The sequence below is a fragment of the Schistocerca gregaria genome, unplaced genomic scaffold, assembly GCF_023897955.1.
Source record: "Schistocerca gregaria isolate iqSchGreg1 unplaced genomic scaffold, iqSchGreg1.2 ptg000043l, whole genome shotgun sequence".
NCBI classification, from domain to species: domain Eukaryota; kingdom Metazoa; phylum Arthropoda; class Insecta; order Orthoptera; family Acrididae; genus Schistocerca; species Schistocerca gregaria.
In genome coordinates, this window is record NW_026061702.1 from 182,453 (window position 1) to 326,631 (window position 144,179).

A 144,179-nucleotide genomic window follows, 5' to 3' on the forward strand; every position below is an offset into this window, starting at 1 on the left:
TATGTGGAGGCACTAAAAGCACCATAGTAGAACACAGATGAAGCTTCTAAGTTGATGTAATAGCCAGTATGAAGTAGTATATCTCAAGTACTAGGTATCGATTATTGACTTTTTAGCTGGTATTGGTGCCTTGGACATGAGCTAGGACCATAAGATTCTGCATGAAACGAGGACTAGCAGCCGATTTGCACGGGAGAATGTGAAAAGTGTTCATATGTAGTAAAAACCTGAGAAATCCGTCCGTTTCCGTCATTTGTTATCGAATCGACTTAAAGCCAGATCGTCACATTAGCTGCTCTTCTCTCTGAGACGGTTGTACTTATCTTCTGAAAGCTATGTCGCGTGCTGCGGTATGCGGAGACACTAAAAGCACCATTGTAGAACACAGATGAAGCTTCTAAGTTGATGTAATAACCAGTAAGAAGTAGTACAATTCAAGTTTTAAGTGTCGATTATTGACTTTTTAGCTGGCTTTGGTGCCTTGGACATGAGCTAGGACCATAAGATTCTGCATGAAACGAGGACTAGCAGCCGATTTGCACGGGAGAATGTGAAAAGTGTTCATATGTAGTAAAAACCTGAGAAATCCGTCCGTTTCCGTCATTTGTTATCGAATCGACTTAAAGCCAGGTCGTCACATTGGCCGCTCTTCTGTCTGAAACGGTTGTACATATCGTCTGCAAAGTTATGTCGCTTGTTGCGTTATGTGGAGACTCTAAAAGCACCATAGTAGAACACAGATGACGCTTCTAAGTTGATGTAATAGCCAGTAAGAAGTCGTACATCTCAAGTTCTAGCTATCGATTATTGACGTTTTAGCTGGCTTTGGTGCCTTGGACATGAGCTAGGACCATAAGATTCTGCAAGAAACGAGGACTAGCAGCCGAGTTGCACGAGAGAATGTGAAAAGTGTTCATATGTATTAAAAACCTGAGAAATCCATCCGTTTTCGTCATTTGTTATCGAATCGACTTAAAGCCAGATCGTCACATTGGCGGCTCTTTTCTCTGAAACGGTTGTACTTATCGTCTGAAAGCTACGTCGCGTGCTGCGGTATGCGGAGACACTAAAAGCACCATAGTAGAACACAGATGAAGCTTCTAAGATGATGTAATAGCCAGTAAGAAGTAGTACAACTCCAGTTCTAGGTATCGATTATCGACTTTTTAGCTGGCTTTGGTGCCTTGGACATGAGCTAGGACCATAAGATTCTGCATGAAAGGAGGACTAGCAGCCGAGTTGTACGGGAGAATGTGAAAAGTGTTCATATGTAGTAAAAACCTGAGAAATCCGTCCGTTTTCGTCATTTGTTATCGAATCGACTTAAAGCCAGATCGTCACATTGGCCACTCTTCTCTCTGAAACGGTTGTACTTATTGTCTGAAAGCTATGTCGCATGCTGCAGTATGCGGAGACACTAAAAGCACCATAGTAGAACACAGATGAAGCTTCTAAAATGATGTAATAGCCAGTAAGAATTAGTACAATACCAGAATAAGGTATCGATTATTGACTTTTTAGCTGGCTTTGGTGCCTTGGACATGAGCTAGGACCTTAAGATTCTGCATGAAAGGAGGACTAGCAGCCGAATTGCACGCGAGATTGTGAAAAGTGTTCATATGTAGTAAAAACCCGAGAAATTCGTCCGTATTCGTCATTTGTTATGGAATCTACTTAAAGCCAGATCGTCACATTGGCCGCTCTTCTCTCTGAAACGGTTGTACTTATCGTCTGCAAAGCTATGTCGCGTGCTGCGGTAAGCGGAGACACTAATAGCACCATAGTAGAACACAGATGAAGCTTCTAAGTTGATGTAATAGCCAGTAAGAAGTAGTACAATCCAAGTTTTAGGTATCGATTATTGACTTTTTAGCTGGCTTTGGAGCATTGGACGTGAGCTAAGACCTTAAGATTCTGCATGAAAGGAGGACTAGCAGCCAAGTTGCACGGGAGAAGGTGAAAAGTGATCAAATGTAGTAAAAACCTGAGAAATCCGTCCGTTTTCGTCATTTGTTATCGAATCGACTTAAAGCCAGATCGTGACCTTGGCCGCTCTTCTCTCTGAAACGGTTGTACTTATCGTCTGCAAAGCTATGTCGCGTGCTGCGGTATGTGGAGGCACTAAAAGCACCATAGTAGAACACAGATGAAGCTTCTAAGTTGATGTAATAGCCAGTAAGAAGTAGTACATCTCAAGTACTAGGTATCGATTATTGACTTTTTAGCTGGTATTGGTGCCTTGGACATGAGCTAGGACCATAAGATTCTGCATGAAACGAGGACTAGCAGCCGATTTCCACGGGAGAATGTGAAAAGTGTTCATATGTATTAAAAACCTGAGAAATCCATCCGTTTTCGTCATTTGTTATCGAATCGACTTAAAGCCAGATCGTCACATTGGCCGCTCTTTTCTCTGAAACGGTTGTACTTATCGTCTGAAAGCTATGTCGCGTGCTGCGGTATACGGAGACACTAAAAGCACCATAGTAGAACACAGATGAAGCTTCTAAGATGATGTAATAGCCAGTAAGAAGTAGTACAACTCCAGTTCTAGGTATCGATTATCGACTTTTTAGCTGGCTTTGGTGCCTTGGACATGAGCTAGGACCATAAGATTCTGCATGAAAGGAGGACTAGCAGCCGAGTTGCACGGGAGAATGTGAAAAGTGTTCATATGTAGTAAAAACCTGAGAAATTCGTCCGTATTCGTCATTTGTTATGGAATCTACTTAAAGCCAGATCGTCACATTGGCCGCTCTTCTCTCTGAAACGGTTGTACTTATCGTCTGCAAAGCTATGTCGCGTGCTGCGGTAAGCGGAGACACTAATGGCACCATAGTAGAACACAGATGAAGCTTCTAAGTTGATGTAATAGCCAGTAAGAAGTAGTACAATCCAAGTTTTAGGTATCGATTATTGACTTTTTAGCTGGCTTTGGTGCATTGGACGTGAGCTAAGACCTTAAGATTCTGCCTGAAAGGAGGACTAGCAGCCAAGTTGCACGGGAGAAGGTGAAAAGTGTTCAAATGTTGTAAAAACCTGAGAAATCCGTCCGTTTTCGTCATTTGTTATCGAATCGACTTAAAGCCAGATCGTCACCTTGGCCGCTCTTCTCTCTGAAACGGTTGTACTTATCGTCTGCAAAGCTATGTCGCGTGCTGCGGTATGTGGAGGCACTAAAAGCACCATAGTAGAACACAGATGAAGCTTCTAAGTTGATGTAATAGCCAGTAAGAAGTAATACATCTCAAGTACTAGGTATCGATTATTGACTTTTTAGCTGGTATTGGTGCCTTGGACATGAGCTAGGACCATAAGATTCTGCATGAAACGAGGACTAGCAGCCGATTTGCACGGGAGAATGTGAAAAGTGTTCATATGTAGTAAAAACCTGAGAAATCCGTCCGTTTCCGTCATTTGTTATCTTATCGACTTAAAGCCAGATCGTCACATTAGCTGCTCTTCTCTCTGAGACGGTTGTACTTATCTTCTGAAAGCTATGTCGCGTGCTGCGGTATGCGGAGACACTAAAAGCACCATTGTAGAACACAGATGAAGCTTCTAAGTTGATGTAATAACCAGTAAGAAGTAGTACAATTCAAGTTTTAAGTGTCGATTATTGACTTTTTAGCTGGCTTTGGTGCCTTGGACATGAGCTAGGACCTTAAGATTCTGCATGAAAGGAGGACTAGCAGGCGAGTTGCACGGGAGAATGTGAAAAGTGTTCATATGTAGTAATAACCTGAGAAATCCGTCCGTTTCCGTCATTTGTTATCGAATCGACTTAAAGCCAGGTCGTCACATTGGCCGCTCTTCTGTCTGAAACGGTTGTACATATCGTCTGCAAAGTTATGTCGCTTGTTGCGGTATGTGGAGACTCTAAAAGCACCATAGTAGAACACAGACGACGCTTCTAAGTTGATGTAATAGCCAGTAAGAAGTCGTACATCTCAAGTTCTAGCTATCGATTATTGACGTTTTAGCTGGCTTTGGTGCCTTGGACATGAGCTAGGACCATAAGATTCTGCAAGAAACGAGGACTAGCAGCCGAGATGCACGAGAGAATGTGAAAAGTGTTCATATGTATTAAAAACCTGAGAAATCCATCCGTTTTCGTCATTTGTTATCGAATCGACTTAAAGCCAGATCGTCACATTGGCGGCTCTTTTCTCTGAAACGGTTGTACTTATCGTCTGAAAGCTATGTCGCGTGCTGCGGTATGCGGAGACACTAAAAGCACCATAGTAGAACACAGATGAAGCTTCTAAGATGATGTAATAGCCAGTAAGAAGTAGTACAACTCCAGTTCTAGGTATCGATTATCGACTTTTTAGCTGGCTTTGGTGCCTTGGACATGAGCTAGGACCATAAGATTCTGCACGAAAGGAGGACTAGCAGCCGAGTTGCACGGGAGAATGTGAAAAGTGTTCATATGTAGTAAAAACCTGAGAAATCCGTCCGTTTTCGTCATTTGTTATCGAATCGACTTAAAGCCAGATCGTCACATTGGCCACTCTTCTCTCTGAAACGGTTGTACTTATCGTCTGAAAGCTATGTCGCATGCTGCAGTATGCGGAGACACTAAAAGCACCGTAGTAGAACACAGATGAAGCTTCTAAAATGATGTAATAGCCAGTAAGAATTAGTACAATACCAGATTTAGGTATCGATTATTGACTTTTTAGCTGGCTTTGGTGCCTTGGACATGAGCTAGGACCTTAAGATTCTGTATGAAAGGAGGACTAGCAGCCGAATTGCACGCGAGATTGTGAAAAGTGTTCATATGTAGTAAAAACCTGAGAAATTCGTCCGTATTCGTCATTTGTTATGGAATCTACTTAAAGCCAGATCGTCACATTGGCCGCTCTTCTCTCTGAAACGGTTGTACTTATCGTCTGCAAAGCTATGTCGCGTGCTGCGGTAAGCGGAGACACTAATAGCACCATAGTAGAACACAGATGAAGCTTCTAAGTTGATGTAATAGCCAGTAAGAAGTAGTACAATCCAAGTTTTAGGTATCGATTATTGACTTTTTAGCTGGCTTTGGAGCATTGGACGTGAGCTAAGACCTTAAGATTCTGCATGAAAGGAGGACTAGCAGCCAAGTTGCACAGGAGAAGGTGAAAAGTGATCAAATGTAGTAAAAACCTGAGAAATCCGTCCGTTTTCGTCATTTGTTATCGAATCGACTTAAAGCCAGATCGTGACCTTGGCCGCTCTTCTCTCTGAAACGGTTGTACTTATCGTCTGCAAAGCTATGTCGCGTGCTGCGGTATGTGGAGGCACTAAAAGCACCATAGTAGAACACAGATGAAGCTTCTAAGTTGATGTAATAGCCAGTAAGAAGTAGTACATCTCAAGTACTAGGTATCGATTATTGACTTTTTAGCTGGTATTGGTGCCTTGGACATGAGCTAGGACCATAAGATTCTGCATGAAACGAGGACTAGCTGCCGATTTGCACGGGAGAATGTGAAAAGTGTTCATATGTAGTAAAAACCTGAGAAATCCGTCCGTTTCCGTCATTTGTTATCGAATCGACTTAAAGCCAGATCGTCACATTAGCTGCTCTTCTCTCTGAAACGGTTGTACTTATCTTCTGAAAGCTATGTCGCGTGCTGCGGTATGCGGAGACACTAAAAGCACCATTGTAGAACACAGATGAAGCTTCTAAGTTTATGTAATAACCAGTAAGAAGTAGTACAATTCAAGTTTTAAGTGTCGATTATTGACTTTTTAGCTGGCTTTGGTGCCATGGACATGAGCTAGGACCTTAAGATTCTGCATGAAAGGAGGACTAGCAGGCGAGTTGCACGGGAGAATGTGAAAAGTGTTCATATGTAGTAAAAACCTGAGAAATCCGTCCGTTTCCGTCATTTGTTATCCAATCGACTTAAAGCCAGGTCGTCACATTGGCCGCTCGTCTGTCTGAAACGGTTGTACATATCGTCTGCAAAGCTATGTCGCGTGTTGCGGTGTGTGGAGACTCTAAAAGCACCATAGTAGAACACAGATGAAGCTTCTAAGTTGATGTAACAGCCAGTAAGAAGTAGTACAATCCAAGTTTTAGGTATCGATTATTGACTTTTTAGCTGGCTTTGGTGCCTTGGACATGAGCTAGGACCCTAAGATTCTGCATGAAAGGAGGACTAGCAGCCGAGTTGCATGGGAGAATGTGAAAAGTGTTCATATGTAGTAAAAACCTGAGAAATCCGTCCGTTTTTGTCATTTGTTATCGAATCGACTTAAAGCCAGATCGTCACATTGGCCGCTCTTCTCTTTGAAACGGTTGTACTTATCGTCTGAAAGCTATGTCGCGTGCTGCGGTATGCGGAGACACTAAAAGCACCATAGTAGAACACAGATGAAGCTTATAAGATGATGTAATAGCCAGTAAGAATTAGTACAATACCAGTTTTAGGTATCGATTATTGACTTTTTAACTGGCTTTGGTGCCTTGGACATGAGCTAGGACCTTAAGATTCTGCATGAACGGAGGACTAGCAGCCGAATTGCACTGGAGAATGTGAAAAGTGTTCATATGTAGTAAAAACCTGAGGAATCCGTACGTTTTCGTCATTTGTTACGGAATCAACTTAAAGCCAGGTCATCACATTGGCCGCTCTTCTCTCTGAAACGGTTGTACTTATCGTCTGCAAAGCTATGTCGCGTGCTGCGGTATGCGGAGACACTAAAATCACCGTAGTAGAACACAGATGAAGCTTCTAAGTAGATGTAATAGCCAGTAAGAAGTAGTACAATTCAAGTTTTAGGCATCGATTATTGACTTTTAGCTTACTTTGGTGCCTTGGACATGAGCTAGGACCTTACGATTCTGCATGAAAGGAGTACTAGCAGCCGAGTTGAACGGGAGGATGTGAAAAGTCTTCATATGTAGTAAAAACCTGAGAAATCCGTCCGTTTTCGTCATTTGTTATCGAATCGACTTAAAGCCAGATCGTCACATTGGCCGCTTTTCTCTCTGAAACGGTTGTACTTATTGTCTGAAAGCTATGTCGCGTGCTGCAGTATGCGGAGACACTAATAGCACCATAGTAGAACACAGATGAAGCTTCTAAGTTGATGTAATAACCAGTAAGAAGTAGTACAATTGAAATTTTAGATATCGATTATTGACTTTTTAGCTGGCTTTGGTGCCTTGGTCATGAGCTAGGACCTTAAGATTCTGCATGAAAGGAGGACTAGCAGCTGAGTTGCACAGGAGGATGTGAAAAGTGTTCATATGTAGTAAAAACCTGAGAAATCCGTCCGTTTTCGTCATTTGTTATCGAATCGACTTAAAGCCAGATCGACACATTGACCGCTCTTCTCTCTGAAACGGTTCTACATATCGTCTGAAAGCTATGTCGCGTGCTGCGGTATGTGGCGACACTAAAATCACCATAGTAGAACACTGATGAAGCTTCTAAGTTGATGTAATAGCCAGTAAAAGATAGTACAATTCAAGTTTTAGGTATCGATTATTGACTTTTTAGCTGGCTTTGGTGCCTTGGACATGAGCTAGGACCTTAAGATTCTGCATTAAAAGAGGACTAGCAGCCGCGTTGCACGGGAGAATGTGAAAAGTGTCATATGTAGTAAAAACCTGAGAAATCCGTCCGATTTCGTCATTTGTTATCGAATCGACTTAAAGCCACATCGTCACATTGGCCACTCTTCTCTCTGAAACGGTTGTACTTATCGTCTGAAAGCTATGTCGCGTGCTGCAGTATGCGGAGACAGTAAAAGCACCATAGTAGAGCACAGATGAAGCTTCTAAGATGATGTAATAGCCAGTAAGAATTAGTACAATACCAGATTTAGGTATCGATTATTGACTTTTTAGCTGGCTTTGGTGCCTTGGACATGAGCTAGGACCTTAAGATTCTGCATGAAAGGAGGACTAGCAGGCGAGTTGCACGGGAGAATGTGAAAAGTGTTCATATGTAGTAAAAACCTGAGAAATTCGTCCGTATTCGTCATTTGTTATGGAATCTACTTAAAGCCAGATCGTCACATTGGCCGCTCTTCTCTCTGAAACGGTTGTACTTATCGTCTGCAAAGCTATGTCGCGTGCTGCGGTATGCGGAGACACTAATAGCACCATAGTAGAACACAGATGAAGCTTCTAAGTTGATGTAATAGCCAGTAAGAAGTAGTACAATTCAAGTTTTAGGTATCGATTATTGACTTTTTAGCTGGCTTTGGTGCATTGGACGTGACCTAAGACCTTAAGATTCTGCATGAAAGGAGGACTAGCAGCCAAGTTGCACGGGAGAAGGTGAAAAGTGTTCATATGTAGTAAAAACCTGAGAAATCCGTCCGTTTTCGTCATTTGTTATCGAATCGACTTAAAGCCAGATCGTCACCTTGGCCGCTCTTCTCTCTGAAACGGTTGTACTTATCGTCTGCAAAGCTATGTCGCGTGCTGCGGTATGTGGAGGCACTAAAAGCACCATAGTAGAACACAGATGAAGCTTCTAAGTTGATGTAATAGCCAGTAAGAAGTAGTACAATTCAAGTTTTAGGTATCGATTATTGACTTTTTAGCTGGCTTTGGTGCATTGGACGTGACCTAAGACCTTAAGATTCTGCATGAAAGGAGGACTAGCAGGCGAGTTGCACGGGAGAATGTGAAAAGTGTTCATATGTAGTAAAAACCTGAGAAATCCGTCCGTTTCCGTCATTTGTTATCGAATCGACTTAAAGCCAGGTCGTCACATTGGCCGCTCTTCTGTCTGAAACGGTTGTACATATCGTCTGCAAAGCTATGTCGCGTGTTGCGGTGTGTGGAGACTCTAAAAGCACCATAGTAGAACACAGATGAAGCTTCTAAGTTGATGTAATAGCCAGTAAGAAGTAGTACATCTCAAGTTCTAGATATCGATTATTGACTTTTTAGCTGGCTTTGGTGCCTTGGACATGAGCTAGGACCATAAGATTCTGCATGAAACGAGGACTAGCATGCCGAGTTGCACGAGAGAGTGTGAAAAGTGTTCATATGTAGTAAAAACCTGAGAAATCCGTCTGTATTCGTCATTTGTTATCGAATCGACTTAAAGCCAGATCGTCACATTGGCCACTCTTCTCTCTGAAACTGTTGTACTTATCGTCTGAAAGCTATGTCGCGTGCTGCAGTATGCGGAGACACTAAAAGCACCATAGTAGAACACAGATGAAGCTTCTAAGATGATGTAATAGCCAGTAAGAAGTAGTACAACTCAAGTTCTAGGTATCGATTATTGACTTTTTAGCTGGCTTTGGTGCCTTGGACATGAGCTAGGACCATAAGATTCTGCATGAAAGGAGGACTAGCAGCCGAGTTGCATGGGAGAATGTGAAAAGTGTTCATATGTAGTAAAAACCTGAGAAATCCGTCCGATTTCGTCATTTGTTATCGAATCGACTTAAAGCCAGATCGTCACATTGGCCACTCTTCTCTCTGAAACTGTTGTACTTATCGTCTGAAAGCTATGTCGCGTGCTGCAGTATGCGGAAACACTAAAAGCACCATAGTAGAACACAGATGAAGCTTCTAAGATGATGTAATAGCCAGTAAGAATTAGTACAATACCAGATTTAGGTATCGATTATTGACTTTTTAGCTGGCTTTGGTGCCTTGGACATGAGCTAGGACCTTAAGATTCTGCATGAAAGGAGGACTAGCAGCCGAATTGCACGCGAGATTGTGAAAAGTGTTCATATGTAGTAAAAACCTGAGAAATTCGTCCGTATTCGTCATTTGTTATGGAATCTACTTAAAGCCAGATCGTCACATTGGCCGCTTTTCTCTCTGAAACGGTTGTACTTATCGTCTGCAAAGCTATGTCGCGTGCTGCGGTATGCGGAGACACTAAAAGCACCATAGTAGAACACAGATGAAGCTTCTAAGATGATGTAATAGCCAGTAAGAAGTAGTACAATTCAAGTTTTAAGTATCGATTATTGACTTTTTAGCTGGCTTTGGTGCCTTGGACATGAGCTAGGACCTTAAGATTCTGCATGAAAGGAGGACTAGCAGCAGAGTTGCACGGGAGGATGTGAAAAGTGTTCATATGTAGTAAAAACCTGAGACATCCATCCGTTTTCGTCATTTGTTATCGAATCGACTTAAAGCCAGATCGTCACATTGGCCGCTCTTCGCTCTGAAACGGTTGTACTTATCGCCTGCAAAGCTATGTCGCGTGCTGCGTTATGCGGAGACACTAATAGCACCATAGTAGAACACAGATGAAGCTTCTAAGTTGATGTAATAGCCAGTAAGAAGTAGTACAATCCAAGTTTTAGGTATCGATTATTGACTTTTTAGCTGGCTTTGGTGCATTGGACGTGAGCTAAGACCTTAAGATTCTGCATGAAAGGAGGACTAGCAGCCAAGTTGCACGGGAGTAGGTGAAAAGTGTTCATATGTAGTAAAAACCTGAGAAATCCGTCCGTTTTCGTCATTTGTTATCGAATCGACTTAAAGCCAGATCGTCACATTGGCTGCTTTTCTCTCTGAAACGGTTGTACTTATTGTCTGAAAGCTATGTCGCGTGCTGCAGTATGCGGAGACACTAATAGCACCATAGTAGAACACAGATGAAGCTTCTAAGTTGATGTAATAGCCAGTAAGAAGTAGTACAATTGAAATTTTTGATATCGATTATTGACTTTTTAGCTGGCTTTGGTGCCTTGGACATGAGCTAGGACCATAAGATTCTGCATGAAAGGAGGACTAGCAGCCGAGTTGCATGGGAGAATGTGAAAAGTGTTCATATGTAGTAAAAACCTGAGAAATCCGTCGGTTATCGTCATATGTTATCGAATCGACTTAAAGCCAGATCGTCACATTGGCCGCTCTTCTCTCTGAAACGGTTGTACTTATCGTCTGAAAGCTATGTCGCGTGCTGCGGTATGCGGAGACACTAAAAGCACCATAGTAGAACACAGATGAAGCTTATAAGATGATGTAATAGCCAGTAAGAATTAGTACAATACCAGTTATAGGTATCGATTATTGACTTTTTAGCTGGCTTTGGTGCCTTGGACATGAGCTAGGACCCTAAGATTCAGCATGAACGGAGGACTAGCAGCCGAGTTGCATGGGAGAATGTGAAAAGTGTTCATATGTAGTAAAAACCTGAGAAATCCGTCCGTTTTCGTCATTTGTTACGGAATCAACTTAAAGCCAGGTCATCACATTGGCCGCTCTTCTCTCTGAAACGGTTGTACTTATCGTCTGCAAAGCTATGTCGCGTGCTGCGGTATGCGGAGACACTAAAATCACCGTAGTAGAACACAGATGAAGCTTCTAAGTAGATGTAATAGCCAGTAAGAAGTAGTACAATTCAAGTTTTAGGCATCGATTATTGACTTTTAGCTTACTTTGGTGCCTTGGACATGAGCTAGGACCTTACGATTCTGCATGAAAGGAGTACTAGCAGCCGAGTTGAACGGGAGGATGTGAAAAGTCTTCATATGTAGTAAAAACCTGAGAAATCCGCCCGTTTTCGTCATTTGTTATGGAATCGACTTAAAGCCAGATCGTCACATTGGCCGCTTTTCTCTCTGAAACGGTTGTACTTATTGTCTGAAAGCTATGTCGCGTGCTGCAGTATGCGGAGACACTAATAGCACCATAGTAGAGCACAGATGAAGCTTCTAAGATGATGTAATAGCCAGTAAGAATTAGTACAATACCAGATTTAGGTATCGATTATTGACTTTTTAGCTGGCTTTGGTGCCTTGGACATGAGCTAGGACCTTAAGAGTCTGCATGAAAGGAGGACTAGCAGGCGAGTTGCACGGGAGAATGTGAAAAGTGTTCATATGTAGTAAAAACCTGAGAAATTCGTCCGTATTCGTCATTTGTTATGGAATCTACTTAAAGCCAGATCGTCCCATTGGCCGCTCTTCTCTCTGAAACTGTTGTACTTATCGTCTGCAAAGCTATGTCGCGTGCTGCGGTATGCGGAGACACTAATAGCACCATAGTAGAACACAGATGAAGCTTCTAAGTTGATGTAATAGCCAGTAAGAAGTAGTACAATTCAAGTTTTAGGTATCGATTATTGACTTTTTAGCTGGCTTTGGTGCATTGGACGTGACCTAAGACCTTAAGATTCTGCATGAAAGGAGGACTAGCAGCCAAGTTGCACGGGAGAAGGTGAAAAGTGTTCATATGTAGTAAAAACCTGAGAAATCCGTCCGTTTTCGTCATTTGTTATCGAATCGACTTAAAGCCAGATCGTCACCTTGGCCGCTCTTCTCTCTGAAACGGTTGTACTTATCGTCTGCAAAGCTATGTCGCGTGCTGCGGTATGTGGAGGCACTAAAAGCACCATAGTAGAACACAGATGAAGCTTCTAAGTTGATGTAATAGCCAGTAAGAAGTAGTACATCTCAAGTACTAGGTATCGATTATTGACTTTTTAGCTGGTATTGGTGCCTTGGACATGAGCTAGGACCATAAGATTCTGCATGAAGCGAGGACTAGCAGCCGATTTGCACGGGAGAATGTGAAAAGTGTTCATATGTAGTAAAAACCTGAGACATCCATCCGTTTTCGTCATTTGTTATCGAATCGACTTAAAGCCAGATCGTCACATTGGCCGCTCTTCGCTCTGAAACGGTTGTACTTATCGCCTGCAAAGCTATGTCGCGTGCTGTGTTATGCGGAGACACTAATAGCACCATAGTAGAACACAGATGAAGCTTCTAAGTTGATGTAATAGCCAGTAAGAAGTAGTACAATCCAAGTTTTAGGTATCGATTATTGACTTTTTAGCTGGCTTTGGTGCATTGGACGTGAGCTAAGACCTTAAGATTCTGCATGAAAGGAGGACTAGCAGCCAAGTTGTACGGGAGTAGGTGAAAAGTGTTCATATGTAGTAAAAACCTGAGAAATCCGTCCGTTTTCGTCATTTGTTATCGAATCGACTTAAAGCCAGATCGTCACATTGGCCGCTTTTCTCTCTGAAACGGTTGTACTTATTGTCTGAAAGCTATGTCGCGTGCTGCAGTATGCGGAGACACTAATAGCACCATAGTAGAACACAGATGAAGCTTCTAAGTTGATGTAATAACCAGTAAGAAGTAGTACAATTGAAATTTTAGATATCGATTATTGACTTTTTAGCTGGCTTTGGGGCCTTGGACATGAGCTAGGACCATAAGATTCTGCATGAAAGGAGGACTAGCAGCCAAGTTGCACGGGAGAAGGTGAAAAGTGTTCATATGTAGTAAAAACCTGAGAAATCCGTCCGTTTTCGTCATTTGTTATCGAATCGACTTAAAGCCAGATCGTCACCTTGGCCGCTCTTCTCTCTGAAACGGTTGTACTTATCGTCTGCAAAGCTATGTCGCGTGCTGCGGTATGTGGAGGCACTAAAAGCACCATAGTAGAACACAGATGATGCTTCTAAGTTGATGTAATAGCCAGTAAGAAGTAGTACATCTCAAGTACTAGGTATCGATTATTGACTTTTTAGCTGGTATTGGTGCCTTGGACATGAGCTAGGACCATAAGATTCTGCATGAACGGAGGACTAGCAGCCGAGTAGCATGGGAGAATGTGAAAAGTGTTCATATGTAGTAAAAACCGGAGAAATCCGTCCGTTTCCGTCATTTGTTATCGAATCGACTTAAAGCCAGATCGTCACATTAGCTGCTCTTCTCTCTGAAACGGTTGTACTTATCTTCTGAAAGCTATGTCGCGTGCTGCGGTATGCGGAGACACTAAAAGCACCATTGTAGAACACAGATGAAGCTTCTAAGTTGATGTAATAACCAGTAAGAAGTAGTACAATCAAGTTTTAAGTGTCGATTATTGACTTTTTAGCTGGCTTTGGTGCCTTGGACATGAGCTAGGACCTTAAGATTCTGCATGAAAGGAGGACTAGCAGGCGAGTTGCACGGGAGAATGTGAAAAGTGTTCATATGTAGTAAAAACCTGAGAAATCCGTAAGTTTCCGTCATTTGTTATCGAATCGACTTAAAGCCAGGTCGTCACATTGGCCGCTCTTCTGTCTGAAACGGTTGTACATATCGTCTGCAAAGCTATGTCGCGTGTTGCGGTGTGTGGAGACTCTAAAAGCACCATAGTAGAACACAGATGAAGCTTCTAAGTTGATGTAATAGCCAGTAAGAAGTAGTACATCTCAAGTTCTAGATATCGATTATTGACTTTTTAGCTGGCTTTGGTGCCTTGGACATGAGCTAGGACCATAAGATTCTGCATGAAACGAGGACTAGCATGCCGAGTTGCACGAGAGAGTGTGAAAAGTGTTCATATGTAGTAAAAACCTGAGAAATCCGTCTGTATTCGTCATTTGTTATCGAATCGACTTAAAGCCAGATCGTCACATTGGCCGCTCTTCTCTCTGAATCGGTTGTACTTATCGTCTGAAAGCTATGTCGCGTGCTGCGGTATGCGGAGACACTAAAAGCACCATAGTAGAACACAGATGAAGCTTCTAAGATGATGTAATACCCAGTAAGAAGTAGTACAACTCAAGTTCTAGGTATCGATTATTGACTTTTTAGCTGGCTTTGGTGCCTTGGACATGAGCTAGGACTATAAGATTCTGCATGAAAGGAGGACTAGCAGCCGAGTTGCACGGGAGAATGTGAAAAGTGTTCATATGTAGTAAAAACCTGAGAAATCCGTCCGTTTTCGTCATTTGTTATCGAATCGACTTCAAGCCAGATCGTCACATTGGCCACTCTTCTCTCTGAAACTGTTGTACTTATCGTCTGAAAGCTATGTCGCGTGCTGCAGTATGCGGAGACACTAAAAGCACCATAGTAGAACACAGATGAAGCTTCTAAGATGATGTAATAGCCAGTAAGAATTAGTACAATACCAGATTTAGGTATCGATTATTGACTTTTTAGCTGGCTTTGGTGCCTTGGACATGAGCTAGGACCTTAAGATTCTGCATGAAAGGAGGACTAGCAGCCGAATTGCACGCGAGATTGTGAAAAGTGTTCATATGTAGTAAAAACCTGAGAAATTCGTCCGTATTCGTCATTTGTTATGGAATCTACTTAAAGCCAGATCGTCACATTGGTCGCTCTTCTCTCTGAAACGGTTGTACTTATGGTCTGCAAAGCTATGTCGCGTGCTGCGGTATGCGGAGACACTAAAAGCACCATAGTAGAACGCAGATGAAGCTTCTAAGATGATGTAATAGCCAGTAAGAAGTAGTACAATTCAAGTTTTAAGTATCGATTATTGACATTTTAGCTGGCTTTGGTGCCTTGGACATGAGCTAGGACCTTAAGATTCTGCATGAAAGGAGGACTAGCAGCAGAGTTGCACGGGAGGATGTGAAAAGTGTTCATATGTAGTAAAAACCTGAGACATCCATCCGTTTTCGTCATTTGTTATCGAATCGACTTAAAGCCAGATCGTCACATTGGCCGCTCTTCGCTCTGAAACGGTTGTACTTATCGCCTGCAAAGCTATGTCGCGTGCTGTGTTATGCGGAGACACTAATAGCACCATAGTAGAACACAGATGAAGCTTCTAAGTTGATGTAATAGCCAGTAAGAAGTAGTACAATCCAAGTTTTAGGTATCGATTATTGACTTTTTAGCTGGCTTTGGTGCATTGGACGTGAGCTAAGACCTTAAGATTCTGCATGAAAGGAGGACTAGCAGCCAAGTTGTACGGGAGTAGGTGAAAAGTGTTCATATGTAGTAAAAACCTGAGAAATCCGTCCGTTTTTGTCATTTGTTATCGAATCGACTTAAAGCCAGATCGTCACATTGGCCGCTTTTCTCTCTGAAACGGTTGTACTTATTGTCTGAAAGCTATGTCGCGTGCTGCAGTATGCGGAGACACTAATAGCACCATAGTAGAACACAGATGAAGCTTCTAAGTTGATGTAATAACCAGTAAGAAGTAGTACAATTGAAATTTTAGATATCGATTATTGACTTTTTAGCTGGCTTTGGGGCCTTGGACATGAGCTAGGACCATAAGATTCTGCATGAAAGGAGGACTAGCAGCCGAGTTGCATGGGAGAATGTGAAAAGTGTTCATATGTAGTAAAAACCTGAGAAATCCGTCGGTTTTCGTCATTTGTTATCGAATCGACTTAAAGCCAGATCGTCCCATTGGCCGCTCTTCTCTCTGAAACGGTTGTACTTATCGTCTGAAAGCTATGTCGCGTGCTGCGGTATGCGGAGACACTAAAAGCACCATAGTAGAACACAGATGAAGCTTATAAGATGATGTAATAACCAGTAAGAATTAGTACAATACCAGTTTTAGACTTTTTAGCTGGCTTTGGTGCCTTGGACATGAGCTAGGACCCTAAGATTCTGCATGAACGGAGGACTAGCAGCCGAGTAGCATGGGAGAATGTGAAAAGTGTTCATATGTAGTAAAAACCTGAGAAATCCGTCCGTTTTCGTCATTTGTTATCGAATCGACTTAAAGCCAGATCGTCACATTGGCCGCTCTTCTCTCTGAAACGGTTGTACTTATCGTCTGCAAAGCTATGTCGCGTGCTGCGGTATGCGGAGACACTAAAAGCACCATAGTAGAACACAGATGAAGCTTATAAGATGATGTAATAGCCAGTAAGAATTAGTACAATACCAGTTTTAGGTATCGATTATTGACTTTTTAACTGGCTTTGGTGCCTTGGACATGAGCTAGGACCTTAAGATTCTGCATGAACGGAGGACTAGCAGCCGAATTGCACTGGAGAATGTGAAAAGTTTTCATATGTAGTAAAAACCTGAGAAATCCGTCCGTTTTCGTCATTTGTTATCGAATCGACTTAAAGCCAGATCGTCACATTAGCTGCTCTTCTCTCTGAAACGGTTGTACTTATCTTCTGAAAGCTATGTCGCGTGCTGCGGTATGCGGAGACACTAAAAGCACCATTGTAGAACACAGATGAAGCTTCTAAGTTGATGTAATAACCAGTAAGAAGTAGTACAATTCAAGTTTTAAGTGTCGATTATTGACTTTTTAGCTGGCTTTGGTGCCTTGGACATGAGCTAGGACCTTAAGATTCTGCATGAAAGGAGGACTAGCAGGCGAGTTGCACGGGAGAATGTGAAAAGTGTTCATATGTAGTAAAAACCTGAGAAATCCGTCCGTTTCCGTCATTTGTTATCGAATCGACTTAAAGCCAGGTCGTCACATTGGCCGCTCTTCTGTCTGAAACGGTTGTACATATCGTCTGCAAAGCTATGTCGCGTGTTGCGGTGTGTGGAGACTCTAAAAGCACCATAGTAGAACACAGATGAAGCTTCTAAGTTGATGTAATAGCCAGTAAGAAGTAGTACATCTCAAGTTCTAGATATCGATTATTGACTTTTTAGCTGGCTTTGGTGCCTTGGACATGAGCTAGGACCATAAGATTCTGCATGAAACGAGGACTAGCATGCCGAGTTGCACGAGAGAGTGTGAAAAGTGTTCATATGTAGTAAAAACCTGAGAAATCCGTCTGTATTCGTCATTTGTTATCGAATCGACATAAAGCCAGATCGTCACATTGGCCGCTCTTCTCTCTGAATCGGTTGTACTTATCGTCTGAAAGCTATGTCGCGTGCTGCGGTATGCGGAGACACTAAAAGCACCATAGTAGAACACAGATGAAGCTTCTAAGATGATGTAATACCCAGTAAGAAGTAGTACAACTCAAGTTCTAGGTATCGATTATTGACTTTTTAGCTGGCTTTGGTGCCTTGGACATGAGCTAGGACTATAAGATTCTGCATGAAAGGAGGACTAGCAGCCGAGTTGCACGGTAGAATGTGAAAAGTGTTCATATGTAGTAAAAACCTGAGAAATCCGTCCGTTTTCGTCATTTGTTATCGAATCGACTTAAAGCCAGATCGTCACATTTGCAACTCTTCTCTCTGAAACTGTTGTACTTATCGTCTGAGAGCTATGTCGCGTGCTGCAGTATGCGGAGACACTAAAAGCACCATAGTAGAACACAGATGAAGCTTCTAAGATGATGTAATAGCCAGTAAGAATTAGTACAATACCAGATTTAGGTATCGATTATTGACTTTTTAGCTGGCTTTGGTGCCTTGGACATGAGCTAGGACCTTAAGATTCTGCATGAAAGGAGGACTAGCAGCCGAATTGCACGCGAGATTGTGAAAAGTGTTCATATGTAGTAAAAACCTGAGAAATTCGTCCGTATTCGTCATTTGTTATGGAATCTACTTAAAGCCAGATCGTCACATTGTCCGCTCTTCTCTCTGAAACGGTTGTACTTATGGTCTGCAAAGCTATGTCGCGTGCTGCGGTATGCGGAGACACTAAAAGCACCATAGTAGAACACAGATGAAGCTTCTAAGATGATGTAATAGCCAGTAAGAAGTAGTACAATTCAAGTTTTAAGTATCGATTATTGACTTTTTAGCTGGCTTTGGTGCCTTGGACATGAGCTAGGACCTTAAGATTCTGCATGAAAGGAGGACTAGCAGCAGAGTTGCACGGGAGGATGTGAAAAGTGTTCATATGTAGTAAAAACCTGAGACATCCATCCGTTTTCGTCATTTGTTATCGAATCGACTTAAAGCCAGATCGTCACATTGGCCGCTCTTCGCTCTGAAACGGTTGTACTTATCGCCTGCAAAGCTATGTCGCGTGCTGTGTTATGCGGAGACACTAATAGCACCATAGTAGAACACAGATGAAGCTTCTAAGTTGATGTAATAGCCAGTAAGAAGTAGTACAATCCAAGTTTTAGGTATCGATTATTGACTTTTTAGCTGGCTTTGGTGCATTGGACGTGAGCTAAGACCTTAAGATTCTGCATGAAAGGAGGACTAGCAGCCAAGTTGTACGGGAGTAGGTGAAAAGTGTTCATATGTAGTAAAAACCTGAGAAATCCGTCCGTTTTCGTCATTTGTTATCGAATCGACTTAAAGCCAGATCGTCACATTGGCCGCTTTTCTCTCTGAAACGGTTGTACTTATTGTCTGAAAGCTATGTCGCGTGCTGCAGTATGCGGAGACACTAATAGCACCATAGTAGAACACAGATGAAGCTTCTAAGTTGATGTAATAACCAGTAAGAAGTAGTACAATTGAAATTTTAGATATCGATTATTGACTTTTTAGCTGGCTTTGGGGCCTTGGACATGAGCTAGGACCATAAGATTCTGCATGAAAGGAGGACTAGCAGCCGAGTTGCATGGGAGAATGTGAAAAGTGTTCATATGTAGTAAAAACCTGAGAAATCCGTCGGTTTTCGTCATTTGTTATCGAATCGACTTAAAGCCAGATCGTCCCATTGGCCGCTCTTCTCTCTGAAACGGTTGTACTTATCGTCTGAAAGCTATGTCGCGTGCTGCGGTATGCGGAGACACTAAAAGCACCATAGTAGAACACAGATGAAGCTTATAAGATGATGTAATAACCAGTAAGAATTAGTACAATACCAGTTTTAGGTATCGATTATTGACTTTTTAGCTGGCTTTGGTGCCTTGGACATGAGCTAGGACCCTAAGATTCTGCATGAACGGAGGACTAGCAGCCGAGTAGCATGGGAGAATGTGAAAAGTGTTCATATGTAGTAAAAACCTGAGAAATCCGTCCGTTTTCGTCATTTGTTATCGAATCGACTTAAAGCCAGATCGTCACATTGGCCGCTCTTCTCTCTGAAACGGTTGTACTTATCGTCTGCAAAGCTATGTCGCGTGCTGCGGTATGCGGAGACACTAAAAGCACCATAGTAGAACACAGATGAAGCTTATAAGATGATGTAATAGCCAGTAAGAATTAGTACAATACCAGTTTTAGGTATCGATTATTGACTTTTTAACTGGCTTTGGTGCCTTGGACATGAGCTAGGACCTTAAGATTCTGCATGAACGGAGGACTAGCAGCCGAATTGCACTGGAGAATGTGAAAAGTTTTCATATGTAGTAAAAACCTGAGAAATCCGTCCGTTTTCGTCATTTGTTATCGAATCGACTTAAAGCCAGATCGTCACATTAGCTGCTCTTCTCTCTGAAACGGTTGTACTTATCTTCTGAAAGCTATGTCGCGTGCTGCGGTATGCGGAGACACTAAAAGCACCATTGTAGAACACAGATGAAGCTTCTAAGTTGATGTAATAACCAGTAAGAAGTAGTACAATTCAAGTTTTAAGTGTCGATTATTGACTTTTTAGCTGGCTTTGGTGCCTTGGACATGAGCTAGGACCTTAAGATTCTGCATGAAAGGATGACTAGCAGGCGAGTTGCACGGGAGAATGTGAAAAGTGTTCATATGTAGTAAAAACCTGAGAAATCCGTCCGTTTCCGTCATTTGTTATCGAATCGACTTAAAGCCAGGTCGTCACATTGGCCGCTCTTCTGTCTGAAACGGTTGTACATATCGTCTGCAAAGCTATGTCGCGTGTTGCGGTGTGTGGAGACTCTAAAAGCACCATAGTAGAACACAGATGAAGCTTCTAAGTTGATGTAATAGCCAGTAAGAAGTAGTACATCTCAAGTTCTAGATATCGATTATTGAGTTTTTAGCTGGCTTTGGTGCCTTGGACATGAGCTAGGACCATAAGATTCTGCATGAAACGAGGACTAGCATGCCGAGTTGCACGAGAGAGTGTGAAAAGTGTTCATATGTAGTAAAAACCTGAGAAATCCGTCTGTATTCGTCATTTGTTATCGAATCGACTTAAAGCCAGATCGTCACATTGGCCGCTCTTCTCTCTGAATCGGTTGTACTTATCGTCTGAAAGCTATGTCGCGTGCTGCGGTATGCGGAGACACTAAAAGCACCATAGTAGAACACAGATGAAGCTTCTAAGATGATGTAATACCCAGTAAGAAGTAGTACAACTCAAGTTCTAGGTATCGATTATTGACTTTTTAGCTGGCTTTGGTGCCTTGGACATGAGCTAGGACTATAAGATTCTGCATGAAAGGAGGACTAGCAGCCGAGTTGCACGGTAGAATGTGAAAAGTGTTCATATGTAGTAAAAACCTGAGAAATCCGTCCGTTTTCGTCATTTGTTATCGAATCGACTTAAAGCCAGATCGTCACATTTGCAACTCTTCTCTCTGAAACTGTTGTACTTATCGTCTGAGAGCTATGTCGCGTGCTGCAGTATGCGGAGACACTAAAAGCACCATAGTAGAACACAGATGAAGCTTCTAAGATGATGTAATAGCCAGTAAGAATTAGTACAATACCAGATTTAGGTATCGATTATTGACTTTTTAGCTGGCTTTGGTGCCTTGGACATGAGCTAGGACCTTAAGATTCTGCATGAAAGGAGGACTAGCAGCCGAATTGCACGCGAGATTGTGAAAAGTGTTCATATGTAGTAAAAACCTGAGAAATTCGTCCGTATTCGTCATTTGTTATGGAATCTACTTAAAGCCAGATCGTCACATTGGTCGCTCTTCTCTCTGAAACGGTTGTACTTATGGTCTGCAAAGCTATGTCGCGTGCTGCGGTATGCGGAGACACTAAAAGCACCATAGTAGAACACAGATGAAGCTTCTAAGATGATGTAATAGCCAGTAAGAAGTAGTACAATTCAAGTTTTAAGTATCGATTATTGACTTTTTAGCTGGCTTTGGTGCCTTGGACATGAGCTAGGACCTTAAGATTCTGCATGAAAGGAGGACTAGCAGCAGAGTTGCACGGGAGGATGTGAAAAGTGTTCATATGTAGTAAAAACCTGAGACATCCATCCGTTTTCGTCATTTGTTATCGAATCGACTTAAAGCCAGATCGTCACATTGGCCGCTCTTCGCTCTGAAACGGTTGTACTTATCGCCTGCAAAGCTATGTCGCGTGCTGTGTTATGCGGAGACACTAATAGCACCATAGTAGAACACAGATGAAGCTTCTAAGTTGATGTAATAGCCAGTAAGAAGTAGTACAATCCAAGTTTTAGGTATCGATTATTGACTTTTTAGCTGGCTTTGGTGCATTGGACGTGAGCTAAGACCTTAAGATTCTGCATGAAAGGAGGACTAGCAGCCAAGTTGTACGGGAGTAGGTGAAAAGTGTTCATATGTAGTAAAAACCTGAGAAATCCGTCCGTTTTCGTCATTTGTTATCGAATCGACTTAAAGCCAGATCGTCACATTGGCCGCTTTTCTCTCTGAAACGGTTGTACTTATTGTCTGAAAGCTATGTCGCGTGCTGCAGTATGCGGAGACACTAATAGCACCATAGTAGAACACAGATGAAGCTTCTAAGTTGATGTAATAACCAGTAAGAAGTAGTACAATTGAAATTTTAGATATCGATTATTGACTTTTTAGCTGGCTTTGGGGCCTTGGACATGAGCTAGGACCATAAGATTCTGCATGAAAGGAGGACTAGCAGCCGAGTTGCATGGGAGAATGTGAAAAGTGTTCATATGTAGTAAAAACCTGAGAAATCCGTCGGTTTTCGTCATTTGTTATCGAATCGACTTAAAGCCAGATCGTCCCATTGGCCGCTCTTCTCTCTGAAACGGTTGTACTTATCGTCTGAAAGCTATGTCGCGTGCTGCGGTATGCGGAGACACTAAAAGCACCATAGTAGAACACAGATGAAGCTTATAAGATGATGTAATAACCAGTAAGAATTAGTACAATACCAGTTTTAGGTATCGATTATTGACTTTTTAGCTGGCTTTGGTGCCTTGGACATGAGCTAGGACCCTAAGATTCTGCATGAACGGAGGACTAGCAGCCGAGTAGCATGGGAGAATGTGAAAAGTTTTCATACGTAGTAAAAACCTGAGAAATCCGTCCGTTTTCGTCATTTGTTATCGAATCGACTCAAAGCCAGATCGTCACATTGGCCGCTTTTCTCTCTGAAACGGTTGTACTTATTGTCTGAAAGCTATGTCGCGTGCTGCAGTATGCGGAGACACTAATAGCACCATAGTAGAACACAGATGAAGCTTCTAAGTTGATGTAATAACCAGTAAGAAGTAGTACAATTGAAATTTTAGATATCGATTATTGACTTTTTAGCTGGCTTTGGTGCCTTGGACATGAGCTAGGACCTTAAGATTCTGCATGAAAGGAGGACTAGCAGCTGAGTTGCACAGGAGGATGTGAAACGTGTTCATATGTAGTAAAAACCTGAGAAATCCGTCCGTTTTAGTCATTTGTTATCGAATCGACTTAAAGCCAGATCGACACATTGACCGCTCTTCTCTCTGAAACGGTTCTACATATCGTCTGAAAACTATGTCGCGTGCTGCGGTATGTGGCGACACTAAAATCACCATAGTAGAACACTGATGAAGCTTCTAAGTTGATGTAATAGCCAGTAAAAGATAGTACAATTCAAGTTTTAGGTATCGATTATTGACTTTTTAGCTGGCTTTGGAGCCTTGGACATGAGCTAGGACCTTAAGATTCTGCATTAAAAGAGGACTAGCAGCCGCGTTGCACGGGAGAATGTGAAAAGTGTTCATATGTAGTAAAAACCTGAGAAATCCGTCGGTTTTCGTCATTTGTTATCGAATCGACTTAAAGCCAGATCGTCCCATTTTCCGCTCTTCTCTCTGAAACGGTTGAACTTATCGTCTGAAAGCTACGTCGAGTGCTGCGGTATGCGGAGACACTAAAAGCACCATAGTAGAACACAGATGAAGCTTCAAAGATGATGTAATAGCCAGTAAGGATTAGTACAATACCAGTTTTAGGTATCGATTATTGACTTTTTAGCTGGCTTTGGTGCCTTGGACATGAGTTAGGACCTTAAGGTTCTGCATGAAAGGAGGACTAGCAGCCGAGTTGCACGGGAAAATGTAAAAAGTGTTCATACGTAGTAAAAACCTGAGAAATCCGTTCGTTATCGTCATTTATTATCGAATCTTCTTCAAGCCAGATCGTCACATTGGCCGCTCTGCTCTCTGAAACGGTTGTACTTATCGTCTGCAAAGCTATGTGGCGTGCTGCGGTATGCGGAGACACTAAAATCACCATCGTAGAACACAGACGAGGCTTCTAAGATGATGTAATAGCCAGTAAGAAGTAGTACAATTCAAGTTTTAGGTATCGTTTATTGACTTTTTAGCTGGTTTTGGTGCCTTGGAAATGAGCTAGGACCTTAAGATTCTGCATGAAAGGAGGACTAGCAGCCGAGTTGCATGGGAGAATGTGAAAAGTGTTCATATGTAGTAAAAACCTGTGAAATCCGTCCCTTTTCGTCATTTGTTATCGAATCGACTTAAAGCCAGATCGTCAGATTGGCCGCTCTTATCTCTGAAACGGTTGTACTTATCGTCTGCAAAGCTATGTCGCGTGCTGCGGTATGTGGAGACTCTAAAAGCACCATAGCAGAACACAGATGAAGCTTCTAAGTTGATGTAATAGCCAGTAAGAAGTAGTACAATTGAAATTTTAGATATCGATTATTGACTTTTTAGCTGGCTTTGGTGCCTTGGACATGAGCTAGGACCTTAAGATTCTGCATGAAAGGAGGACCAGCAGCCGAATTGCACGGGAAAATGTGAAAAGTGTTCATATGGAGTAAAAACCTGAGAAATCCGTCCGTTTTCGTCATTTGTTATCGAATCGACTTAAAGCCAGATCGACACATTGGCCACTCTTCTCTCTGAAACGGTTGTACTTATCGTCTGCAAAGATATGTCGCGTGCTGCGGTATGCGGAGACACTAAAATCTCCATAGTAGAACACAGATGATGCTTCTAAGTTGATGTAATAGCCAGTAAGGATTAGTACAATACCAGTTTTAGGTATCGATTATTGACTTTTTAGCTGGCTTTGGTGCCTTGAACATGAGCTAGGACCTTAAGATTCTGCATGAAAGGAGGACTAGCAGCCGAGTTGCTCGGGAGGATCTGAAAAGTGTTCATATGTAGTAAAAACCTGAGAAATCCGTCCGTTTTCGTCATTTGTTATCGAATCGACTTAAAGCCAGATCGACACATTGGCTGCTCTTCTCTCTGAAACGGTTGTACTTATCGTTTGCAAAGCTATGTCGCGTGCTGCGGTACGTGGAGACACTAAAAGAAGCATAGTAGAACACAGATGAAGCTTCTAAGTCGATGTAATAACCAGTAAGAAGTAGTACAATTCAAGTTTAAGGTATCGATTATTGACTTTTTAGCTGGCTTTGGTGCTTTGGACATGAGCTAGGACCATAAGATTCTTCATGAAAGGAGGACTAGCAGCCGAGTTGCATGGGAGAACGTGAAAAGTGTTCATATGTAGTAAAAACCTGAGAAATCCGTCCGTTTCCGTCATTTGTTATCGAATCGACTTAAAGCCAGATCGTCACATTGGCCGCTCTTCTCTCTGAAACGGTTGTACTTATCGTCTGAAAGCTATGTCGCGTGCTGCGGTATGCGAAGACACTAAAAGCACCATATTAGAACACAGATGAAGCTTCAAAGATGATGTAATAGCCAGTAAGTTTAGTACATGACCAGTTTTAGGTATCGATTATTGACTTTTTAGCTGGCTTTGGTGCCTTGGACATGAGGTAGGACCTTAAGATTCTGCATGAAAGGAGGACTAGCAGCCGAGTAGCATGGGAGAATGTGAAAAGTGTTCATATGTAGTAAAAACCTGAGAAATCCGTCCGTTTCCGTCATTTGTTATCGAATCGACTTAAAGCCAGATCGTCACATTGGCCGCTCTTCTCTCTGAAACGGTTGTACTTATCGTCTGAGAGTTATGTCGCGTGCTGCGGTATGCGGAGACACTAAAAGCACCATAGTAGAACACAGATGAAGCTTCTAACATGATGTAATAGCCAGTAAGAATTAGTACCAGTTTTAGGTATCGATTATTGACTTTTTAGCTGGCTTTGGTGCCTTGGACATGAGCTAGGACCTTAATATTCTGCATGAAAGGAGGACTAGCAGCTGAGTTGCACAGGAGGATGTGAAAAGTGTTCATATGTAGTAAAAACCTGAGAAATCCGTCCGTTTTCGTCATTTGTTATCGAATCGACTGAAAGCCAGATCGACACATTGGCCGCTCTTCTCTCTGAAACGGTTCTACACATCGTCTGAAAGCTATGTCGCGTGCTGCGGTATGTGGAGACACTAAAATCACCATAGCAGAACACAGATGAAGCTTCTAAGTTGATGTAATAGCCAGTAAGAAGTAGTACAATTCAAGTTTTAGGTATCGATTATTGACTTTTTAGCTGGCTTTGGTGCCTTGGACATGAGCTAGGACCTTAAGATTCTGCATTAAAGGAGGACTAGCAGCCGCGTTGCACGGGAGAATGTGAAAAGTGTTCATATGTAGTAAAAACCTGAGAAATCCGACCGTTTTCGTCACTTGTTATTGAATCGACTTAAAGCCAGATCGTCACATTGGCCGCTCCTCTCTCTGAAACGGTTGTACTTATCGTCTGAAAGCTACGTCGCGTGCTGCGGTATCCGAAGACACTAAAAGCACCACAGTAGAAAACAGATGAAGCTTCAAAGATGATGTAATAGCCAGTAAGGTTAGTACATGACCAGTTTTAGGTATCGATTATTGACTTTTTAGCTGGCTTTGGTGCCTTGGACATGAGCTAGGACCTTAAGATTCTGCATGAAAGGAGGACTAGCAGCCGAGTTGCATGGGAGAATGTGAAAAGTGTTCATATGTAGTAAAAACCTGAGAAATCCGTCCGTTTCCGTCATTTGTTATCGAATCGACTTAAAGCCAGATCGTCACATTGGCCGCTCTTCTCTCTGAAACGGTTGTACTTATCGTCTGAAAGCTATGTCGCGTGCTGCGGTATGCGGAGTCACTAAAAGCACCATAGTAGAACACAGATGAAGCTTCTAACATGATGTAATAGCCAGTAAGAATTAGTACCAGTTTCAGGTATCGATTATTGACTTTTTAGCTGGCTTTGGTGCCTTGGACATGAGCTAGGACCTTAAGATTCCGCATTGAAGGAGGACTAGCAGCCGAATTGCACGGGAGATTGTGAAAAGTGTTCATATGTAGTAAAAACCTGAGAAATCCGTCCGTTTCCGTCATTTGTTATCGAATCGACTTAAAGCCAGATCGTCACATTGGCCGCTCTTCTCTCTGAAACGGTTGTACTTATCGTCTGCAAAGCTATGTCGCGTGCTGCGGTATGTGGAGACTCTAAAAGCACCATAGCAGAACACAGATGAAGCTTCTAAGTTGATGTAATAGCCAGTAAGAAGTAGTACAATTGAAATTTTAGATATCGATTATTGACTTTTTAGCTGGCTTTGGTGCCTTGGACATGAGCTAGGACCTTAAGATTCTGCATGAAAGGAGGACCAGCAGCCGAATTGCACGGGAAAATGTGAAAAGTGTTCATATGGAGTAAAAACCTGAGAAATCCGTCCGTTTTCGTCATTTGTTATCGAATCGACTTAAAGCCAGATCGACACATTGGCCACTCTTCTCTCTGAAACGGTTGTACTTATCGTCTGCAAAGATATGTCGCGTGCTGCGGTATGCGGAGACACTAAAATCTCCATAGTAGAACACAGATGATGCTTCTAAGTTGATGTAATAGCCAGTAAGGATTAGTACAATACCAGTTTTAGGTATCGATTATTGACTTTTTAGCTGGCTTTGGTGCCTTGGACAAGAGCTAGGACCTTAAGATTCTGCATGAAAGGAGGACTAGCAGCCGAGTTGCTCGGGAGGATCTGAAAAGTGTTCATATGTAGTAAAAACCTGAGAAATCCGTCCGTTTTCGTCATTTGTTATCGAATCGACTTAAAGCCAGATCGACACATTGGCCGCTCTTCTCTCTGAAACGGTTGTACTTATCGTTTGCAAAGCTATGTCGCGTGCTGCGGTATGTGGAGACACTAAAAGAAGCATAGTAGAACACAGATGAAGCTTCTAAGTCGATGTAATAACCAGTAAGAAGTAGTACAATTCAAGTTTAAGTTATCGATTATTGACTTTTTAGCTGGCTTTGGTGCCTTGGACATGAGCTAGGACCATAAGATTCTGCATGAAAGGAGGACTAGCAGCCGAGTTGCATGGGAGAACGTGAAAAGTGTTCATATGTAGAAAAAACCTGAGAAATCCGTCCGTTTCCGTCATTTGTTATCGAATCGACTTAAAGCCAGATCGTCACATTGGCCGCTCTTCTCTCTGAAACGGTTGTACTTATCGTCTGAAAGCTATGTCGCGTGCTGCGGTATGCGGAGACACTAAAAGCACCATAGTAGAACACAGATGAAGCTTCTAAGTTGATGTAATAGCCAGTAAGAAGTAGTACAATTCAAGTTTTAGGTATCGATTATTGACTTTTTAGCTGGCTTTGGTGCTTTGGACATGAGCTTGGACCTTAAGATTCTCCGTGAAAGGAGGACTAGCAGCCGAGTTGATCGGGAGAATGTGAGAAGTGTTCATATGTAGTAAAAACCTGAGAAATCCGTCCGTTTTCGTCATTTGTTATCGAATCGACTTAAAGCAAGACCGACACATTGGCCGCTCTTCTCTCTGAAACGGTTGTACTTATCGTCTGCAAAGCTATGTCGCATGCTGCGGTATGTGGAGACACTAAAAGAAGCATAGTAGAACACAGATGAAGCTTCTAAGTTGATGTAATAACCAGTAAGAAGTAGTACAATTCAAGTCTTAGGTATCGATTATTGACTTTTTTTAGCTGGCTTTGGTGCCTTGGACATGAGCTAGGACCTTAAGATTCTGCATGAAAGGAGGACTAGCAGCCGCGTTGCATGGGAGAATGTGAAAAGTGTTCATACGTAGTAAAAACCTGAGAAATCCGTCCGTTTTCGTCATTTGTTATCGAATCGACTTAAAGCCAGATCGTCACATTGGCCGCTCTGCTCTCTGAAACGGTTGTACTTATCGTCTGCAAAGCTATGTCGCGTTGCTGCGGCATGCGGAGACACTAAAGGCACCATAGTAGAACACAGATCAAGCTTCTAATTTGATGTAATAGCCAGTAAGAAGTAGTACAATTCAAGTTTTACTTATCGATTATTGACTTTTAGCTGGCTTTGGTGCCTTGGACATGAGCTAGGACCTTAAGATTCTGCATGAAAGGAGGGCTAGCAGCTGAGTTGCACGGGAGAATGTGAAAAGTGTTCATATGTAGTAAAAACCTGAGAAATCCGTCCGTTTTCGTCATTTGTTATGGAATCGACTTAAAGCCAGATCGTCACATTGCCCGCTCTTCTCTCCGAAACGCTTGTATTTATAGTCTGAAAGCTATGTCGCGTGCTGCGGTATGCGGAGACACTAAAAGCACCATAGTAGAACACAGATGAAGCTTCTAAGATGATGTAATAGCCAGTAAGAATTAGTACAATACCAGTTTTAGGTATCGATTATTGACTTTTAGCTGGCTTTGGTGCCTTGGACATGAGCTAGGACCTTAAGATTCTGCATGAAAGGAGGGCTAGCAGCTGAGTTGCATGGGAGAATGTGAAAAGTGTTCATATGTAGTAAAAACCTGAGAAATCCGTCCGTTTTCGTCATTTGTTATGGAATCGACTTAAAGCCAGATCGTCACATTGGCCGCTCTCCTCTCTGAAACGGTTGTACTTATCGTCTGCAAAGCTATGTCGCGTGCTGCGGTATGCAGAGACACTAAATGCACCATAGTAGAACACAGATGAAACTTCTAAGTTGATGTATTAGCCAGTAAGAAGTAGTACAATTCAAGTTTTAGGTATCGATTATTGACTTTGTAGCTGGCTTTGGTACATTGGACATGAGCTAGGACCTTAAGATTCTGCATGAAAGAAGGACTAGCAGCCGAGTTGTACGGGAGAATGTGAAAAGTGTTCATATGTAGTAAAAACCTGAGAAGTCCATACGTTTTCGTCATTGGTTATCGATTCGTCTTAAAGCCAGATCGTCACTTTGGCTGCTCTTCTCTCTGAAACGGTTGTACTTATCGTCTGCAAAGCTATGTCGCGTGCCGCGGTATGTGGAGACACTAAAAGCACCATAGTAGAACACAGATGAAGCTTCTAAGTTGATGTAATAGCTAGTAAGAGGTAGTACAATTCAAGTTTTAAGTATCGATTATTGACTTTTTATCTGGCTTTGGTGCCTTGGACATGAGCTAGGACCTTAAGATTGTGCATGAAAGGAGGACTAGCAGCCGAGTTGCACGGGAGAATGTGAAAAGTTTTCATATGTAGTAAAAACCTGAGAAATCGGTCCGTTTTCGTCATTTGTTATCGAACCGACTTAAAGCCAGATCGTCACATTGGCCGCTCTTCTTTCTGAAACGGTTGTACTTTTCGTCTGCAAAGCTATGTCGCGTGCTGCGGTATGCTGAGACACTAAAAGCACCATAGTAGAACACAGATGAAGCTTCTAAGTTGATGTAATAGCCAGTAAGAAGAAGTACAATTGGAATTTCAGATATCGATTATTGACTTTTTAGCTGGCTTTGGTGCCTTGGACATGAGCTAGGACCTTAAGATTCTGCATGAAAGGAGGACTAGCAGCCGAGTTGCACGGGAGAATGTGAAAAGTGTTCATATGTAGTAAAAACCTGAGAAGTCCGTCCGTTTTGTCATTTGTTATCGAATCGACTTAAAGCCAGATCGTCACATTGGCCGCTCTTCTCTCTGAAACGGTTGTACTTATCGTCTGAAAGCTATGTCGCGTGCTGCGGTATGCGAAGACTCTAATAGCACCATAGCAGAACACAGATGAAGCTTCTAAGTTGATGTAATAGCCAGTAAGAAGTAGTACAACTCAAGTTTTAGGTATCGATTATTGACTTTTTAGCTGGCTTTGGTGCCTTGGACATGAGCTAGGACAATAAGATTCTGCATGAAAGGAGGACTAGCAGCCGAGTTGCATGGGAGAATGTGAAAAGTGTTCATATGTAGTAAAAACCTGAGAAATCCGTCCGTTTTCGTCATTTGTTATGGAATCGACTTAAAGCCAGATCGTCACATTGGCCGCTCTCCTCTCTGAAACGGTTGTACTTATCGTCTGCAAAGCTATGTCGCGTACTGCGGTATGCAGAGACACTAAATGCACCATAGTAGAACACAGATGAAACTTCTAAGTTGATGTAATAGGCAGTAAGAAGTAGTACAATTCAAGTTTTAGGTATCGATTATTGACCTTGTTGCTGGCTTTGGTACCTTGGACATGAGCTAGGACCTTAAGATTCTGCATGAAAGAAGGACTAGCAGCCGAGTTGTACGGGAGAACGTGTAAAGTGTTCATATGTAGTAAAAACCTGAGATATCCATACGTTTTCGTCATTGGTTATCGATTCGTCTTAAAGCCAGATCGTCACATTGGCTGCTCTTCTCTCTGAAACGGTTGTACTTATCGTCTGCAAAGCTATGTCGCGTGCTGCGGTATGTGGAGACACTAAAAGCACCATAGTAGAACACAGATGAAGCTTCTAAGTTGATGTAATAGCTAGTAAGAGGTAGTACAATTCAAGTTTTAAGTATCGATTATTGACTTTTTAGCTGGCTTTGGTGCCTTGGACATGAGCTAGGACCTTAAGATTGTGCATGAAAGGAGGACTAGCAGCCGAGTTGCACGGGAGAATTTGAAAAGTTATCATATGTAGTAAAAACATGAGAAATCGTTCCATTTTCGTCATTTGTTATCGAATCGACTTAAAACCGGATCGTGACATTGGCCGCTCTTCTCTGTGAAACGGTTGTACTTATCGTCTGCAAAGCAATGTCGCGTGCTGCGGTATGCGGAGACACTAAAAGCACCATAGTAGAACACAGATGAAGCTTCTAAGTTGATGTAATAGCTTGTAAGAAGTAGTACAATTGGAATTTTAGATATCGTTAATTGACTTTTTAGCTGCCTTTGGTGCCTTGGACATGAGCTAGGACCTTAAGATTCTGCATGAAACGAGGACTAGCAGCCGAGTTGCACGGGAGAATGTGAAAAGTGTTCATATGTAGTAAAAACCTGCGAAGTCCGTCCGTTTCGTCATTTGTTATCGAATCGACTTAAAGCCAGATCGTCACATTGGCCGCCCTTCTCTCCGAAACGGTTGTACTTATCGTCTGAAAGCTATGTCGCGTGCTGCGGTATGCGGAGACACTAAAAGCACCATAGTAGAACACAGATGAAGCTTCTAAGATGATGTAATAGCCAGTAAGAATTAGTACAATACCAGTTTTAGGTATCGATTATTGACTTTTAGCTGGCTTTGGTGCGTTGGACATGAGCTAGGACCTTAAGTTTCTGCATGAAAGGAGGACTAGCAGCCGAGTTGCACGGGAGAATGTGAAAAGTTTTTCATATGTAGTAAAAACCTGAGAAATCGGTCCATTTTCGTCATTTGTTATCGAATCGACTTAAAACCGGATCGTGACATTGGCCGCTCTTCTCTCTGAAACGGTTGTACTTATCGTCTGCAAAGCTATGTCGCGTGCTACGGTATGCGGAGACACTAAAAGCACCATAGTAGAACACAGATGAAGCTTCTAAGATGATGTAATAGCCAGTAAGAATTAGTACAATACCTGTTTTAGGTATCGATTATTGACTTTTAGCTGGCTTTGGTGCCTTGGACATGAGCTAGGACCTTAAGATTCTGCATGAAAGGAGGACTAGCAGCCGCGTTGCATGGGAGAATGTGAAAAGTGTTCATATGTAGTAAAAACCTGAGAAATCCGTCCGTTTTCGTCATTTGTTATGGAATCGACTTAAAGCGAGATCGTCACATTGGCCGGTCTTCCCTCTGACGCTGTTGTACTTATCGTCTGCAATGCTATGTCGCGTGCTGCGGTATGCGGAGACACTTAAGGCACCATAGTAGAACACAGATGAAGCTTCTACGTTGATGTAATAGCTAGTAAGAGGTAGTACAATTCAAGTTTTAGGTATCGATTATTGACTTTTTAGCAGGCTTTGGTGCCTTGGACATGAGCTAGGACCATAAGATTCAGCATGAAAGGAGGACTAGCAGCCCAATTGCACGCGAGATTGTGAAAAGTGTTCATATGTAGTAAAAACCTCAGAAATCCGTCCGTTTTCGTCATTTGTTATGGAATCGACTTTAGGCCAGATCGTCACATTGGCCGCTCTTCTCTCTGAAACAGTTGTACTTATCGTCTGAAAGCTATGTCGCGTGCTGCGGTATGCGGAGACACTAAAAGCACCATAGTAGAACACAGATGAAGCTTCTAATATGATGTAATAGAGAGTAAGAAGTAGTACAATTCAAGTTTTAGGTATCGATTATTGACTTTTTAGCTGGCTTTGGTGCCTTGGACATGAGCTATGACCTTACGAATCTGCATGAGAGGAGGACTAGCAGAAAAGTTGCACGGGAGAATGTGAAATGTGTTAAAATGTAGTTTTAACCTGAGAAATCCGTCCGTTTTCGTCTTTTGTATAGAATCGACTTAAAGCCAGATCGTCACATTGTCCGCCCTTCTCTCTGAAACGGTTGTACTTACCGTCTGCAAAGCTATGTCGTGTGCTGCGGTATGCGGAGACACTAAAAATACCATAGTAAAACACGGATGAAGCTTTAAGTTGATGTAATAGCTAGTAAGAGGTAGTACAATTCAAGTTTTAGGTATCGATTATTGACTTTTTAGCTGGCTTTGGTGCCTTGGACATGAGCTAGTACCTTAAGATATTGCATGAAAGGAGGACTAGCAGCCGAGTTGCACGGGAGAATTTGAAAAGTGTTCATATGTAGTAAAAACCTGAGAAATCCGTCCGTTTTCGTCATTTGTTATCGAATCGACTTAAAGCCAGATCGTGACATTGGCCGCTCTTCTCTCTGAAACGGTTGTACTTATCGTCTGCAAAGCTATGTCACGTGCTGCGGTATGCGGAGACACTAAAAGCACCATAGTAGAACACAGATGAAGCTTCTAAGTTGATGTAATAGCTAGTAAGAAGTAGTACAATTGGAATTTTAGATATCGATTATTGACTATTTAGCTGGCTTTGGTGCCTTGGACATGAGCTAGGACCTTAAGATTCTGCATGAAAGGAGGACTAGCAGCCGAGTTGCACGGGAGAATGTGAAAAGTGTTCATATGTACTAAAAACCTGAGATGTCCGTCCGTTTTGTCATTTGTTATCGAATCGACTTAAAGCCAGATCGTCACATTGGCCGCTCTTTTCTCCGAAACTGTTGTACTTATCGTCTGAAAGCTATGTCGCGTGCTGCGGTATGCGCAGACACTTAAAGCACCATAGTAGAACACAGATGAAGCTTCTAAGTTGATGTAATAGCCAGTAAGAAGTAGTACAATTCAAGTTTTAGGTATCGATTATTGACTTTGTAGCTGGCTTTGGTGCCTTGGACATGAGCTAGGACCTTAAGATTCTGCATGGAAGGAGGACTAGCAGCCGAGTTGCACGAGAGATTGTGAAAAGTGTTCATATGTAGTAAAAACCTGAGAGATCCGTTCGCCATCGTCATTTGTTAACGAATCGACTTAAAGCCAGATCGTCACATTGGCCGCTCTCCTCTCTGAAACGGTTGTACTTATCGTCTGCAAAGCTATGTCGCGTGGTGCGGTATGCAGAGACACTAAATGCACCATAGTAGAACACAGATGAAACTTCTAAGTTGATGTAATAGGCAGTAAGCAGTAGTACAATTCAAGTTTTAGGTATCGATTATTGACTTTGTAGCTGGCTTTGGTACCTTGGACATGAGCTAGGACCTTAAGATTCTGCATGAAGGAAGGACTAGCAGCCGAGTTGTACGGGAGAATGTGTAAAGTGTTCATATGTAGTAAAAACCTGAGATATCCATACGTTTTCGTCATTGGTTATCGATTCGTCTTAAAGCCAGATCGTCACATTGGCTGCTCTTCTCTCTGAAACGGTTGTACTTATCGTCTGCAAAGCTATGTCGCGTGGTGCGGTATGTGGAGATACTAAAAGCACCATAGTAGAACACAGATGAAGCTTCTAAGTTGATGTAATAGCTAGTAAGAAGTAGTACAATTGGAATTTTAGATATCGATTATTGACTTTTTAGCTGGCTTTGGTGCCTTGGACATGAGCTAGGACCTTAAGATTCTGCATGAAACGAGGACTAGCAGCCGAGTTGCACGGGAGAATGTGAAAAGTGTTCATATGTAGTAAAAACCTGCGAAGTCCGTCCGTTTCGTCATTTGTTATCGAATCGACTTAAAGCCAGATCGTCACATTGGCCGCTCTTCTCTCTGAAACGGTTGTACTTATCGTCTGCAAAGCTATGTCGCGTGCTGCGGTATGCGGAGACACTAAAAGCACCATAGTAGAACACAGATGAAGCTTCTAAGATGATGTAATAGCCAGTAAGAATTAGTACAATACCAGTTTTAGGTATCGATTATTGACTTTTAGCTGGCTTTGGTGCCTTGCACATGAGCTAGGACCTTAATGATTCTGCATGAAAGGAAGGTTAGCAGCTGAGTTGCACGGGAGAATGTGAAAAGTGTTCATATGTAGTAAAAACCTGAGAAAACCGTCCGTTTTCGTCATTTGTTATGGAATCGACTTAAAGCGAGATCGTCACATTGGCCGGTCTTCCCTCTGACGCTGTTGTACTTATCGTCTGCAATGCTATGTCGCGTGCTGCGGTATGCGGAGACACTTAAGGCACCATAGTGGAACACAGATGAAGCTTCTACGTTGATGTAATAGCTAGTAAGAGGTAGTACAATTCAAGTTTTAGGTATCGATTATTGACTTTTTAGCTGGCTTTGGTGCCTTGGACATGAGCTAGGACCATAAGATTCAGCATGAAAGGAGGACTAGCAGCCGAATTGCACGCGAGATTGTGAAAAGTGTTCATATGTAGTAAAAACCTCAGAAATCCGTCCGTTTTCGTCATTTGTTATGGAATCGACTTTAAGCCAGATCGTCACATTGGCCGCTCTTCTCTCTGAAACAGTAGTACTTATCGTCTGAAAGCTATGTCGCGTGCTGCGGTATGCGGAGACACTAAAAGCACCATAGTAGAACACAGATGAAGCTTCTAATATGATGTAATAGAGAGTAAGAAGTAGTACAATTCAAGTTTTAGGTATCGATTATTGACTTTTTAGCTGGCTTTGGTGCCTTGGACATGAGCTATGACCTTACGAATCTGCATGAGAGGAGGACTAGCAGAAAAGTTGCACGGGAGAATGTGAAATGTGTTAAAATGTAGTTTTAACCTGAGAAATCCGTCCGTTTTCGTCTTTTGTATAGAATCGACTTAAAGCCAGATCGTCACATTGTCCGCCCTTCTCTCTGAAACGGTTGTACTTATCGTCTGCAAAGCTATGTCATGTGCTGCGGTATGCGGAGACACTAAAAATACCATAGTAAAACACGGATGAAGCTTTAAGTTGATGCAATAGCTAGTAAGAGGTAGTACAATTCAAGTTTTAGGTATCGATTATTGACTTTTTAGCTGGCTTTGGTGCCTTGGACATGAGCTAGGACCTTAAGATTTTGCATGAAAGGAGGACTAGCAGCCGAGTTGCACGGGAGGATGTGAAAAGTTTTCATATGTAGTAAAAACCTGAGAAATCCGTCCATTTTCGTATTATGTAATCGAATCGTCTTAAAACCGGATCGTGACATTGGCCGCTCTTCTCTCTGAAACGGTTGTACTTATCGTCTGCAAAGCTATGTCACGTGCTGCGGTATGCGGAGACACTAAAAGCACCATAGTAGAACACAGATGAAGCTTCTAAGTTGATGTAATAGCTAGTAAGAAGTAGTACAATTGGAATTTTAGATATCGATTATTGACTTTTTAGCTGGCTTTGGTGCCTTGGACATGAGCTAGGACCTTAAGAATCTGCATGAAAGGAGGACTAGCAGCCGGGTTGCACGGGAGAATGTGAAAAGTGTTCATATGTACTAAAAACCTGAGATGTCCGTCCGTTTTGTCATTTGTTATCGAATCGACTTAAAGCCAGATCGTCACATTGGCCGCTCTTTTCTCCGAAACTGTTGTACTTATCGTCTGCGAAGCTATGTCGCGTGCTGCGGTATGTGGAGACACTAAAATCACCTTAGTAGGACACAGATGAAGCTTCTAAGTTGATGTAATAGCCAGTAAGAAGTAGTACAATTCAAGTTTTAGGTATCGATTATTGACTTTTTAGCTGGCTTTGGTGCCTTGGACATGAGCTAGGACCCTAAGAATCTGCATGAGAGGGAGACTAGCAGAAAAGTTGCACGGGAGAATGTGAAATGTGCTCATATGTAGTATTAACCTGAGAAATCCGTCCGTTTTCGACTTTTGTCATCGAGTCGACTAAAGGCCAGATCGTAACATTGTCCGCCCTTCTCTCTGAAACGGCTGTACTTATCGTCTGAAAGCTATGTCGCGTGCTGCGGTATGCGGAGACACTAAAAGCACCATAGTAGAACACAGATGAAGCTTCTAAGTTGATGTAATAGCCAGTAAGAAGTAGTACAATTCAAGTTTTAGGTATCGATTATTAACGTTTTAGCTGGCTTTCGTGACTTGGACATGAGCTAGGACCTTAAGATTCTGCATGAAAGGAGGACTAGCAGCTGACTTGCCTGGGAGAATTTGAAAAGTGTTAATATGTAGTAAAAACCTAAGAAATCCTTCCGTTTTCGTCATTTGTTATCGAATCGACCTAAAGCCAGATCGTGACATTGGCCGCTCTACTCTCTGAAACGGTTGCACTTATCGTCTGAAAAGCTATGTCGCGTGCTGCAGTATGCGGAGACACTAAAAGCAGCATAGTAGAACACAGATGAAGCTTCTAAGTTGATGTAACAGCTAGTAAGAAGTAGTACAATTGAAATTTTAGATATCGATTATTGTCTTTTTAGCTGGCTTTGGTGCCTGGACATGAGCTAGGACCTTAGGATTCTGCATGAAAGGAGGACTAGCAGCCGAGCTGCACGTTAGGATATGAAAAGTTTTCATATGTAGTAAAAACCTGAGAAATCCGTCAATTTTCGTCATTTGTTATCGAATCGACTTAAAGCCGGATCGTCACATTGGCCACTCTTCTCCCTGAAACGGTTGTACTTATCGTCTGCAAAGCTATGTCGCGTGCTGCGCTATGCGGAGACACCAAAATAACCATAGTAGAACACAGATGAAGCTTCTAAGTTGATGTAATAGCCAGTAAGAAGTAGTACAATTCAAGATTTGGGCATCGATTATTGACTCTTTAGCTGGCTTTGGTGCCGTGGACATGAGCTAGGACCTTAAGATTCGGCATGAAAGGAGGACTAGCAGCCGAGTTGCACGGGAGAATGTGAAAAGTGTTCATATGTAGTAAAAACCTGAGAAATCCGTCCGTTTTCGTCATTTGTTATCGAATCGACTTCAAGCCAGATCGTCACATTGGCCGCTCTTCTCTCTGAAACGGTTGTACTTATCGTCAGCAAAGCTATGTCGCGTGCTGCGGTATGCGGAGACACTAAAAGCACCATAGTAGAACACAGATGAAGCTTCTAAGATGATGTAATAGCCAGTAAGAAGTAGTACAATTCAAGTTTTAGGTATCGATTATTCACGTTTTAGCTGGCTTTGGTGCCTTGGACATGAGCTAGGACCTTAAGATTCTGCATGAAAGGAGGACTAGCAGCCGGGTTGCACGGGAGAATGTGAAAGGTGTACATATGTAGTAAAAACCTGAGAAATCCTTCCGTTTTCGTCATTTGTTAACGAATCGACTTAAAGCCAGATCGTCACATTGGCCGCTCTTCTCTCTGAAACGGTTGTACTTATCGTCTGCAAAGCTAAGTCGCGTGCTGCGGTATGCAGAGACACTAAAAGCACCATAGTAGAACACAGATGAAGCTTCTAATATGATGTAATAGAGAGTAAGAAGTAGTACAATTCAAGTTTTAAGTATCGATTATTGACTTTTTAGCTGGCTTTGGTGCCTTGGACATGAGCTATGACCTTACGAATCTGCATGAGAGGAGGACTAGCAGAAAAGTTGCACGGGAGAATGTGAAATGTGTTAATATGTAGTTTTAACCTGAGAAATCCGTCCGCTTTCGTCTTTTGTTAACGAATCGACTTAAAGCCAGATCGTCACATTGTCCGCCCTTCTCTCTGAAACGGTTGTACTTATCGTCTGCAAAAATATGTCGTGTGCTACGGTATGCGGAGACACTAAAAATACCATAGTAAAACACGGATGAAGCTTCTAAGTTGATGTAATAGCCAGTAAGAAGTAGTACAATTCAAGTTTTAGTTATCGATTATTGACTTTCAGCTGGCTTTGGTGCCTTGGACATGAGCTAGGACCTTAAGATTCGGCATGAAAGGAGGACTAGCAGCCGAGTTGCACGGGAGATTGTGAAAAGTGTTCATATGTAGTAAAAACCTGAGAGATCCGTTCGCCATCGTCATTTGTTAACGAATCGACTTAAAGCCAGATCGTCACATTGGCCGCTCTCCTCTCTGAAACGGTTGTACTTACGTCTGCAAAGCTATGTCGCGTGCTGCGGTATGTATAGACACTAAATGCACCATAGTAGAACACAGATGAAGCTTCTAAGTTGATGTAATAGCCAGTAAGAAGTAGTACAATTCAAGTTTTAGGTATCGATTATTGATTTTGTAGCTGGCTTTGATGCCTTGGACATGAGCTAGGACCTTAAGATTCCGCATGAAAGAAGGACTAGCAGCCGAGTTGTACGGGAGAATGTGAAAAGTGTTCATATGTAGTAAAAACCTGAGAAATCCATACGTTTTCGTCATTGGTTATCGATTCGTCTTAAAGCCAGATCGTCACATTGGCTGCTCTTCTCTCTGAAACGGTTGTACTTATCGTCTGCAAAGCTATGTCGCGTGCTGCGGCATGTGGAGAAACTAAAAGCACCATAGTAGAACACAGATGAAGCTTCTAAGTTGATGTAATAGCTAGTAAGAGGTAGTACAATTCAAGTTTTAGGTATCGATTATTCACTTTTTAGCTGGCTTTGGTGCCTTGGACATGAGCTAGGACCTTAAGAATCTGCATGAAAGGAGGACTAGCAGCCGAGTTGCACGGGAGGATGTGAAAAGTTTTCATATGTAGTAAAAACCTGAGAAATCCGTCCATTTTCGTAATATGTAATCGAATCGACTTAAAACCGGATCGTGACATTGGCCGCTCTTCTCTCTGAAACGGTTCTACTTATCGTCTGCAAAGCTATGTCGCGTGCTGCGGTATGCGGAGACACTAAAAGCACCATAGTAGAACACAGATGAAGCTTCTAAGATGATGTAATAACCAGTAAGAATTAGTACAATACCAGTTTTGGGTATCGATTATTGACTTTTAGCTGGCTTTGGTGACTTGGACATTAGCTAGGACCTTAAGATTCTGCATGAAAGGAGGGTTAGCAGCCGAGTTGCACGGGAGAATGTGAAATGTGTTCATATGTAGTAAAAACCTGAGTAATCCGTCCGTTTTCGTCATTTGTTATGGAATCGACTTAAAGCCAGATCGTCACATTGGCCGCTCTTCCCTCTGACGCTGTTGTACTTATCGTCTGCAATGCTATGTCGCGTGCTGCGGTATGCGCAGACACTTAAAGCACCATAGTAGAACACAGATGAAGGTTCTAAGTTGATGTAATAGCCAGTAAGAAGTAGTTTAATTCAAGTTTTAGGTATCGATTATTGACTTTTTAGCTGGCTTTGGTGCCTTGGACATGAGCTAGGACCTTAAGATTCTGCATGAAAGGAGGACTAGCAGCCGAGTTGCACGGGAGAATGTGAAAAGTGTTCATATGTAGTAAAAACCTGAGAAGTCCGTCCGTTTTGTCATTTGTTATCGAATCGACTTAAAGCCAGATCGTCACATTGGCCGCTCTTCTCTCCGAAACGGTTGTTCTTATCGTCTGAAAGCTATGTCGCGTGCTGCGGTATGCGGAGACACTAAAAGCACCATAGTAGAACACAGATGAAGCTTCTAAGATGATGTAATAGCCAGTAAGAATTAGTACAATACCAGTTTTGGGTATCGATTATTGACTTTTAGCTGGCTTTGGTGACTTGGACATTAGCTAGGACCTTAAGATTCTGCATGAAAGGAGGGTTAGCAGCCGAGTTGCACGGGAGAATGTGAAATGTGTTCATATGTAGTAAAAACCTGAGAAATCCGTCCATTTTCGTAATATGTAATCGAATCGACTTAAAACCGGATCGTGACATTGGCCGCTCTTCTCTCTGAAACGGTTCTACTTATCGTCTGCCAAGCTATGTCGCGTGCTGCGGTATGCGGAGACACTAAAATCACCATAGTAGAACACAGATGAAGCTTCTAAGTTGATGTAATAGCTAGTAAGAAGTAGTACAATTGGAATTTTAGATATCGATTATTGACTTTTTAGCTGGCTTTGGTGCCTTGGACATGAGCTAGGACCTTAAGATTCTGCATGAAAGGAGGACTAGCAGCCGAGTTGCACGGGAGTATGTGAAAAGTGTTCATATGTAGTAAAAACCTGAGAAGTCCGTCCGTTTTGTCATTTGTTATCGAATCGACTTAAAGCCAGATCGTCACATTGGCCGCTCTTCTCTCGGAAACGGTTGTACTTATCGTCTGAAAGCTATGTCGCGTGCTGCGGTATGCGGAGACATTAAAAGCACCATAGTAGAACACAGATGAAGCTTCTAAGATGATGTAATAGCCAGTAAGAATTAGTACAATACCAGTTTTGGGTATCGATTATTGACTTTTAGCTGGCTTTGGTGACTTGGACATTAGCTAGGACCTTAAGATTCTGCATGAAAGGAGGACTAGCAGCCGAGTTGCACGGGAGATTGTGAAAAGTGTTCATATGTAGTAAAAACCTGAGAGATCCGTTCGCCATCGTCATTTGTTAACGAATCGACTTAAAGCCAGATCGTCACATTGGCCGCTCTCCTCTCTGAAACGGTTGTACTTATCGTCTGCAAAGCTATGTCGCGTGGTGCGGTATGTGGAGACACTAAAAGCACCATAGTAGAACACAGATGAAGATTCTAAGTTGTTGTAATAGCCAGTAAGAAGTAGTACAAGTCAAGTTTTAGGTATCGATTATAGACTTTTTAGCTGGCTTTGGTGCCTTGGACATGAGCTAGGACCTTAAGATTCTGCATGAAAGGAGGACTAACAGCCGCCTTGCACGTGAGAATGTGAAAAGTGTTCATATGTAGTAAAAACCTGAGAAATCCGACCGTTTTCGTCATCTGTTATCGAATCGACTTAAAGCCAGATCGTCACATTGGCCGCTCTTCTCTCTGAAACGGTTGTACTTATCGTCTGCAAAGCTATGTCGCGTGCTGCGGCATGTGGAGAAACTAAAAGCACCTTAGTAGAACACAGATGAAGCTTCTAAGTTGATGTAATAGCTAGTAAGAGGTAGTACAATTCAAGTTTTAGGTATCGATTATTGACTTTTTAGCTGGCTTTGGTGCCTTGGACATGAGCTAGGACCTTAAGATTCTGCATGAAAGGAGGACTAGCAGCCGAGTTGCACGGGAGATTGTGAAAAGTGTTCATATGTAGTAAAAACCTGAGAGATCCGTTCGCCATCGTCATTTGTTAACGAATCGACTTAAAGCCAGATCGTCACATTGGCCGCTCTCCTCTCTGAAACGGTTGTACTTATCGTCTGCAAAGCTATGTCGCGTGCTGCGGTATGTATAGACACTAAATGCACCATAGTAGAACACAGATGAAGCTTCTAAGTTGATGTAATAGCCAGTAAGAAGTAGTACAATTCAAGTTTTAGGTATCGATTATTTATTTTGTAGCTGGCTTTGGTGCCTTGGACATGAGCTAGGACCTTAAGATTCTGCATGAAAGAAGGACTAGCAACCGAGTTGTACGGGAGAATGTGAAAAGTGTTCATATGTAGTAAAAACCTGAGAAATCCATACGTTTTCGTCATTGGTTATCGATTCGTCTTAAAGCCAGATCGTCACATTGGCTGCTCTTCTCTCTGAAACGGTTGTACTTATCGTCTGCAAAGCTATGTCGCGTGCTGCGGTATGCGGAGACACTAATAGCACCATAGTAGAACACAGATGAAGCTTCTAAGTTGATGTAATAGCTAGTAAGAAGTAGTACAATTGGAATTTTAGATATCGATTATTGACTTTTTAGCTGGCTTTGGTGCCATGGACATGAGCTAGGACCTTAAGATTCTGCATGAAAGGAGGACTAGCAGCCGAGTTGCACGGGAGAATGTGAAAAGTGTTCATATGTAGTAAAAACCTGAGAAGTCCGTCCGTTTTGTCATTTGTTATCAAATCGACTTAAAGCCAGATCGTGGCATTGGCCGCTCTTCTCTCCGAAACGGTTGTACTTATCGTCTGAAAGCTATGTCGCGTGCTGCGGTATGCGGAGACACTAAAAGCACCATAGTAGAACACAGATGAAGCTTCTAAGATGATGTAATAGCCAGTAAGAATTAGTACTATACCAGTTTTGGGTATCGATTATTGACTTTTAGCAGGCTCTGGTGACTTGGACATTAGCTAGGACCTTAAGATTCTGCATGAAAGGAGGGTTAGCAGCCGAGTTGCATGGGAGAATGTGAAATGTGTTCATATGTAGTAAAAACTTGAGAAATCCGTCCGTTTTCGTCATTTGTTATGGAATCGACTTAAAGCCAGATCGTCACATTGGCCGCTCTTCCCTCTGACGCTGTTGTACTTATCGTCTGCAATGCTATGTCGCGTGCTGCGGTATGCGCAGACACTTAAAGCACCATAATAGAACACAGATGAAGCTTCTAAGTTGATGTAATAGCCAGTAAGAAGTAGTACAATTCAAGTTTTAGGTATCGATTATTGACTTTTTAGCTGGCTTTGGTGCCTTGGACATGAGCTAGGACCTTAAGATTCTGCATGAAAGGAGGACTAACAGCCGCCTTGCACGTGAGAATGTGAAAAGTGTTCATATGTAGTAAAAACCTGAGAAATCCGACCGTTTTCGTCATTTGTTATCGAATCGACTTAAAGCCAAATCGTCACATTGGCCGCTCTTCTCTCTGAAACGGTTGTACTTATCGTCTGCAAAGCTATGTCGAGTGGTGCGGTATGTGGAGACACTAAAAGCACCATAGTAGAACACAGATGAAAATTCTAAGTTGATGTAATAGCCAGTAAGAAGTAGTACAAGTCAAGTTTTAGGTATCGATTATAGACTTTTTAGCTGGCTTTGGTGCCTTGGATATGAGCTAGGACCTTAAGATTCTGCATGAAATTAGGACTAACAGCCGCCTTGCACGTGAGAATGTGAAAAGTGTTCATATGTAGTAAAAACCTGAGAAATCCGACCGTTTTCGTCATTTGTTATCGAATCGACTTAAAGCCAGATCGTCACATTGGCCGCTCTTCTCTCTGAAACGGTTGTACGTATCGTCTGCAAAGCTATGTCGAGTGGTGCGGTATGTGGAGACACTAAAAGCACCATAGTAGAACACAGATGAAGCTTATAAGTTGATGTAATAGCCAGTAAGAGGTAGTACAATTCAAGTTTAAGGTATCGATTATTAAATTTTTAGCTGGCTTTGGTGCCTTGGACATGAGCTAGGACCTTAAGATTCTGCATGAAAGGAGGACTAGCAGCCGAGATGCATGGGAGAATGTGAAAAGTGTTCATATGTAGTAAAAACCATGGAAATCCGTTCGTTATCGTCATATATTACCGAATCGACTTAAAGCCGGATCGTCACATTGGCCGCTCTTCTCACTGAAACGGTTGTACTTATCGTCTGCAAAGCTATGTCACGTGCTGCGGTATGTGGAGACACTAAAATCACCTTAGTAGGACACTGATGAAGCTCCTAAGTTGATGTAATAGCCAGTAAGAAGTAGTACAATTCAAGTTTTAGGTATCGATTATTGACTTTTTAGCTGGCTTTGGTGCCTTGGACATGAGCTAGGACCCTAAGAATCTGCATGAGAGGGAGACTAGCAGAAAAGTTGCACGGGAGAATGTGAAATGTTCTCATATGTAGTATTAACCTGAGAAATCCGTCCGTTTTCGTCTTTTGTTATCGAGTCGACTAAAGGCCAGATCGTAACATTGTCCGCCCTTCTCTCTGAAACGGCTGTACTTATCGTCTGAAAGCTATGTCGCGTGCTGCGGTATGCGGAGACACTAAAAGCACCATAGTAGAACACAGATGAAGCTTCTAAGTTGATGTAATAGCCAGTAAGAAGTAGTACAATTCCAGTTATAGGTATCGATTATTGACTTTTTAGCTGGCTTTGGTGCCTTGGACATGAGCTAGGACCTTAAGATTCTGCATGAAAGCAGGACTAGCAGCCGAGTTGCACTGGAGAATGTGAAAAGTGTTCATATGTAGTAAAAACCTGAGAAATCCGTCCGTTTTCGTCGTTTGTTATCGAATCGACTTAAAGCCTGATCGTCACATTGGGCGCTCTTCTCTCTGACACAGTTGCACTTATCGTCTGCAAAGCTATGTCGCGTGCTGCAGTATGCGGAGACACTAAAAGCAGCATAGTAGAACACAGATGAAGCATCTAAGTTGATGTAATAGCTAGTAAGAAGTAGTACAATTGAAATTTTAGATATCGATTATTGACTTTTTAGCTGGCTTTGGTGCCTTGGACATGAGCTAGGACCTTAAGATTCTGCATGAAAGGAGGACTAGCAGCCGGGTTGCACGGGAGAAAGTGAAAAGTGTTCATATGTAGAAAAACCCGAGAAATCCGTACGTTTTCGTCATTGGTTATCGAATCGTCTTAAAGCCAGATCGTGACATTGGCCGCTCTTCTCTCTGAGACGGTTGTACTTATCGTCTGCAAAGCTATGTCGAGTGCTGCGGTATGTGGAGACACTAAAATCACCATAGTAGAACACAGATGAAGCTTCTAAGCTGATGTAATAGCCAGTAAGAGGTAGTACAATTCAAGTTTTAGGTATCGATTATTGACGTTTTTGCTGGCTTTCGTGACTTGGACATGAGCTAGGACTTTAAGATTCTGCATGAAAGGAGGACTAGCAGCTGACTTGCCTGGGAGAATATGAAAAGTGTTCATATGTAGTAAAAACCTGAGAAATCCTTCCGTTTTCGTCATTTGTTATCGAATCGACCTAAAGCCAGATCGTGACATTGGCCACTCTTCTCTCTGAAACGGTTGTACTTATCGTCTGCAAAGCTATGTCGCGTGCTGCGGTATGCGGAGACACCAAAATAACCATAGTAGAACACAGATGAAGCTTCTAAGTTGATGTAATAGCCAGTAAGAAGTAGTACAATTCAAGATTTGGGCATCGATTATTGACTTTTTAGCTGGCTTTGGTGCCTTGGACATGAGCTAGGACCTTAAGATTCGGCATGAAAGGAGGACTAGCAGCCGAGTTGCACGGGAGAATGTGAAAAGTGTTCATATGTAGTAAAAACCTGAGAAATTTGTCCGTTTTCGTCATTTGTTATCGAATCGACTTAAAGCCAGATCGTCACATTGGCCGCTCTTCTCTCTGAAACGGTTGTACTTATCGTCTGCAAAGCTATGTCACATGCTGTGGTATGCGGAGACACTAAAATCACCATAGTAGGACACAGATGAAGCTTCTAAGTTGATGTAATAGCCAGTAAGAAGTGGTACAATTCAAGTTTTAGGTATCGATTATTGACTTTTTAGCTGGCTTTGGTGCCTTGGACATGGGCTATGTCCTTACGAATCTGCATGGGAGGAGGACTAGCAGAAAAGTTGCACGGGAGAATATGAAAAGTGTTAATATGTAGTATTAACCTGAGAAATCCGTCCGTTTTCGTCTTTTGTTACCGAATCGACTTAAAGCCAGATCGTCACATTGGCCGCTCTTCTCTCTGAAACGATTGTACTTATCGTCTGCAAAGCTATGTCGCGTGCTGCGGTATGTGGAGACACTAAAAGCACCATAGTAGAACACAGATGAAGCTTCTAATATGATGTAATAGAGAGTAAGAAGTAGTACAATTCAAGTTTTAGGTATCGATTATTGACTTTTTAGCTGGCTTTGGTGCCTTGGACATGAGCTATGACCTTACGAAGCTGCATGAGAGGAGGACTAGCAGAAAAGTTGCACGGGAGAATGTGAGTTGTGTTAATATGTAGTTTTAACCTGAGAAATCCGTCCGTTTTCGTCTTTTGTTTTCGAATCGACTTAAAGCCAGATCGTCACATTGTCCACCCTTCTCTCTGAAACGGTTGTACTTAACGTCTGCAAAGCTATGTCGAGTGCTGCGGTATGTGGAGACACTAAAAGCACCATAGTAGAACACAGATGAAGCTTATAAGTTGATGTAATAGCCAGTAAGAGGTAGTACAATTCAAGTTTAAGGTATCGATTATTAAAATTTTAGCTGGCTTTGGTGCCTTGGACATGAGCTAGGACCTTAAGATTCTGCATGAAAGGAGGACTAGCAGCCGAGATGCACGGGAGATTGTGAAAAGTGTTCATATGTAGTAAAAACCTGAGAGATCCGTTCGCCATCGTCATTTGTTAACGAATCGACTTAAAGCCAGATCGTCACATTGGCCGCTCTCCTCTCTGAAACGGTTGTACTTATCGTCTGCAAAGCTATGTCGCGTGCTGCGGTATGTATAGACACTAAATGCACCATAGTAGAACACAGATGAAGCTTCTAAGTTGATGTAATAGCCAGTAAGAAGTAGTACAATTCAAGTTTTAGGTATCGATTATTTATTTTGTAGCTGGCTTTGGTGCCTTGGACATGAGCTAGGACCTTAAGATTCTGCATGAAAGAAGGACTAGCAGCCGAGTTGTACGGGAGAATGTGAAAAGTGTTCATATGTAGTAAAAACCTGAGAAATCCATACGTTTTCGTCATTGGTTATCGATTCGTCTTAAAGCCAGATCGTCACATTGGCTGCTCTTCTCTCTGAAACGGTTGTACTTATCGTCTGCAAAGCTATGTCGCGTGCTGCGGCATGTGGAGAAACTAAAAGCACCTTAGTAGAACACAGATGAAGCTTCTAAGTTGATGTAATAGCTAGTAAGAGGTAGTACAATTCAAGTTTTAGGTATCGATTATTGACTTTTTAGCTGGCTTTGGTGCCTTGGACATGAGCTAGGACCTTAAGATTCTGCATGAAAGGAGGACTAGCAGCCGAGTTGCACGGGAGATTGTGAAAAGTGTTCATATGTAGTAAAAACCTGAGAGATCCGTTCGCCATCGTCATTTGTTAACGAATCGACTTAAAGCCAGATCGTCACATTGGCCGCTCTCCTCTCTGAAACGGTTGTACTTATCGTCTGCAAAGCTATGTCGCGTGCTGCGGTATGTATAGACACTAAATGCACCATAGTAGAACACAGATGAAGCTTCTAAGTTGATGTAATAGCCAGTAAGAAGTAGTACAATTCAAGTTTTAGGTATCGATTATTTATTTTGTAGCTGGCTTTGGTGCCTTGGACATGAGCTAGGACCTTAAGATTCTGCATGAAAGAAGGACTAGCAACCGAGTTGTACGGGAGAATGTGAAAAGTGTTCATATGTAGTAAAAACCTGAGAAATCCATACGTTTTCGTCATTGGTTATCGATTCGTCTTAAAGCCAGATCGTCACATTGGCTGCTCTTCTCTCTGAAACGGTTGTACTTATCGTCTGCAAAGCTATGTCGCGTGCTGCGGTATGCGGAGACACTAATAGCACCATAGTAGAACACAGATGAAGCTTCTAAGTTGATGTAATAGCTAGTAAGAAGTAGTACAATTGGAATTTTAGATATCGATTATTGACTTTTTAGCTGGCTTTGGTGCCATGGACATGAGCTAGGACCTTAAGATTCTGCATGAAAGGAGGACTAGCAGCCGAGTTGCACGGGAGAATGTGAAAAGTGTTCATATGTAGTAAAAACCTGAGAAGTCCGTCCGTTTTGTCATTTGTTATCAAATCGACTTAAAGCCAGATCGTGGCATTGGCCGCTCTTCTCTCCGAAACGGTTGTACTTATCGTCTGAAAGCTATGTCGCGTGCTGCGGTATGCGGAGACACTAAAAGCACCATAGTAGAACACAGATGAAGCTTCTAAGATGATGTAATAGCCAGTAAGAATTAGTACTATACCAGTTTTGGGTATCGATTATTGACTTTTAGCAGGCTCTGGTGACTTGGACATTAGCTAGGACCTTAAGATTCTGCATGAAAGGAGGGTTAGCAGCCGAGTTGCATGGGAGAATGTGAAATGTGTTCATATGTAGTAAAAACTTGAGAAATCCGTCCGTTTTCGTCATTTGTTATGGAATCGACTTAAAGCCAGATCGTCACATTGGCCGCTCTTCCCTCTGACGCTGTTGTACTTATCGTCTGCAATGCTATGTCGCGTGCTGCGGTATGCGCAGACACTTAAAGCACCATAATAGAACACAGATGAAGCTTCTAAGTTGATGTAATAGCCAGTAAGAAGTAGTACAATTCAAGTTTTAGGTATCGATTATTGACTTTTTAGCTGGCTTTGGTGCCTTGGACATGAGCTAGGACCTTAAGATTCTGCATGAAAGGAGGACTAACAGCCGCCTTGCACGTGAGAATGTGAAAAGTGTTCATATGTAGTAAAAACCTGAGAAATCCGACCGTTTTCGTCATTTGTTATCGAATCGACTTAAAGCCAAATCGTCACATTGGCCGCTCTTCTCTCTGAAACGGTTGTACTTATCGTCTGCAAAGCTATGTCGAGTGGTGCGGTATGTGGAGACACTAAAAGCACCATAGTAGAACACAGATGAAAATTCTAAGTTGATGTAATAGCCAGTAAGAAGTAGTACAAGTCAAGTTTTAGGTATCGATTATAGACTTTTTAGCTGGCTTTGGTGCCTTGGATATGAGCTAGGACCTTAAGATTCTGCATGAAATTAGGACTAACAGCCGCCTTGCACGTGAGAATGTGAAAAGTGTTCATATGTAGTAAAAACCTGAGAAATCCGACCGTTTTCGTCATTTGTTATCGAATCGACTTAAAGCCAGATCGTCACATTGGCCGCTCTTCTCTCTGAAACGGTTGTACGTATCGTCTGCAAAGCTATGTCGAGTGGTGCGGTATGTGGAGACACTAAAAGCACCATAGTAGAACACAGATGAAGCTTATAAGTTGATGTAATAGCCAGTAAGAGGTAGTACAATTCAAGTTTAAGGTATCGATTATTAAATTTTTAGCTGGCTTTGGTGCCTTGGACATGAGCTAGGACCTTAAGATTCTGCATGAAAGGAGGACTAGCAGCCGAGATGCATGGGAGAATGTGAAAAGTGTTCATATGTAGTAAAAACCATGGAAATCCGTTCGTTATCGTCATATATTACCGAATCGACTTAAAGCCGGATCGTCACATTGGCCGCTCTTCTCACTGAAACGGTTGTACTTATCGTCTGCAAAGCTATGTCACGTGCTGCGGTATGTGGAGACACTAAAATCACCTTAGTAGGACACTGATGAAGCTCCTAAGTTGATGTAATAGCCAGTAAGAAGTAGTACAATTCAAGTTTTAGGTATCGATTATTGACTTTTTAGCTGGCTTTGGTGCCTTGGACATGAGCTAGGACCCTAAGAATCTGCATGAGAGGGAGACTAGCAGAAAAGTTGCACGGGAGAATGTGAAATGTTCTCATATGTAGTATTAACCTGAGAAATCCGTCCGTTTTCGTCTTTTGTTATCGAGTCGACTAAAGGCCAGATCGTAACATTGTCCGCCCTTCTCTCTGAAACGGCTGTACTTATCGTCTGAAAGCTATGTCGCGTGCTGCGGTATGCGGAGACACTAAAAGCACCATAGTAGAACACAGATGAAGCTTCTAAGTTGATGTAATAGCCAGTAAGAAGTAGTACAATTCCAGTTATAGGTATCGATTATTGACTTTTTAGCTGGCTTTGGTGCCTTGGACATGAGCTAGGACCTTAAGATTCTGCATGAAAGCAGGACTAGCAGCCGAGTTGCACTGGAGAATGTGAAAAGTGTTCATATGTAGTAAAAACCTGAGAAATCCGTCCGTTTTCGTCGTTTGTTATCGAATCGACTTAAAGCCTGATCGTCACATTGGGCGCTCTTCTCTCTGAAACAGTTGCACTTATCGTCTGCAAAGCTATGTCGCGTGCTGCAGTATGCGGAGACACTAAAAGCAGCATAGTAGAACACAGATGAAGCATCTAAGTTGATGTAATAGCTAGTAAGAAGTAGTACAATTGAAATTTTAGATATCGATTATTGACTTTTTAGCTGGCTTTGGTGCCTTGGACATGAGCTAGGACCTTAAGATTCTGCATGAAAGGAGGACTAGCAGCCGGGTTGCACGGGAGAAAGTGAAAAGTGTTCATATGTAGAAAAACCCGAGAAATCCGTACGTTTTCGTCATTGGTTATCGAATCGTCTTAAAGCCAGATCGTGACATTGGCCGCTCTTCTCTCTGAGACGGTTGTACTTATCGTCTGCAAAGCTATGTCGAGTGCTGCGGTATGTGGAGACACTAAAATCACCATAGTAGAACACAGATGAAGCTTCTAAGCTGATGTAATAGCCAGTAAGAGGTAGTACAATTCAAGTTTTAGGTATCGATTATTGACGTTTTTGCTGGCTTTCGTGACTTGGACATGAGCTAGGACTTTAAGATTCTGCATGAAAGGAGGACTAGCAGCTGACTTGCCTGGGAGAATATGAAAAGTGTTCATATGTAGTAAAAACCTGAGAAATCCTTCCGTTTTCGTCATTTGTTATCGAATCGACCTAAAGCCAGATCGTGACATTGGCCACTCTTCTCTCTGAAACGGTTGTACTTATCGTCTGCAAAGCTATGTCGCGTGCTGCGGTATGCGGAGACACCAAAATAACCATAGTAGAACACAGATGAAGCTTCTAAGTTGATGTAATAGCCAGTAAGAAGTAGTACAATTCAAGATTTGGGCATCGATTATTGACTTTTTAGCTGGCTTTGGTGCCTTGGACATGAGCTAGGACCTTAAGATTCGGCATGAAAGGAGGACTAGCAGCCGAGTTGCACGGGAGAATGTGAAAAGTGTTCATATGTAGTAAAAACCTGAGAAATTTGTCCGTTTTCGTCATTTGTTATCGAATCGACTTAAAGCCAGATCGTCACATTGGCCGCTCTTCTCTCTGAAACGGTTGTACTTATCGTCTGCAAAGCTATGTCACATGCTGTGGTATGCGGAGACACTAAAATCACCATAGTAGGACACAGATGAAGCTTCTAAGTTGATGTAATAGCCAGTAAGAAGTGGTACAATTCAAGTTTTAGGTATCGATTATTGACTTTTTAGCTGGCTTTGGTGCCTTGGACATGGGCTATGTCCTTACGAATCTGCATGGGAGGAGGACTAGCAGAAAAGTTGCACGGGAGAATATGAAAAGTGTTAATATGTAGTATTAACCTGAGAAATCCGTCCGTTTTCGTCTTTTGTTACCGAATCGACTTAAAGCCAGATCGTCACATTGGCCGCTCTTCTCTCTGAAACGATTGTACTTATCGTCTGCAAAGCTATGTCGCGTGCTGCGGTATGTGGAGACACTAAAAGCACCATAGTAGAACACAGATGAAGCTTCTAATATGATGTAATAGAGAGTAAGAAGTAGTACAATTCAAGTTTTAGGTATCGATTATTGACTTTTTAGCTGGCTTTGGTGCCTTGGACATGAGCTATGACCTTACGAAGCTGCATGAGAGGAGGACTAGCAGAAAAGTTGCACGGGAGAATGTGAGTTGTGTTAATATGTAGTTTTAACCTGAGAAATCCGTCCGTTTTCGTCTTTTGTTTTCGAATCGACTTAAAGCCAGATCGTCACATTGTCCACCCTTCTCTCTGAAACGGTTGTACTTAACGTCTGCAAAGCTATGTCGAGTGCTGCGGTATGTGGAGACACTAAAAGCACCATAGTAGAACACAGATGAAGCTTATAAGTTGATGTAATAGCCAGTAAGAGGTAGTACAATTCAAGTTTAAGGTATCGATTATTAAAATTTTAGCTGGCTTTGGTGCCTTGGACATGAGCTAGGACCTTAAGATTCTGCATGAAAGGAGGACTAGCAGCCGAGATGCACGGGAGAATGTGAAAAGTGTTCATATGTAGTAAAAACCTGAGAGATCCGTTCGCCATCGTCATTTGTTAACGAATCGACTTAAAGCCAGATCGTCTCATTGGCCGCTCTCCTCTCTGAAACGGTTGTACTTATCGTCTGCAAAGCTATGTCGCGTGCTGCGGTATGTAGAGACACTAAATGCACCATAGTAGAACACAGATGAAGCTTCTAAGTTGATGTAATAGCCAATAAGAAGTAGTACAATTCAAGTTTAAGGTATCGATTATTGACTTTGTAGCTGGCTTTGGTGCCTTGGACATTAGCTAGGACCTTAAGATTCTGCATGAAAGAAGGACTAGCAGCCGAGTTGTATGGGAGAATGTGAAAAGTGTTCATATGTAGTAAAAACCTGAGAAATCCATACGTTTTCGTCATTGGTTATCGATTAGTCTTAAAGCCAGATCGTCACATTGGCTGCTCTTCTGTCTGAAACGGTTGTGCTTCTCGTCTGCAAAGCTATGTCGCGTGCTGCGGCATGTGGAGACAATAAAAGCACCATAGTAGAACACAGATGAAGGTTCTAAGTTGATGTAATAGCTAGTAAGAGGTAGTACAATTCAAGTTTTAGGTATCGATTATTGACTTTTTAGCTGGCTTTGGTGCCTTGGACATGAGCTAGGACCTTAAGAATCTGCATGAAAGGAGGACTAGCAGCCGAGTTGCACGGGAGGATGTGAAAAGTTTTCATATGTAGTAAAAACCTGAGAAATCCGTCTATTTTCGTAATATGTAATCGAATCGACTTAAAACCGGATCGTGACATTGGCCGCTCTTCTCTCTGAAACGGTTGTACTTATCGTCTGCAAAGCTATGTCGCGTGCTGCGGTATGCGGAGACACTAAAATCACCATAGTAGAACACAGATGAAGCTTCTAAGTTGATGTAATAGCTAGTAAGAAGTAGTTCAATTGGAGTTTTAGATATCGATTATTGACTTTTTAGCTGTCTTTAGTGTCTTGGACATGAGCTAGGACCTTAAGATTCTGCATGAAAGGAGGACTAGCAGCTGAGTTGCACGGGAGAATGTGAAAAGTGTTCATATGTAGTAAAAACCTGAGAAATCCGACCGTTTTCGTCATTTGTTATCGAATCGACTTAAAGCCAGATCGTCACATTGGCCGCTCTTCTCTCTGAAACTGTTGTACTTATCGTCTGCAAAGCTATGTCGAGTGCTGCGGTATGTGGAGACACTAAAAGCACCATAGTAGAACACAGATGAAGCTTATAAGTTGATGTAATAGCCAGTAAGAGGTAGTACAATTCAAGTTTAAGGTATCGATTATTAAAATTTTAGCTGGCTTTGGTGCCTTGGACATGAGCTAGGACCTTAAGATTCTGCATGAAAGGAGGACTAGCAGCCGAGATGCATGGGAGAATGTGAAAAGTGTTCAAATGTAGTAAAAACCTGAGAAATTCCTTCGTTATCGTCATATATTACCGAATCGACTTAAAGCCGGATCGTCACATTGGCCGGTCTTCTCTCTGAAACGGTTGTACTTATCGTCTGCAAAGCTATATCGCGTGCTGCGGTATGTGGAGACACTAAAAGCACCATAGTAGAACACAGATGAAGCTTCTAAGTTGATGTAATAGCCAGTAAGAAGTAGTACAATTCCAGTTTTAGGTATCGATTATTGACTTTTTAGCTGGCTTTGGTGCCTTGGACATGAGCTAGGACCTTAAGATTCTGCATGAAAGCAGGACTAGCAGCCGAGTTGCACTGGAGAATGTGAAAAGTGTTCATATGTAGCAAAAACCATAGAAATCCGTCCGTTTTCGTCGTTTGTTATGGAATCGACTTAAAACCTGATCGTCACATTGGGCGCTCTTCTCTCTGAAACGGTTGCACTTATCGCCTGCAAAGCTATGTCGCGTGCTGCAGTATGCGGAGACACTAAAAGCATGATAGTAGAACACAGATGAGGCTTCTAAGTTGTTGTAATAGCTAGTAAGAAGTAGTACAATTGAAATTTTAGATATCGATTATTGACTTTTTAGCTGGCTTTGGTGCCTTGGACATGAGCTAGGACCTTAAGATTCTGCATGAAAGGAGGACTAGCAGCCGAGTTGCACGGGAGAAAGTGAAAAGTGTTCATATGTAGTAAAAACCCGAGAAATCCGTACGTTTTCGTCATTGGTTATCGAATCGTCTTAAAGCCAGATCGTCACATTGGCCGCTCTTCTCTCTGAAACGGTTGTACTTATCGTCTGCAAAGCTATGTCGAGTGCTGCGGTATGTGGAGACACTAAAAGCACCATAGTAGATCACAGATGAAGCTTATAAGTTGATGTAATAGTCAGTAAGAGGTAGTACAATTCAAGTTTAAGGTATCGATTATTAAATTTTTAGCTGGCTTTGGTGCCTTGGACATGAGCTAGGACCTTAAGATTCTGCATGAAAGCAGGACTAGCAGCCGAGTTGCACGGGAGAAAGTGAAAAGTGTTCATATGTAGTAAAAACCCGAGAAATCCGTACGTTTTCGTCATTGGTTATCGAATCGTCTTAAAGCCAGATCGTCACATAGGCCGCTCTTCTCTCTGAAACGGTTGTACTTATCGTCTGCAAAGCTATGTCGAGTGCTGCGGTATGTGGAGACACTAAAATCACCATAGTAGAACACAGATGAAGCTTCTAAGTTGATGTAATAGCCAGTAAGAGGTAGTACAATTCAAGTTTTAGGTATCGATTATTGACGTTTTATCTGGCTTTCGTGACTTGGACATGAGCTAGGACCTTAATAATCTGCATGAAAGGGGGACTAGCAGCCGAGTTGCACAGGAGAATGTGAAAAGTGTTCATATGTAGTAAAAACCTTAGAAATCCATACGTTTTCGTCATTGGTTATCGATTCGTCTTAAAGCCAGATCGTCACATTGGCTGCTCTTCTCTCTGAAACGGTTGTACTTATCGTCTGCAAAGCTATGTCGCGTGCTGCGGTATGCGGAGACACTAATAGCACCATAGTAGAACACAGATGAAGCTTCTAAGTTGATGTAATAGCTAGTAAGAAGTAGTACAATTGGAATTTTAGATATCGATTATTGACTTTTTAGCTGGCTTTGGTGCCATGGACATGAGCTAGGACCTTAAGATTCTGCATGAAAGGAGGACTAGCAGCCGAGTTGCACGGGAGAATGTGAAAAGTGTTCATATGTAGTAAAAACCTGAGAAGTCCGTCCGTTTTGTCATTTGTTATCAAATCGACTTAAAGCCAGATCGTGGCATTGGCCGCTCTTCTCTCCGAAACGGTTGTACTTATCGTCTGAAAGCTATGTCGCGTGCTGCGGTATGCGGAGACACTAAAAGCACCATAGTAGAACACAGATGAAGCTTCTAAGATGATGTAATAGCCAGTAAGAATTAGTACTATACCAGTTTTGGGTATCGATTATTGACTTTTAGCAGGCTCTGGTGACTTGGACATTAGCTAGGACCTTAAGATTCTGCATGAAAGGAGGGTTAGCAGCCGAGTTGCATGGGAGAATGTGAAATGTGTTCATATGTAGTAAAAACTTGAGAAATCCGTCCGTTTTCGTCATTTGTTATGGAATCGACTTAAAGCCAGATCGTCACATTGGCCGCTCTTCCCTCTGACGCTGTTGTACTTATCGTCTGCAATGCTATGTCGCGTGCTGCGGTATGCGCAGACACTTAAAGCACCATAATAGAACACAGATGAAGCTTCTAAGTTGATGTAATAGCCAGTAAGAAGTAGTACAATTCAAGTTTTAGGTATCGATTATTGACTTTTTAGCTGGCTTTGGTGCCTTGGACATGAGCTAGGACCTTAAGATTCTGCATGAAAGGAGGACTAACAGCCGCCTTGCACGTGAGAATGTGAAAAGTGTTCATATGTAGTAAAAACCTGAGAAATCCGACCGTTTTCGTCATTTGTTATCGAATCGACTTAAAGCCAAATCGTCACATTGGCCGCTCTTCTCTCTGAAACGGTTGTACTTATCGTCTGCAAAGCTATGTCGAGTGGTGCGGTATGTGGAGACACTAAAAGCACCATAGTAGAACACAGATGAAAATTCTAAGTTGATGTAATAGCCAGTAAGAAGTAGTACAAGTCAAGTTTTAGGTATCGATTATAGACTTTTTAGCTGGCTTTGGTGCCTTGGATATGAGCTAGGACCTTAAGATTCTGCATGAAATTAGGACTAACAGCCGCCTTGCACGTGAGAATGTGAAAAGTGTTCATATGTAGTAAAAACCTGAGAAATCCGACCGTTTTCGTCATTTGTTATCGAATCGACTTAAAGCCAGATCGTCACATTGGCCGCTCTTCTCTCTGAAACGGTTGTACGTATCGTCTGCAAAGCTATGTCGAGTGGTGCGGTATGTGGAGACACTAAAAGCACCATAGTAGAACACAGATGAAGCTTATAAGTTGATGTAATAGCCAGTAAGAGGTAGTACAATTCAAGTTTAAGGTATCGATTATTAAATTTTTAGCTGGCTTTGGTGCCTTGGACATGAGCTAGGACCTTAAGATTCTGCATGAAAGGAGGACTAGCAGCCGAGATGCATGGGAGAATGTGAAAAGTGTTCATATGTAGTAAAAACCATGGAAATCCGTTCGTTATCGTCATATATTACCGAATCGACTTAAAGCCGGATCGTCACATTGGCCGCTCTTCTCACTGAAACGGTTGTACTTATCGTCTGCAAAGCTATGTCACGTGCTGCGGTATGTGGAGACACTAAAATCACCTTAGTAGGACACTGATGAAGCTCCTAAGTTGATGTAATAGCCAGTAAGAAGTAGTACAATTCAAGTTTTAGGTATCGATTATTGACTTTTTAGCTGGCTTTGGTGCCTTGGACATGAGCTAGGACCCTAAGAATCTGCATGAGAGGGAGACTAGCAGAAAAGTTGCACGGGAGAATGTGAAATGTTCTCATATGTAGTATTAACCTGAGAAATCCGTCCGTTATCGTCTTTTGTTATCGAGTCGACTAAAGGCCAGATCGTAACATTGTCCGCCCTTCTCTCTGAAACGGCTGTACTTATCGTCTGAAAGCTATGTCGCGTGCTGCGGTATGCGGAGACACTAAAAGCACCATAGTAGAACACAGATGAAGCTTCTAAGTTGATGTAATAGCCAGTAAGAAGTAGTACAATTCCAGTTATAGGTATCGATTATTGACTTTTTAGCTGGCTTTGGTGCCTTGGACATGAGCTAGGACCTTAAGATTCTGCATGAAAGCAGGACTAGCAGCCGAGTTGCACTGGAGAATGTGAAAAGTGTTCATATGTAGTAAAAACCTGAGAAATCCGTCCGTTTTCGTCGTTTGTTATCGAATCGACTTAAAGCCTGATCGTCACATTGGGCGCTCTTCTCTCTGAAACAGTTGCACTTATCGTCTGCAAAGCTATGTCGCGTGCTGCAGTATGCGGAGACACTAAAAGCAGCATAGTAGAACACAGATGAAGCATCTAAGTTGATGTAATAGCTAGTAAGAAGTAGTACAATTGAAATTTTAGATATCGATTATTGACTTTTTAGCTGGCTTTGGTGCCTTGGACATGAGCTAGGACCTTAAGATTCTGCATGAAAGGAGGACTAGCAGCCGGGTTGCACGGGAGAAAGTGAAAAGTGTTCATATGTAGAAAAACCCGAGAAATCCGTACGTTTTCGTCATTGGTTATCGAATCGTCTTAAAGCCAGATCGTGACATTGGCCGCTCTTCTCTCTGAGACGGTTGTACTTATCGTCTGCAAAGCTATGTCGAGTGCTGCGGTATGTGGAGACACTAAAATCACCATAGTAGAACACAGATGAAGCTTCTAAGCTGATGTAATAGCCAGTAAGAGGTAGTACAATTCAAGTTTTAGGTATCGATTATTGACGTTTTTGCTGGCTTTCGTGACTTGGACATGAGCTAGGACTTTAAGATTCTGCATGAAAGGAGGACTAGCAGCTGACTTGCCTGGGAGAATATGAAAAGTGTTCATATGTAGTAAAAACCTGAGAAATCCTTCCGTTTTCGTCATTTGTTATCGAATCGACCTAAAGCCAGATCGTGACATTGGCCACTCTTCTCTCTGAAACGGTTGTACTTATCGTCTGCAAAGCTATGTCGCGTGCTGCGGTATGCGGAGACACCAAAATAACCATAGTAGAACACAGATGAAGCTTCTAAGTTGATGTAATAGCCAGTAAGAAGTAGTACAATTCAAGATTTGGGCATCGATTATTGACTTTTTAGCTGGCTTTGGTGCCTTGGACATGAGCTAGGACCTTAAGATTCGGCATGAAAGGAGGACTAGCAGCCGAGTTGCACGGGAGAATGTGAAAAGTGTTCATATGTAGTAAAAACCTGAGAAATTTGTCCGTTTTCGTCATTTGTTATCGAATCGACTTAAAGCCAGATCGTCACATTGGCCGCTCTTCTCTCTGAAACGGTTGTACTTATCGTCTGCAAAGCTATGTCACATGCTGTGGTATGCGGAGACACTAAAATCACCATAGTAGGACACAGATGAAGCTTCTAAGTTGATGTAATAGCCAGTAAGAAGTGGTACAATTCAAGTTTTAGGTATCGATTATTGACTTTTTAGCTGGCTTTGGTGCCTTGGACATGGGCTATGTCCTTACGAATCTGCATGGGAGGAGGACTAGCAGAAAAGTTGCACGGGAGAATATGAAAAGTGTTAATATGTAGTATTAACCTGAGAAATCCGTCCGTTTTCGTCTTTTGTTACCGAATCGACTTAAAGCCAGATCGTCACATTGGCCGCTCTTCTCTCTGAAACGATTGTACTTATCGTCTGCAAAGCTATGTCGCGTGCTGCGGTATGTGGAGACACTAAAAGCACCATAGTAGAACACAGATGAAGCTTCTAATATGATGTAATAGAGAGTAAGAAGTAGTACAATTCAAGTTTTAGGTATCGATTATTGACTTTTTAGCTGGCTTTGGTGCCTTGGACATGAGCTATGACCTTACGAAGCTGCATGAGAGGAGGACTAGCAGAAACGTTGCACGGGAGAATGTGAGTTGTGTTAATATGTAGTTTTAACCTGAGAAATCCGTCCGTTTTCGTCTTTTGTTTTCGAATCGACTTAAAGCCAGATCGTCACATTGTCCACCCTTCTCTCTGAAACGGTTGTACTTAACGTCTGCAAAGCTATGTCGAGTGCTGCGGTATGTGGAGACACTAAAAGCACAATAGTAGAACACAGATGAAGCTTATAAGTTGATGTAATAGCCAGTAAGAGGTAGTACAATTCAAGTTTAAGGTATCGATTATTAAAATTTTAGCTGGCTTTGGTGCCTTGGACATGAGCTAGGACCTTAAGATTCTGCATGAAAGGAGGACTAGCAGCCGAGATGCACGGGAGAATGTGAAAAGTGTTCATATGTAGTAAAAACCTGAGAGATCCGTTCGCCATCGTCATTTGTTAACGAATCGACTTAAAGCCAGATCGTCTCATTGGCCGCTCTCCTCTCTGAAACGGTTGTACTTATCGTCTGCAAAGCTATGTCGCGTGCTGCGGTATGTAGAGACACTAAATGCACCATAGTAGAACACAGATGAAGCTTCTAAGTTGATGTAATAGCCAATAAGAAGTAGTACAATTCAAGTTTAAGGTATCGATTATTGACTTTGTAGCTGGCTTTGGTGCCTTGGACATTAGCTAGGACCTTAAGATTCTGCATGAAAGAAGGACTAGCAGCCGAGTTGTATGGGAGAATGTGAAAAGTGTTCATATGTAGTAAAAACCTGAGAAATCCATACGTTTTCGTCATTGGTTATCGATTAGTCTTAAAGCCAGATCGTCACATTGGCTGCTCTTCTGTCTGAAACGGTTGTGCTTCTCGTCTGCAAAGCTATGTCGCGTGCTGCGGCATGTGGAGACAATAAAAGCACCATAGTAGAACACAGATGAAGGTTCTAAGTTGATGTAATAGCTAGTAAGAGGTAGTACAATTCAAGTTTTAGGTATCGATTATTGACTTTTTAGCTGGCTTTGGTGCCTTGGACATGAGCTAGGACCTTAAGAATCTGCATGAAAGGAGGACTAGCAGCCGAGTTGCACGGGAGGATGTGAAAAGTTTTCATATGTAGTAAAAACCTGAGAAATCCGTCTATTTTCGTAATATGTAATCGAATCGACTTAAAACCGGATCGTGACATTGGCCGCTCTTCTCTCTGAAACGGTTGTACTTATCGTCTGCAAAGCTATGTCGCGTGCTGCGGTATGCGGAGACACTAAAATCACCATAGTAGAACACAGATGAAGCTTCTAAGTTGATGTAATAGCTAGTAAGAAGTAGTTCAATTGGAGTTTTAGATATCGATTATTGACTTTTTAGCTGTCTTTAGTGCCTTGGACATGAGCTAGGACCTTAAGATTCTGCATGAAAGGAGGACTAGCAGCTGAGTTGCACGGGAGAATGTGAAAAGTGTTCATATGTAGTAAAAACCTGAGAAATCCGACCGTTTTCGTCATTTGTTATCGAATCGACTTAAAGCCAGATCGTCACATTGGCCGCTCTTCTCTCTGAAACTGTTGTACTTATCGTCTGCAAAGCTATGTCGAGTGCTGCGGTATGTGGAGACACTAAAAGCACCATAGTAGAACACAGATGAAGCTTATAAGTTGATGTAATAGCCAGTAAGAGGTAGTACAATTCAAGTTTAAGGTATCGATTATTAAAATTTTAGCTGGCTTTGGTGCCTTGGACATGAGCTAGGACCTTAAGATTCTGCATGAAAGGAGGACTAGCAGCCGAGATGCATGGGAGAATGTGAAAAGTGTTCAAATGTAGTAAAAACCTGAGAAATTCCTTCGTTATCGTCATATATTACCGAATCGACTTAAAGCCGGATCGTCACATTGGCCGGTCTTCTCTCTGAAACGGTTGTACTTATCGTCTGCAAAGCTATATCGCGTGCTGCGGTATGTGGAGACACTAAAAGCACCATAGTAGAACACAGATGAAGCTTCTAAGTTGATGTAATAGCCAGTAAGAAGTAGTACAATTCCAGTTTTAGGTATCGATTATTGACTTTTTAGCTGGCTTTGGTGCCTTGGACATGAGCTAGGACCTTAAGATTCTGCATGAAAGCAGGACTAGCAGCCGAGTTGCACTGGAGAATGTGAAAAGTGTTCATATGTAGCAAAAACCATAGAAATCCGTCCGTTTTCGTCGTTTGTTATGGAATCGACTTAAAACCTGATCGTCACATTGGGCGCTCTTCTCTCTGAAACGGTTGCACTTATCGCCTGCAAAGCTATGTCGCGTGCTGCAGTATGCGGAGACACTAAAAGCATGATAGTAGAACACAGATGAGGCTTCTAAGTTGTTGTAATAGCTAGTAAGAAGTAGTACAATTGAAATTTTAGATATCGATTATTGACTTTTTAGCTGGCTTTGGTGCCTTGGACATGAGCTAGGACCTTAAGATTCTGCATGAAAGGAGGACTAGCAGCCGAGTTGCACGGGAGAAAGTGAAAAGTGTTCATATGTAGTAAAAACCCGAGAAATCCGTACGTTTTCGTCATTGGTTATCGAATCGTCTTAAAGCCAGATCGTCACATTGGCCGCTCTTCTCTCTGAAACGGTTGTACTTATCGTCTGCAAAGCTATGTCGAGTGCTGCGGTATGTGGAGACACTAAAAGCACCATAGTAGATCACAGATGAAGCTTATAAGTTGATGTAATAGCCAGTAAGAGGTAGTACAATTCAAGTTTAAGGTATCGATTATTAAATTTTTAGCTGGCTTTGGTGCCTTGGACATGAGCTAGGACCTTAAGATTCTGCATGAAAGCAGGACTAGCAGCCGAGTTGCACGGGAGAAAGTGAAAAGTGTTCATATGTAGTAAAAACCCGAGAAATCCGTACGTTTTCGTCATTGGTTATCGAATCGTCTTAAAGCCAGATCGTCACATAGGCCGCTCTTCTCTCTGAAACGGTTGTACTTATCGTCTGCAAAGCTATGTCGAGTGCTGCGGTATGTGGAGACACTAAAATCACCATAGTAGAACACAGATGAAGCTTCTAAGTTGATGTAATAGCCAGTAAGAGGTAGTACAATTCAAGTTTTAGGTATCGATTATTGACGTTTTATCTGGCTTTCGTGACTTGGACATGAGCTAGGACCTTAAGAATCTGCATGAAAGGGGGACTAGCAGCCGAGTTGCACAGGAGAATGTGAAAAGTGTTCATATGTAGTAAAAACCTGAGAAACCCGTCCGTTTTCGTCATTTGTTATCGAATCGACTTAAAGCCAGATCGTCACATTGGCCGCTCTTCTCTCCGAAACGGTTGTACTTATCGTCTGAAAGATATGTCGCGTGCTGCGGTATGCAGAGACACTAAAAGGACCATAGTAGAACACAGATGAAGCGTCTAAGATGATGTAATAGCCAGTAAGAATTAGTAAAATACCAGTTTTAGGTATCGATTATTGACTTTTTAGCTGGCTTTGGTGCCTTGGACATGAGCTAGGACCTTAAGATTCTGCATGAAAGCAGGACTAGCAGCCGAATTGCACGGGAGAATGTGAAAAGTGTTCATATGTAGTAAAAACCTGCGAAATCCGTCCGTTTCCGTCATTTTTTATGGAATCGACTTAAAGCCAGGTCGTCACATTGGCATCTCTTCCCTCTGAAACGGTTGTACATATCGTCTGCAAAGCTATGTCGCGTGCTGCGGAATGTGGAGACACTAAAAGCACCATACTAGAACACAGATGAAGCTTCTATGTTGATGTCATAGCTAGTAAGAAGTAGTACAATTGAAATTTTAGATATCGATTATTGTCTTTTTAGCTGGCTTTGGTGCCTTGGATATGAGCTAGGACCTTAAGATTCTGCATGAAAGGAGGACTAGCAGCCGAGTTGCACGGGAGAATGCGAAAAGTGTTCAGATGTAGTAAAAACCTGTGAAATCCGTCCGTTTTCGTCATTTGTTATCGAATCGACTTAAAGCCAGGTCGTCACATTTGCCGCTCTTCTCTCTGAAACGGTTGTACTTATCGTCTGCAAAGCTACGTCGCAGTGCTGCGGTTTGTGCAGACTCTAAAAGCACCATAGCAGAACACAGATGAAGCTTCTAAGTTGATGTAATAGCCAGTAAGAAGTATTACAACTCAAGTTTTAGGTATCGATTATTTACTTTTTAGCTGGCTTTGGTGCCTTGGACATGAGCTAGGACCATAAGACTTTGCATGAAAGGAGGACTAGCTGCCGAGTTGCACGGGAGAATGCGAAAAGTGTACATATGTAGTAAAAACCTGAGAAATCCTTCCGTTTTCGTCATTTGTTAACGAAACGACTTAAAGCCAGATCGTCACATTGGCCGCTCTCCTCTCTGAAACGGTTGTACTTATCGTCTGCAAAGCTATGTCGCGTGCTGCGGTATGCAGAGACACTAAATGCACCATAGTAGAACACAGATGAAGCTTCTAAGTTGATGTAATAGCCAGTAAGAAGTAGTAAAATTCAAGTTTTAGGTATCGATTATTGACTTTGTAGCTGGCTTTGGTGCCTTGGACATGAGCTAGGACCTTAAGATTCTGCATGAAAGAAGGACTAGCAGCCGAGTTGTACGGGAGAATGTGAAAAGTGTTCATATGCAGTAAAAACCTGAGAAATCCATACGTTTTCGTCATTGGTTATCGATTCGTCTTAAAGCCAGATCGTCACATTGGCCGCTCTTCTCTCTGAAACGGTTGTACTTATCGTCTGCAAAGCTATGTCGCGTGCCGCGGTATGTGGAGACACTAAAAGCACCATAGTAGATGTAAGTTGATGTAATAGCTAGTAAGAGGTAGAACAATTCAAGTTTTAGGTATCGATTATTGACTTTTTAGCTGGATTTGGTGTCTTGGACATGAGCTAGGACCTTAAGATTCTGCATGAAAGGAGGACTAGCAGCCGAGTTGCACGGGAGGATGTGAAAAGTTTTCATATGTAGTAAAAACCTGAGAAATCCGTCCATTTTCGTAATTTGTAATCGAATCGACTTAAAACCGGATCGTGACATTGGCCGCTCTTCTCTCTGAAACGGTTGTACTTATCGTCTGCAAAGCTATGTCGCGTGCTGCGGTATGCGGAGACACTAAAAGCACCATAGTAGAACACAGATGAAGCTTCTAAGTTGATGTAATAGCTAGTAAGAAGTAGTACTATTGGAATTTTAGATATCGATTATTGACTTTTTAGCTGGCTCTGGTGACTTGGACATGAGCTAGGACCATAAGATTCTGCATGAAAGGAGGACTAGCAGCCAAGTTGCACGGGAGAATGTGAAAAGTGTTCATATGTAGTAAAATCCTGAGAAGTCCGTCGGTTTTGTCATTTGTTATCGAATCGACTTAAAGCCAGATCGTCACATTGGCCGCTCTTCTCTCCGAAACGGTTGTACTTATCGTCTGAAAGCTATGTCGCGTGCTGCGGTATGCGGAGACACTAAAAGCACCATAGTAGAAGACAGATGAAGCTTCTAAGATGATGTAATAGCCAGTAACAATTAGTACAATACCAGTTTTAGGTATCAATTATTGACTTTTAGCTGGCTTTGGTGCCTTGGACATGAGCTAGGACCTTAAGATTTTGCATGAATGGAGGGTTAGCAGCTGAGTTGCACGGGAGAATGTGAAAAGTGTACATATGTAGTAAAAACCTGAGAAATCCGTCCGTTTTCGTCATTTGTTATGGAATCGACTTAAAGCCAGTTCGTCACATTGGCCGCTCTTCCCTCTGACGCTGTTGTACTTATCGTCTGCAATGCTATGTCGCGTGCTGTGGTATGCGGAGACACTTAAAGCACCATAGTAGAACACAGATGAAGCTTCTAAGTTGATGTAATAGCCAGTAAGTAGTAGTACAATTCAAGTTTTAGGTATCGATGATTGACTTTGTAGCTGGCTTTGGTGCCTTGAACATGAGCTAGGACCTTAAGATTCTGCATGAAAGGAGGACTAGCAGCCACGTTGCACGGGTGATTGTGAAAAGTGTTAATATGTAGTAAAAACCTGAGAGATCCGTTCGCCATCGTCATTTGTTAACGTATCGACTTAAAGCCAGATCGTCACATTGGCCGCTCTCCTCTCTCAAACGGTTGTACTTATCGTCTGCAAAGCTATGTCGCGTGCTGCGGTATGTGGAGACACTAAAAGCACCATAGTAGAACACAGATGAAGATTCTAAGTTGATGTAATAGCCAGTAAGATGTAGTACAAATCAAGTTTTAGGTATCGATTATAGACTTTTTAGCTGGCTTTGGTGCCTTGGACATGAGCTAGGACCTTAAGATTCTGCATGATAGGAGGACTAACAGCCTCGTTGCACGTGAGAATCTGAAAAGTGTTCATATGTAGTAAAAACCCGAGAAATCCGTCCGTTTTCGTCATTTGTTATCGAATAGACTTAAAGTCAGATCGTCACATTGGCCGCTCTACTCTCTGAAACGGTTGTACTTATCGTCTGCAAAGCTATGTCGCGTGCTGCGGTATGCGGAGACACTAAAAGAACCATAGTAGAAACAGATCAAGCTTCTAATTTATTGTAATAGCCAGTAAGAAGTAGTACAATTCAAGTTTTACTTATCGATTATTGACTTTTTAGCTGGCTGTGGTGCCTTGGACATGAGCTAGGACCTTAAGATTCTGCATGAAAGGAGGACTAGCAGCCGTGTTGCACGGGAGAATGTGAAAAGTGTTCATATGTAGTAAAAACCTGAGAATTCCGACCGTTTTCGTCATTTGTTATCGAATCGACTTAAAGCCAGATCGTCACATTGGCCGCTCTTCTCTCTGAAACGGTTGTACTTATCGTCTGCAAAGCTATGTCGAGTGCTGCGGTATGTGGAGACACTTAAAGCACCATAGTAGAACACAGATGAAGCTTCTAAGTTGATGTAATAGCCAGTAAGAGGTATTACAATTCAAGTATTAGGTATCGATTATTGACTTTTTAGCTGGCTTTGGTGCCTTGGACATGAGATAGGACCTTAAGATTCTGCATGAAAGGAGGACTAGCAGCCGAGATGAACGGGAGAATGTGAAAAGTGTTCATATGTAGTAAAAACCTGAGACATCCGTTCGTTATCGTCATATATTATCGAATCGACTTCAAGCCAGATCGTCACATTGGCCGCTCTTCTCTCTGAAACGGTTGTACTTATCGTCTGCAAAGCTATGTCGCGTGCTGCGGTATGTGGAGACACTAAAAGCACCATAGTAGGACACAGATGAAGCTTCTAAGTTGATGTAATAGCCAATAAGGTGTAGTACAATTCAAGTTTTAGGTATCGATTATTGACTTTTTAGTCGGCTTTGGTGCCTTGGACATGAGCTAGGACCCTAAGAATCTGCATGAGAGGGACACTAGCAGAAAAGTTGCACGGGAGAATGTGGAATGTGCTCATATGTAGTATTAACCTGAGAAATCCATCCGTTTTCGTCTTTTGTTATCGAGTCGACTAAAGGCCAGATCGTAACATTGTCCGCTCTTCTCTCTGAAACGGTTGTACTTATCGTCTGCAAAGCTATGTCGAGTGCTGCGGTATGTAGAGACACTAAAAGCACCATAGTAGAACACAGATGAAGCTTCTAAGTTGATGTAATAGCCAGTAAGAGGTAGTACAATTCAAGTTTTAGGTATCGATTATTGACTTTTTATCTGGCTTTCGTGCCTTGGACATGAGCTAGGACCTTAAGATTCTGCATGAAAGGAGGACTAGCAGCTGACTTGCCTGGGAGAATATGAAAAGTGTTCATATGCAGTAAAAACCTGAGAAATCCTTCCGTTTTCGTCATTTGTTATGGAATCGACCTAAAGCCAGATCGTGACATTGGCCGCTCTTCTCTCTGAAACGGTTGTACTTATCGTCTGCAAAGCTATGTCTCGTGCTGCGGTACGTGGAGACACTAAAAGCACCATAGTGGAACACAGATGAAGCTTCTAAGTTGATGTAATAGCCAGTAAGAAGTACTACAATTCAAGACTTGGGCATCGATTATTGACTTTTTAGCTGGCTTTGGTGCCTTGGACATGAGCTAGGACCTTAAGATTCTGTATGAAAGGAGGACTAGCAGCCGAGTTGCATGGGAGAATGTGAAAAGTGTTCATATGTAGTAAAAACCTGAGAAATCCGTCCGTTTTCGTCATTTGTTATCGAATCGACTTAAAGCCAGATCGTCACATTGGCCGCGCTTCTCTCTGAAACGGTTGTACTTATCGTCTGCAAAGCTATGTCGCATGCTGTGGTATGCGGAGACACTAAAATCACCATAGTAGGACACAGATGAAGCTTCTAAGTTGATGTAATAGCCAGTAAGAAGTGGTACAATTCTAGTTTTAGGTATCGATTATTGACTTTGTAGCTGGCTTTGGTGCCTTGGACATGAGCTAGGACCTTACGAATCTGCATGAGAGGAGGACTAGCAGAAAAGTTGCACGGGAGAATGTGAAATGTGTTAATATGTAGTATTAACCTGAGAAATCCGTCCGTTTTCGTCTTTTGTTATCGAATCGACTTAAAGCCAGATCGTCACATTGTCCGCGCTTCTCTCTGAAACGGTTGTACTTATCGTCTGCAAAGCTATGTCGTGTGCTGCGGTATGCGGAGACACTAAAAATACCATAGTAGAACACGGATGAAGCTTCTAAGTTGATGTAATAGCCAGTAAGAAGTAGTACAAATCAAGTTTTAGGCATCGATTATTGACTTTTAGCTGGCTTTGGTGCCTTGGACTTGAGCTAGGACCTTAAGATTCTGTATGAAAGGAGGACTAGCAGCCGAGTTGCACGGGAGAATGTGATAAGTGTTCATATGTAGTAAAAACATGAGAAATCCGTCCGTTTTCGTCATTTGTTATCGAATCGGCTTAAAGCCAGATCGTCACATTGGAAGCTCTTCTCTCTGAAACGGTTGTACTTATCGTCTGCAAAGCGATGTCGCGTGCTGCGGTATGTGGAGACACTAAAAGCACCATAGTAGAACACAGATGAAGCTTCTAAGTTGATGTAATAGCTAGTAAGAGGTAGTAGAATTCAAGTTTTAGGTATCGATTATTGACTTTTTAGCTGGCTTTCGTGCCTTGCACATGAGCTAGGACCTTAAAATTCTGCATGTAAGGAGGGCTAGCAGCTGAGTTGCACGGGAGAATGTGAAAAGTGTTCATATGTAGTAAAAACCTGAGAAATCCGTCCGTTTTCGTCGTTTGTTATCGAATCGACTTAAAGCCTGATCGTCACATAGGCCGCTCTTCTCTCTGAAACGGTTGTACTTATCGTCTGCAAAGCTAGGTCGAGTGCTGCGGTATGTGGAGACACTAAAAGCACCATAGTGGAACATAGATGAAACTTCTAAGTTGATGTAATAGCCAGTAAGAGGTAGTACAATTCAAGTTTTATGTATCGATTATTGACTTTTTATCTGGCTTTGGTGCCTTGGACATGAGCTAGGACCTTAAGATTCTGCATGAAAGGAGGACTAGCAGCTGACTTGCCTGGGAGAATATGAAAAGTGTTCATATGTAGTAAAAACCTGAGAAATCCTTCCGTTTTCGTCATTTGTTATCGAATCGACCTAAAGCCAGATCGTGACATTGGCTGCTCTTCTCTCTGAAACGGTTGTACTTATCGTCTGCAAAGCTATGTCGCGTGCTGCGGTATGCGGAGACATTAAAAAACCATAGTAGAACACAGATGAAACTTCTAAGTTGATGTAATAGCCAGTAAGAAGTACTACAATTCAAGACTTGGGCATCGATTATTGACTTTTTAGCTGGCTTTTGTGCCTGGACATGAGCTAGGACCTTAAGATTCTGTATGAAAGGAGGACTAGCAGCCGAGTTGCACGGGAGAATGTGAAAAGTGTTCATATGTAGTAAAAACCTGAGAAATCCGTCCGTTTTCGTCATTTGTTATCGAATCGACTTAAAGCCAGATCGTCACATTGGCCGCTCTTCTCTCTGAAACGGTTGTACTTATCGTCTGCAAACCTATGTCGCATGCTGTGGTGTGCGGAGACACTAAAATCACCATAGTAGGACACAGATGAAACTTCTAAGTTGATGTAATAGCCAGTAAGAAGTGGTACAATTCAAGTTTTAGGTATCGATTATTGACTTTTTAGCTGGCTTTGGTGCCTTGGACATGAGCTAGGACCTTACGAATCTGCATGAGAGGAGGACTAGCAGAAAAGTTGCACGAGAGAATGTGAAATGTGTTAATATGTAGTATTAACCTCAGAAATCCGTCCGTTTTCGTCTTTTGTTATCGAATCGACTTAAAGCCAGATCGTCACATTGTCCACCCTTCTCTCTGAAACGGTTGTACTTATCGTCTGCAAAGCTATGTCGCGTGCTGCGGTATGTGGAGACACTAAAAGCACCATAGTAGAACACAGATGAAGCTTCTAAGTTGATGTAATAGCTAGTAAGAAGTAGTACAATTTAAATTTTATATATCGATTATTGACTTTTTAGCTGGCTTTGGTGCCTTGGACATGAGCTAGGACCTTAAGAATCTGCATGAAAGGAGGACTAGCAGCCGAGTTGCACGGGAGAATGTGAAAAGTGTTCATATGTAGTAAAAACCTGAGAAACCCGTCCGTTTTCGTCATTTGTTATCGAATCGACTTAAAGCCAGATCGTCACATTGGCCGCTCTTCTCTCTGAAACGGTTGTACTTATCGTCTGAAAACTATGTCGCGTGCTGCGGTTTGCGGAGACACTAAAAGCACCATAGTAGAACACAGATGAAGCTTCTAAGATGATGTAATAGCCAGTAAGAATTAGTACAATACCAGTTTTAGGTATCGATTATTGACTTATTAGCTTGCTTTGGTGCCTTGGACTTGAGCTAGGACCTTAAGATTCTGCATGAAAGGAAGGCTAGCAGCTGAGTTGCACGGCAGAATGTGAAAAGTGTTCATATGTAGTAAAAACCTGAGAAATCCGTCCGTTTTCGTCGTTTGTTGACGAATCGACTTAAAGCCTGATCGTCACATTGGGCGCTCTTCTCTCTGAAACGGTTGTACTTATCGTCTGCAAAGCTATGTCGCGTGCTGCAGTATGCGGAGACACTAAAAGCAGCATAGTAGAACACAGATGAAGCTTCTATGTTGATGTAATAGCTAGTAAGAAGTAGTACAACTGAAATTTTAGATATTGATTATTGACTTTTTAGCTGGCTTTGGTGCCTTGGACATGAGCTAGGACCTTAAGATTCTGCATGAAAGGAGGACTAGCAGCTGACTTGCCTGCGAGAATATGAAAAGTGTTCATATGTATTAAAAACCTGAGAAATCCTTCCGTTGTCGTCATTTGTTATCGAATCGACCTAAAGACAGATCGTGGCATTGGCCGCTCTTCTCTCTGAAACGGTTGTACTTATCGTCTGCAAAGCTATGTCTCGTGCTGCGGTATGTGGAGACACTAAAAGCGCCATGGTGGAACACAGATGAAGCTTCTAAGTTGATGTAATAGCCAGTAAGAAGTAGTACAACTCAAGTTTTAGGTATCGATTATTGACTTTTTAGCTGGCTTTGGTGCCTTGGACATGAGCTAGGACCTTAAGATTCTGCATGAAAGGAGGACTAGCAGCCGAGCTGCACGGGAGGATGTGAAAAGTTTTCATATGTAGTAAAAACCTGAGAAATCCGTCCGTTTTCGTCGTTTGTTATCGAATCGACTTAAAGCCTGATCGTCACATAGGCCGCTCTTCTCTCTGAAACGGTTGTACTTATCGTCTGCAAAGCTAGGTCGAGTGCTGCGGTATGTGGAGACACTAAAAGCACCATAGTAGAACACAGATGAAACTTCTAATTTGATGTAATAGCCAGTAAGAAGTGGTACAATTCAACTTTTAGGTATCGATTATTGACTTTTAAGCTGTTTTTGGTGCCTTGGACATGAGCTAGGTCCTTACGAATCTGCATGAGAGGAGGACTAGCAGAAAAGTTGCACAGGAGAATGTGAAATGTGTTAATATGTAGTATTAACCTGAGAAATCCGTCCGTTTTCGTCTTTTGTTATCGAATCGACTTAAAGCCAGATCGTCACATTGTCCACCCTTCTCTCTGAAACGGTTGTACTTATCGTCTGCAAAGCTATGTCGCGTGGTGCAGTATGTGGAGACACTAAAAGCACCATAGTAGAACACAGATGAAGCTTCTAAGTTGATGTAATAGCTAGTAAGAAGTAGTACAATTTAAATTTTATATATCGATTATTGACTTTTTAGCTGGCTTTGGTGCCTTGGACATGAGCTAGGACCTTAAGAATCTGCATGAAAGGAGGACTAGCAGCCGAGTTGCACGGGAGAATGTGAAAAGTGTTCATATGTAGTAAAAACCTGAGAAACCCGTCCGTTTTCGTCATTTGTTATCGAATCGACTTAAAGCCAGATCGTCACATTGGCCGCACTTCTCTCTGAAACGGTTGTACTTATCGTCTGAAAACTATGTCGCGAGCTCCGGTTTGCGGAGACACTACAAGCACCATAGTAGAACACAGATGAAGCTTCTAAGATGATGTAATAACCAGTAAGAATTAGTACAATACCAGTTTTAGGTATCGATTATTGACTTATTAGCTGGCTTTGGTGCCTTGGACTTGAGCTAGGACCTTAAGATTCTGCATGAAAGGAGGGCTAGCAGCTGAGTTGCACGGCAGAATGTGAAAAGTGTTCATATGTAGTAAAAACCTGAGAAATCCGTCCGTTTTCGTCGTTTGTTATCGAATCGACTTAAAGCCTGATCGTCACATTGGGCGCTCTTCTCCCTGAAACGGTTGTACTTATCGTCTGCAAAGCTATGTCGCGTGCTGCAGTATGCGGAGACACTAAAAGCAGCATAGTAGAACACAGATGAAGCTTCTATGTTGATGTAATAGCTAGTAAGAAGTAGTACAATTGAAATTTTAGATATCGATTATTGACTTTTTAGCTGGCTTTGGTGCCTTGGACATGAGCTAGGACCTTAAGATTCTGCATGAAAGGAGGACTAGCAGCCGAGTTGCATGGGAGAATGTGAAAAGTGTTCATATGTAGTAAAAACCCAAGAAATCCGTACGTTTTCGCCATTGGTTATCGAATCGTCTTAAAGCCAGGTCGTCACATTGGCCGCTCTTCTCTCTGAAACGGTTGTACTTATCGTCTGCAAAGCTATGTCGAGTGCTGCGGTATGTGGAGACACTAAAAGCACCATAGTAGAACATAGATGAAGCTTCTAAGTTGATGTAATAGCCAGTAAGAGGTAGTACAATTCAAGTTTTAGGTATCGATTATTGACTTTTTAGCTGGCTTTGGTACCTTGGACATGAGCTAGGACCTTAAGATTTGGCATGAAAGGAGGACTAGCAGCTGACTTGCCTGCGAGAATATGAAAAGTGTTCATATGTATTAAAAACCTGAGAAATCCTTCCGTTTTCGTCATTTGTTATCGAATCGACCTAAAGCCAGATCGTGACATTGGCCGCTCTTCCCTCTGAAACGGTTGTACTTATCGTCTGCAAAGCTATGTCTCGTGCTGCGGTATGTGGAGACACTAAAAGCACCATGGTGGAACACAGATGAGGCTTCTAAGTTGATGTAATAGCCAGTAAGAAGTAGTACAACTCAAGTTTTAGGTATCGATTATTGACTTTTTAGCTGGCTTTGGTGCCTTGGACATGAGCTAGGACCTTAAGATTCTGCATGAAAGGAGGACTAGCAGCCGAGCTGCACGGGAGGATGTGAAAAGTTTTCATATGTAGTAAAAACCTGAGAAATCCGTCCGTTTTCGTCGTTTGTTATCGAATCGACTTAAAGCCTGATCGTCACATAGGCCGCTCTTCTCTCTGAAACGGTTGTACTTATCGTCTGCAAAGCTAGGTCGAGTGCTGCGGTATGTGGAGACACTAAAAGCACCATAGTAGAACACAGATGAAGCTTCTAAGTTGATGTAATAGCCAGTAAGAGGTAGTACAATTCAAGTTTAAGTATCGATTATTGACTTTTTAGCTGGCTTTCGTGCCTTGGACACGAGCTAGGACCTTAAGATTCTGCACGAAAGGAGGACTAGCAGCTGACTTGCCTGGGAGAATATGAAAAGTGTTTATATGTAGTAAAAACCTGAGAAATCCTTCTATTTTCGTCATTTGTTATCGAATCGACCTAAAGCCAATTCGTGACATTGGCCGCTCTTCTCTCTGAAACGGTTGTACTTATCGTCTGCAAAGCTATGTCGAGTGCTGCAGTATGTGGAGACACTAAAAGCACCATAGTAGAACACAGATGAAGCTTCTAAGTTGATGTAATAGCCAGTAAGAGGTAGTACAATTCAAGTTTTATGTATCGATTATTGACTTTTTATCTGGCTTTGGTGCCTTGGACATGAGCTAGGACCTTAAGACTCTGCATGAAAGGAGGACTAGCAGCTGACTTGCCTGGGAGAATATGAAAAGTGTTCATATGTAGTAAAAACCTGAGAAATCCTTCCGTTTTCGTCATTTGTTATCGAATCGACCTAAAGCCAGATCGTGACATTGGCCGCTCTTCTCTCTGAAACGGTTGTACTTATCGTCTGCAAAGCTATGTCGCGTGCTGCGGTATGCGGAGACACTAAAAAACCATAGTAGAACACAGATGAAGCTTCTAAGTTGATGTAATAGCCAGTAAGAAGTACTACAATTCAAGACTTGGGCATCGATTATTGACTTTTTAGCTGGCTTTTGTGCCTTGGACATGAGCTAGGACCTTAAGATTCTGTATGAAAGGAGGACTAGCAGCCGAGTTGCACGGGAGAATGTGAAAAGTGTTCATATGTAGTAAAAACCTGAGAAATCCGTCCGTTTTCGTCATTTGTTATCGAATCGACTTAAAGCCAGATCGTCACATTGGCCGCTCTTCTCTCTGAAACGGTTGTACTTATCGTCTGCAAACCTATGTCGCATGCTGTGGTATGCGGAGACACTAAAATCACCATAGTAGGACACAGATGAAACTTCTAAGTTGATGTAATAGCCAGTAAGAAGTGGTACAATTCAAGTTTTAGGTATCGATTATTGACTTTTTAGCTGGCTTTGGTGCCTTGGACATGAGCTAGGACCTTACGAATCTGCATGAGAGGAGGACTAGCAGAAAAGTTGCACGTTAGAATGTGAAATGTATTTAATATGTAGTATTAACCTGAGAAATCCGTCCGTTTTCGTCTTTTGTTATCGAATCGACTTAAAGCCAGATCGTCACATTGTCCACCCTTCTCTCTGAAACGGTTGTACTTATCGTCTGCAAAGCTATGTCGCGTGCTGCGGTATGTGCAGACACTAAAAGCAGCATAGTAGAACACAGATGAAGCTTATAAGTTGATGTAATAGCTAGTAAGAAGTAGTACAATTTAAATTTTATATATCGATTATTGTCTTTTTAGCTGGCTTTGGTGCCTTGGACATGAGCTAGGACCTTAAGAATCTGCATGAAAGGAGGACTAGCAGCCGAGTTGCACGGGAGAATGTGAAAAGTGTTCATATGTAGTAAAAACCTGAGAAACCCGTCCGTTTTCGTCATTTGTTATCGAATCGACTTAAAGCCAGATCGTCACATTGGCCGCTCTTCTCTCTGAAACGGTTGTACTTATCGTCTGAAAACTATGTCGCGTGCTGCGGTTTGCGGAGACACTAAAAGCACCATAGTAGAACACAGATGAAGCTTCTAAGATGATGTAATAACCAGTAAGAATTAGTACAATACCAGTTTTAGGTATCGATTATTGACTTATGAGCTGGCTTTGGTGCCTTGGACTTGAGCTAGGACCTTAAGATTCTGCATGAAAGGAGGGCTAGCAGCTGAGTTGCAGGGCAGAATGTGAAAAGTGTTCATATGTAGTAAAAACCTGAGAAATCCGTCCGTTTTCGTCGTTTGTTATCGAATCGACTTAAAGCCTGATCGTCACATTGGGCGCTCTTCTCTCTGAAACGGTTGTACTTATCGTCTGCAAAGCTATGTCGCGTGCTGCAGTATGCGGAGACACTAAAAGCAGCATAGTGGAACACAGATGAAGCTTCTATGTTGATGTAATAGCTAGTAAGAGGTAGTACAATTCAAGTTTTAGGTATCGATTATTGACTTTTTAGCTGGCTTTGGTGCCTTGGACATGAGCTAGGACCTTAAGATTCTGCATGAAAGGAGGACTAGCAGCTGACTTGCCTGCGAGAATATTAAAAGTGTTCATATGTATTAAAAACCTGAGAAATCCTTCCGTTTTCGTCATTTGTTATCGAATCGACCTAAAGCCAGATTGTGACATTGGCCGCTCTTCTCTCTGAAACGGTTGTACTTATCGTCTGCAAAGCTATGTCTCGTGCTGCGGTATGTGGAGACACTAAAAGCACCATGGTGGAACACAGATGAAGCTTCTAAGTTGATGTAATAGCCAGTAAGAAGTAGTACAACTCAAGTTTTAGGTATCGATTATTGACTTTTTAGCTGGCTTTGGTGCCTTGGACATGAGCTAGGACCTTAAGATTCTGCATGAAAGGAGGACTAGCAGCCGAGCTGCACGGGAGGATGTGAAAAGTTTTCATATGCAGTAAAAACCTGAGAAATCCGTCCGTTTTCGTCGTTTGTTATCGAATCGACTTAAAGCCTGATCGTCACATAGGCCGCTCTTCTCTCTGAAACGGTTGTACTTATCGTCTGCAAAGCTATGTCGCGTGGTGCGGTATGCAGAGACACTAAAAGCACCATAGTAGAACACAGATGAAGCTTCTAAGTTGATGAAATAGCCAGTAAGAGGTAGTACAATTCAAGTTTTAGGTATCGATTATTCACTTTGTAGCTGGCTTTGGTGCCTTGGACATGAGCTAGGACCTTAAGATTCTGCACGAAAGGAGGACTAGCAGCTGACTTGCCTGGGAGAATATGAAAAGTGTTTATATGTAGTAAAAACCTGAGAAATTCTTCTATTTTCGTCATTTGTTATCGAATCGACCTAAAGCCAGATCGTGACATTGGCCGCTCTTCTCTCTGAAACGGTTGTACTTATCGTCTGCAAAGCTATGTCGAGTGCTGCGGTATATGGAGACACTAAAAGCACCATAGTAGAACACAGATGAAGCTTCTAAGTTGATGTAATAGCCAGTAAGAGGTAGTACAATTCAAGTTTTATGTATCGATTATTGACTTTTTATCTGGCTTTGGTGCCTTGGACATGAGCTAGGACCTTAAGATTCTGCATGAAAGGAGGACTAGCAGCTGACTTGCCTGGGAGAATATGAAAAGTGTTCATTTGTAGTAAAAACCTGAGAGATCCTTCCGTTTTCTTCATTTGTTATCGAATCGACCTAAAGCCAGATCGTGACATTGGCCGCTCTTCACCCTGAAGTGGTTGTACTTATAGTCTGCAAAGCTATGTCGCGTGCTGCGGTATGCGGAGACACTAAAAAACCATAGTAGAACACAGATGAAGCTTCTAAGTTGATGTAATAGCCAGTAAGAAGTACTACAATTCAAGACTTGGGCATCGATTATTGACTTTTTAGCTGGCTTTTGTGCCTTGGACATGAGCTAGGACCTTATGATTCTGTATGAAAGGAGGACTAGCAGCCGAGTTGAACGGGAGAATGTGAAAAGTGTTCATATGTAGTAAAAACCTGAGAAATCCGTCCGTTTTCGTCATTTGTTATCGAATCGACTTAAAGCCAGATCGTCACATTGGCCGCTCTTCTCCTTGAAACGGTTGTACTTATCGTCTGCAAACCTATGTCGCATGCTGTGGTATGCGGAGACACTAAAATCACCATAGTAGGACACAGATGAAACTTCTAAGTTGATGTAATAGCCAGTAAGAAGTGGTACAATTCAAGTTTTAGGTATCGATTATTGACTTTTAAGCTGTTTTTGGTGCCTTGGACATGAGCTAGGACCTTACGAATCTGCATGAGAGGAGGACTAGCAGAAAAGTTGCACAGGAGAATGTGAAATGTGTTAATATGTAGTATTAACCTGAGAAATCCGTCCGTTTTCGTCATTTGTTATCGAATCGACTTAAAGCCAGATCGTCACATTGGCCGCTCTTCTCTCTGAAACGGTTGTACTTATCGTCTGAAAACTATGTCGCGTGCTGCAGTTTGCGGAGACACTAAAAGCACCATAGTAGAACACAGATGAAGCTTCTAAGATGATGTAATAACCAGTAAGAATTAGTACAATACCAGTTTTAGGTATCGATTATTGACTTATTAGCTGGCTTTGGTGCCTTGGACTTGAGCTAGGACCTTAAGATTCTGCATGAAAGGAGGGCTAGCAGCTGAGTTGCACGGCAGAATGTGAAAAGTGTTCATATGTAGTAAAAACCTGAGAAATCCGTCCGTTTTCGTCGTTTGTTATCGAATCGACTTAAAGCCTGATCGTCACATTGGGCGCTCTTCTCCCTGAAACGGTTGTACTTATCGTCTGCAAAGCTATGTCGCGTGCTGCAGTATGCGGAGACACTAAAAGCAGCATAGTAGAACACAGATGAAGCTTCTATGTTGATGTAATAGCTAGTAAGAAGTAGTACAATTGAAATTTTAGATATCGATTATTGACTTTTTAGCTGGCTTTGGTGCCTTGGACATGAGCTAGGACCTTAAGATTCTGCATGAAAGGAGGACTAGCAGCCGAGTTGCATGGGAGAATGTGAAAAGTGTTCATATGTAGTAAAAACCCAAGAAATCCGTACGTTTTCGCCATTGGTTATCGAATCGTCTTAAAGCCAGGTCGTCACATTGGCCGCTCTTCTCTCTGAAACGGTTGTACTTATCGTCTGCAAACCTATGTCGCATGTTGTGGTATGCGGAGACACTAAAATCACCATAGTAGGACACAGATGAAACTTCTAAGTTGATGTAATAGCCAGTAAGAAGTGGTACAATTCAAGTTTTAGGTATCGATTATTGACTTTTTAGCTGGCTTTGGTGCCTTGGACATGAGCTAGGACCTTACGAATTTGCATGAGAGGAGGACTAGCAGAAAAGTTGCACGGGAGAATGTGAAATGTGTTAATATGTAGTATTGACCTGAGAAATCCGTCCGTTTTCGTCTTTTGTTATCGAATCGACTTAAAGCCAGATCGTCACATTGTCCACCCTTCTCTCTGAAACGGTTGTACTTATCGTCTGCAAAGCTATGTCGCGTGCTGCGGTATGTGGAGACACTAAAAGCAGCATAGTAGAACACAGATGAAGCTTCTAAGTTGATGTAATAGCTAGTAAGAAGTAGTACAATTTAAATTTTATATATCGATTATTGACTTTTTAGCTGGCTTTGGTGCCTTGGACATGAGCTAGGACCTTAAGAATCTGCATGAAAGGAGGACTAGCAGCCGAGTTGCACGGGAGAATGTGAAAAGTGTTCATATGTAGTAAAAACCTGAGAAACCCGTCCGTTTTCGTCATTTGTTATCGAATCGACTTAAAGCCAGATCGTCACATTGGCCGCTCTTCTCTCTGAAACGGTTGTACTTATCGTCTGAAAACTATGTCGCGTGCTGCGGTTTGAGGAGACACTAAAAGCACCATAGTAGAACACAGATGAAGCTTCTAAGATGATGTAATAACCAGTAAGAATTAGTACAATACCAGTTTTAGGTATCGATTATTGACTTATTAGCTGGCTTTGGTGCCTTGGACTTGAGCTAGGACCTTAAGATTCTGCATGAAAGGAGGGCTAGCAGCTGAGTTGCACGGCAGAATGTGAAAAGTGTTCATATGTAGTAAAAACCTGAGAAATCCATCCGTTTTCGTCGTTTGTTATCGAATCGACTTAAAGCCTGATCGTCACATTGGGCGCTCTTCTCTCTGAAACGGTTGTACTTATCGTCTGCAAAGCTATGTCGCGTGCTGCAGTATGCGGAGACACTAAAAGCAGCATAGTAGAACACAGATGAAGCTTCTATGTTGATGTAATAGCTAGTAAGAGGTAGTACAATTCAAGTTTTAGGTATCGATTATTGACTTTTTAGCTGGCTTTGGTGCCTTGGACATGAGCTAGGACCTTAAGATTCTGCATGAACGGAGGACTAGCAGCTGACTTGCCTGCGAGAATATGAAAAGTGTTCATATGTATTAAAAACCTGAGAAATCTTTCCGTTTTCGTCATTTGTTATCGAATCGACCTAAAGCCAGATCGTGACATTGGCTGCTCTTCTCTCTGAAACGGTTGTACTTATCGTCTGCAAAGCTATGTCTCGTGCTGCGGTATGTGGAGACACTAAAAGCACCATGGTGGAACACAGATGAAGCTTCTAAGTTGATGTAATAGCCAGTAAGAAGTAGTACAACTCAAGTTTTAGGTATCGATTATTGACTTTTTCGCTGGCTTTGGTGCCTTGGACATGAGCTAGGACCTTAAGATTCTGCATGAAATGAGGACTAGCAGCCGAGCTGCACGGGAGGATGTGAAAAGTTTTCATATGTAGTAAAAACCTGAGAAATCCGTCCGTTTTCGTCGTTTGTTATCGAATCGACTTAAAGCCTGATCGTCACATAGGCCGCTCTTCTCTCTGAAACGGTTGTACTTATCGTCTGCAAAGCTAGGTCGAGTGCTGCGGTATGTGGAGACACTAAAAGCACCATAGTAGAACACAGATGAAGCTTCTAAGTTGATGTAATAGCCAGTAAGAAGTAGTACAACTCCAGTTTTAGGTATCGATTATTGACTTTTTAGCTGGCTTTGGTGCCTAGGACATGAGCTAGGACCTTAAGATTCTGCATGAAAGGAGGAGTAGCAGCCGAGCTGCACGGGAGGACGTGAAAAGTGTTCATATGTGGTAAAAACCTGATAAATCCGTCCGTTTTCGACATTTGTTATTGAATCGACTTAAAGCCGGATCGTCACATTGGCCGCTCTTCTCTCTGAAACGGTTGTACTTATCGACGGCAAAGCTATGTCGCAAGCTGTGGTATGCGGAGACACTAAAATCACCATAGTAGGACACAGATGAAGCTTCTAAGTTGATGTAATAGCCAGTAAGAAGTGGTACAATTCAAGTTTTAGGTATCGATTATTGACTTTTTAGCTGGCTTTGGAGCCTTGGACATGAGCTAGGACCTTACGAATCTGCATGAGAGGAGGACTAGCAGAAACGTTGCACAGGAGAATGTGAAATGTGTTAATATGTAGTATTAACCTGAGAAATCCGTCCGTTTTCGTCTTTTGTTATCGAATCGACTTAAAGCCAGATCGTCACATTGTCCGCCCTTCTCTCTGAAACTGTTGTACTTATCGTCTGCAAAGCTATGTCGTGTGCTGCGGTATGCGGAGACACTAAAAATACCATAGTAGAACACGGATGAAGCTTCTAAGTTGATGTAATAGCCAGTAAGAAGTAGTACAATTCAAGTTTTAGGCATCGATTATTGACTTTTAGCTGGCTTTGGTGCCTTGGACATGAGCTAGGACCTTAAGATTCTGTATGAAAGGAGGACTAGCAACCGAGTTGCACGGGAGAATGTGGAAGGTGTTCATATGTAGTAAAAACCTGAGAAATCCGTCCGTTTTCTTCATTTGTTATCGAATCGACTTAAAGCCAGATCGTCACATTGGCCGCTCCTCTCTCTGAAACGGTTGTACTTATCGTCTGCAAAGCTATGTCGTGTGCTGCGGTATGCGGAGACACTAAAAATACCATAGTAGAACACGGATGAAGCTTCTAAGTTGATGTAATAGCCAGTAAGAAGTAGTACAATTCAAGTTTTAGGCATCGATTATTGACTTTTTAGCTGGCTTTGGTGCCTTGGACATGAGCTAGGACCTTAAGAATCTGCATGAAAGGAGGACTTGCAGCCGAGTTGCACGGGAGAATGTGAAAAGTGTTCATATGTAGTAAAAACCTGAGAAACCCGTCCGTTTTCGTCATTTGTTATCGAATCGACTTAAAGCCAGATCGTCACATTGGCAGCTCTTCTCCTTGAAACGGTTGTACTTATCGTCTGAAAGCTATGTCGCGTGCTGCGGTATGCTGAGACACTAAAAGCACCGTTGTAGAACACAGATGAAGCTTCTAATTTGATGTAATAGCCAGTAAGAAGTAGTACAATTCAAGTTTTACTTATCGATTATTGACTTTTTAGCTGGCTGTGGTGCCTTGGACATTAGCTACGACCTTAAGATTCTGCATGAAAGGAGGACTAGCAGCCGAGTTGCACGGGAGAATGTGAAAAGTGTTCATATGTAGTAAAAACCTGAGAAATACGTCTTTGTTCGTCAGTTGTTATCGAATCGACTTAAAGCCAGATCGTCACATTTGCCGCTCTTCTCTCTGAGACGGTTGTACTTATAGTCTGCAAAGCTATGTCGCGTGCTGCGGTATGCAGAGACACTAAAAGCACCATAGTAGAACACAGATGAAGCTTCTAAGTTGATGTAATAGCCAGTAAGATGTAGTACAATTCAAGTTTTAGGTATCGATTATTGACTTTGTAGCAGGCTTTGGTGCCTTGGACATGAGCTAGGACCTTAAGATTCTGCATGAAAGAAGGACTAGCAGCCGAGTTGTACGGGAGAATGTGAAAAGTGTTCGTATGTAGTAAAAACCTGAGAAATCCGTACGTTTTCGTCATTGGTTATCGATTCGTCTTAATGCCAGATCGTCACATTGGCTGCTCTTCTCTCTGAGACGTTTGTACTTATCGTCTGCAAAGCTATGTCGCGTGCTGCGGTATGCGGAGACACTAAAAGCACCATAGTAGAACACAGATGAAGCTTCTAATTTGATGTAATAGCCAGTAAGAAGTAGTACAATTCTAGTTTTAGGTATCGATTATTGACTTTTTAGCTGGCTGTGGTGCCTTGGACATGAGCTACGACCTTACGATTCTGCATGAAAGGAGGACTAGCAGCCGAGTTGCACGGGAGAATGTGAAAAGTGTTCATATGTAGTAAAAACATGAGAAATACGTCTGTTTTCGTCAGTTGTTATCGAATCGACTTAAAGACAGATCGTCACATTTGCCGCTCTTCTCTCTGAAACGGTTGAACTTATAGTCTGCAAAGCTATGTCGCGTGCTTGCGGTATGCAGAGCCAGTAAAAGCACCATAGTAGAACACAGATGAAGCTTCTAAGTTGATGTAATAGCCAGTAAGATGTAGTGCAATTCAAGTTTTATGTATCGATTATTGACTTTGTAGCTGGCTTTGGTGCCTTGGACATGTGCTAGGACCTTAAGATTCTGCATGAAAGAAGGACTAGCAGCCGAGTTGCACGGGAGAATGTGAAAAGTTTTCGATTGTAGTAAAAACGTGAGAAATCCGTACGTTTTCGTCAATGGTTAGCGATTCGTCTTAAAACCAGATCGTCACATTGGCTGCTCTTCTCTCTGAAACGGTTGTACTTATCGTCTGCAAAGCTATGTCGCGTGCTGCGTTATGTGGAGACACTAATAGCACCATAGTAGAACACAGATGAAGCTTCTAAGTTGATGTAATAGCTAGTAAGAGGTAGTACAATTCAAGTTTTAGGTATCGATTATTGACTTTTTAGCTGGCTTTGGTGCCTTGGACATGAGCTAGGACCTTAAGATGCTGCATGAAAGCAGTACTAGCAGCCGAGTTGCACGGGAGAATGTGAAAAGTGTTCATATGTAGTAAAAACCTGAGAAATCCGTCCGTTTTCGTCGTTTGTTATCGAATCGACTTAAAGCCTGATCGTCACATTGGCCGCTTTTCTCTCTGAAACGGTTGCACTTATAGTCTGCAAAGCTATGTCGCGTGCTGCGGTATGCGGAGACACTAAAATAACCATAGTAGAACACAGATGAAGCTTCTAAGTTGATGTAATAGCCAGTAAGAAGTAGTACAATTCAAGATTTGGGCATCGATTATTGACTTTTAGCTGGCTTTGGTGCCTTGGACATGAGCTAGGACCTTAAGATTCTGCATGAAAGGAAATTAGCAGCGGAGTTGCACGGGAGAATATGAAAAGTGCACATATGTAGTAAAAACCTAGAAATCCGTCAGTTTTCGTCATTTGTTATCGAATCGACTTAAAGCCAGATCGTCACATTGGCCGCTCTTCTCTCTGAAACGGTTGTACTTATCGTCTGCAAAGCTATGTCGCGTGCTGCGGTATTCTGAGACACTAAAAGCACCATAGTAGAACACAGATGAAGCTTCTAAGTTAAAGTAATAGCCAGTAAGAGGTAGTACAACTCAAGTTTTAGGTATCGATTATTGACTTTTTAGCTCGCTTTGGTGCCTTGGACATGAGCTAGGACCTTAAGATGCTGCATGAAAGCAGTACTAGCAGCCGAGTTGCACGGGAGAATGTGAAAAGTGTTCATATGTAGTAAAAACCTGAGAAATCCGTCCGTTTTCGTCGTTTGTTATCGAATCGACTTAAAGCCAGATCGTCACATTGGCCGCTCCTCTCTCTGAAACGGTTGTACTTATCGTCTGCAAAGCTATGTCGTGTGCTGCGGTATGCGGAGACACTAAAAATACCATAGTAGAACACGGATGAAGCTTCTAAGTTGATGTAATAGCCAGTAAGAAGTAGTACAATTCAAGTTTTAGGCATCGATTATTGACTTTTTAGCTGGCTTTGGTGCCTTGGACATGAGCTAGGACCTTAAGAATCTGCATGAAAGGAGGACTTGCAGCCGAGTTGCACGGGAGAATGTGAAAAGTGTTCATATGTAGTAAAAACCTGAGAAACCCGTCCGTTTTCGTCATTTGTTATCGAATCGACTTAAAGCCAGATCGTCACATTGGCAGCTCTTCTCCTTGAAACGGTTGTACTTATCGTCTGAAAGCTATGTCGCGTGCTGCGGTATGCTGAGACACTAAAAGCACCGTTGTAGAACACAGATGAAGCTTCTAATTTGATGTAATAGCCAGTAAGAAGTAGTACAATTCAAGTTTCACTTATCGATTATTGACTTTTTAGCTGGCTGTGGTGCCTTGGACATTAGCTACGACCTTAAGATTCTGCATGAAAGGAGGACTAGCAGCCGAGTTGCACGGGAGAATGTGAAAAGTGTTCATATGTAGTAAAAACCTGAGAAATACGTCTTTGTTCGTCAGTTGTTATCGAATCGACTTAAAGCCAGATCGTCACATTTGCCGCTCTTCTCTCTGAGACGGTTGTACTTATAGTCTGCAAAGCTATGTCGCGTGCTGCGGTATGCAGAGACACTAAAAGCACCATAGTAGAACACAGATGAAGCTTCTAAGTTGATGTAATAGCCAGTAAGATGTAGTACAATTCAAGTTTTAGGTATCGATTATTGACTTTGTAGCAGGCTTTGGTGCCTTGGACATGAGCTAGGACCTTAAGATTCTGCATGAAAGAAGGACTAGCAGCCGAGTTGTACGGGAGAATGTGAAAAGTGTTCGTATGTAGTAAAAACCTGAGAAATCCGTACGTTTTCGTCATTGGTTATCGATTCGTCTTAATGCCAGATCGTCACATTGGCTGCTCTTCTCTCTGAGACGTTTGTACTTATCGTCTGCAAAGCTATGTCGCGTGCTGCGGTATGCGGAGACACTAAAAGCACCATAGTAGAACACAGATGAAGCTTCTAATTTGATGTAATAGCCAGTAAGAAGTAGTACAATTCTAGTTTTAGGTATCGATTATTGACTTTTTAGCTGGCTGTGGTGCCTTGGACATGAGCTACGACCTTACGATTCTGCATGAAAGGAGGACTAGCAGCCGAGTTGCACGGGAGAATGTGAAAAGTGTTCATATGTAGTAAAAACATGAGAAATACGTCTGTTTTCGTCAGTTGTTATCGAATCGACTTAAAGACAGATCGTCACATTTGCCGCTCTTCTCTCTGAAACGGTTGAACTTATAGTCTGCAAAGCTATGTCGCGTGCTTGCGGTATGCAGAGCCAGTAAAAGCACCATAGTAGAACACAGATGAAGCTTCTAAGTTGATGTAATAGCCAGTAAGATGTAGTGCAATTCAAGTTTTATGTATCGATTATTGACTTTGTAGCTGGCTTTGGTGCCTTGGACATGTGCTAGGACCTTAAGATTCTGCATGAAAGAAGGACTAGCAGCCGAGTTGTACGGGAGAATGTGAAAAGTTTTCGATTGTAGTAAAAACGTGAGAAATCCGTACGTTTTCGTCAATGGTTAGCGATTCGTCTTAAAACCAGATCGTCACATTGGCTGCTCTTCTCTCTGAAACGGTTGTACTTATCGTCTGCAAAGCTATGTCGCGTGCTGCGTTATGTGGAGACACTAATAGCACCATAGTAGAACACAGATGAAGCTTCTAAGTTGATGTAATAGCTAGTAAGAGGTAGTACAATTCAAGTTTTAGGTATCGATTATTGACTTTTTAGCTGGCTTTGGTGCCTTGGACATGAGCTAGGACCTTAAGATGCTGCATGAAAGCAGTACTAGCAGCCGAGTTGCACGGGAGAATGTGAAAAGTGTTCATATGTAGTAAAAACCTGAGAAATCCGTCCGTTTTCGTCGTTTGTTATCGAATCGACTTAAAGCCTGATCGTCACATTGGGCGCTTTTCTCTCTGAAACGGTTGCACTTATAGTCTGCAAAGCTATGTCGCGTGCTGCGGTATGCGGAGACACTAAAATAACCATAGTAGAACACAGATGAAGCTTCTAAGTTGATGTAATAGCCAGTAAGAAGTAGTACAATTCAAGATTTGGGCATCGATTATTGACTTTTAGCTGGCTTTGGTGCCTTGGACATGAGCTAGGACCTTAAGATTCTGCATGAAAGGAAATTAGCAGCGGAGTTGCACGGGAGAATATGAAAAGTGCACATATGTAGTAAAAACCTAGAAATCCGTCAGTTTTCGTCATTTGTTATCGAATCGACTTAAAGCCAGATCGTCACATTGGCCGCTCTTCTCTCTGAAACGGTTGTACTTATCGTCTGCAAAGCTATGTCGCGTGCTGCGGTATTCTGAGACACTAAAAGCACCATAGTAGAACACAGATGAAGCTTCTAAGTTAAAGTAATAGCCAGTAAGAGGTAGTACAACTCAAGTTTTAGGTATCGATTATTGACTTTTTAGCTCGCTTTGGTGCCTTGGACATGAGCTAGGACCTTAAGATTCTGCATGAAAGGAGGACTAGCAGCCAAGATGCACGGGAGAATGTGAAAAGTCTTCATATGTAGTAAAACCCTGAGAAATACGTCCGTTTTCGTCATTTGTTATCGAATCGACTTAAAGCCAGATCGTCACATTGGCCGCTCTTCTCTCTGATTCGGTTGTACTTATCGTCTGCAAAGCTATGTCGCGTGCTGCGGTATTCGGAGACACTAAAAGCACCATAGTAGAACACAGATGAAGCTTCTAAGATGATGTAATAGCCAGTAAGAAGTAGTACAATTCAAGTTTTAGGTATCGATTATTGACTTTTTAGCTGGCTTTGGTACCTTGGACATGAGCTAGGACCTTAAGATTGTGCATGAATGGAGGACTAGCAGCCGAGTTGAACGGGAGAATGTGAAAAGTGTTCATATGTAGTAAAAACCTGAGAAATCCGTCCGTTTTCGTCATTTGTTATCGAATCGACTTAAAGCCAGATCGTCACATTGGCCGCTCTTCTCTCTGAAACGGTTGTACTTATCGTCTGCGAAGCTATGTCGCGTGCTGCGGTATGCGGAGACACTAAAATAACCATAGTAGAACACAGATGAAGCTTCTAAGTTGATGTAATAGCCAGTAAGAAGTAGTACAATTCAAAGATTTGGGCATCGATTATTGACTTTTTGGCTGGCTTTGGTGCCTTGGACATGAGCTAGGACCTTAAGATTCTGCATGAAAGAAGGACTAGTAGCCGAGTTGCACGGGAGAATGTGAAAAGTGTTCATATGTAGTAAAAACCAGAGAAATCAGTACGTTGTCGTCATTGGTTATCGTATGGTCTTAAAGCCAGATCGTCACATTGGCCGCTCTTCTCCCTGAAACGGTTGTACTTATCGTCTGCAAAGCTATGTCGCGTGTTGCGGTATGTGGAGACACCAAAATCACCATAGTAGGACACAGATGAAGCTTCTTAGTTGAGGTAATAGCCAGTAAGAAGTAGTACAATTCAAGTTTTAGTTATCGATTACTGACTTTTTGCTGTCTTTGGTGCTTTGGACATGAGCTAGGACCCTAAGAATCTGCATGAGAGGGAGACTAGCAGAAACGTTGCATGGGAGAATGTGAAAAGTGCTCATATGTAGTATTAACCTGAGAAATCCGTCCGTTTTCGTCTTTTGTTATCGAATCGACTTAAAGCCAGATCTTCACATTGTCCGCTCTTCTCTCTGAAACGGTTGTACTTATCGTCTGAAAGCTATGTCGCGTGCTGCGGTATGCGGAGACACTAAAAGCACCATAGTAGAACACAGATGAAGCTTCTAAGATGATGTAATAGCCAGTAAGAATAAGTACAATACCAGTTTTAGGTATCGATTATTGACTTTTTGGCTGGCTTTGGTGCCTTGGACATGAGCTAGGACCTTAACAGTCTGCATTAAAGGAGGAGTAGCAGCCGAGTTGCACGGGAGAATGTGATAAGTGTTCATATGTATTAAACCCTGAGAAATACGTCCGTTTTCGTCATTTCTTATCGAATTGACTTAAAGCCAGATCGTCACATTGGCCGCTCTTCTCTCTGAAACGGTTGTACTTATAGTCTGCAAAGCTATGTCAAATGCTGCGGTATGCGGAGACACTAAAAGCACCATAGTAGAACACAGATGAAGCTTCTAAGTTAAAGTAATAGCCAGAAAGAGGTAGTACAACTCAAGTTTTAGTTATCGATTATTGACTTTTTAGCTGGCTTTGGTGCCTTGGACATGAGCTAGAACCTTACGATTCTGCATGAAAGGAGGACTAGCAGCCGAGTTGCACGGGAGAATGTGAAAAGTGTTCATATGTAGTAAAAACATGAGAAATACGTCTGTTTTCGTCAGTTGTTATCGAATCGACTTAAAGACAGATCGTCACATTTGCCGCTCTTCTCTCTGAAACGGTTGAACTTATAGTCTGCAAAGCTATGTCGCGTGCTTGCGGTATGCAGAGCCAGTAAAAGCACCATAGTAGAACACAGATGAAGCTTCTAAGTTGATGTAATAGCCAGTAAGATGTAGTGCAATTCAAGTTTTATGTATCGATTATTGACTTTGTAGCTGGCTTTGGTGCCTTGGACATGTGCTAGGACCTTAAGATTCTGCATGAAAGAAGGACTAGCAGCCGAGTTGCACGGGAGAATGTGAAAAGTTTTCGATTGTAGTAAAAACGTGAGAAATCCGTACGTTTTCGTCAATGGTTAGCGATTCGTCTTAAAACCAGATCGTCACATTGGCTGCTCTTCTCTCTGAAACGGTTGTACTTATCGTCTGCAAAGCTATGTCGCGTGCTGCGTTATGTGGAGACACTAATAGCACCATAGTAGAACACAGATGAAGCTTCTAAGTTGATGTAATAGCTAGTAAGAGGTAGTACAATTCAAGTTTTAGGTATCGATTATTGACTTTTTAGCTGGCTTTGGTGCCTTGGACATGAGCTAGGACCTTAAGATGCTGCATGAAAGCAGTACTAGCAGCCGAGTTGCACGGGAGAATGTGAAAAGTGTTCATATGTAGTAAAAACCTGAGAAATCCGTCCGTTTTCGTCGTTTGTTATCGAATCGACTTAAAGCCTGATCGTCACATTGGCCGCTTTTCTCTCTGAAACGGTTGCACTTATAGTCTGCAAAGCTATGTCGCGTGCTGCGGTATGCGGAGACACTAAAATAACCATAGTAGAACACAGATGAAGCTTCTAAGTTGATGTAATAGCCAGTAAGAAGTAGTACAATTCAAGATTTGGGCATCGATTATTGACTTTTAGCTGGCTTTGGTGCCTTGGACATGAGCTAGGACCTTAAGATTCTGCATGAAAGGAAATTAGCAGCGGAGTTGCACGGGAGAATATGAAAAGTGCACATATGTAGTAAAAACCTAGAAATCCGTCAGTTTTCGTCATTTGTTATCGAATCGACTTAAAGCCAGATCGTCACATTGGCCGCTCTTCTCTCTGAAACGGTTGTACTTATCGTCTGCAAAGCTATGTCGCGTGCTGCGGTATTCTGAGACACTAAAAGCACCATAGTAGAACACAGATGAAGCTTCTAAGTTAAAGTAATAGCCAGTAAGAGGTAGTACAACTCAAGTTTTAGGTATCGATTATTGACTTTTTAGCTCGCTTTGGTGCCTTGGACATGAGCTAGGACCTTAAGATGCTGCATGAAAGCAGTACTAGCAGCCGAGTTGCACGGGAGAATGTGAAAAGTGTTCATATGTAGTAAAAACCTGAGAAATCCGTCCGTTTTCGTCGTTTGATATCGAATCGACTTAAAGCCAGATCGTCACATTGGCCGCTCCTCTCTCTGAAACGGTTGTACTTATCGTCTGCAAAGCTATGTCGTGTGCTGCGGTATGCGGAGACACTAAAAATACCATAGTAGAACACGGATGAAGCTTCTAAGTTGATGTAATAGCCAGTAAGAAGTAGTACAATTCAAGTTTTAGGCATCGATTATTGACTTTTTAGCTGGCTTTGGTGCCTTGGACATGAGCTAGGACCTTAAGAATCTGCATGAAAGGAGGACTTGCAGCCGAGTTGCACGGGAGAATGTGAAAAGTGTTCATATGTAGTAAAAACCTGAGAAACCCGTCCGTTTTCGTCATTTGTTATCGAATCGACTTAAAGCCAGATCGTCACATTGGCAGCTCTTCTCCTTGAAACGGTTGTACTTATCGTCTGAAAGCTATGTCGCGTGCTGCGGTATGCTGAGACACTAAAAGCACCGTTGTAGAACACAGATGAAGCTTCTAATTTGATGTAATAGCCAGTAAGAAGTAGTACAATTCAAGTTTTACTTATCGATTATTGACTTTTTAGCTGGCTGTGGTGCCTTGGACATTAGCTACGACCTTAAGATTCTGCATGAAAGGAGGACTAGCAGCCGAGTTGCACGGGAGAATGTGAAAAGTGTTCATATGTAGTAAAAACCTGAGAAATACGTCTTTGTTCGTCAGTTGTTATCGAATCGACTTAAAGCCAGATCGTCACATTTGCCGCTCTTCTCTCTGAGACGGTTGTACTTATAGTCTGCAAAGCTATGTCGCGTGCTGCGGTATGCAGAGACACTAAAAGCACCATAGTAGAACACAGATGAAGCTTCTAAGTTGATGTAATAGCCAGTAAGATGTAGTACAATTCAAGTTTTAGGTATCGATTATTGACTTTGTAGCAGGCTTTGGTGCCTTGGACATGAGCTAGGACCTTAAGATTCTGCATGAAAGAAGGACTAGCAGCCGAGTTGTACGGGAGAATGTGAAAAGTGTTCGTATGTAGTAAAAACCTGAGAAATCCGTACGTTTTCGTCATTGGTTATCGATTCGTCTTAATGCCAGATCGTCACATTGGCTGCTCTTCTCTCTGAGACGTTTGTACTTATCGTCTGCAAAGCTATGTCGCGTGCTGCGGTATGCGGAGACACTAAAAGCACCATAGTAGAACACAGATGAAGCTTCTAATTTGATGTAATAGCCAGTAAGAAGTAGTACAATTCTAGTTTTAGGTATCGATTATTGACTTTTTAGCTGGCTGTGGTGCCTTGGACATGAGCTACGACCTTACGATTCTGCATGAAAGGAGGACTAGCAGCCGAGTTGCACGGGAGAATGTGAAAAGTGTTCATATGTAGTAAAAACATGAGAAATACGTCTGTTTTCGTCAGTTGTTATCGAATCGACTTAAAGACAGATCGTCACATTTGCCGCTCTTCTCTCTGAAACGGTTGAACTTATAGTCTGCAAAGCTATGTCGCGTGCTTGCGGTATGCAGAGCCAGTAAAAGCACCATAGTAGAACACAGATGAAGCTTCTAAGTTGATGTAATAGCCAGTAAGATGTAGTGCAATTCAAGTTTTATGTATCGATTATTGACTTTGTAGCTGGCTTTGGTGCCTTGGACATGTGCTAGGACCTTAAGATTCTGCATGAAAGAAGGACTAGCAGCCGAGTTGTACGGGAGAATGTGAAAAGTTTTCGATTGTAGTAAAAACGTGAGAAATCCGTACGTTTTCGTCAATGGTTAGCGATTCGTCTTAAAACCAGATCGTCACATTGGCTGCTCTTCTCTCTGAAACGGTTGTACTTATCGTCTGCAAAGCTATGTCGCGTGCTGCGTTATGTGGAGACACTAATAGCACCATAGTAGAACACAGATGAAGCTTCTAAGTTGATGTAATAGCCAGTAAGAAGTAGTACAATTCAAGATTTGGGCATCGATTATTGACTTTTAGCTGGCTTTGGTGCCTTGGACATGAGCTAGGACCTTAAGATTCTGCATGAAAGGAAATTAGCAGCGGAGTTGCACGGGAGAATATGAAAAGTGCACATATGTAGTAAAAACCTAGAAATCCGTCAGTTTTCGTCATTTGTTATCGAATCGACTTAAAGCCAGATCGTCACATTGGCCGCTCTTCTCTCTGAAACGGTTGTACTTATCGTCTGCAAAGCTATGTCGCGTGCTGCGGTATTCTGAGACACTAAAAGCACCATAGTAGAACACAGATGAAGCTTCTAAGTTAAAGTAATAGCCAGTAAGAGGTAGTACAACTCAAGTTTTAGGTATCGATTATTGACTTTTTAGCTCGCTTTGGTGCCTTGGACATGAGCTAGGACCTTAAGATTCTGCATGAAAGGAGGACTAGCAGCCAAGATGCACGGGAGAATGTGAAAAGTGTTCATATGTAGTAAAACCCTGAGAAATACGTCCGTTTTCGTCATTTGTTATCGAATCGACTTAAAGCCAGATCGTCACATTGGCCGCTCTTCTCTCTGATTCGGTTGTACTTATCGTCTGCAAAGCTATGTCGCGTGCTGCGGTATTCGGAGACACTAAAAGCACCATAGTAGAACACAGATGAAGCTTCTAAGATGATGTAATAGCCAGTAAGAAGTAGTACAATTCAAGTTTTAGGTATCGATTATTGACTTTTTAGCTGGCTTTGGTACCTTGGACATGAGCTAGGACCTTAAGATTGTGCATGAATGGAGGACTAGCAGCCGAGTTGAACGGGAGAATGTGAAAAGTGTTCATATGTAGTAAAAACCTGAGAAATCCGTCCGTTTTCGTCATTTGTTATCGAATCGACTTAAAGCCAGATCGTCACATTGGCCGCTCTTTTCTCTGAAACGGTTGTACTTATCGTCTGCGAAGCTATGTCGCGTGCTGCGGTATGCGGAGACACTAAAATAACCATAGTAGAACACAGATGAAGCTTCTAAGTTGATGTAATAGCCAGTAAGAAGTAGTACAATTCAAAGATTTGGGCATCGATTATTGACTTTTTGGCTGGCTTTGGTGCCTTGGACATGAGCTAGGACCTTAAGATTCTGCATGAAAGAAGGACTAGTAGCCGAGTTGCACGGGAGAATGTGAAAAGTGTTCATATGTAGTAAAAACCAGAGAAATCAGTACGTTGTCGTCATTGGTTATCGTATGGTCTTAAAGCCAGATCGTCACATTGGCCGCTCTTCTCCCTGAAACGGTTGTACTTATCGTCTGCAAAGCTATGTCGCGTGTTGCGGTATGTGGAGACACCAAAATCACCATAGTAGGACACAGATGAAGCTTCTTAGTTGAGGTAATAGCCAGTAAGAAGTAGTACAATTCAAGTTTTAGTTATCGATTACTGACTTTTTGCTGTCTTTGGTGCTTTGGACATGAGCTAGGACCCTAAGAATCTGCATGAGAGGGAGACTAGCAGAAACGTTGCATGGGAGAATGTGAAAAGTGCTCATATGTAGTATTAACCTGAGAAATCCGTCCGTTTTCGTCTTTTGTTATCGAATCGACTTAAAGCCAGATCTTCACATTGTCCGCTCTTCTCTCTGAAACGGTTGTACTTATCGTCTGAAAGCTATGTCGCGTGCTGCGGTATGCGGAGACACTAAAAGCACCATAGTAGAACACAGATGAAGCTTCTAAGATGATGTAATAGCCAGTAAGAATAAGTACAATACCAGTTTTAGGTATCGATTATTGACTTTTTGGCTGGCTTTGGTGCCTTGGACATGAGCTAGGACCTTAACAGTCTGCATTAAAGGAGGAGTAGCAGCCGAGTTGCACGGGAGAATGTGATAAGTGTTCATATGTATTAAACCCTGAGAAATACGTCCGTTTTCGTCATTTCTTATCGAATTGACTTAAAGCCAGATCGTCACATTGGCCGCTCTTCTCTCTGAAACGGTTGTACTTATAGTCTGCAAAGCTATGTCAAATGCTGCGGTATGCGGAGACACTAAAAGCACCATAGTAGAACACAGATGAAGCTTCTAAGTTAAAGTAATAGCCAGAAAGAGGTAGTACAACTCAAGTTTTAGTTATCGATTATTGACTTTTTAGCTGGCTTTGGTGCCTTGGACATGAGCTAGAACCTTAAGATTCTGCATGAAAGGACGACTAGCAGCCGAGCTGCACGGGAGGATGTGAAAAGTTTTCATATGTAGTAAAAACCTGAGAATTCCGTCCATTTTCGTCATTTGTTATCGAATCGACGTAAAGCCGGATCGTCACATTGGCCGCTCTTCTCTCTGAAACGGTTGTACTTATCGTCTGCAAAGCTATGTCGTGTGCTGCGGTATGCGGAGACACTAAAATAACCATATTAGAACACAGATGAAGCTTCTAAGTTGATGTAATAGCCAGTAAGAAGTAGTACAATTCAAGATTTGGGCATCGATTATTGACTTTTAGCTGGCTTTGGTGCCTTGGACATGAGCTAGGACCGTAAGATTCTGCATGAAAGGTGGACTAGCAGCCGAATTGCAGGGGAGAATGTGAAAAGTGTTCATATGTAGTAAAAACCTGAGAAATCCGTCCGTTTTCGTCATTTGTTATGGAATTGACTTAAAGCCACATCGCCACATTGGCCGCTCTTCTCTCTGAATCGGTTGTACTTATCGTCTGCAAAGCTATGTCGCATGCTGCGGTATTCGGAGACACTAAAAGCACCATAGTAGAACACAGATGAAGCTTATAAGATGATGTAATAGCCAGTAAGATGTAGTGCAATTCAAGTTTTAGGTATCGATTATTGACTTTTTGGCTGGCTTTGGTGCCTTGGACATGAGCTAGGACCTTAAGATTCTGCATGAAAGGAGGACTAGCAGCCAAGATGCACGGGAGAATGTGAAAAGTGTTCATATGTAGTAAAACCCTGAGAAATACGTCCGTTTTCGTCATTTGTTATCGAATCGACTTAAAGCCAGATCGTCACATTGGCCGCTCTTCTCTCTGATTCGGTTGTACTTATCGTCTGCAAAGCTATGTCGAGTGCTGCGGTATTCGGAGACACTAAAAGCACCATAGTAGAACACAGATGAAGCTTCTAAGATGATGTAATAGCCAGTAAGAAGTAGTACAATTCAAGTTTTAGGTATCGATTATTGACTTTTTAGCTGGCTTTGGTACCTTGGACATGAGCTAGGACCTTAAGATTGTGCATGAATGGAGGACTAGCAGCCGAGTTGAACGGGAGAATGTGAAAAGTGTTCATATGTAGTAAAAACCTGAGAAATCCGTCCGTTTTCGTCATTTGTTATCGAATCGACTTAAAGCCAGATCGTCACATTGGCCGCTCTTCTCTCTGAAACGGTTGTACTTATCGTCTGCAAAGCTATGTCGCGTGCTGCGGTATGTGGAGACACTAAAATCACCATAGTAGGACACAGATGAAGCTTCAAAGTTGATGTAATAGCCAGTAAGAAATAGTACAATTCAAGTTTTAATCATCGATTATTGACTTTTAGCTGGCTTTGGTGCCTTGGACATGAGCTAGGACCTTAAGATCCTGCATGAAAGGAGGACTAGCAGCCGAGTTGCACGGGAGAATGTGAAAAGTGTTCATATGCAGTAAAAACCTGAGAAATCCGTCCGTTTTTGTCATTTGTTATTGAATCGACTTAAAGCCAGATCGTCACATTGGCCGCTCTTCTGTCTGAAACGGTTGTACTTATCGTCTGAAAGCTATGTCGCGTGCTGCGGTATGCCGAGACACTAAAAATACCATAGTAGAACACGGATGAAGCTTCTAAGTTGATGTAATAGCCAGTAAGAATTAGTACAATACCAGTTTTAATTATCGATTATTGACTTTTAGCTGGCTTTGGTGCCTTGGACATGAGCTAGGACCTTAACATTCTGCATGAAAGGAGGGTTAGCAGCTGAGTTGCACGGGAGAATGTGAAAAGTGTTCATATGTAGTAAAAACCTGAGAAATCCGTCCGTTTTCGTCATTTGTTATGGAATCGACCTAAAGCCAGATCGTCACATTGGCCGCTCTTCTTTCTGAAACGGTTGTACTTATAGTCTGCAAAGCTATGTCGCGTGCTGCGGTATGCGGTGACACTAAAAGCACCATAGGAGAACACAGATGAAGCTTCTAAGTTGATGTAATAGCCAGTAAGAAGTAGCAAATTTCAAGTTTTAGGTTTCGATTATTGACTTTTTAGCTGGCGTTGGTGTCTTGGACAAGAGCTATGACCTTAAGATTCTGCGTGAAAGGAGGACTAGCTGCCGAGTTGCACGGGAGAATGTGAAAAGTGTTCATATGTAGTAAAAACCTAAGAAATCCGTTCGTTATCGTCATTTGTTATCGAAACGACTTAAAGCCAGATCGTCACATTGGCCGCTCTTCTCTCTGAAACATTTGTACTTATCTTCTGCAATGCTATGTTGCGTGCTGCGGTATGCGGAGACACTAAAAGCACCATAGTAGAACACAGATGAAGCTTCTAAGTTGATGTAATAGCCAGTAAGAAGTAGTACCATTCAAGTTTTAGGTATCGATAATTCACTTTTTAGCTGGCTTTGGTGCCTTGGACATGAGCTACGACCTTAAGATTCTGCATGAAAGGAGGACTAGCAGCCGAGTTGCATGGGAGAATGTGAAAAGTGTTCATATGTAGTAAAAACCTGAGATATCCGTCCGTTTTCGTCATTTGTTATCGAATCGACTTAAAGCCAGATCGTCACATTGGCCGCTCTTCTCTCTGAAACGGTTGTACTTATAGTCTGCAAAGCTATGTCAAATGCTGCGGTATGCGGAGACACTAAAAGCACCATAGTAGAACACAGATGAAGCTTCTAAGTTGATGTAATAGCCAGTAAGAAGTAGTACCATTCAAGTTTTAGGTATCGATTATTAACTTTTTAGCTGGCTTTGGTGCCTTGGACATGAGCTAGGACTTTAAGATTCTGCATGAAAGGAGGACTAGCAGCCGAGTTGCACGGGAGAATGTGAAAAGTGTTCATATGTAGTAAAAACCAGAGAAATCCGTCCGTGTTCGACATTTGTTATCGAATCGACTTAAAGCCAGATCGTCACATTGGCCGCCCTTCTCTCTCAAACGGTTGTACTTATCGACTGCAAAGCTATGTCGCGTGCTGCGGTATGCGGAGACACTAAAAGCACCATAGTAGAACACAGATGAAGCTTCTAAGTTGATGTAATAGTCAGTAAGATGTAGTACAATTCAAGTTTTAGGTATTGATTATTGACTTTTTAGCTGGCTTTGGTGCCTTGGACATGAGCTAGGACCTTAAGATTCTGCATGAAAGGAGGACTAGCAGCCGAGTTGCATGGGAGAATATGAAAAGTGTTCATATGTAGTAAAAACCAGAGAAATCCGTCCGTGTTCGACATTTGTTATCGAATCGACTTAAAGCCAGATCGTAACATTGGCCGCTATTCTCTCTGAAACGGTTGTACTTATCGTCTGCAAAGCTATGTCGAGTGCTGCGGCATGCGGAGACACTACAAGCACCATAGTAGAACACAGATGAAGCTTCTAAGTTGATGTAATAGCCAGTAAGAAGTAGTACAATTCAGGTTTTAAGTATCGATTGTTGACTTTTTATCCTTCTTTGGTGCCTTGGGCATGAGCTAGGAACTTAAGATTTTGCATGATAGGAGGTCTAGCAGCCGCGTTGCACGTGAGAATGTGAAAAGAGTTCAAATGTAGTAAAAACCTGAGATATCCGTCCGTTTTCGTCATTTGTTGTCGAATCGACTTAAAGCCAGATCGTCACATTGGCCGCTCTTCTCTTTGAAACGGTGGTACTTATCGTCTGCAAAGCTACGTGTCGTGCTGCGGTATGCGGAGACACTAAAAGCACCATAGTAGAACACAGATGAAGCTTCTAAGTTGATGTAATAGCCAGTAAGAAGTAGTACAATTCAAGTTTTAGGTATCGATTATTGACTTTCTAGCTGGCTTTGGTGCCTTGGACATGAGCTAGCACCTTAAGATTCTGCATGAAAGGAGGAGTAGCAGCCGAGTTGCACGGGAGAATGTGATAAGTGTTCATATGTATTAAACCCTGAGAAATACGTCCGTTTTCGTCATTTCTTATCGAATTGACTTAAAGCCAGATCGTCACATTGGCCGCTCTTCTCTCTGAAACGGTTGTACTTATAGTCTGCAAAGCTATGTCAAATGCTGCGGTATGCGGAGACACTAAAAGCACCATAGTAGAACACAGATGAAGCTTCTAAGTTAAAGTAATAGCCAGTAAGAGGTAGTACAACTCAAGTTTTAGTTATCGATTATTGACTTTTTAGCTGGCTTTGGTGCCTTGGACATGAGCTAGGACCTTAAGATTCTGCATGAAAGGACGACTAGCAGCCGAGCTGCACGGGAGGTTGTGAAAAGTTTTCATATGTAGTAAAAACCTGAGAATTCCGTCCATTTTCGTCATTTGTTATCGAATCGACGTAAAGCCGGATCGTCACATTGGCCGCTCTTCTCTCTGAAACGGTTGTACTTATCGTCTGCAAAGCTATGTCGTGTGCTGCGGTATGCGGAGACACTAAAATAACCATATTAGAACACAGATGAAGCTTCTAAGTTGATGTAATAGCCAGTAAGAAGTAGTACAATTCAAGATTTGGGCATCGATTATTGACTTTTAGCTGGCTTTGGTGCCTTGGACATGAGCTAGGACCGTAAGATTCTGCATGAAAGGTGGACTAGCAGCCGAATTGCAGGGGAGAATGTGAAAAGTGTTCATATGTAGTAAAAACCTGAGAAATAAGTCCGTTTTCGTCATTTGTTATGGAATTGACTTAAAGCCACATCGCCACATTGGCCGCTCTTCTCTCTGAATCGGTTGTACTTATCGTCTGCAAAGCTATGTCGCATGCTGCGGTATTCGGAGACACTAAAAGCACCATAGTAGAACACAGATGAAGCTTATAAGATGATGTAATAGCCAGTAAGATGTAGTGCAATTCAAGTTTTAGGTATCGATTATTGACTTTTTGGCTGGCTTTGGTGCCTTGGACATGAGCTAGGACCTTAAGATTCTGCATGAAAGGAGGACTAGCAGCCAAGATGCACGGGAGAATGTGAAAAGTGTTCATATGTAGTAAAACCCTGAGAAATACGTCCGTTTTCGTCATTTGTTATCGAATCGACTTAAAGCCAGATCGTCACATTGGCCGCTCTTCTCTCTGATTCGGTTGTACTTATCGTCTGCAAAGCTATGTCGCGTGCTGCGGTATTCGGAGACACTAAAAGCACCATAGTAGAACACAGATGAAGCTTCTAAGATGATGTAATAGCCAGTAAGAAGTGGTACAATTCAAGTTTTAAGTATCGATTATTGACTTTTTAGCTGGCTTTGGTACCTTGGACATGAGCTAGGACCTTAAGATTGTGCATGAATGGAGGACTAGCAGCCGAGTTGAACGGGAGAATGTGAAAAGTGTTCATATGTAGTAAAAACCTGAGAAATCCGTCCGTTTTCGTCATTTGTTATCGAATCGACTTAAAGCCAGATCGTCACATTGGCCGCTCTTCTCTCTGAAACGGTTGTACTTATCGTCTGGAAAGCTATGTCGCGTGCTGCGGTATGCGGAGACACTAAAATCACCATAGTAGGACACAGATGAAGCTTCAAAATTGATGTAATAGCCAGTAAGAAGTAGTACAATTCAAGTTTTAATCATCGATTATTGACTTTTAGCTGGCTTTGGTGCCTTGGACATGAGCTAGGACCTTAAGATCCTGCATGAAAGGAGGACTAGCAGCCGAGTTGCACGGGAGAATGTGAAAAGTGTTCATATGTAGTAAAAACCTGAGAAATCCGTCCGTTTTCGTCATTTGTTATGGAATCGACCTAAAGCCAGATCGTCACATTGGCCGCTCTTCTTTCTGAAACGGTTGTACTTATAGTCTGCAAAGCTATGTCGCGTGCTGCGGTATGCGGTGACACTAAAAGCACCATAGGAGAACACAGATGAAGCTTCTAAGTTGATGTAATAGCCAGTAAGAAGTAGCAAATTTCAAGTTTTAGGTATCGATTACTGACTTTTTAGCTGCCCTTGGTTCCTTGGACATGAGCTAGGACCTTAAGATTCTGCATGAAAGGAGGACTAGCTGCCGAGTTGCACGGGAGAATGTAAAAAGTGTTCATATGTAGTAAACACCTGAGAAATCCGTCCGTTATCGTCATTTGTTATCGAATCGACTTAAAGCCAGATCGTCACATTAGCCGCTGTTCTCTCTGAAACGGTTGTACTTATCGACTGCAAAGCTATGTCGCGTGCTGCGGTATGCGGAGACACTAAAAGCACCATAGTAGAACACAGATGAAGCTTCTAAGTTGATGTAATAGCCAGTAAGAAGTAGTACCATTCAAGTTTTAGGTATCGATTATTAACTTTTTAGCTGGCTTTGGTGCCTTGGACATGAGCTAGGACATTAAGATTCTGCATGAAAGGAGGACTAGCAGCCGAGTTGCACGGGAGAATGTGAAAAGTGTTCATATGTAGTAAAAACCAGAGAAATCCGTTCGTGTTCGACATTTGTTATCGAATCGACTTAAAGCCAGATCGTCACATTGGCCGCCCTTCTCTCTCAAACGGTTGTACTTATCGACTGCAAAGCTATGTCGCGAGCTGCGGTATGCGGAGACACTAAAAGCACCATAGTAGAACACAGATGAAGCTTCTAAGTTGATGTAATAGTCAGTAAGAAGTAGTACAATTCAAGTTTTAGGTATTGATTATTGACTTTTTAGCTGGCTTTGGTGCCTTGGACATGAGCTAGGACCTTAAGATTCTGCATGAAAGGAGGACTAGCAGCCGAGTTGCACGGGAGAATATGAAAAGTGTTCATATGTAGTAAAAACCAGAGAAATCCGTCCGTGTTCGACATTTGTTATCGAATCGACTTAAAGCCAGATCGTAACATTGGCCGCTCTTCTCTCTGAAACGGTTGTACTTATCGTCTGCAAAGCTATGTCGCGTGCTGCGGCATGCGGAGACACTACAAGCACCATAGTAGAATACAGATGAAGCTTCTAAGTTGATGTAATAGCCAGTAAGAAGTAGTACAATTCAGGTTTTAAGTATCGATTGTTGACCTTTTACCCTTCTTTGGTGCCTTGGGCATGAGCTAGGAACTTAAGATTTTGCATGATAGGAGGTCTAGCAGCCGCGTTGCACGTGAGAATGTCAAAAGAGTTCAAATGTAGTAAAAACCTGAGATATCCGTCCGTTTTCGTCATTTGTTGTCGAATCGACTTAAAGCCAGATCGTCACATTGGCCGCTCTTCTCTTTGAAACGGTGGTACTTATCGTCTGCAAAGCTACGTGTCGTGCTGCGGTATGCCGAGACACTAAAAGCTCCATAGTAGAACACAGATGAAGCTTCTAAGTTGATGTAATAGCCAGTAAGAAGTAGTACAATTCAAGTTGTAGGTATCGATTATTGACTTTCTAGCTGGCTTTGGTGCCTTGGACATGAGCTAGCACCTTAAGATTCTGCATGAAAGGAGGACTAGCACCCGAGTTGAACGGGAGAATGTGAAAAGTGTTCCTATGTAGTAAAAACCTGAGAAATCCGTTCGTTATCGTCATTTGTTATCGAATCGACTTAAAGCCAGATCGTCACATTAGCCGCTCTTCTCCCTGAAACGGTTGTACTTATCGACTGCAAAGCTATGTCGCGTGCTGCGGTATGCGGAGACACTAAAAGCACCATAGTAGAATGCAGATGAAGCTTCTAAGATGATGTAATAGTCATTAAGAAGTAGTACAATTCCAGTTTTAGGTGTCGATTATTGACTTTTTAGCTGGCTTTGGTGCCTTTGACATGAGTTAGGACCTTAAGATTCTGCATGAAAGGAGGTCTAGAAGCCGAGTTGTACGGGAGAATGTGAAAAGTGTTAATATGTAGTAAAAACCTGAGAAATCCGTCCGTTTTCGTCATTTGTTATCGAATTGACTTAAAGCCAGATCGTCACATTGGGCGCTCTACTCTCTAAAACGGTTGTACCTATCGTCTGCAAAGCTATGTCGCGCGCTGCGTTATGCGGAGACACTAAAAGCACCATAGTAGAATACAGATGAAGCTTCTAAGTTGATGTAATAGCCAGTAAGAAGTAGTACAATTCAAGTTATAGGTATCGATTATTGACTTTTTAGCTGGCTTTGGTACCTTGGACATTAGCTAGGACCTTAAGATTCTGCATGAAAGGAGGACTAGCTGCCGAGTTGCACGGGAGAATGTGAAAAGTGTTCTTATGTAGTAAAAACCTGAGAAATCCGTCCATTTCCGCCATTTGTTATCGAAACGAGTTAATGCCAGATCGTCACATTGGTCGCTCTTCTCTCTGAAACGGTTGTACTTATCGTCTGCAAAGCTATGTCGCGTGCTGCGGTATGCGAAGACACTAAAATCACCATAGTAGAACACAGATGAAACTTCTAAGTTGAAGTAATATATAGTAAGATGTTGTACAAATCACGTCTTAGGTATCGATTATTGACTTTTTACCATTCTTTGGTGCCTTGGACATGAGCTAGGACCTTAAAATTCTGCATGAACGGAGGACTAGCAGCCGAGTTGCACGGGAGAATGTGAAAAGTGTTCATATGTAGTAAAAACATGAGAAATCCGTTCGTTATCGTCATTGTTATCGAATCGACTTAAAGCCAGATCGTCACATTAGCCGCTCTTCACTCTGAAACGGTTGTACTTATCGACTTCAAAGCTATGTCGCGTGCTCCGAGATGCGGAGACACTAAAAGCACCATAGTAGAACACAGATGAAGCTTCTAAGCTGATGTAACAGCCAGTAAGAAGTAGTACAATTCATGTTATAAGTATCGATTATTGACTTCTTAGCTGGCTTTGGTGCCTTAAGATTCTGCATGAAAGGAGGACTAGCAGTCGAGTTGCACGGGAGAATGTGAAAAGTGTTCATTGTGGTAAAAACCTGAGAAATCCGTCCGTTATCGTCATTTGTTATCGAATCGACTGAAAGCCAGATCGTCACATTGGCCGCTCTTCTCTCTGAAACGGTTGTACTTATTGTCTGCAAAGCTATGTCGCGTGCTGCGGTATGCGGAGACACTAAAATCACCGTAGTAGAACACAGATGAAGTTTCTAAGTTGAAGTAATATCCAGTAAGATGTAGTACTATTCAAGTCTTAGGTATCGATTATTGACTTTTTACCATCCTTTGGTGCCTTGGACATGAGCTAGGACCTTAAGATTCTGCATGAAAGGTGGATTAACAGCCGAGTTGCACGGGAGAATGTGAAGTGTGTTCATATGTAGTAAAAACCTGAGAAATCCGTCCGTTTTCGTCACTTGTCATCGAATCGACTTAAAGCCAGATCGTCACATTGGCCGCTCTTCTCTCTGAAACGGTTTTACTTATCGTCTGCAAATCTATGTCGCGTGCTGCGGTATGCGGAGACACTAAAAGCACCATAGTAGAACACAGATGAAGCTTCTAATTTGATGTAATAGCCAGTAAGAAGTAGTACAATTCAAGTTTTAGGTATCGATTATTTACTTTTTAGCTGGCTTTGGTGCCTTGGACATGAGCTAGGACATTAAGATTCTGCATGAAAGGAGGACTAGCAGATAAGTTGCACGGGAGAATGTGAAAAGTGTTCATATGTAGTGAAAACCTGAGAAATCCGTCCGTTTTCGTCATTTGTTATCGAATCGACATAAAGCCAGATCGTCACATTGGCCGCTCTTCTCTCTGAAACGCTTGTACTTATCGTCTGCAAAGCTATGTCGCGTGCTGCGTTATGCGGAGACACTAAAAGCACCATAGCAGAACACAGATGAAGCTTCTAAGTTGATGTAATAGCCAGTAAGAAGTAGTACAATTCAAGTTTTAGGTATCGATTATTGACTTTTTAGCTGGCTTTGGTGCCTTGGACATGAGCTAGGGCCTTAAGATTCTGCATTAAAGGAGGACTAGCTGCCGAGTTGCACGGGAGAATGTGAAAAGTGTTCATATGTAGTAAAAACCTGAGAAATCCGTCCGTTTTCGTCATTTGTTATCGAATCGACATAAAGCCAGATCGTCACATTGGCCGCTCTTCTCTCTGAAACGGTTGTACTTATCGTCTGCAAAGCTATGTCACGTGCTGCGGTATGTGGAGACAGTAAAAGCGCCATAGTAGAACACAGATGAAGCTTCTAAGTTGATGTAATAGCCAGTATAAGTAGTACAATTCAAGTTTTAGGTATCGATTATTGACTTTTTAGCTGGCTTTGGTGCCTTGGACATGAGCTAGGACCTTAAGATTCGGCATGAAAGGAGGATTAGCAGCCGAGTTGCATGGGAGAATGTGAAATGTGTTCATAAGTAGTAAAAACCTGAGAAATCCGTCCGTTTTCGTCACTTGTCATCGAATCGACTTAAAGCCAGATCGTCACATTGGCCGCTCTTCTCTCTGAAACGGTTTTACTTATCGTCTGCAAATCTATGTCGCGTGCTGCGGTATGCGGAGACACTAAAAGCACCATAGTAGAACACAGATGAAGCTTCTAATTTGATGTAATAGCCAGTAAGAAGTAGTACAATTCAAGTTTTAGGTATCGATTATTTACTTTTTAGCTGGCTTTGGTGCCTTGGACATGAGCTAGGACATTAAGATTCTGCATGAAAGGAGGACTAGCAGATAAGTTGCACGGGAGAATGTGAAAAGTGTTCATATGTAGTGAAAACCTGGGAAATCCGTCCGATTTCGTCATTTGTTATCGAATCAACTTAAAGCCAGATCGTCACATTGGCCGCTCTTCTCTCTGAAACGGTTGTACTTATCGTCTGCAAAGCTATGTCACGTGCTGCGGTATGTGGAGACACTAAAGGCACAATAGAAGAACACAGATGAACGTTCTAAGTTGATGTAATAGCCAGTAAGAAATATTACAATTCAAGTTTTAGGTATCGATTATTGACTTTTTAGCTGGCTTCGGTGCCTTGGACATGAGCTAGGACCTTAAGATTCTGCATGAAAGGAGGACTAGCAGCCGAGTTGCACGGGAGAATGTGAAAAGTGTTCATATGTAATAAAAACATGAGAAATACGTCCGTTTTCGCCATTTGTTATCGACTCGATTTATAGCCAGATCGTCACATTGGCCGCTCTTAACTCTGAAACGGTTGTACTTATCGACTGCAAAGCTATGTCGCGTGCTGAGGTATGCGGTGACACTAAAAGCACCATAGTAGAACACAGATGAAGCTTCTAAGTTGATGTAATAGCCAGTAAGAAGTAGTACCATTCAAGTTTTAGGTATCGATTATTAACTTTTTAGCTGGCTTTGGTGCCTTGGACATGAGCTAGGACTTTAAGATTCTGCATGAAAGGAGGACTAGCAGCCGAGTTGCACGGGAGAATGTGAAAAGTGTTCATATGTAGTAAAAACCAGAGAAATCCGTTCGTGTTCGACATTTGTTATCGAATCGACTTAAAGCCAGATCGTCACATTGGCCGCCCTTCTCTCTCAAACGGTTGTACTTATCGACTGCAAAGCTATGTCGCGTGCTGCGGTATGCGGAGACACTAAAAGCACCATAGTAGAACACAGATGAAGCTTCTAAGTTGATGTAATAGTCAGTAAGAAGTAGTACAATTCAAGTTTTAGGTATTGATTATTGACTTTTTAGCTGGCTTTGGTGCCTTGGACATGAGCTAGGACCTTAAGATTCTGCATGAAAGGAGGACTAGCAGCCGAGTTGCACGGGAGAATATGAAAAGTGTTCATATGTAGTAAAAACCAGAGAAATCCGTCCGTGTTCGACATTTGTTATCGAATCGACTTAAAGCCAGATCGTAACATTGGCCGCTCTTCTCTCTGAAACGGTTGTACATATCGTCTGCAAAGCTATGTCGAGTGCTGCGGCATGCGGAGACACTACAAGCACCATAGTAGAACACAGATGAAGCTTCTAAGTTGATGTAATAGCCAGTAAGAAGTAGTACAATTCAGGTTTTAAGTATCGATTGTTGACCTTTTACCCTTCTTTGGTGCCTTGGGCATGAGCTAGGAACTTAAGATTTTGCATGATAGGAGGTCTAGCAGCCGCGTTGCACGTGAGAATGTCAAAAGAGTTCAAATGTAGTAAAAACCTGAGATATCCGTCCGTTTTCGTCATTTGTTGTCGAATCGACTTAAAGCCAGATCGTCACATTGGCCGCTCTTCTCTTTGAAACGGTGGTACTTATCGTCTGCAAAGCTACGTGTCGTGCTGCGGTATGCCGAGACACTAAAAGCACCATAGTAGAACACAGATGAAGCTTCTAAGTTGATGTAATAGCCAGTAAGAAGTAGTACAATTCAAGTTGTAGGTATCGATTATTGACTTTCTAGCTGGCTTTGGTGCCTTGGACATGAGCTAGCACCTTAAGATTCTGCATGAAAGGAGGACTAGCACCCGAGTTGAACGGGAGAATGTGAAAAGTGTTCCTATGTAGTAAAAACCTGAGAAATCCGTTCGTTATCGTCATTTGTTATCGAATCGACTTAAAGCCAGATCGTCACATTAGCCGCTCTTCTCCCTGAAACGGTTGTACTTATCGACTGCAAAGCTATGTCGCGTGCTGCGGTATGCGGAGACACTAAAAGCACCATAGTAGAATGCAGATGAAGCTTCTAAGATGATGTAATAGTCATTAAGAAGTAGTACAATTCCAGTTTTAGGTATCGATTATTGACTTTTTAGCTGGCTTTGGTGCCTTGGACATGAGTTAGGACCTTAAGATTCTGCATGAAAGGAGGTCTAGAAGCCGAGTTGTACGGGAGAATGTGAAAAGTGTTCATATGTAGTAAAAACCTGAGAAATCCGTCCGTTTTCGTCATTTGTTATCGAATCGACTTAAAGCCAGATCGTCACATTGGGCGCTCTACTCTCTAAAACGGTTGTACCTATCGTCTGCAAAGCTATGTCGCGCGCTGCGTTATGCGGAGACACTAAAAGCACCATAGTAGAATACAGATGAAGCTTCTAAGTTGATGTAATAGCCAGTAAGAAGTAGTACAATTCAAGTTATAGGTATCGATTATTGACTTTTTAGCTGGCTTTGGTACCTTGGACATGAGCTAGGACCTTAAGATTCTGCATGAAAGGAGGACTAGCTGCCGAGTTGCACGGGAGAATGTGAAAAGTGTTCTTATGTAGTAAAAACCTGAGAAATCCGTCCATTTCCGCCATTTGTTATCGAAACGAGTTAATGCCAGATCGTCACATTCGCCGCTCTTCTCTCTGAAACGGTTGTACTTATCGTCTGCAAAGCTATGTCGCGTGCTGCGGTATGCGAAGACACTAAAATCACCATAGTAGAACACAGATGAAACTTCTAAGATGAAGTAATATATAGTAAGATGTTGTACAAATCACGTCTTAGGTATCGATTATTGACTTTTTACCATTCTTTGGTGCCTTGGACATGAGCTAGGACCTTAAAATTCTGCATGAACGGAGGACTAGCAGCCGAGTTGCACGGGAGAATGTGAAAAGTGTTCATATGTAGTAAAAACATGAGAAATCCGTTCGTTATCGTCATTGTTATCGAATCGACTTAAAGCCAGATCGTCACATTAGCCGCTCTTCACTCTGAAACGGTTGTACTTATCGACTTCAAAGCTATGTCGCGTGCTCCGAGATGCGGAGACACTAAAAGCACCATAGTAGAACACAGATGAAGCTTCTAAGATGATGTAATAGCCAGTAAGAAGTAGTACAATTCAAGTTTTAGGTACTGATTATTGACTTTTTAGCTGGCTTTGGTGTCTTGGACATGAGATAGGACCTTAAGATTCTGCATGAAAGGATTACTAGCAGGCGAGTTGCAAGGGAGAATGTGGAAAATGTTCATATGTAGTAAAAACCTGAGAAATCCTTCCGTTTTCGTCATTTGTTATCGAATCGACTTAAAGCCAGATCGTCACATTGGCCGCTCTTTTCCCTGAAACGGTTCTACTTATCGTCTGCAAAGCTATGTCGCGTGCTGCGGTATTCGGAGACACTGAAAGCACCATAGTAGAACACAGATGAAGGCTCTAATTTGATGTAATAGCCTGTAAGAAGTAGTATAATTCAAGTTTTAGGTATCGATTATTGACTTTTTAGCTGGCTTTGGTGGCTTGGACATGAGCTAGGACCTTAAGATTCTGCATGAAATGTGGATTAGCAGCCGAGTTGCACGGGAGAATGTGAAATGTGTTCATATGTAGTAAAAACCTGAGAAATCCGTCCGTTTTCGTCATTTGTTATCGAATCGACTTAAAGCCAGATCGTTACATTGGCCGCTCTCCTCTCTGAAACGGTTCTACTTATCGTCTGCAAAGCTATGTCGCGTGCTGCGGTATGCGGAGACACTAAAAGCACCATAGTAGAACACAGATGAAGCTTCTAAGCTGATGTAACAGCCAGTAAGAAGTAGTACAATTCATGTTATAAGTATCGATTATTGACTTCTTAGCTGGCTTTGGTGCCTTAAGATTCTGCATGAAAGGAGGACTAGCAGTCGAGTTGCACGGGAGAATGTGAAAAGTGTTCATTGTGGTAAAAACCTGAGAAATCCGTCCGTTATCGTCATTTGTTATCGAATCGACTGAAAGCCAGATCGTCACATTGGCCGCTCTTCTCTCTGAAACGGTTGTACTTATTGTCTGCAAAGCTATGTCGCGTGCTGCGGTATGCGGAGACACTAAATTCACCGTAGTAGAACACAGATGAAGTTTCTAAGTTGAAGTAATATCCAGTAAGATGTAGTACTATTCAAGTCTTAGGTATCGATTATTGACTTTTTACCATCCTTTGGTGCCTTGGACATGAGCTAGGACCTTAAGATTCTGCATGAAAGGTGGATTAACAGCCGAGTTGCACGGGAGAATGTGAAGTGTGTTCATATGTAGTAAAAACCTGAGAAATCCGTTCGTTTTGGTCATTTGTTATCGAATCGACTTAAAGCCAGATCGTCACATTGGCCGCTCTTCTCTCTGAAACGCTTGTACTTATCGTCTGCAAAGCTATGTCGCGTGCTGCGTTATGCGGAGACACTAAAAGCACCATAGCAGAACACAGATGAAGCTTCTAAGTTGATGTAATAGCCAGTAAGAAGTAGTACAATTCAAGTTTTAGGTATCGATTATTGACTTTTTAGCTGGCTTTGGTGGCTTGGACATGAGCTAGGACCTTAAGATTCTGCATTAAAGGAGGACTAGCTGCCGAGTTGCACGGGAGAATGTGAAAAGTGTTCATATGTAGTAAAAACCTGAGAAATCCGTCCGTTTTCGTCATTTGTTATCGAATCGACATAAAGCCAGATCGTCACATTGGCCGCTCTTCTCTCTGAAACGGTTGTACTTATCGTCTGCAAAGCTATGTCACGTGCTGCGGTATGTGGAGACAGTAAAAGCGCCATAGTAGAACACAGATGAAGCTTCTAAGTTGATGTAATAGCCAGAATAAGTAGTACAATTCAAGTTTTAGGTATCGATTATTGACTTTTTAGCTGGCTTTGGTGCCTTGGACATGAGCTAGGAACTTAAGATTCGGCATGAAAGGAGGATTAGCAGCCGAGTTGCATGGGAGAATGTGAAATGTGTTCATAAGTAGTAAAAACCTGAGAAATCCGTCCGTTTTCGTCACTTGTCATCGAATCGACTTAAAGCCAGATCGTCACATTGGCCGCTCTTCTCTCTGAAACGGTTTTACTTATCGTCTGCAAATCTATGTCGCGTGCTGCGGTATGCGGAGACACTAAAAGCACCATAGTAGAACACAGATGAAGCTTCTAATTTGATGTAATAGCCAGTAAGAAGTAGTACAATTCAAGTTTTAGGTATCGATTATTTACTTTTTAGCTGGCTTTGGTGCCTTGGACATGAGCTAGGACATTAAGATTCTGCATGAAAGGAGGACTAGCAGATAAGTTGCACGGGAGAATGTGAAAAGTGTTCATATGTAGTGAAAACCTGGGAAATCCGTCCGATTTCGTCATTTGTTATCGAATCAACTTAAAGCCAGATCGTCACATTGGCCGCTCTTCTCTCTGAAACGGTTGTACTTATCGTCTGCAAAGCTATGTCACGTGCTGCGGTATGTGGAGACACTAAAGGCACAATAGAAGAACACAGATGAACGTTCTAAGTTGATGTAATAGCCAGTAAGAAATATTACAATTCAAGTTTTAGGTATCGATTATTGACTTTTTAGCTGGCTTCGGTGGCTTGGACATGAGCTAGGACCTTAAGATTCTGCATGAAAGGAGGACTAGCAGCCGAGTTGCACGGGAGAATGTGAAAAGTGTTCATATGTAATAAAAACATGAGAAATACGTCCGTTTTCGCCATTTGTTATCGACTCGATTTATAGCCAGATCGTCACATTGGCCGCTCTTAACTCTGAAACGGTTGTACTTATCGTCTGCAAAGCTATGTCACGTGCTGCGGTATGCGGAGACACTAAAAGCACCATAGTAGAACACGGATGAATCTTCTAAGTTGATGTAATAGCCGGTAAGAAGTAGTACAATACAAGTCTAAGGTATCGATTATTGACTTTTTAGCTGGCTTTGGTGCCTTGGACATGAGCTAGGAACTTAAGATTCTGCATGAAAGGAGGATTATCAACCGAGTTGCACGGGAGAATGTGAAATGTGTTCATATGTTGTTAAAACCTGAGAAATCCGTCCGTTTTCGTCATTTGTTATCGAATCGACTTAAAGCCAGATCGTCACATTGGCCGCTCTTCACTCTGAAACGGTTGTGCTTATCGTCTGCAAAGCTATGTCGCGTGCTGCGGTATTCTGAGACACTAAGAGCACCATAGTACAACACAGATAAAACTTCTAAGTTGATGTAATAGCCAGTAAGAAGTAGTACAATTCAAGTTTTAGGTATCGATTATTGACTTTTTAGCTGGCTTTGGTTCCTTGGACATGAGCTAGGACCTTATGATTCTGCATGAAAGGAGGACTAGCAGCCGATTTGCACGGGAGAATGTGAAAAGTGTTCATATGTAGTATTAACCTGAGAAATCCGTCCGTTTTCGTCATTTGTTATCGAATCGACTTAAAGCCATATCGTCACATTGGCCGCTCTTCTCTCTGAAAGGGTTGTACTTATCGTCTGCAAAGCTATGTCGCATGCTGCGGTATTCTGAAACACTAAAAGCACCATAGTAGAACACAGATGAAGTTTCTAAGTTGATGTTGTAGCCAGGAAGAAGTAGTATAATTCAAGTTTTAGGTATGGATTAAGACTTTATAGCCTACTTTGGTGACCTCGACATGAGCTAGGACCTTAACAATCTGCATGAAAGGAGGACTAGCAGCTTATTTGCACGGGAGAATGTGAAAAGTGTTCAAATGTAGTAAAAACCTGAGAAACACGTCAGTTTTCGTCATTTGTTATCGATTCGACTTAAAGCCAGATCGTCACATTGGCCGCTCTTCTCTCTGAAACGGTTGTACTAATCGATTTCATAGCTATGTCGCGTGCTGCGGTATGCGGAGACACTAAAAGCAGCATAATAGAACACAGATGAAGCTTCTAAGTTGATGTAATAGCCAGTAATATATAGTACAATTCAAGTTTTAGGTATCGATTATTGACTTTTTAGCTGGCTTGGTGCCTTGGACTTAAGCCAGGACCTTAACATTCTGCATGAAAGGTGGACTAGCAGCCAATTTGCACAGGAGAATGTGAAAAGTGTTCATATGTAGTAAAAACCTGAGAAATCCGTCCGTTTTCGTCATTTGTTATCGAAACGACTTAAAGCCAGATCGTCACATTGGCCGCTCTTCTCTCTGAAACGGTTGTACGTATCGTGTGCAAAGCTAAGTCGCGTGCTGCGGTATGCGGAGACAGTAAAAGCACCATAGTAGAAGACAGATGAAGCTTCTAAGTTGATGTAATACTCAGTAAGAAGTAGTCCAATTCAAGTTTTAGGTATCGATTATTGAATTTTTAGCTGGCTTTGGTGCCTTGGACATGAGACAGGACCTTAGGTTTCTGCATTAAAGGAGGACTAGCAGCCGAGTTGCACGGGAGAATGTGAAAAGTGTTCATATGTAGTAAAAACATGAGAAATACGTCCGTTTTCGCCATTTGTTATCGAATCGATTTATAGCCAGATCGTCACATTGGCCGCTCTTCTCTCTGAAACTGTTGTACTTATCGTCTGCAAAGCTATGTCGCGTGCTGCGGTATGCGGAGACACTAAAAGCACCATAGTAGAACACAGATGAAGCTTCTAAGTTGATGTAATAGCCAGTAAGAAGTAGTACAATTCAAGTTTTAGGTTTTGAATATTGACTTTTTAGCTGGCTTTGTTGCCTTGGACATGAGCTAGGACCTTTAGATTCTGCATGAAAAGAGGACTAGCAGCCGAGTTGCACGGGAGAATGTGAAATGTGTTCATATGTAGTAAAAACATGAGAAATACGTCCGTTTTCGCCATTTGTTATCGAATCGATTTATAGCCAGATCGTCACATTGGCCGCTCTTCTCTCTGAAACGGTTGTACGTATCGTGTGCAAAGCTATGTCGCGTGATGCGGTATACGGACACAGTAAATGCACCATAGTAGAAGACAGATGAAGCTTCTAAGTTGATGTAATACTCAGTAAGAAGTAGTCCAATTCAAGTTTTAGGTATCGATTATTGACTTTTTAGCTGGCTTTGGTGCCTTGGACATGAGACACGACCTTAGGTTTCTGCATTAAAGGAGGACTAGCAGCCGAGTTGCACGGGAGAATGTGGAAAGTATTCATATGTAGTAAAAACCTGAGACATTTGTCCGTTTTCGTCATTTCTTATCGAATCGACTTAAAGCCAGATCGTCAAACTGGCCGCTCTTCTCTCTGAAACGGTTGTACTTCTCGTCTGCAAAGCTATGTTGCGTGCTGCGGTATGCGGAGACAGTAAAAGAACCATAGTAGAACACAGATGAAGCTTCTAAGTTGATGTAATAGCCAGTAAGAAGTAGTACAATTCAAGTTTTATGTATCGATTATTGACTTTTTAGCTGTCTTTGGTGCCTTGGACATGAGCTAGGACCTTAACATTCTGCATGAAAGGAGGACTAGCAGCCGAGTTGCACAGAAGAATGTGAAAAGTGTTCATATGTAGTAAAAACATGAGAAATACGTCCGTTTTCGCCATTTGTTATCGAATCGATTTATAGCCAGATCGTCACATTGGCCGCTCTTCTCTCTGAAACGGTTGTACTTACCGTCTGCAAAGCTATGTCGCGTGCTGCGGTATTCTGAGACACTAAAAGCACCATAGTATTACACAGATAAAACTTCTAAGTTGATGTAATAGCCAGTAAGAAGTAGTACAATTCAAGTTTTAGGTATCGATTATTGACTTTATAGCTGGCTTGGTGCCTTGGACATGAGCCAGGACCTTAACATTCTGCAATAAAGGAGGACTAGCAGCCAATTTGCACAGGAGAATGTGAAAAGTGTTCATATGTAGTAAAAACCTGAGAAATTCGTCCGTTTTCGTCATTTGTTATCGAAACGACTTAAAGCCAGATCGTCACATTGGCCGCTCTTCTCTCTGAAACGGTTGTACGTATCGTGTGCAAAGCTATGTCGCGTGCTGCGGTATGCGGAGACAGTAAAAGCACCATAGTAGAAGACAGATGAAGCTTCTAAGTTGATGTAATACTCAGTAAGAAGTAGTCCAATTCAAGTTTTAGGTATCGATTATTGACTTTTTAGCTGGCTTTGGTGCCTTGGACATGAGACAGGACCTTAGGTTTCTGCATTAAAGGAGGACTAGCAGCCGAGTTGCACGGGAGAATGTGAAAAGTATTCATATGTAGTAAAAACCTGAGACATTTGTCCGTTTTCGTCATTTGTTATCGAATCGACTTAAAGCCAGATCGTCAAACTGGCCGCTCTTCTCTCTGAAACGGTTGTACTTCTCGTCTGCAAAGCTATGTTGCGTGCTGCGGTATGCGGAGATAGTAAAAGAACCATAGTAGAACACAGATGAAGCTTCTAAGTTGATGTAATAGCCAGTAAGAAGTAGTCCAATTCAAGTTTTATGTATCGATTATTGACTTTTTAGCTGTCTTCGGTGCCTTGGACATGAGCTAGGACCTTAACATTCTGCATGAAAGGAGGACTAGCAGCCGAGTTGCACGGGAGAATGTGAAAAGTGTTCATATGTAGTAAAAACATGAGAAATACGTCCGTTTTCGCCATTTGTTATCGAATCGATTTATAGCCAGATCGTCACATTGGCCGCTCTTCTCTCTGAAACGGTTGTACTTATCGTCTGCAAAGCTATGTCGCGTGCTGCGGTATGCGGAGACACTAAAAGCACCATAGTAGAACACAGATGAAGCTTCTAATTTGATGTAATAGCCAGTAAGAAGTAGTACAATTAAAGTTTTAGGTTTTGAATATTGACTTTTTAGCTGGCTTTGTTGCCTTGGACATGAGCTGGGACCTTTAGATTCTGCATGAAAGGAGGACTAGCAGCCGAGTTGCACGGGAGAATGTGAAAAGTGTTCATATGTAGTAAAAACCTGAGAAATCGGTCCGTTTTCGTCATTTGTTATCGAATCGACTTAAAACCAGATCGTCACATTGGCCGCCCTTCTCTCTGAAACGGTTCCACTTATCGTCTGCAAAGCTATGTCGCGTGCTGCAGTATGCGGAGACACTAAAATCACCATAGTAGAACACAGACGAAGCTTCTAAGTTGATGTAATAGCCAGTAAGAAGTAGTACAATTCAAGTTTTAGGTATCGATTATTGACTTTTTAGCTGGCTTTGGTACCTTGGACATGAGCTAGGACCTTAAAATTCTGCAAGAAAGGAGGACTAGAAGCCGAGTTGCACGGGAGAATGTGAAAAGTGTTCATATGTAGTAAAAACCTGAAACATCCGTCCGTTTTCGTCATTTGTTATCGAATCGACTTAAAGCCAGATCGTCACATTGGCCGCTCTTCTCTCTGAAACGGTTGTACTTCTCGTCTGCAAAGCTATGTCGCGCTCTGCGATATGCGGAGTAAGTAAAAGCACCATAGTAGAACACAGATGAAGCTTCTAAGTTGATGTAATAGCCAGTAAGATATAGTACAATTCAAGTTTTAGGTATCGATTATTGACTTTTTAGCTGGCTTTGGTGCGTTGGACATGAGCTAGGACCTTAAGATTGTGCATGAAAGAAGGATTAGCAGCGGAGTTGCACGGGAGAATATGAAAAGTGTTCATATGTAGTAAAAACCAGAGAAATCCGTCCGTGTTCGACATTTGTTATCGAATCGACTTAAAGCCACATCGTCACATTGGCCGCTATTCTCTCTGAAACGGTTGTACTTATCGTCTGCAAAGCTATGTCGCGTGCTGCGGTATTCTGAAACACTAAAAGCACCATAGTAGAACACAGATGAAGTTTCTAAGTTGATGTAATAGCCAGGAAGAAGTAGTATAATTCAAGTTTTAGGTATGGATTAAGACTTTATAGCTGGCTTTGGTGACCTCGACATGAGCTAGGACCTTAACATTCTGCATGAAAGGAGGACCAGCAGCTTATTTGCACGGGAGAATGTGAAAAGTGTTCAAATGTAGTAAAAACCTGAGAAACACGTCAGTTTTCGTCATTTGTTATCGAAACGACTTAAAGCCAGATCGTCACATTGGCCGCTCTTCTCTCTGAAACGGTTGTACTAATCGATTTCATAGCTATGTCGCGTGCTGCGGTATGCGGAGACACTAAAAGCAGCATAATAGAACACAGATGAAGCTTCTAAGTTGATGTAATAGCCAGTAAGAAGTAGTACAATTCAAGTTTTAGGTATCGATTATTGACTTTTTAGCTGGCTTGGTGCCTTGGACATGAGCCAGGACCTTAACATTCTGCATGAAAGGAGGACTAGCAGCCAATTTGCACAGGAGAATGTGAAAAGTGTTCATATGTAGTAAAAACCTGAGAAATCCGTCCGTTTTCGTCATTTGTTATCGAAACGACTTAAAGGCAGATCGTCACATTGGCCGCTCTTCTCTCTGAAACGGTTGTACGTATCGTGTGCAAAGCTATGTCGCGTGCTGCGGTATGCGGAGACAGTAAAAGCACCATAGTAGAAGACAGATGAAGCTTCTAAGTTGATGTAATACTCAGTAAGAAGTAGTCCAATTCAAGTTTTAGGTATCGATTATTGACTTTTTAGCTGGCTTTGGTGCCTTGGACATGAGACAGGACCTTAGGTTTCTGCATTAAAGAAGGACTAGCAGCCGAGTTGCACGGGAGAATGTGAAAAGTATTCATATGTAGTAAAAACCTGAGACATTTGTCCGTTTTCGTCATTTGTTATCGAATCGACTTAAAGCCAGATCGTCAAACTGGCCACTCTTCTCTCTGAAACGGTTGTACTTCTCGTCTGCAAAGCTATGTTGCGTGCTGCGGTATGCGGAGACAGTAAAAGAACCATAGTAGAACACAGATGAAGCTTCTAAGTTGATGTAATAGCCAGTAAGAAGTAGTAAAATTCAAGTTTTATGTATCGATTATTGCCTTTTTAGCTGTCTTTGGTGAATTGGACATGAGCTAGGGCCTTAAGATTCTGCATGAAAGGAGGACTAGCAGCCGAGTTGCACGGGAGAATGTGAAAAGTGTTCATATGTAGTAAAAACATGAGAAATACGTCCGTTTTCGCCATTTGTTATCGAATCGATTTATAGCCAGATCGTCACATTGGCCGCTCTTATCTCTGAAACGGTTGTACTTATCGTCTGCAAAGCTATGTCGCGTGCTGCGGTATGCGGAGACACTAAAAGCACCATAGTAGAACACAGATGAAGCTTCTAAGTTGATGTAATAGCCAGTAAGAAGTAGTACAATTCAAGTTTTAGGTTTTGAATATTGAATTTTTAGCTGGCTTTGTTGCCTTGGACATGAGCTAGGACCTTAAGATTCTGCATGACAGGATTACTAGCAGCCGAGTTGCACGGGAGAATGTGAAAAGTGTTCATATGTAGTAAAAACCTGAGAAATCGGTCCGTTTTCGTCATTTGTTATCGAATCGACTTAAAACCAGATCGTCACATTGGCCGCCCTTCTCTCTGAAACGGTTGTACTTATCGTCTGCAAAGCTATGTCGCGTGCTGCGGTATGCGGAGACAGTAAAAGCTCTATAGTAGAACACAGATGAAGCTTACAAGTTGATGTAATAGCCAGTAAGAAGTAGTACAATTCAAGTTTTAGGTATCGATTATTGACTTTTTAGCTGGCTTTGGTGCCTTGGACATGAGACAGGACCTTAGGTTTCTGCATTAAAGGAGGACTAGCAGCCGAGTTGCACGGGAGAATGTGAAAAGTATTCATATGTAGTAAAAACCTGAGACATTTGTCCGTTTTCGTCATTTGTTATCGAATCGACTTAAAGCCAGATCGTCAAACTGGCCGCTCTTCTCTCTGAAACGGTTGTACTTCTCGTCTGCAAAGCTATGTAGCGTGCTGCGGTATGCGGAGACAGTAAAAGAACCATAGTAGAACACAGATGAAGCTTCTAAGATGATGTAATAGCCAGTAAGAAGTAGTACAATTCAAGTTTTATGTATCGATTATTGCCTTTTTAGCTGTCTTTGGTGCCTTGGACATGAGCTAGGACCTTAAGATTCTTCATGAAAGGAGGACTAGCAGCCGAGTTGCACGGGAGAATGTGAAAAGTGTTCATATGTAGTAAAAACATGAGAAATACGTCCGTTTTCGCCATTTGTTATCGAATCGAATTATAGCCAGATCATCACATTGGCCGCTCTTATCTCTGAAACGGTTGTACTTATCGTCTACAAAGCTATGTCGCGTGCTGCGGTATTCTGAAACACTAAAAGCACCATAGTAGAACACAGATGAAGTTTCTAAGTTGATGTAATAGCCAGGAAGAAGTAGTATAATTCAAGTTTTAGGTATGGATTAAGACTTTATAGCTGGCTTTGGTGACCTCGACATGAGCTAGGACCTTAACATTCTGCATGAAAGGAGGACTAGCAGCTTATTTGCACGGGAGAATGTGAAAAGTGTTCAAATGTAGTAAAAACCTGAGAAACACGTCAGTTTTCGTCATTTGTTATCGATTCGACTTAAAGCCAGATCGTCACATTGGCCGCTCTTCTCTCTGATACGGTTGTACTAATCGATTTCATAGCTATGTCGCGTGCTGCGGTATGCGGAGACACTAAAAGCAGCATAATAGAACACAGATGAAGCTTCTAAGTTGATGTAATAGCCAGTAAGAAGTAGTACAATTCAAGTTTTAGGTATCGATTATTGACTTTTTAGCTGGCTTGGTGCCTTGGACATGAGCCAGGACCTTAACATTCTGCATGAAAGGAGGACTAGCAGCCAATTAGCACAGGAGAATGTGAAAAGTGTTCATATGTAGTAAAAACCTGAGAAATCCGTCCGTTTTCGTCATTTGTTATCGAAACGACTTAAAGCCAGATCGTCACATTGGCCGCTCTTCTCTCTGAAACGGTTGTACGTATCGTGTGCAAAGCTATGTCGCGTGCTGTGGTATGCGGAGACAGTAAAAGCACCATAGTAGAAGACAGATGAAGCTTCTAAGTTGATGTAATACTCAGTAAGAAGTAGTCCAATTCAAGTTTTAGGTATCGATTATTGACTTTTTAGCTGGCTTTGGTGCCTTGGACATGAGACAGGACCTTAGGTTTCTGCATTAAAGGAGGACTAGCAGCCGAGTTGCACGGGAGAATGTGAAAAGTATTCATATGTAGTTAAAACCTGAGACATTTGTCCGTTTTCGTCATTTGTTATCGAATCGACTTAAAGCCAGATCGTCAAACTGGCCACTCTTCTCTCTGAAACGGTTGTACTTCTCGTCTGCAAAGCTATGTTGCGTGCTGCGGTATGCGGAGACAGTAAAAGAACCACAGTAGAACACAGATGAAGCTTCTAAGTTGATGTAATAGCCAGTAAGAAGTAGTACAATTCAAGTTTTATGTATCGATTATTGCCTTTTTAGCTGTCTTTGGTGCCTTGGACATGAGCTAGGACCTTAAGATTCTTCATGAAAGGAGGACTAGCAGCCGAGTTGCACGGGAGAATGTGAAAAGTGTTCATATGTAGTAAAAACATGAGAAATACGTCCGTTTTCGCCATTTGTTATCGAATCGATTTATAGCCAGATCGTCACATTGGCCGCTCTTATCTCTGAAACGGTTGTACTTATCGTCTGCAAAGCTATGTCGCGTGCTGCGGTATGCGGAGACACTAAAAGCACAATAGTAGAACACAGATGAAGCTTCTAAGTTGATGTAATAGCCAGTAAGAAGTAGTACAATTCAAGTTTTAGGTTTTGAATATTGACTTTTTAGCTGGCTTTGTTGCCTTGGACATGAGCTAGGACCTTAAGATTCTGCATGACAGGAGGACTAGCAGCCGAGTTGCACGGGAGAATGTGAAAAGTGTTCATATGTAGTAAAAACCTGAGAAATCGGTCCGTTTTCGTCATTTGTTATCGAATCGACTTAAAACCAGATCGTCACATTGGCCGCCCTTCTCTCTGAAACGGTTCTACTTATCGTCTACAAAGCTATGTCGCGTGCTGCGGTATACGGAGACACTAAAATCACCATAGTAGAACACAGATGAAGCTTCTAAGTTGATGTAATAGCCAGTAAGAAGTAGTAGAATTCAAGTTTTAGGTATCGATTATTGACTTTTTAGCTGGCTTGGTGCCTTGGACATGAGCCAGGACCTTAACATTCTGCATGAAAGGAGGACTAGCAGCCAATTTGCACAGCAGAATGTGAAAAGTGTTCATATGTAGTAAAAACCTGAGAAATCCGTCCGTTTTCGTCATTTGTTATCGAAACGACTTAAAGCCAGATCGTCACATTGGCCGCTCTTCTCTCTGAAACGGTTGTACGTATCGTGTGCAAAGCTATGTCGCGTGCTGCGGTATGCGGAGACAGTAAAAGCACCATAGTAGAAGACAGATGAAGCTTCTAAGTTGATGTAATACTCAGTAAGAAGTAGTCCAATTCAAGTTTTAGGTATCGATTATTGACTTTTTAGCTGGCTTTGGTGCCTTGGACATGAGACAGCACCTTAGGTTTCTGCATTAAAGGAGGACTAGCAGCCGAGTTGCACGGGAGAATGTGAAAAGTATTCATATGTAGTAAAAACCTGAGAAATTTGTCCGTTTTCGTCATTTGTTATCGAATCGACTTAAAGCCAGATCGTCAAACTGGCCACTCTTCTCTCTGAAACGGTTGTACTTCTCGTCTGCAAAGCTATGTTGCGTGCTGCGGTATGCGGAGACAGTAAAAGAACCATAGTAGAACACAGATGAAGCTTCTAAGTTGATGTAATAGCCAGTAAGAAGTAGTACAATTCAAGTTTTATGTATCGATTATTGCCTTTTTAGCTGTCTTTGGTGCCTTGGACATGAGCTAGGACCTTAAGATTCTGCATGAAAGGAGGACTAGCAGCCGAGTTGCACGGGAGAATGTGAAAAGTGTTCATATGTAGTAAAAACATGAGAAATACGTCCGTTTTCGCCATTTGTTATCGAATCGATTTATAGCCAGATCGTCACATTGGCCGCTCTTACCTCTGAAACGGTTGTACTTATCGTCTGCAAAGCTATGTCGCGTGCTGCGGTATGCGGAGACACTAAAAGCACCATAGTAGAACACAGATGAAGCTTCTAAGTTGATGTAATAGCCAGTAAGAAGTAGTACAATTCAAGTTTAAGGTTTTGAATATTGACTTTTTAGCTGGCTTTGTTGCCTTGGACATGAGCTAGGACCTTAAGATTCTGCATGACAGGAGGACTAGCAGCCGAGTTGCACGGGAGAATGTGAAAAGTGTTCATTTGTAGTAAAAACCTGAGAAATCGGTCCGTTTTCGTCATTTGTTATCGAATCGACTTAAAACCAGATCGTCACATTGGCCGCCCTTCTCTCTGAAACGGTTCTACTTATCGTCTGCAAAGCTATGTCGCGTGCTGCGGTATGCGGAGACACTAAAATCACCATAGTAGAACACAGATGAAGCTCCTAAGTTGATGTAATAGCCAGTAAGAAGTAGTACAATTCAAGTTTTAGGTATCGATTATTGACTATTTAGCTGGCTTTGGTGCCTTGGACATGAGACAGGACCTTAGGTTTCTGCATTAAAGGAGGACTAGCAGCCGAGTTGCACGGGAGAATGTGAAAAGTATTCATATGTAGTAAAAACCTGAGACATTTGTCCGTTTTCGTCATTTGTTATCGAATCGACTTAAAGCCAGATTGTCAAACTGGCCGCTCTTCTCTCTGAAACGGTTGTACTTCTCGTCTGCAAAGCTATGTTGCGTGCTGCGGTATGCGGAGACAGTAAAAGAACCATAGTAGAACACAGATGAAGCATCTAAGTTGATGTAATAGCCAGTAAGAAGTAGTACAATTCAAGTTTTATGTATCGATTATTGCCTTTTTAGCTGTCTTTGGTGCCTTGGACATGAGCTAGGACCTTAAGATTCTTCATGAAAGGAGGACTAGCAGCCGAGTTGCACGGGAGAATGTGAAAAGTGTTCATATGTAGTAAAAACATGAGAAATACGTCCGTTTTCGCCATTTGTTATCGAATCGATTTATAGCCAGATCATCACATTGGCCGCTCTTATCTCTGAAACGGTTGTACTTATCGTCTACAAAGCTATGTCGCGTGCTGCGGTATTCTGAAACACTAAAAGCACCATAGTAGAACACAGATGAAGTTTCTAAGTTGATGTAATAGCCAGGAAGAAGTAGTATAATTCAAGTTTTAGGTATGGATTAAGACTTTATAGCTGGCTTTGGTGACCTCGACATGAGCTAGGACCTTAACATTCTGCATGAAAGGAGGACTAGCAGCTTATTTGCACGGGAGAATGTGAAAAGTGTTCAAATGTAGTAAAAACCTGAGAAACACGTCAGTTTTCGTCATTTGTTATCGATTCGACTTAAAGCCAGATCGTCACATTGGCCGCTCTTCTCTCTGATACGGTTGTACTAATCGATTTCATAGCTATGTCGCGTGCTGCGGTATGCGGAGACACTAAATGCAGCATAATAGAACACAGATGAAGCTTCTAAGTTGATGTAATAGCCAGTAAGAAGTAGTACAATTCAAGTTTTAGGTATCGATTATTGACTTTTTAGCTGGCTTGGTGCCTTGGACATGAGCCAGGACCTTAACATTCTGCATGAAAGGAGGACTAGCAGCCAATTAGCACAGGAGAATGTGAAAAGTGTTCATATGTAGTAAAAACCTGAGAAATCCGTCCGTTTTCGTCATTTGTTATCGAAACGACTTAAAGCCAGATCGTCACATTGGCCGCTCTTCTCTCTGAAACGGTTGTACGTATCGTGTGCAAAGCTATGTCGCGTGCTGTGGTATGCGGAGACAGTAAAAGCACCATAGTAGAAGACAGATGAAGCTTCTAAGTTGATGTAATACTCAGTAAGAAGTAGTCCAATTCAAGTTTTAGGTATCTATTATTGACTTTTTAGCTGGCTTTGGTGCCTTGGACATGAGACAGGACCTTAGGTTTCTTCATTAATGGAGGACTAGCAGCCGAGTTGCACGGGAGAATGTGAAAAGTATTCATATGTAGTAAAAACCTGAGACATTTGTCCGTTTTCGTCATTTGTTATCGAATCGACTTAAAGCCAGATCGTCAAACTGGCCACTCTTCTCTCTGAAACGGTTGTACTTCTCGTCTGCAAAGCTATTTTGCGTGCTGCGGTATGCGGAGACAGTAAAAGAACCATAGTAGAACACAGATAAAGCTTCTAAGTTGATGTAATAGCCAGTAAGAAGCAGTACAATTCAAGTTTTATGTATCGATTATTGCCTTTTTAGCTGTCTTTGGTGCCTTGGACATGAGCTAGGACCTTAAGATTCTTCATGAATGGAGGACTAGCAGCCGAGTTGCACGGGAGAATGTGAAAAGTATTCATATGTAGTAAAAACATGAGAAATACGTCCGTTTTCGCCATTTGTTATCGAATAGATTTATAGCCAGATCGTCACATTGGCCGCTCTTATCTCTGAAACGGTTGTACTTATCGTCTGCAAAGCTATGTCGCGTGCTGCGGTATGCGGAGACACTAAAAGCACCATAGTAGAACACAGATGAAGCTTCTAAGTTGATGTAATAGCCAGTAAGAAGTAGTACAATTCAAGTTTTAGGTTTTGAATATTGACTTTTTAGCTGGCTTTGTTGCCTTGGACATGAGCTAGGACCTTAAGATTCTGCATGACAGGAGGACTAGCAGCCGAGTTGCACGGGAGAATGTGAAAAGTGTTCATATGTAGTAAAAACCTGAGAAATCGGTCCGTTTTCGTCATTTGTTATCGAATCGACTTAAAACCAGATCGTCACATTGGCCGCCCTTCTCTCTGAAACGGTTCTACTTATCGTCTGCAAAGCTATGTCGCGTGCTGCGGTATGCGGAGACACTAAAATCACCATAGTAGAACACAGATGAAGCTCCTAAGTTGATGTAATAGCCAGTAAGAAGTAGTACAATTCAAGTTTTAGGTATCGATTATTGACTATTTAGCTGGCTTTGGTGCCTTGGACATGAGACAGGACCTTAGGTTTCTGCATTAAAGGAGGACTAGCAGCCGAGTTGCACGGGAGAATGTGAAAAGTATTCATATGTAGTAAAAACCTGAGACATTTGTCCGTTTTCGTCATTTGTTATCGAATCGACTTAAAGCCAGATCGTCAAACTGGCCGCTCTTCTCTCTGAAACGGTTGTACTTCTCGTCTGCAAAGCTATGTTGCGTGCTGCGGTATGCGGAGACAGTAAAAGAACCATAGTAGAACACAGATGAAGCATCTAAGTTGATGTAATAGCCAGTAAGAAGTAGTACAATTCAAGTTTTATGTATCGATTATTGCCTTTTTAGCTGTCTTTGGTGCCTTGGACATGAGCTAGGACCTTAAGATTCTTCATGAAAGGAGGACTAGCAGCCGAGTTGCACGGGAGAATGTGAAAAGTGTTCATATGTAGTAAAAACATGAGAAATACGTCCGTTTTCGCCATTTGTTATCGAATCGATTTATAGCCAGATCATCACATTGGCCGCTCTTATCTCTGAAACGGTTGTACTTATCGTCTACAAAGCTATGTCGCGTGCTGCGGTATTCTGAAACACTAAAAGCACCATAGTAGAACACAGATGAAGTTTCTAAGTTGATGTAATAGCCAGGAAGAAGTAGTATAATTCAAGTTTTAGGTATGGATTAAGACTTTATAGCTGGCTTTGGTGACCTCGACATGAGCTAGGACCTTAACATTCTGCATGAAAGGAGGACTAGCAGCTTATTTGCACGGGAGAATGTGAAAAGTGTTCAAATGTAGTAAAAACCTGAGAAACACGTCAGTTTTCGTCATTTGTTATCGATTCGACTTAAAGCCAGATCGTCACATTGGCCGCTCTTCTCTCTGATACGGTTGTACTAATCGATTTCATAGCTATGTCGCGTGCTGCGGTATGCGGAGACACTAAATGCAGCATAATAGAACACAGATGAAGCTTCTAAGTTGATGTAATAGCCAGTAAGAAGTAGTACAATTCAAGTTTTAGGTATCGATTATTGACTTTTTAGCTGGCTTGGTGCCTTGGACATGAGCCAGGACCTTAACATTCTGCATGAAAGGAGGACTAGCAGCCAATTAGCACAGGAGAATGTGAAAAGTGTTCATATGTAGTAAAAACCTGAGAAATCCGTCCGTTTTCGTCATTTGTTATCGAAACGACTTAAAGCCAGATCGTCACATTGGCCGCTCTTCTCTCTGAAACGGTTGTACGTATCGTGTGCAAAGCTATGTCGCGTGCTGTGGTATGCGGAGACAGTAAAAGCACCATAGTAGAAGACAGATGAAGCTTCTAAGTTGATGTAATACTCAGTAAGAAGTAGTCCAATTCAAGTTTTAGGTATCTATTATTGACTTTTTAGCTGGCTTTGGTGCCTTGGACATGAGACAGGACCTTAGGTTTCTGCATTAATGGAGGACTAGCAGCCGAGTTGCACGGGAGAATGTGAAAAGTATTCATATGTAGTAAAAACCTGAGACATTTGTCCGTTTTCGTCATTTGTTATCGAATCGACTTAAAGCCAGATCGTCAAACTGGCCACTCTTTTCTCTGAAACGGTTGTACTTCTCGTCTGCAAAGCTATGTTGCGTGCTGCGGTATGCGGAGACAGTAAAAGAACCATAGTAGAACACAGATAAAGCTTCTAAGTTGATGTAATAGCCAGTAAGAAGTAGTACAATTCAAGTTTTATGTATCGATTATTGCCTTTTTAGCTGTCTTTGGTGCCTTGGACATGAGCTAGGACCTTAAGATTCTTCATGAATGGAGGACTAGCAGCCGAGTTGCACGGGAGAATGTGAAAAGTATTCGTATGTAGTAAAAACATGAGAAATACGTCCGTTTTCGCCATTTGTTATCGAATAGATTTATAGCCAGATCGTCACATTGGCCGCTCTTATCTCTGAAACGGTTGTACTTATCGTCTGCAAAGCTATGTCGCGTGCTGCGGTATGCGGAGACACTAAAAGCACCATAGTAGAACACAGATGAAGCTTCTAAGTTGATGTAATAGCCAGTAAGAAGTAGTACAATTCAAGTTTTAGGTTTTGAATATTGACTTTTTAGCTGGCTTTGTTGCCTTGGACATGAGCTAGGACCTTAAGATTCTGCATGACAGGAGGACTAGCAGCCGAGTTGCACGGGAGAATGTGAAAAGTGTTCATATGTAGTAAAAACCTGAGAAATCGGTCCGTTTTCGTCATTTGTTATCGAATCGACTTAAAACCAGATCGTCACATTGGCCGCCCTTCTCTCTGAAACGGTCCTACTTATCGTCTGCAAAGCTATGTCGCGTGCTGCGGTATGCGGAGACACTAAAATCACCATAGTAGAACACAGATGAAGCTTCTAAGTTGATGTAATAGCCAGTAAGAAGTAGTACAATTCAAGTTTTAGGTATAGATTATTGACTTTTTAGCTGGCTTTGGTGCCTTGGACATGAGAGAGGACCTTAGGTTTCTGCATTAAAGGAGGACTAGCAGCCGAGTCGCACGGGAGAATGTGAAAAGTATTCATATGTAGTAAAAACCTGAGACATTTGTCCGTTTCGTCATTTGTTATCGAATCGACTTAAAGCCAGATCGTCAAACTGGCCGCTCTTCTCTCTGAAACGGTTGTACTTCTCGTCTGCAAAGCTATGTCGCACTCTGCGATATGCGGAGTAAGTAAAAGCATCATAGTAGAACACAGATGAAGCTTCTAAGTTGATGTAATAGCCAGTAAGATATAGTACAATTCAAGTTTTAGGTATCGATTATTGACTTTTTAGCTGGCTTTGGTGCGTTGAACATGAGCTAGGACCTTAAGATTGTGCATGAAAGAAGGATTAGCAGCGGAGTTGCACGGGAGAATATGAAAAGTGTTCATATGTAGTAAAAACCTAGAAATCCGTCCGTTTTCGTCATTTGTTATCGAATCGACTTAAAGCCACATCGTCACATTGGCCGCTATTCTCTCTGAAACGGTTGTACTTATCGTCTGCAAAGCTATGTCGCGTGCTGCGGTATTCTGAAACCCTAAAAGCACCATAGTAGAACACAGATGAAGTTTCTAAGTTGATGTAATAGCCAGGAAGAAGTAGTATAATTCAAGTTTTAGGTATGGATTAAGACTTTATAGCTGGCTTTGGTGCCCTCGACATGAGCTAGGACCTTAACATTCTGCATGAAAGGAGGACTAGCAGCTTATTTGCACGGGAGAATGTGAAAAGTGTTCAAATGTAGTAAAAACCTGAGAAACACGTCAGTTTTCGTCATTTGTTATCGATTCGACTTAAAGCCAGATCATCACATTGGGCGCTCTTCTCTCTGAAACGGTTGTACTAATCGATTTCATAGCTATGTCGCGTGCTGCTGTATGCGGAGACACTAAAAGCACCATAGTAGAACACAGATGAAGCTTCTAAGTTGATGTATAGCCAGTAAGAAGTAGTACAATTCAAGTTTTAGGTATCGATTATTGACTTTTTAGCTGGATTTGGTGCCTTGGACATGAGCTAGGACCTTAAGATTCTGCATGAAAGGAGGACTAGCAGCCGAGTTGCACGGGAGAATGTGAAAAGTGTTCATATGTAGTAAAAACCTGACAATTCGGTCCGTTTTCGTCATTTGTTATCGAATCGACTTAAAGCCAGATCGTCACATTTGCCGCTCTTCTCTCGGAAACGGTTGTACTTATCGTCTGCAAAGCTATGTCGCGTGCTCCGGTATGCGGAGACATTAATCACCATAGTAGAACTTAGATGAAGCTTCTAAGTTGATGTAATAGCCAGTAAGCAGTAGTACAATTCAAGTTCTAGGTATCGATTATTGACTTTTTAGCTGGCTTTGGTGCCTTTAACATGAGCTAGGACCTTTAGATTCTGCATGAAAGGAGGATTAGCAGCGGAGTTGCACGGGAGAATATGAAAAGTGTTCATATGTAGTAAAAACCTAGAAATCCGTCCGTTTTCGTCATTTGTTATCGAATCGACTTAAAGCCAGATCGTCACATTGGTCGCTCTTCTCTCTGAAACGGTTGTACTTATCGTCTGCAAAGCTATGTCGCGTGCTGCGGTATGCGGAGACAGTAAAAGCACCATAGTAGAACACAGATGAAGCTTCTAAGTTGATGTAATAGCCAGTAAGATATAGTACAATCCAAGTTTTAGGTATCGATTATTGACTTTTTAGCTGGCTTTGGTGCCTTGGACATGAGACAGGACCTTAGGTTTCTGCATTAAAGGAGGACTAGCAGCCGAGTTGCACGGGAGAATGTGAAAAGTATTCATATGTAGTAAAAACCTGAGACATTTGTCCGTTTTCGTCATTTCTTATCGAATCGACTTAAAGCCAGATCGTCAAACTGGCCGCTCTTCTCTCTGAAACGGTTGTACTTCTCGTCTGCAAAGCTATGTTGCGTGCTGCGGTATGCGGAGACAGTAAAAGAACCATAGTAGAACACAGATGAAGCTTCTAAGTTGATGTAATAGCCAGTAAGAAGTAGTACAATTCAAGTTTTATGTATCGATTATTGCCTTTTTAGCTGTCTTTGGTGCCTTGGACATGAGCTAGGACCTTATGATTCTGCATGAAAGGAGGACTAGCAGCCGAGTTGCACGGGAGAATGTGAAAAGTGTTCATATGTAGTAAAAACATGAGAAATACGTCCGTTTTCGCCATTTGTTATCGAATCGATTTATAGCCAGATCGTCACATTGGCCGCTCTTATCTCTGAAACGGTTGTACTTATCGTCTACAAAGCTATGTCGCGTGCTGCGGTATTCTGAAACACTAAAAGCACCATAGTAGAACACAGATGAAGTTTCTAAGTTGATGTAATAGCCAGGAAGAAGTAGTATAATTCAAGTTTTAGTTATGGATTAAGACTTTATAGCTGGCTTTGGTGACCTCGACATGAGCTAGGACCTTAACATTCTGCATGAAAGGAGGACTAGCAGCTTATTTGCACGGGAGAATGTGAAAAGTGTTCAAATGTAGTAAAAACCTGAGAAACACGTCAGTTTTCGTCATTTGTTATCGATTCGACTTAAAGCCAGATCGTCACATTGGCCGCTCTTCTCTCTGATACGGTTGTACTAATCGATTTCATAGCTATGTCGCGTGCTGCGGTATGCGGAGACACTAAAAGCAGCATAATAGAACACAGATGAAGCTTCTAAGTTGATGTAATAGCCAGTAAGAAGTAGTACAATTCAAGTTTTAGGTATCGATTATTGACTTTTTAGCTGGCTTGGTGCCTTGGACATGAGCCAGGACCTTAACATTCTGCATGAAAGGAGGACTAGCAGCCAATTTGCACAGGAGAATGTGAAAAGTGTTCATATGTAGTAAAAACCTGAGAAATCCGTCCGTTTTCGTCATTTGTTATCGAAACGACTTAAAGCCAGATCGTCACATTGGCCGCTATTCTCTCTGAAACGGTTGTACGTGTCGTGTGCAAAGCTATGTCGCGTGCTGTGGTATGCGGAGACAGTAAAAGCACCATAGTAGAAGACAGATGAAGCTTCTAAGTTGATGTAATACTCAGTAAGAAGTAGTCCAATTCAAGTTTTAGGTATCGATTATTGACTTTTTAGCTGGCTTTGGTGCCTTGGACATGAGACAGGACCTTAGGTTTCTGCATTAAAGGAGGACTAGCAGCCGAGTTGCACGGGAGAATGTGAAAAGTATTCATATGTAGTAAAAACCTGAGACATTTGTCCGTTTTCGTCATTTGTTATCGAATCGACTTAAAGCCAGATCGTCAAACTGGCCACTCTTCTCTCTGAAACGGTTGTACTTCTCGTCTGCAAAGCTATGTTGCGTGCTGCGGTATGCGGAGACAGTAAAAGAACCATAGTAGAACACAGATGAAGCTTCTAAGTTGATGTAATAGCCAGTAAGAAGTAGTACAATTCAAGTTTTATGTATCGATTATTGCCTTTTTAGCTGTCTTTGCTGCCTTGGACATGAGCTAGGACCTTAAGATTCTGCATGAAAGGAGGACTAGCAGCCGAGTTGCACGGGAGAATGTGAAAAGTGTTCATATGTAGTAAAAACATGAGAAATACGTCCGTTTTCGCCATTTGTTATCGAATCGATTTATAGCCAGATCGTCACATTGGCCGCTCTTATCTCTGAAACGGTTGTACTTATCGTCTGCAAAGCTATGTCGCGTGCTGCGGTATGCGGAGACACTAAAAGCACCATAGTAGAACACAGATGAAGCTTCTAAGTTGATGTAATAGCCAGTAAGAAGTAGTACAATTCAAGTTTTAGGTTTTGAATATTGACTTTTTAGCTGGCTTTGTTGCCTTGGACATGAGCTAGGACCTTAAGATTCTGCATGACAGGAGGACTAGCAGCCGAGTTGCACGGGAGAATGTGAAAAGTGTTCATATGTAGTAAAAACCTGAGAAATCGGTCCGTTTTCGTCATTTGTTATCGAATCGACTTAAAACCAGATCGTCACATTGGCCGCCCTTCTCTCTGAAACGGTCCTACTTATCGTCTGCAAAGCTATGTCGCGTGCTGCGGTATGCGGAGACACTAAAATCACCATAGTAGAACACAGATGAAGCTTCTAAGTTGATGTAATAGCCAGTAAGAAGTAGTACAATTCAAGTTTTAGGTATAGATTATTGACTTTTTAGCTGGCTTTGGTGCCTTGGACATGAGAGAGGACCTTAGGTTTCTGCATTAAAGGAGGACTAGCAGCCGAGTCGCACGGGAGAATGTGAAAAGTATTCATATGTAGTAAAAACCTGAGACATTTGTCCGTTTCGTCATTTGTTATCGAATCGACTTAAAGCCAGATCGTCAAACTGGCCGCTCTTCTCTCTGAAACGGTTGTACTTCTCGTCTGCAAAGCTATGTCGCACTCTGCGATATGCGGAGTAAGTAAAAGCACCATAGTAGAACACAGATGAAGCTTCTAAGTTGATGTAATAGCCAGTAAGATATAGTACAATTCAAGTTTTAGGTATCGATTATTGACTTTTTAGCTGGCTTTGGTGCGTTGGACATGAGCTAGGACCTTAAGATTGTGCATGAAAGAAGGATTAGCAGCGGAGTTGCACGGGAGAATATGAAAAGTGTTCATATGTAGTAAAAACCTAGAAATCCGTCCGTTTTCGTCATTTGTTATCGAATCGACTTAAAGCCACATCGTCACATTGGCCGCTATTCTCTCTGAAACGGTTGTACTTATCGTCTGCAAAGCTATGTCGCGTGCTGCGGTATTCTGAAACACTAAAAGCACCATAGTAGAACACAGATGAAGTTTCTAAGTTGATGTAATAGCCAGGAAGAAGTAGTATAATTCAAGTTTTAGGTATGGATTAAGACTTTATAGCTGGCTTTGGTGCCCTCGACATGAGCTAGGACCTTAACATTCTGCATGAAAGGAGGACTAGCAGCTTATTTGCACGGGAGAATGTGAAAAGTGTTCAAATGTAGTAAAAACCTGAGAAACACGTCAGTTTTCGTCATTTGTTATCGATTCGACTTAAAGCCAGATCATCACATTGGGCGCTCTTCTCTCTGAAACGGTTGTACTAATCGATTTCATAGCTATGTCGCGTGCTGCTGTATGCGGAGACACTAAAAGCACCATAGTAGAACACAGATGAAGCTTCTAAGTTGATGTATAGCCAGTAAGAAGTAGTACAATTCAAGTTTTAGGTATCGATTATTGACTTTTTAGCTGGATTTGGTGCCTTGGACATGAGCTAGGACCTTAAGATTCTGCATGAAAGGAGGACTAGCAGCCGAGTTGCACGGGAGAATGTGAAAAGTGTTCATATGTAGTAAAAACCTGACAATTCGGTCCGTTTTCGTCATTTGTTATCGAATCGACTTAAAGCCAGATCGTCACATTTGCCGCTCTTCTCTCGGAAACGGTTGTACTTATCGTCTGCAAAGCTATGTCGCGTGCTCCGGTATGCGGAGACATTAATCACCATAGTAGAACTTAGATGAAGCTTCTAAGTTGATGTAATAGCCAGTAAGCAGTAGTACAATTCAAGTTCTAGGTATCGATTATTGACTTTTTAGCTGGCTTTGGTGCCTTGGACATGAGCTAGGACCTTTAGATTCTGCATGAAAGGAGGATTAGCAGCGGAGTTGCACGGGAGAATATGAAAAGTGTTCATATGTGGTAAAAACCTAGAAATCCGTCCGTTTTCGTCATTTGTTATCGAATCGACTTAAAGCCAGATCGTCACATTGGTCGCTCTTCTCTCTGAAACGGTTGTACTTATCGTCTGCAAAGCTATGTCGCGTGCTGCGGTATGCGGAGACAGTAAAAGCACCATAGTAGAACACAGATGAAGCTTCTAAGTTGATGTAATAGCCAGTAAGATATAGTACAATCCAAGTTTTAGGTATCGATTATTGACTTTTTAGCTGGCTTTGGTGCCTTGGACATGAGACAGGATCTTAGGTTTCTGCATTAAAGGAGGACTAGCAGCCGAGTTGCACGGGAGAATGTGAAAAGTATTCATATGTAGTAAAAACCTGAGACATTTGTCCGTTTTCGTCATTTCTTATCGAATCGACTTAAAGCCAGATCGTCAAACTGGCCGCTCTTCTCTCTGAAACGGTTGTACTTCTCGTCTGCAAAGCTATGTTGCGTGCTGCGGTATGCGGAGACAGTAAAAGAACCATAGTAGAACACAGATGAAGCTTCTAAGTTGATGTAATAGCCAGTAAGAAGTAGTACAATTCAAGTTTTATGTATCGATTATTGCCTTTTTAGCTGTCTTTGGTGCCTTGGACATGAGCTAGGACCTTATGATTCTGCATGAAAGGAGGACTAGCAGCCGAGTTGCACGGGAGAATGTGAAAAGTGTTCATATGTAGTAAAAACATGAGAAATACGTCCGTTTTCGCCATTTGTTATCGAATCGATTTATAGCCAGATCGTCACATTGGCCGCTCTTATCTCTGAAACGGTTGTACTTATCGTCTACAAAGCTATGTCGCGTGCTGCGGTATTCTGAAACACTAAAAGCACCATAGTAGAACACAGATGAAGTTTCTAAGTTGATGTAATAGCCAGGAAGAAGTAGTATAATTCAAGTTTTAGTTATGGATTAAGACTTTATAGCTGGCTTTGGTGACCTCGACATGAGCTAGGACCTTAACATTCTGCATGAAAGGAGGACTAGCAGCTTATTTGCACGGGAGAATGTGAAAAGTGTTCAAATGTAGTAAAAACCTGAGAAACACGTCAGTTTTCGTCATTTGTTATCGATTCGACTTAAAGCCAGATCGTCACATTGGCCGCTCTTCTCTCTGATACGGTTGTACTAATCGATTTCATAGCTATGTCGCGTGCTGCGGTATGCGGAGACACTAAAAGCAGCATAATAGAACACAGATGAAGCTTCTAAGTTGATGTAATAGCCAGTAAGAAGTAGTACAATTCAAGTTTTAGGTATCGATTATTGACTTTTTAGCTGGCTTGGTGCCTTGGACATGAGCCAGGACCTTAACATTCTGCATGAAAGGAGGACTAGCAGCCAATTTGCACAGGAGAATGTGAAAAGTGTTCATATGTAGTAAAAACCTGAGAAATCCGTCCGTTTTCGTCATTTGTTATCGAAACGACTTAAAGCCAGATCGTCACATTGGCCGCTATTCTCTCTGAAACGGTTGTACGTGTCGTGTGCAAAGCTATGTCGCGTGCTGTGGTATGCGGAGACAGTAAAAGCACCATAGTAGAAGACAGATGAAGCTTCTAAGTTGATGTAATACTCAGTAAGAAGTAGTCCAATTCAAGTTTTAGGTATCGATTATTGACTTTTTAGCTGGCTTTGGTGCCTTGGACATGAGACAGGACCTTAGGTTTCTGCATTAAAGGAGGACTAGCAGCCGAGTTGCACGGGAGAATGTGAAAAGTATTCATATGTAGTAAAAACCTGAGACATTTGTCCGTTTTCGTCATTTGTTATCGAATCGACTTAAAGCCAGATCGTCAAACTGGCCACTCTTCTCTCTGAAACGGTTGTACTTCTCGTCTGCAAAGCTATGTTGCGTGCTGCGGTATGCGGAGACAGTAAAAGAACCATAGTAGAACACAGATGAAGCTTCTAAGTTGATGTAATAGCCAGTAAGAAGTAGTACAATTCAAGTTTTATGTATCGATTATTGCCTTTTTAGCTGTCTTTGCTGCCTTGGACATGAGCTAGGACCTTAAGATTCTGCATGAAAGGAGGACTAGCAGCCGAGTTGCACGGGAGAATGTGAAAAGTGTTCATATGTAGTAAAAACATGAGAAATACGTCCGTTTTCGCCATTTGTTATCGAATCGATTTATAGCCAGATCGTCACATTGGCCGCTCTTATCTCTGAAACGGTTGTACTTATCGTCTGCAAAGCTATGTCGCGTGCTGCGGTATGCGGAGACACTAAAAGCACCATAGTAGAACACAGATGAAGCTTCTAAGTTGATGTAATAGCCAGTAAGAAGTAGTACAATTCAAGTTTTAGGTTTTGAATATTGACTTTTTAGCTGGATTTGTTGCCTTGGACATGAGCTAGGACCTTAATATTCTGCATGACAGGAGGACTAGCAGCCGAGTTGCACGGGAGAATGTGAAAAGTGTTCATATGTAGTAAAAACCTGAGAAATCGGTCCGTTTTCGTCATTTGTTATCGAATCGACTTAAAACCAGATCGTCACATTGGCCGCCCTTCTCTCTGAAACGGTTCTACTTATCGTCTGCAAAGCTATGTCGCGTGCTGCGGTATGCGGAGACACTAAAATCACCATAGTAGAACACAGATGAAGCTTCTAAGTTGATGTAATAGCCAGTAAGAAGTAGTACAATTCAAGTTTTAGGTATCGATTATTGACTTTTTAGCTGGCTTTGGTGCCTTGGACATGAGACAGGACCTTAGGTTTCTGCATTAAAGGAGGACTAGCAGCCGAGTTGCACGGGAGAATGTGAAAAGTATTCATATGTAGTAAAAACCTGAGACATTTGTCCGTTTTCGTCATTTGTTATCGAATCGACTTAAAGCCAGATCGTCAAACTGGCCGCTCTTCTCTCTGAAACGGTTGTACTTCTCGTCTGCAAAGCTATGTCGCACTCTGCGATATGCGGAGTAAGTAAAAGCACCATAGTAGAACACAGATGAAGCTTCTAAGTTGATGTAATAGCCAGTAAGATATAGTACAATTCAAGTTTTAGGTATCGATTATTGACTTTTTAGCTGGCTTTGGTGCGTTGGACATGAGCTAGGACCTTAAGATTGTGCATGAAAGAAGGATTAGCAGCGGAGTTGCACGGGAGAATATGAAAAGTGTTCATATGTAGTAAATACCTAGAAATCCGTCCGTTTTCGTCATTTGTTATCGAATCGACTTAAAGCCACATCGTCACATTGGCCGCTATTCTCTCTGAAACGGTTGTACTTATCGTCTGCAAAGCTATGTCGCGTGCTGCGGTATTCTGAAACACTAAAAGCACCATAGTAGAACACAGATGAAGTTTCTAAGTTGATGTAATAGCCAGGAAGAAGTAGTATAATTCAAGTTTTAGGTATGGATTAAGACTTTATAGCTGGCTTTGGTGCCCTCGACATGAGCTAGGACCTTAACATTCTGCATGAAAGGAGGACTAGCAGCTTATTTGCACGGGAGAATGTGAAAAGAGTTCAAATGTAGTAAAAACCTGAGAAACACGTCAGTTTTCGTCATTTGTTATCGATTCGACTTAAAGCCAGATCATCACATTGGGCGCTCTTCTCTCTGAAACGGTTGTACTAATCGATTTCATAGCTATGTCGCGTGCTGCTGTATGCGGAGACACTAAAAGCACCATAGTAGAACACAGATGAAGCTTCTAAGTTGATGTAATAGCCAGTAAGAAGTAGTACAATTCAAGTTTTAGGTATCGATTATTGACTTTTTAGCTGGATTTGGTGCCTTGGACATGAGCTAGGACCTTAAGATTCTGCATGAAAGGAGGACTAGCAGCCGAGTTGCACGGGGAGAATGTGAAAAGTGTTCATATGTAGTAAAAACCTGAGAATTCGGTCCGTTTTCGTCATTTGTTATCGAATCGACTTAAAGCCAGATCGTAACATTGGCCGCTCTTCTCTCTGAAACGGTTGTACTTATCGTCTGCAAAGCTATGTCGCGTGCTCCGGTATGCGGAGACATTAAAATCACCATAGTAGAACTTAGATGAAGCTTCTAAGTTGATGTAATAGCCACTAAGCAGTAGTACAATTCAAGTTCTAGGTATCGATTATTGACTTTTTAGCTGGCTTTGGTGCCTTGGACATGAGCTAGGACCTTTAGATTCTGCATGAAAGGAGGATTAGCAGCGGAGTTGCACGGGAGAATGTGAAAAGTGTTCATATGAAGTAAAAACCTGAGACATCCATCCGTTTTCGTAATTTGTTATCGAATCTACTTAAAGCCAGATCGTCACATTGGTCGCTCTTCTCTCTGAAACGGTTGTACTTATCGTCTGCAAAGCTATGTCACGTGCTGCGGTATGCGGAGACACTAAAATCACCACAGTAGAACACAGATGAAGCTTCTAAGTTGATGTAATATCCAGTAAGAAGCAGTACAATTCGAGTTTTAGGTATCGATTATTGACTTTTTAGCTGGCTTTGGTGAATTGGAAATGAGCTCGGACCTTAACATTCTGCATGAAAGGAAGACTAGCAGCCGAGTTGCACGGGAGAATGTGAAAAGTGTTCATATGTAGTAAAAACATGAGATACACGTCAGTTTTCGTCATTTGTTATCGAATCGACTTAAAGCCAGATCGTCACATTGGCCGCTCTTCTCTCTGAAACGCTTGTACTTATCGTCTGCAAAGCTATGTCGCGTGCTGCGGTATGCGGAGACACTAAAAGCACCATAGTAGAACACACATGAAGCTTCTAAGTTGATGTAATAGGCAGTAAGAAGTAGTACAATTCAAATTTTAGGTATCGATTAATGACGTTTTAGCCGGCTTTGGTGCCTTGGACGTGAGCTAGGACCTTATGATTCTGCATGAAAAGAGGACTAGCAGCCGAGTTGCACGGGAAAATGTGAAAAGTGTTCTAATGTAGTAAAAACCTGAGAAATCCGTCCATTTTCGTCATTTGTTATCGAATCGACTTAAAGCCAGATCGTCACATTGGCCGCTCTTTTCTCTGAAACGGTTGTACTTCTCGTCTGCAAAGCTATGTCGCGCTCTGCGATATGCGGAGACCGTAAAAGCACCATAGTAGAACACAGATGAAGCTTCTAAGTTGATGTAATAGCCAGTAAGATATAGTACAATTCAAGTTTTAGGTATCGATTATTGACTTTTTAGATGGCTTTGGTGCGTTGGACATGAGCTATTACCTTAAGATTGTGCATGAAAGATGGTTTAGCAGCGGAGTTGCACGGGAGAATATGAAAAGTGTTCATATGTAATAAAAACCTGAGACATCCGTCAGTTTTCGTCATTTGTTATCGCATTGACTTAAAGCCAGATTGTCACATTTCCCGCTCTTCTCTCTGAAACGGTTGTACTTATCGTCTGCAAAGCTATGTCGCGTGCTGGGGTATGCGGAGACACTAAAATCACCATAGTAGAACACAGATGAAGCTTCTAAGTTGATGTAATAGCCAGTAAGAAGTAGTACAATTCAAGTTTTAGGTATCGATTATTGACTTTTCAGCTGGCTTTGGTACCTTGGACATGAGCTAGGACCTTAGGATTCTGCATGAAAGGAGGACTAGCAGCCGAGTTTCACGGGAGAATGTGAAAAATGTTCAAATGTAGTAAAAGCCTGAGACATCCGTCCGTTTACGTCATTTGTTATCGAATCTACTTAAACCAGACCGTCACATTGGCCGCTCTTCTCTCTGAAACGGTTGTACTTATCGTCTGCAAAGCTATGTCGCGTGCTGCGGTATGCGGAGACATTAAAAGCACCATAGTAGAACACAGATGAAGCTTCTAAGTTGATGTAATAGCCAGTAAGAAGTAGTACAACTCAAGTTTTAGGTAATGATTATTGACTTTTTACCCTTCTTTGGTGACTTGGACATGAGCTAGGAAATTAAAATTTTGCATGAAGGAGGACTAGCAGCCGAGTTGCAAGGGAGAATGTGAAAAGTGTTCATATGTAGTAAAAACCTGAGAAATCAGTCCGTTTTCGTCATTTGTTATCGAATCTACTTAAAGCCAGATCGTCACATTGGGGGCTCTTCTCTCTGAAACGGTTGTACTTATCGTCTGCAAAGCTATGTCGCGTGCAGCAGTATGCTGAGACACTAAAAGCACTATAGTAGATCACAGATGAAGCTTCTAAGTTGATGTAATAGCCAGTAAGAAGTAGTACAATTCAAGTTTTAGGTATTGAATATTGACTTTTTAGCTGGCTTTGGTGCCTTGGACATGAGCTATGACCGTACGATTCTGCATGAAAGGAGGACTAGCAGCCAAGTTGCACGGGAGAATGTGAATAGTGTTCATATGTAGTAAAAACCTGAGAAATCGGTCAGTTTTCGTCATTTGTTATCGAACCGACTTAAAGCCAGATCGTCACATTGGCCGCTCTTCTCTCTGAAACGGTTGTACTTATCGTCCGCAAAGCTATGTCGCGTGCTGCGGTATGCTGAGACACTAAAAGCACCATAGAAGAACACAGATGAAGCTTCTAAGTTGATGTAATAGCCAGGAAGAAGTTGTACAATTCAAGTTTTAGGTATCGATTATTGTCTTTTTAGCTGGCTTTGGTGCCTTGGACATGAGCTAGGACCTTATGATTCTACATGAAAGGAGGATTAGCATCGGAGTTGCACGGGAGAATATGAAAAGTGTTCTTATGTAGTAAAAACCTAGAAATCCGTCCGTTTTCGTCATTTGTTATCGAATCGACTTAAATCCAGATCGTCACATTGGCCGCTCTTCTCTCTGAAACGGTTGTACTTATCGATTGCAAAGCTATGTCGCGTGCTGCGGTATGCGGAGACACTAAAAGCAACATAGTAGAACACAGATGAAGCTTCTAAGTTGATGTAATAGCCAGTAAGAAATAGTACAATTCAAGTTTTAGGTATCGATTATTGACTTTTTAGCTGGCTTTGGTGCCTTGGACATGAGCTAGGACCTTGTGATTCTGCATGAAAGGAGGGCTAGCAGCCGATTTGCACGAGAGAATGTGAAAAGTGTTCATATGTAGTAAAAAACTGAGAAATCGGTCCGTTTTCGTCATTTGTTATCGAATCGACTTCAAGCCAGATCGTCACATTGGCAGCTCTTCTCTCTGAAACGGTAGTTCTTATCGTCTGCAAAGCTATGTCGCGTGCTGCGTTATGCGGAGACACTAATAGCACCATAGTAGAACACAGATGAAGCTTCTAAGTTGATGTAATAGCCAGTAAGATATAGTACAATTCAAGTTTTAGGTATCGATTATTGACTTTTTAGATGGCTTTGGTGCGTTGGGCATGAGCTAGGACCTTAAGATTGTGCATGAAAGATGGATTAGCAGCGGAGTTGCACGGGAGAATATGAAAAGTGTTCATATGTAATAAAAACCTGAGACATCCGTCAGTTTTCGTCATTTGTTATCGAATTGACTTAAAGCCAGATTGTCACATTGGCCGCTCTTCTCTCTGAAACGGTTGTACTTATCGTCTGCAAAGCTATGTCGCGTGCTGGGGTATGCGGAGACACTAAAATCACCATAGTAGAACACAGATGAAGCTTCTAAGTTGATGTAATAGCCAGTAAGAAGTAGTACAATTCAAGTTTTAGGTATCGATTATTGACTTTTCAGCTGGCTTTGGTACCTTGGACATGAGCTAGGACCTTAGGATTCTGCATGAAAGGAGGACTAGCAGCCGAGTTTCACGGGAGAATGTGAAAAATGTTCAAATGTAGTAAAAGCCTGAGACATCCGTCCGTTTACGTCATTTGTTATCGAATCTACTTAAACCAGACCGTCACATTGGCCGCTCTTCTCTCTGAAACGGTTGTACTTATCGTCTGCAAAGCTATGTCGCGTGCTGCGGTATGCGGAGACACTAAAAGCACCATAGTAGAACACAGATGAAGCTTCTAAGTTGATGTAATAGCCAGTAAGAAGTAGTACAACTCAAGTTTTAGGTAATGATTATTGACTTTTTACCCTTCTTTGGTGACTTGGACATGAGCTAGGAAATTAAAATTTTGCATGAAGGAGGACTAGCAGCCGAGTTGCAAGGGAGAATGTGAAAAGTGTTCATATGTAGTAAAAACCTGAGAAATCAGTCCGTTTTCGTCATTTGTTATCGAATCTACTTAAAGCCAGATCGTCACATTGGGGGCTCTTCTCTCTGAAACGGTTGTACTTATCGTCTGCAAAGCTATGTCGCCTGCAGCAGTATGCTGAGACACTAAAAGCACTATAGTAGATCACAGATGAAGCTTCTAAGTTGATGTAATAGCCAGTAAGAAGTAGTACAATTCAAGTTTTAGGTATTGAATATTGACTTTTTAGCTGGCTTTGGTGCCTTGGACATGAGCTATGACCGTACGATTCTGCATGAAAGGAGGACTAGCAGCCAAGTTGCACGGGAGAATGTGAATAGTGTTCATATGTAGTAAAAACCTGAGAAATCGGTCAGTTTTCGTCATTTGTTATCGAACCGACTTAAAGCCAGATCGTCACATTGGCCGCTCTTCTCTCTGAAACGGTTGTACTTATCGTCTGCAAAGCTATGTCGCGTGCTGCGGTATGCGGAGACACTAAAAGCACCATAGTAGAACACAGATGAAGCTTCTAAGTTGATGTAATAGGCAGTAAGAAGTAGTACAATTCAAATTTTAGGTATCGATTAATGACGTTTTAGCCGGCTTTGGTGCCTTGGACGTGAGCTAGGACCTTATGATTCTGCATGAAAAGAGGACTAGCAGCCGAGTTGCACGGGAAAATGTGAAAAGTGTTCTAATGTAGTAAAAACCTGAGAAATCCGTCCGTTTTCGTCATTTGTTATCGAATCCACTTAAGGCCAGATCTTCACATTGGCCGCTCTTTTCTCTGAAACGGTTGTACTTCTTGTCTGCAAAGCTATGTCGCGCTCTGCGATATGCGGAGACCGTAAAAGCACCATAGTAGAACACAGATGAAGCTTCTAAGTTGATGTAATAGCCAGTAAGAAGTAGTACAATTCAAGTTTTAGGTATCGATTATTGACTTTTTAGCTGGCTTTGGTGCCTTGGACATGAGCTAGGACCTTATGATTCTACATGAAAGGAGGATTAGCAGCGGAGTTGCACGGGAGAATATGAAAAGTGTTCATATGTAGTAAAAACCTAGAAATCCATCCGTTTTCGTCATTTGTTATCGAATCGACTTAAAGCCAGATCGTCACATTGTCCGCTCTTCTCTCTGAAACGGTTGTACTTATCGATTGCAAAGCTATGTCGCGTGCTGCGGTATGCGGAGACACTAAAAGCAACATAGTAGAACACAGATGAAGCTTCTAAGTTGATGTAATAGCCAGTAAGAAGTAGTACAATTCAAGTTTTAGGTATCGATTATTGACTTTTTAGCTGGCTTTGGTGCCTTGGACATGAGCTAGGACCTTATGATTCTGCATGAAAGGAGGACTAGCAGCCGAGTTACACGGGAAAATGTGAAAAGTGTTCAAATGTAGTAAAAACCTGAGAAATACGTCCGTTTTCGTCATTTGTTATCGAATCTACTTAAAGCCAGATCGTCACATTGGCCGCTCTTCTCTCTGAAACACTTGTACTTATCGTCTGCAAAGCTATGTCGCGTGCTGCGGTATGCTGAGACACTAAAAGCACCATAGTAGAACACACATGAAGCTTCTAAGTTGATGTAATAGCCAGTAAGAAGTAGTACAATTCAACTTTTAGGTATTGAATATTGACTTTTTAGCTGGCTTTGGTGCCTTGGACATGATCTAGGACCTTAAGATTCTGCATGAAAGGAGGACGAGGAGCCAAGTTGCACGGGAGAATGTGAAAAGTGTTCATATGTAGTAAAAACCTGAGAAATCGGTCCGTATTCGTCTCTTGTTATCGAATCGACTTAAAGCAGATCGTCTCATTGGCCGCTCTTCTCTCTGAAACGGTTGTACTTATCGTCTGCAAAGCTATGTCGCGTGCTGGAGTATGCGGAGACACTAAAATCACCATAGTAGAACACAGATGAAGCTTCTAAGTTGATGTAATAGCCAGTAAGAAGTAGTACAATTCAAGTTATAGGTATCGATTATTGACTTTTTAGCTGGCTTTGGTGCCTTGGACATGGGCTAGGACCTTAAGCTTCTGCAAGAAAGGAGGATTAGCAGCGGAGTTGCACGGGAGAATATGAAAAGTGTTCATATGTAGTAAAAACCTAGAAATCCGTCCGTTTTCGTCATTTGTTATCGAATCTTCTTAAAGCCAGATCGTCACATTGGCCGCTCTTCTCTCTGAAACGGTTGTACTTATCGTCTGCAAAGCTATGTCGCGTGCTGTGGTATTCTGAGACACTAAAAGCACCATAGTAGAACACAGATAAAGCTTCTAAGTTGATGTAATAGCCAGTAAGAAGTAGTACAATTCAAGTTTTAGGTATCGATTATTGACTTTTTAGCTGGCTTTGGTGCCTTGGACATGAGCTAGGACCTTATGATTCTGCATGAAAGGAGGACTAGCAGCCGATTTGCACGGGAGAATATGAAAAGTGTTCATATGTAGTAAAAACCTGAGAAATCCGTCCGTTTTCGTCATTTGTTATCGAATCGACGTAAAGCCAGATCGTCACATTGGCCGCTCTTCTCTCTGAAACGCTTGTACTTATCGTCTGCAAAGCTATGTCGCGTGCTGCGGTATGCGGAGACACTAAAAGCACCATAGTAGAACACAGATGAAGCTTCTAAGTTGATGTAATAGCCAGTAAGAAGTAGTACAACTCAAGTTTTAGGTAATGATTATTGACTTTTTACCCTTCTTTGGTGCCTTGGACATGAGCTAGGAAATTAAAATTTTCCATGAAGGAGGACTAGCAGCCGAGTTGCACGGGAGAATGTGAAAAGTGTTCATATGTAGTAAAAACCTGAGAAATCAGTCCGTTTTCGTCATTTGTTATCGAATCTACTTAAAGCCAGATCGTCACATTGGCCGCTCTTCTCTCTGAAACGGTTGTACTTATCGTCTGCAAAGCTATGTCGCGTGCTGCACTATGCTGAGACACTAAAAGAACTATAGTAGATCACAGATGAAGCTTCTAAGTTGATGTAATAGCCAGTAAGAAGTAGTACAATTCAAGTTTTAGGTATTGAATATTGACTTTTTAGCTGGCTTTGGTGCCTCGGACATGAGCTAGGTCCTTACGATTCTGCATGAAAGGAGGACTAGCAGCCGAGATGCACGGGAGAATGTGAATAGTGTTCATATGTAGTAAAAACCTGAGAAATCGGTCCGTTTTCGTCATTTGTTATCGAACCGACTTAAAGCCAGATCGTCACATTGGCCGCTCTTCTCTCTGAAACGGTTGTACTTTTCGTCTGCAAAGCTATGTCGCGTGCTGCGGTATGCTGAGACACTAAATGCACCATAGTAGAACACAGATGAAGCTTCTAAGTTGATGTAATAGCCTGTAAGAAGTAGTACAATTCAAGTTTTAGGTATCGATTATTGACTTTTTAGCTGGCTTTGGTGCCTTGGACATGAGCTAGGACCTTATGATTCTGCATGAAAGGAGGACTAGCAGCCGATTTGCACGGGAGAATGTGAAAAGTGTTCATATGTAGTAAAAACCTGAGAAATCCATCCGTTTTCGTCATTTGTTATCGAATCGACGTAAAGCCAGATCGTCACATTGGCCGCTCTTCTCTCTGAAACGCTTGTACTTGTCGTCTGCAAAGCTATGTCGCGTGCTTCGGTATGCGGGGACACTAAAAGCACCATAGTAGAACACAGATGAAGCTTCTAAGTTGACGTAATAGCCAGTAAGAAGTAGTACAACTCAAGTTTTAGGTATCGATTATTGACTTTTAGCTGGCTTTGGTGCCCTGGACATGAGCTAGGACCTTAAGATTCTGCATGTAAGGAGGACTAGCAGCCGAGTTGCACGGGAGAATGAGAAAAGTGTTCATATGTAGTAAAAACCTGAGAAATCCGTCCGTTTTCGTCATTTGTTATCGAATCGACTTAAAGCCAGATCGTCACATTGGCCGCTCTTCTCTCTGAAAAAGTTGTACTTATCGTCTGCAAAGCTATGTCGCGTGCTGCGGTATGCGGAGACAGTAAAAGCACCATAGTAGAACACAGATGAAGCTTCTAAGTTGATGTAATAGCCAGTAAGAAGTAGTACAATTAAAGTTTTAGGTATCGGTT